Source organism: Heptranchias perlo, chromosome 29, assembly GCF_035084215.1.
Source record: "Heptranchias perlo isolate sHepPer1 chromosome 29, sHepPer1.hap1, whole genome shotgun sequence".
Taxonomy (NCBI): domain Eukaryota; kingdom Metazoa; phylum Chordata; class Chondrichthyes; order Hexanchiformes; family Hexanchidae; genus Heptranchias; species Heptranchias perlo.
In genome coordinates, this window is record NC_090353.1 from 4,407,542 (window position 1) to 4,551,720 (window position 144,179).

Consider the following 144,179-nt stretch of genomic DNA (forward strand, 5'->3'; position numbering starts at 1 on the left):
GGAGGGACTATTATTACCCCAGGTAATGCCATCGTGCCAGTAGATATAACCCAGAAAAGCCTTGCATTTCTATAGCGCCTTTCACAACCTCAGGGCGTCCCAAAGCACTTTACAGCCAATGAGGTACTTATGAAGTGTAGACACTGTTTTAATGTAAGAAATGTGGCAGCCAAAATTGCACACAGCAAGATCCCACAAACAGCAATGAGATAAATGATCAAATCATCTGTTTTAGTGATGTTGGTTGAGGGATAAATGTTGACCAGGACACTGGGGAGAACTCCCCAGCTCTTCTTTGAATAGTGCAGTGGGATCTTTTACATCCACCTGAGAGGGCAAATGGGGCCTCAGTTTAACGTCTCATCTGAAAGACGGCACCTCTGACAGTGCAGCACTCCCTCAGTACTGCCCTGAAGTGTCAGCCTAGGTTATGGGGCTCAAGTCTCTGGATTGGGACTCAAACTCACAATCTACCTGACTCAGAGGTGAGAGTGCTGCCCACTGAGCCAAGGTTCACAGATAAAAGGCGCTCAGACTGCTTAGGGGAGCGACTGACGCCACTGAACCCCAGAGGCGATCTACGGCAGACCCCATTTTGAAACAACTGGTGGCAGGTACGCTGGTGACAAAGGCGATTCAAAATATTTGAAATTGGAGAGTTAACCAGACAGAAACAATAATATCTAAAAAGGTGTTGAGCAGATCAGTAGAGGCAGGCACTGTAATGGTGGGGATTCTGTCTATTCTTACAAAATCAGAGAAATTCTCTGGCAAGGGGTTAAAGGGGATATACTTCAATGCAAGGAGTATTACAAACAAAGCTGATGAGTTAAGGGCACAGATAGACACATGGCAGCATGATATCATTACTATAACGGAAACCTGGCTTAAAGAGGGGGATAATTGTCAGCTCAATATCCCTGGATATAGAGTTTTCAGGCAGGATAGAGTGGGTAATAAAAAAGGAGGGGGGTAGCATTATTGGTTAAAGAATCAATTACAGTTGTGAGAAGGGATGATATGCTAAATGGATCATCAATCGAGGCCATATGGGTTGAGCTAAGAAATAAAAAAGGGGCAGTCACACTACTAGGAGTGTATTATAGACCCCCGAATAGCAACAGGGAGATTGAAGAACAAATATGTAGGCAAATTTCTGAGTGCAAAAATAAGAGGGCAATAATAGTAGGGGACTTCAACCAACCTAACATCAACTGGGATTCAAACAGTGTGAGGGGCACAGAGGGTACAAAATTCTTGATCGGTCTCCAGGAGAACTTTTTTAGCCAGTACGTGACAAGCCCAACAAGAGGGGATGCAATTCTAGATTTAGTCCTGGGAAATGAAGATGGGCAAGTGGGTGAAGTGACAGTGGGTGACCATATTGGGGATAGTGACCACAATTCAGTTAGTTTTAGCATTATTATGGAAAAGGACAGAGTTAAATCAGGAGTAAACATTTAAATTGGGGGAAGGCAAATTTTACAGAACTAAGAGGTGATTTGGCAGAAATGGACTGGACACATCTACTTGAGGAGAAATCAGTGGGAGGCACTGAAAAGTGAAATTCTACGGGTACAATGCAGACACGTCCCCTCAAAGAAAAAGGGTGGCACTGCCAAATTTAGAGCCCCCTGGTTGTCTAAAAGTATACGGGGCAAGATAAAGCAGAAAAAGAAAGCTTATGACTGTCACAGAAAACTAAATACTGCAGAAAGCCAAGAGGAGTATAGAAATTGTAAACAATTTTACAACACCAAGTTATAGTCCAACGATTTTTATTTGAAATCTACAAGCTTTCGGAGGCTTCCTCCTTCCTCAGGTAAATGAGGAAGGAGGAAGCCTCCGAAAGCTTGTAGATTTCAAATAAAAGTCGTTGGACTATAACTTGGTGTTGTAAAATTGTTTACAATTGTCAACCCCAGTCGATCACCGGCATCTCCACATCACGAGTATAGAAAGTACAGGGATGATGTAAAAAAGGAAATAAGGAAAGCAAAGAGAGGGCATGAAAAAATATTAGCTAGTAAGATTAAAGAAAACCCAAAGATGTTTTATCAGTACATTAAGAACAAGAGGATAGCTGAGGAAAAGGTGGGACCTATCAGGGATGATAAGGGTAACTTGTGTGTAGAAGCAGAGGATGTGGGTAGGGTTTTAAATGAATATTTTGTCTCCGTATTCACAAGGGAAAGGGATGATCCGGACATAGTAGTTAAAGAGGAGAGGTGTGAAATATTGGATAAGGTAAACATAACGAGAGAGGAAGTACTAGAGGGACTGGAATCCTTGAAAGTTGATAAGTCACCAGGGCCGGATGGATTGTTTCCTAGGCTGTTGATGGAATCCAGGGAGGAAATAGCGGATGCTCTGAGGATCATTTCCAATCCTCACTAGATACAGGGGAGGTACCGGAGGATTGGAAGACTGCAAACATAGTACCATTGTTTAAAAAGGGTACAAGGGAAAGGCTGAACAATTATAGGCCGGTCAGTCTTACCTCGGTGGTGGGCAAACTATTAGAATCAATACTGAGAGATAGGATAAACTATCACTTGGAAAGGCATGGTTTAATCAGGGATAGTCAGCGTGGATTTGTTCAGGGAAAGTCATGCCTTACAAATCTGATTGAATTCTTTGAGGAAGTGACGAGGAGGATTGATGAGGGTAGTGCAGTGGATGTTGTCTACATGGATTTTAGTAAGGCATTTGACAAGGTCCCACATAGCAGACTGGTCAGAAAGGTAAAAGCCCATGGGATACAGGGAAATGTGGCGAATTGGATCCAAAATTGGCTCAGTAACAGGAAACAAAGGTAAAAGTCGATGGATGTTTTTGCGAATGGAAATCCGTTTCCAGTGGTGTGCTACAGGGCTCAGTGTTGGGTCCCTTGCTGTTTGTGGTATATATTAATGATTTGGACTTGAATGTTGGGGGCATGATTGGAAAATTTGCAGACGACACAAAAATTGGCCGTGTAGTTGATAGTGAAGAGGATAGCTGTAGACTCCAAGAAGATATCAATGGGTTGGTGGAGTGGGCGGAAAAGTGGCAAATGGAGTTCAACCTGGAGAAGTGTGAGGTAATGCACTTAGGGAGGGCAAACAGTGAAAGGGAATACGCAGTAAACGGGAATATATTGAGAGGGGTAGAGGAAGTGAGAGACCTTGGAGTGCATTTGCACAGGTCCCTGAAGGTGGCAGTACAGGTAGATAAGGTTGTGAAGAAGGCATACGGAATGCTCTCCGTTATTAGCCGAGGTATAGAATACAAAAGCAGGGATGTAATGATGGAACTGTATAAAATGCTGGTAAGGCCACAGCTGGAGTATTGTGCGCAGTTCTGGTCACCACATTACAGGAAGGACGTAATTGCTCTGGAGAGAATGCAGAGAAAATTTACAAGAATGTTGCCAGGGCTTGAAAATTGCAGTTACGAGGAGAGATTGGATAGGCTGGGGTTGTTTTCCTTGGAGCAGAGGAGGCTGAGGGGAGACTTGATTGAGGTGTACAAAATTATGAGGGGCCCAGATAGAGTAGACAGGAAGTACCTGTTTCCCCTAGCGGAGAGTTCAAGAACTCGAGGACATAGATTTAAGCTGATTGGTGGAAGGATTAGAGGGGACATGAGGAAAAACTTTTTTACCCAGAGGGTGGTGGGTGTATGGAATTTGCTGCCTGAATTGGTGGTAGAGACAGGGACCCTCAACTCTTTTAAAAAGTACCTGGACCTGCACCTGAAGTGCTGTAAGCTGCAGGGCTACGGACTGGGTGCTGGAAGGTGGGATTAGAATGGGCACCTGGCTGTTCTTCGAGCGAGCACGGACACGATGGGCCGAATGGCCCCCTTCTGTGCTGTATCTTTTCTATGGTTCTATGGTTCAAGACATCGATTTGCACAAGCCGACAATCCCTCCTCGCCATTAGTGGCGTGAGTACTTACCTGCTTCCCTTCTCAGCTGCTGCATCCCTTTAAAGGCTGATGGACTGATCTTTCCCCTTCCCCTCCCCCGCAGTACTCCTGTTTTACACGCACTGCCTCAGGATTAATGAGTTGACCGCGCGCATTATGACTGGTCAGAGACGCAACGACCTGACAAATGGCCCCGTAGGTTTTCAGGCTTCAAGCGATTTTGTGCGTTGGTGATTTGTTGACGGCAATTCTCACTGCTCACCCCACACTCCTCACACACAAGACTGAACACAGACAGGCTCCGTCCAGTGAACGCTCCTGGTTCCAGATGCTGATTTATTTATTTTTAAATAATGGCACACAAGCATGAATCGGCTTCTCTGCAAAGGGTTAATTGATATTATGAGAACAATATGCAAAGATTTTTATTCATATTTCTCATCACTGAATCCAGGTTTTTTAACCTCGTGCTGTTCTTCAAGTAAATTTATCAATATAGATCTCTTAAAATCTGGGAATATATTCTTTCAAAGAAAAGGAAGACTGCCGTGAGGTCTGGCAGTGTAAAGGGAACTGGTGAGGAGAGACGGCCACCGCCAGATAGACACCTACAGTGTCATTCATACCAACAAGAGTCATCCTCCAAGTAAGGCACTGCTGTAAGCAAACGATGGCCATGGTACTGGACTCCAGCTTGGAGCTCAGAGCTCCGAGCTCGGAGTTTGGAGCTTGTAACTCAGAACTCGGAGTTTGAAGCTCGGAGCTTGGAGCTCGCAGGTCCCAGCCGAGTAAACGATGGAGCTGTATATACTCAGAGTCAAATCAGTCCAGAGTGCAAGAGAGAACTTCATTTCTATTCATCAGGCAGTGCTTTTCAGAATTTCACTATAGATATATCTACAATTATTTAACTTCCAGGCAGCAGTCTAGCTTCACTCGTCCTGATGGTTGGTGTACAGTCCAGCCTCCCAGCGGAGAGCCATGTTACTCTTACGCCGAGTCACTCTGGTGGATTCAAGCACCTAGAGACAAGGAGCAAAGAGTCAGGAGAGCACAATATAGAGTTGGTAATTTCCACCCCCCCGACCTCACCGACCACAATAAACAGACAGCCTGACTAGAACATGAATCGCCCGTCAATGAACAGACAACACTCCCAATGACTAGACAAACCCTCTGTGAACGAGTGGGGAGTTGGATGGGGTACAGTGTCTGTGTGAGAGGGTGGGGAGTGGGATGGGGTACAGTGTGTGTGTGAGAGGGTGGGGAGTTGGATGGGGTACAGTGTGTGTGTGTGTGTGAGGGTGGGGAGTTGGATGGGGTACAGTGTGTGTGTGTGAGAGGGTGGGGAGTTGGATGGGGTACAGTGTGTGTGTGTGAGAGGGTGGGGAGTGGGATGGGGTACAGTGTGTGTGAGAGGGTGGGGAGTTGGATGGGGTACAGTGTGTGTGTGTGAGGGTGGGGAGTTGGATGGGGTACAGTGTGTGTGTGTGAGGGTGGGGAGTTGGATGGGGTACAGTGTGTGTGTGAGAGGGTGGGGAGTTGGATGGGGTACAGTGTGTGTGAGAGGGTGGGGAGTTGGATGGGGTACAGTGTGTGTGTGTGAGAGGGTGGGGAGTTGGATGGGGTACAGTGTGTGTGTGTGAGAGGGTGGGGAGTGGGATGGGGTACAGTGTGTGTGTGTGAGAGGGTGGGGAGTTGGATGGGGTACAGTGTGTGTGTGTGTGAGAGGGTGGGGAGTGGGATGGGGTACAGTGTGTGTGTGTGAGAGGGTGGGGAGTGGGATGGGGTACAGTGTGTGTGTGTGTGAGAGGGTGGGGAGTTGGATGGGGTACAGTGTGTGTGTGTGAGAGGGTGGGGAGTTGGATGGGGTACAGTGTGTGTGTGTGTGAGAGGGTGGGGAGTTGGATGGGGTACAGTGTGTGTGAGAGGGTGGGGAGTTGGATGGGGTACAGTGTGTGTGAGAGGGTGGGGAGTTGGATGGGGTACAGTGTGTGTGAGAGGGTGGGGAGTGGGATGGGGTACAGTGTGTGTGTGTGAGAGGGTGGGGAGTGGGATGGGGTACAGTGTGTGTGAGAGGGTGGGGAGTGGGATGGGGTACAGTGTGTGTGTGTGTGAGAGGGTGGGGAGTGGGATGGGGTACAGTGTGTGTGTGTGAGGGTGGGGAGTGGGATGGGGTACAGTGTGTGTGAGAGGGTGGGGAGTGGGATGGGGTACAGTGTGTGTGTGTGTGAGAGGGTGGGGAGTGGGATGGGGTACAGTGTGTGTGTGTGAGAGGGTGGGGAGTGGGATGGGGTACAGTGTGTGTGTGTGTGAGAGGGTGGGGAGTGGGATGGGGTACAGTGTGTGTGTGTGAGAGGGTGGGGAGTGGGATGGGGTACAGTGTGTGTGTGTGAGAGGGTGGGGAGTGGGATGGGGTACAGTGTGTGTGTGTGAGGGTGGGGAGTTGGATGGGGTACAGTGTGTGTGTGTGAGAGGGTGGGGAGTGGGATGGGGTACAGTGTGTGTGTGTGAGAGGGTGGGGAGTGGGATGGGGTACAGTGTGTGTGTGTGAGAGGGTGGGGAGTTGGATGGGGTACAGTGTGTGTGTGTGTGAGAGGGTGGGGAGTTGGATGGGGTACAGTGTGTGTGTGTGAGAGGGTGGGGAGTTGGATGGGGTACAGTGTGTGTGAGAGGGTGGGGAGTTGGATGGGGTACAGTGTGTGTGAGAGGGTGGGGAGTTGGATGGGGTACAGTGTGTGTGTGTGAGGGTGGGGAGTTGGATGGGGTACAGTGTCTGTGTGAGAGGGTGGGGAGTTGGATGGGGTACAGTGTGTGTGTGTGAGGGTGGGGAGTTGGATGGGGTACAGTGTGTGTGAGAGGGTGGGGAGTTGGATGGGGTACAGTGTGTGTGTGAGAGGGTGGGGAGTTGGATGGGGGACAGTGTCTCTCTGTGAACGAGTGGGGAGTTGGATGGGGGACAGTGTCTCTGAATAGTGCCTGTGGAGTTGGAAATGGGAATGCAGCTGTTTCGGGGAAATATATCCATGACTGGTCAAAATATATAAAAAATCATACCTGAATTATAAAGTGCTTATAATTAACCTGCCTTCATGTCCTGATGTTTTGTGTGAAGGAGTGTCATAGTTTCAGTTACAAAGACTTGTTTTCACATGGATAATCTGGAGTTACTGCTTTTCCAAAACTGTTGTCCAGATTTTACTGCTTCCCTCAGTCGATATTATTAAAAATCGACCGTAACAGTCTTGCTGTTGGAGGCACTAAAGCTCTCTTGGGTGAGAGTTTCACTCCCAGCCTCTGATGGAAACCCACAGAAGCAAATCTAAACAGCATGGGCTGGTGGCAGGTAGGCTGGGCCTGCCATCGTGGGATCTAGTTACAGGACTGATCAAAATTCTCCCCACGCAGCAATGTGCTTTTGGGGAAGGTTGGCAGACTGGCAAAATTGCATCTGCGACTTAACCACATGTGTGAATAATCGCAGTGCACAATTGTTAGGCTCGGGATAGAGACCCTGGCCCAGACACAGCTCCCCCTTATATTACTGGTTAGATTGGCACACTAGAAACCAGAACAATGGGATGGAATACTCTCCTTGTCTGCATGTGAGCAGCTGCAACAACACTCGAAAAGCATTTCTTGGATCACCACCTTAAACATTCACTCCCTTCACCACCGGCGCACTGTGGCTGCAGTGTGTACCATCCACAGGATGCACTGCAGCAACTCGCCAAGGCTTCTTCGACAGCACCTCCCAAACCCGCGACCTCTACCACCTAGAAGGACAAGAGCAGCAGGTACATGGGAACAACACCACCTGCACGTTCCCCTCCAAGTCACACACCATCCTGACTTGGAAATATATCGCCGTTCCTTCATCGTCGCTGGGTCAAAATCCTGGAACTCCCTTCCTAACAGCACTGTGGGAGAACCTTCACCACACGGACTGCAGCGGTTCAAGAAGGCGGCTCACCACCACCTTCTCAAGGGGCAATTAGGGATGGGCAATAAATGCCGGCCTCGCCAGCGACGCCCACATCCCGAGAATAAGTGAACAAAACCCAGAACAATTGACATTGGAAGTGGTTTAGTAAAAGGAGTGATATTAGTGGCACAGACACTTACTGGTTAAAGACCAGCTCATCCCACTCCTCAAAGCCATCGCAAACCAGCAGCCAAGCAGTTAGTTACACTGAATCATATATTGAACGATGTTTACAGTATGCAGCAGACTGATAGACAGCAAGCATAAAGCGGACAAAAAGAGAAAGAGACTACCTCAGCGTTGACATCATCAGTTGCCTCGATACCAGCGTACTGAAGTTTAAAAAAAACTTGTATAAGGAATTTGAAGACATGTCATTACCATAAACTATTGTTAAACAAATTAATGTCAATTTGACGATCCTCACACTCGGTTACTATTTATTTATCCCAAAAGCACCGGTTACACCATAGTTGGCTCCTACACCTGTCAGACCTGCCGATACCCTGCTGCCAAGCTGCCTCAGAGAACTCACAGCACAGTCAGATCTCTCTGCCACACTGTGGGCCCACAGCATCTTTCAATCTGCCCCGTTCATCATTACTACAACAACAGCACAAAGTGGAACTGGGACCTGTAGCACAGCACCACACTGTACACTGGAAAACATTAGACTTCAGGCCCATCGTACTTTTGAGAGAGAGGGAGAAAGAAAGAAAGAAAAAGAAGGGAAGGAGGAAAGGAAGGAAAGGAAGGAAGGTTCTCCTACAATCCCCTCCCCCCATTCTTCCTTTTCCAAAGGCAGAGCTCACAGAGCGCTACAGTTCGACAGTTCGACAGTAGCCCTCTGATTCCTCATGGAGGGCCCATTCTTCACAAAGAGCATGAAGGTTGGCAGATTATTCATGTGAAACATCACAGATGAGCCCAATATCCAGACATACTTCCCCGATCAGGAGCAGGAACCCTGGCTGAAGAAAATCTTCTGTAACACATCAGGCACCAGTGGTTGGGTTCAGTTAGAGGGAGATGGGGCCTGAGACTTAACATGGACCTAGCACCATGTGACCCAAAATTTACTGCTCCTAGGAATATGCAAGTCCAGTTGTTAAATGTAGCTCCTAAAGGCCGCAGCAAGTTGGAATATTGGCACGAACTACCATCAGATATGAAGAAAAACACTCAAACGTTCAACTTACTGAAGATTCTTCCTTTTTCTCACAAGGTTTCACTTTCCGCCCTTCCTGGTTCTGTATCTTTTCAGGGAAGCCTTTTGCTTGATCACCATCTGAAGCCCCAGCCCCTGAAGGCTGCCCAGGAAGCACCAGGTTGTCTGCGGAATTTGGGGACTCTAATCTGGAAAGTTTGGGAGCTGAGGAGTTAAAATATCTCCTTAAGTGTTTAAGTATGAAAATACAGCCACATGAAAATAACTACACGCCAACACACACACGCGCACCAACACACACACGCGCACCACACACACACACGCGCACACGCACACACACACGCACACGCACACGCACACACACACGCACACACGCACACGCACCACCACACACACACGCACACGCACCACCACACACACGCACCACCACACACACACGCACCACCACACACACACACGCACGCACCACCACACACACACGCACACGCACCACCACACGCACACGCACCACACACACACGCACAACCACACACGCACCACCACACACGCACGCACCACCACACACGCACGCACCACCACACACGCACGCACCACCACACGCACCACCACACGCACGCACCACACGCACGCACCACACGCACGCACCACACGCACGCACCACACGCACACACGCACCACCACCACACACACGCACCACCACCACACACACGCACCACCACCACACACACGCACGCACGCACACACACGCACGCACGCACACACACGCACGCACCACCACACACACGCACGCACCACCACACACACGCACGCACCACCACACACACGCACGCACCACCACACACACGCACGCACGCACCACCACACACACACGCACCCACGCACCACCAGACACACACACACACGCACCACCACACACACACGCACCACCACACGCACCACCACACGCACCAACACACGCACCAACACACGCACCACCACACGCACCACCACACGCACCACCACACGCACCACCACACGCACCACCACACACACACACGCACCACCACACACACACGCACGCACCACCACACACACGCACGCACCACCACACGCACCACCACACGCACCACCACACACACGCACCACCACACACACACGCACGCACCACCACACACACGCACGCACCACCACACACACACGCACGCACCACCACACACACGCACCCACGCACCACCAGACACACACACACACGCACCACCACACACGCACCACCACACACACACACACGCACCACCACACACACACACACGCACCACCACACACACACACCACCACACACACACATGCACCACCACACACACACGCACCACCACACACACACGCACCACCACACACACACACACGCACCAACACACGCACCACCACACGCACCACCACACGCACCACCACACACACACACGCACCACCACACACACACACGCACCACCACACACACACACGCACCACCACACACACACACGCACCACCACACACACACACACGCACCACCACACACACACACACGCACCACCACACACACGCACCACCACACACACACGCACCACCACACACACACGCACCACCACACACACACGCACCACCACACGCACACACACGCACCACCACACGCACCACCACACACACACACACGCACCACCACACACACACACGCACCAACACACGCACCAACACACGCACCACCACACGCACCACCACACACACACACACGCACCACCACACACACACACACACGCACCACCACACACACACACACGCACCACCACACACACACACGCACCACCACACACACACACACGCACCACCACACACACACACACGCACCACCACACACACGCACCACCACACGCACCACCACACGCACCACACGCACCAACACACGCACCACCACACACACACACACGCACCACCACACACACACGCACGCACCACCACACACACGCACCACCACACACACACACGCACCACCACACACACACGCACGCACCACCACACACACACGCACGCACCACCACACACACGCACGCACCACCACACACACGCACCACCACACCACCACACACACGCACCCACGCACCACCAGACACACACACACACGCACCACCACACACGCACCACCACACACACACACGCACCACCACACACACACACGCACCACCACACACACACACGCACCACCACACACACACACGCACCACCACACACACACACGCACCACCACACACACACACACGCACCAACACACGCACCACCACACGCACCACCACACGCACCACCACACGCACCACCACACGCACCACCACACGCACCACCACACGCACCACCACACGCACCACCACACACACACACGCACCACCACACACACACGCACGCACCACCACACACACGCACGCACCACCACACACACACGCACGCACCACCACACACACACGCACCACCACACACACGCACCCACGCACCACCAGACACACACACACACGCACCACCACACACGCACCACCACACACACACACGCACCACCACACACACACACACGCACCACCACACACACCACCACACACACACACATGCACCACCACACACACACGCACCACCACACACACACGCACCACCACACACACACGCACCACCACACACACACACACGCACCAACACACGCACCACCACACGCACCACCACACACACACACGCACCACCACACACACACACGCACCACCACACACACACACGCACCACCACACACACACACACGCACCACCACACACACACACACGCACCACCACACACACACACACGCACCACCACACACACACACCACCACACACACACGCACCACCACACACACACGCACCACCACACACACACACGCACCAACACACGCACCAACACACGCACCAACACACGCACCACCACACGCACCAACACACGCACACACACGCACCACCACACGCACACACACGCACCACCACACGCACCACCACACACACACACACGCACCACCACACACACACACGCACCAACACACGCACCAACACACGCACCACCACACGCACCACCACACACACACACACGCACCACCACACACACACACACACGCACCACCACACACACACACGCACCACCACACACACACACACGCACCACCACACACACACACACGCACCACCACACACACGCACCACCACACACACGCACCACACGCACCACACGCACCAACACACGCACCAACACACGCACCACCACACACACACACACGCACCACCACACACACACGCACGCACCACCACACACACGCACCACCACACACACACACACGCACCACCACACACACACGCACGCACCACCACACACACACGCACGCACCACCACACACACGCACGCACCACCACACACACGCACCACCACACCACCACACACACGCACCCACGCACCACCAGACACACACACACACGCACCACCACACACGCACCACCACACACACACACGCACCACCACACACACACACGCACCACCACACACACACACGCACCACCACACACACACACACGCACCAACACACGCACCACCACACGCACCACCACACGCACCACCACACGCACCACCACACGCACCACCACACGCACCACCACACGCACCACCACACGCACCAACACACGCACCACCACACGCACCAACACACGCACCAACACACGCACCAACACACGCACCACCACACGCACCACCACACGCACCACCACACGCACCACCACACACACACACGCACCACCACACACACACACGCACCACCACACACACACACGCACCACCACACACACACGCACGCACCACCACACACACGCACGCACCACCACACACACGCACCACCACACCACCACACACACGCACCCACGCACCACCAGACACACACACACACGCACCACCACACACGCACCACCACACACACACACGCACCACCACACACACACACGCACCACCACACACACACACGCACCACCACACACACACACACGCACCAACACACGCACCACCACACGCACCACCACACGCACCACCACACGCACCACCACACGCACCACCACACGCACCACCACACGCACCACCACACGCACCACCACACGCACCAACACACGCACCACCACACGCACCAACACACGCACCAACACACGCACCAACACACGCACCAACACACGCACCACCACACGCACCACCACACACACACACGCACCACCACACACACACACGCACCACCACACACACACACACGCACCACCACACACACACACACGCACCACCACACACACACACACGCACCACCACACACACACACACATGCACCACCACACACACACACACGCACCACCACACACACGCACCACCACACACACACGCACCAACACACGCACCACCACACGCACACACACGCACCACCACACGCACCACCACACGCACCACCACACACACACGCACCACCACACACACACACACACCACCACACACACACACACGCACCACCACACGCACCACCACACGCACACACACGCACCACCACACACACAGGCACCACCACACACACACACACGCACCACCACACACACACACACGCACCACCACACACACACACACGCACCACCACACACACACACACGCACCACCACACACACACACGCACCACCACACACACACACACGCACCACCACACACACACACGCACCACCACACACACGCACGCACGCACCACCACACACACACACCACACACACGCACCACCACACACACGCACCACCACACACACGCACCACCACACACACGCACCACCACACACACGCACCACCACACACACGCACCACCACACACACGCACCACCACACACACGCACCACCACACACACACACCACCACACACACACCACCACACACACCACCACACACACGCACCACCACACACACGCACCACCACACACACGCACCACCACACACACACACGCACCAACACACGCACCACCACACGCACCACCACACGCACCACCACACGCACCAACACACGCACCAACACACGCACACACGCACCACCACACACACACACACACACGCCACCACACACACACACGCACGCACCACCACACGCACGCACCACCGCACGCACCACCACCACACACACGCACCACCACACACACACACACGCACCACCACACACACACACACGCACCACGACACACACACGCACCACCACACACACACGCACCACCACACACACACGCACCACCACACACACACGCACCACCACACACACGCACGCACCACCACACACACGCACCACCACACACACACGCACCACCACACACACACGCACGCACCACACACACACGCACGCACCACCACACACACGCACCACCACACCACCACACACACGCACCCACGCACCACCAGACACACACACACACGCACCACCACACACGCACCACCACACACACACACGCACCACCACACACACACACGCACCACCACACACACACACGCACCACCACACACACACACACGCACCACCACACACACACACGCACCACCACACACACACGCACCACCACACACACACACACGCACCAACACACGCACCACCACACGCACCACCACACGCACCACCACACGCACCAACACACGCACCACCACACGCACCAACACACGCACCACCACACGCACCACCACACGCACCAACACACGCACCAACACACACACACACGCACCACCACACACACACACGCACCACCACACACACACACGCACCACCACACACACACACACGCACCACCACACACACACACACGCACCACCACACACACGCACCACCACACACACACGCACCACCACACGCACCACCACACGCACCACCACACGCACACACACGCACCACCACACGCACCACCACACGCACCACCACACGCACACACACGCACCACCACACACACACGCACCACCACACACACACACCACCACACACACACACACACGCACACACACACACACACGCACCACCACACACACACACACGCACCACCACACACACACACACGCACCACCACACACACACACACGCACCACCACACACACACACACGCACCACCACACACACACACACGCACCACCACACACACACACACGCACCACCACACACACCACCACACACACGCACCACCACACACACGCACCACCACACACACGCACCACCACACACACGCACCACCACACACACGCACCACCACACACACGCACCACCACACACACGCACCACCACACACACACACGCACCAACACACGCACCACCACACGCACCACCACACGCACGCACGCACCACCACACACGCACGCACGCACCACCACACGCACGCACGCACCACCGCACGCACGCACCACCGCACGCACGCACGCACCACCGCACGCACGCACCACCGCACGCACGCACCACCACACACACGCACCCACGCACCACCAGACACACACACACACGCACCACCCACACACACACACACGCACCACCACACGCACCACCACACGCACCACCACACGCACCACCACACGCACCACCACACGCACCACCACACGCACCACCACACGCACCAACACACGCACCAACACACGCACCAACACACGCACCAACACACGCACCACCACACGCACCAACACACGCACCAACACACGCACCAACACACGCACCAACACACGCACCAACACACGCACCAACACACGCACCAACACACGCACCAACACACGCACCAACACACGCACCAACACACGCACCAACACACGCACCAACACACGCACCAACACACGCACCAACACACGCACCAACACACGCACCAACACACGCACCAACACACGCACCACCACACGCACCACCACACGCACCACCACACGCACCACCACACGCACCACCACACGCACCACCACACGCACCACCACACGCACCACCACACGCACCACCACACGCACCACCACACGCACCACCACACGCACCACCACACGCACCACCACACGCACCACCACACGCACCACCACACGCACCACCACACGCACCACCACACGCACACACACGCACCACCACACGCACCACCACACACACACACACACACGCACCACCACACACACACGCACCACCACACACACACACGCACCACCACACACACACACGCACCACCACACACACACACGCACCACCACACACACACACACGCACCACCACACACACACACGCACCACCACACACACACACGCACCACCACACACACACACGCACCACCACACACACACACGCACCACCACACACACACGCACCACCACACACACACACACGCACCACCACACCCACACACACGCACCACCACACACACGCACCACCACACACACGCACCACCACACACACGCACCACCACATGCACCACCACACACACGCACCAACACACGCACCACCACACACACACACGCACCAACACACGCACCACCACACGCACCACCACACGCACCACCACACGCACCACCACACGCACCAACACACACACACACGCACCACCACACACACGCACACGCACCACCACCACACACACGCACCACCACCACACACACGCACCACCACACACACGCACCACCACACACACGCACCACCACACACACGCACCACCACACACACGCACCACCACACACACGCACCACCACACACACGCACCACCACACACCCACACACACGCACCACCACACACACACACACACGCACCACCACACACACACACACACGCACCACCACACACACACACACACGCACCACCACACACACACACACACGCACGCACCACCACACGCACGCACCACCACACACACGCACCACCACACACACACACACGCACCACGACACACACGCACCACCACACACACACACGCACCACCACACACACACACACGCACCACCACACACACGCACGCACCACCACACGCACGCACCACCACACGCACGCACCACCACACACACACGCACCACCACACGCACCAACACACGCACCACCACACGCACACACACGCACCAACACACGCACCACCACACGCACCACCACACGCACACACACGCACACACGCCACCACCACACGCACGCACGCACGCACCACCACACGCACGCACCACCACACGCACGCACCACCACACACACACACACACACGCACCACCACACACACACACGCACCACCAGACACGCACCAACACACGCACCACCACGCACCAACACACGCACCACCACACGCACCACCACACGCACCACCACACGCACCACCACACGCACCACCACACGCACCACCACACGCACCACCACACGCACCACCACACGCACCAACACACGCACCACCACACGCACCAACACACGCACCAACACACGCACCAACACACGCACCAACACACGCACCAACACACGCACCAACACACGCACCAACACACGCACCAACACACGCACCAACACACGCACCAACACACGCACCAACACACGCACCAACACACGCACCAACACACGCACCAACACACGCACCAACACACGCACCAACACACGCACCAACACACGCACCAACACACGCACCAACACACGCACCAACACACGCACCAACACACGCACCAACACACGCACCAACACACGCACCAACACACGCACCAACACACGCACCAACACACGCACCAACACACGCACCAACACACGCACCAACACACGCACCAACACACGCACCAACACACGCACCAACACACGCACCAACACACGCACCAACACACGCACCAACACACGCACCAACACACGCACCAACACACGCACCAACACACGCACCAACACACGCACCAACACACGCACCAACACACGCACCAACACACGCACCACCACACGCACCACCACACGCACCACCACACGCACCACCACACGCACCACCACACGCACCACCACACGCACCACCACACGCACCACCACACGCACCACCACACGCACCACCACACACACACACACGCACGCACCACCACACACACACACACGCACCACCACACACACACACACACGCACCACCACACACACACACACGCACCACCACACACACACACACGCACCACCACACACACGCACGCACCACACACACGCACCCACGCACCACCAGACACACACGCACCACCACACACGCACCACCACACACACACACGCACCACCACACACACACAAGCACCACCACACACACGCACCCACGCACCACCAGACACACACACACACGCACCACCACACACGCACCACCACACACACACACGCACCACCACACACACACACGCACCACCACACACACACACACGCACCACCACACACACACACACGCACCACCACACACACACACGCACCACCACACACACACACACGCACCACCACACACACACACACGCACCACCACACACACACACACACCACCACACGCACCAACACATGCACCAACACACGCACCAACACACACACACACGCACCACCACACACACACACACACGCACCACCACACACACACACACACGCACCACCACACACACGCACCACCACACACACGCACCACCACACACACACACACACGCACCACCACACACACACACGCACCACCACACACACACACGCACCACCACACACACACACGCACCACACACACACACGCACGCACCACCACACACACACGCACGCACCACCACACACACGCACGCACCACCACACACACGCACCACCAGACACACACACACACGCACCACCACACACGCACCACCACACACACACACGCACCACCACACACACACACGCACCACCACACACACACACGCACCACCACACACACACACGCACCACCACACACACACACGCACCACCACACACACACACGCACCACCACACACACACACCCACGCACCACCAGACACACACACACACGCACCACCACACACGCACCACCACACACGCACCACCACACACGCACACGCACCACCACACACACACACGCACCACCACACACACACACACGCACCACCACACACACACACACGCACCACCACACACACACACGCACCACCACACACACACACGCACCACCACACGCACCAACACACGCACCAACACACGCACCACCACACACACACACACGCACCACCACACACACACACACACGCACCACCACACACACACACACACGCACCACCACACACACGCACCACCACACACACGCACCCACACACCACCAGACACACACACACACGCACCACCACACACGCACCACCACACACACACACGCACCACCACACACACACACACGCACCACCACACACACGCACCCACGCACCACCAGACACACACACACACGCACCACCACACACGCACCACCACACACACACACGCACCACCACACGCACACACGCACCACCACACGCACCAACACACGCACCAACACACGCACCACCACACGCACCACCACACGCACCACCACACGCACCACCACACGCACCACCACACGCACCACACGCACCACCACACACACACACGCACCACCACACACACACACGCACCACCACACACACACACACGCACCACCACACACACACACACGCACCACCACACACACACACACGCACCACCACACACACACACACGCACCACCACACACACACACACGCACCACCACACACACACACACGCACCACCACACACACACACGCACCACCACACACACACACGCACCACCACACACACACACGCACCACCACACACACACACGCACCACCACACACACACACGCACCACCACACACACACACGCACCACCACACACACACACGCACCACCACACACACACACACACGCACCACCACACACACACACACGCACCACCACACACACGCACCACCACACACACACACACACGCACCACCACACACACACCACCACACACACGCGCACCACCACACACACGCGCACCACCACACACACGCGCACCACCACACACACGCGCACCACCACACACACGCACCACCACACACACGCACGCACCACCACACACACACACACGCACCACCACACACACACACACCAACACACGCACCACCACACACCAACACACGCGCCACCACACACACACACGCGCCACCACACACACACACGCGCCACCACACACACACACACGCCACCACACACACACACGCACGCACCACCGCACACACGCACCACCAGACACACGCACCACCGCACGCACCACCACCAGACACACGCACCACCACACACACACGCACCACCACACACGCACCACCACACACACACACGCACCACCACACACACACGCACCACCACACACGCCACCACACACACACACACGCCACCACACACACACACGCACGCACCACCGCACGCACGCACCACCACCAGACACACGCACCACCGCACGCACCACCACCAGACACACGCACCACCGCACGCACCACCACCAGACACACGCACCACCACACACACACACACACGCACCACCACACACACACACACACGCACCACCACACACACACACACGCACCACCACACACACACACCACCACACACACGCACCACCACACACACGCACCACCACACACACGCACCACCACACACACGCACCACCACACACACGCACCACCACACACACACACGCACGCACCACCGCACGCACGCACCACCACCAGACACACGCACCACCGCACGCACCACCACCAGACACACGCACCACCACACACACACACGCACCACCACACACACACACACGCACCACCACACACACACACACGCACCACCACACACACACACACGCACCACCACACACACACACACACGCACCACCACACACACACACACGCACCACCACACACACACACCACCACACACACGCACCACCACACACACGCACCACCACACACACGCACCACCACACACACACACCACCACACACACGCACCACCACACACACGCACCACCACACACACACACCACCACACACACACACACCACCACACACACACACACGCACCACCACACACACACACACGCACCACCACACACACACACACACACGCACCACCACACACACGCACCACCACACACACGCACCACCACACACACGCACCACCACACACACACACCACCACACACACACACACCACCACACACACACACACGCACCACCACACACACACACACGCACCACCACACACACACACACACACGCACCACCACACACACACACACACGCACCACCACACACACACACACACACGCACCACCACACACACACACACGCACCACCACACACACACACACGCACCACCACACACACACACGCACCACCACACACACACACACACGCACCACCACACACACACACACGCACCACCACACACACACACACGCACCACCACACACACACACGCACCACCACACACACACACACACGCACCACCACACACACACGCACCACCACACACACACGCACCACCACACACACACGCACCACCACACACACACGCACCACCACACACACGCACCACCACACACACGCACCACCACACACACGCACCACCACACACACGCACCACCACACACACGCACCACCACACACACACACACGCACCACCACACACGCACCACCACCGCACACACACACGCACCACCGCACACACACGCGCACCAACGCACACACACGCGCACCAACGCACACACACGCGCACCAACGCACACACACGCGCACCAACGCACACACACGCGCACCAACGCACACACACGCGCACCAACGCACACACACGCGCACCAACGCACACACACGCGCACCAACGCACACACACGCGCACCAACGCACACACACGCGCACCAACGCACACACACGCGCACCAACGCACACACACGCGCACCAACGCACACACACGCGCACCAACGCACACACACGCGCACCAACGCACACACACGCGCACCAACGCACACACACGCGCACCAACACACACACGCGCACCAACACACACACGCGCACCAACACACACACGCGCACCAACACACACACGCGCACCAACACACACACGCGCACCAACACACACACGCGCACCAACACACACACGCGCACCAACACACACACGCGCACCAACACACACACGCGCACCAACACACACACGCGCACCAACACACACACGCGCACCAACACACACACGCGCACCAACACACACACGCGCACCAACACACACACGCGCACCAACACACACACGCGCACCAACACACACACGCGCACCAACACACACACGCGCACCAACACACACACGCGCACCAACACACACACGCGCACCAACACACACACGCGCACCAACACACACACGCGCACCAACACACACACGCGCACCAACACACACACGCGCACCAACACACACACGCGCACCAACACACACACGCGCACCAACACACACACGCGCACCAACACACACACGCACCAACACACACACGCACCAACACACACACGCACCAACACACACACGCACCAACACACACACACGCACCAACACACACACACACGCACCAACACACACACACACGCACCAACACACACACACGCACCAACACACACACACGCACCAACACACACACACGCACCAACACACACAAACAAACACACACGCACCACAACACACATTAACACACACCAACACAGACACACCAACACACTAACATACACCAATACACACATACCATCAAACACATCAACACACACAAACTAACACGCACATACACCAACATACACACACAGCACACATTCACACAGACACCACACACGCACACACACTGTATCCAAAAAACAAATAACTTAAAACCTGAGGGAAATAAAAAACAAACCAGTCAATATGAGCGTAGCTGCTCAGGACTGGGGCACAAATCCAAAAGTGGAAACCATTTTTGGATTTGTAGGAATTGTTTGCAGGACACAATAATCAGCAAACACACTGTCCCAGAGTAAAGTAAATCCAATTAATAACCCAGCATTGACCAGAGCCATGCTTGTACTTGATTGACTGTCACTTCGCTCCGCTTTCCAATCTTTTGTCTGACATGGGCATCACTAACATTAAAGACACAGGATGACACTGACAAATATAGACATTTCTGTGAGTTGTGTATAGCTTAAATAATTTAAAGGATTAAAGTAGAACTGCTCCTTCACTGAGTACAAAATGGTGGGCATGAAAAACTCCAAGTGTGAGAACAAGACTGAGTTGATGATCATAAATGAGGTTTGAAGTGTTCCCTTTCATAGTGGTGGCATGGTTTAATTGTTAATATATACAGCATTGGTCAGTCTGATGCATAATTTCTGCTTGTAACTGTAGGCTAATACACTTTGACATGTAGGGCAGGTAATCAAACAATTACAGTAACAAACTCAGTGTTCACTTAGACCAAACATTTTGTTTGCTTGACTTCTAGCTTCAACTTGAAAAGGGGAAAAACACCCTCGAGTCTGGGGAACCTACTAATGTTCAGTGCTGGTGAAGCTGTGCTGGGCTCGGTGAGCCATTGCTCAGGTAACATCTCATTCTGAAAGATACACCTCAGGACTGGATATAGTCCACCAAGGATTGGGATTGGGAGACACTCGACAGTTTCATTCCAAGGGGCTCATTTTCACCATCACCGCTTGGGAGGTACACGGGTGGTGTAGGTCACCCGTCTGTAATAGAACCCACTCGACTTTTAATGGGCTGTCAGCTGTGACTCAGTGGGTAGCACTCTCACCTCAGTCAGAAGGTTGTGGGTTCAAGTCCCACTCCAGAAACTCTAAGCACACAATCTAGGCCAACACTCCCAGTGCAGTACTGAGGGAGTGCTGCACTGTCAGAGGTCCCGCCGTTCAGTGCAGTACTGAGGGAGTGCTGCACTGTCAGAGGTCCCGCCGTTCAGTGCAGTACTGAGGGAGTGCTGCACTGTCAGAGGTCCCGCCGTTCAGTGCAGTACTGAGGGAGTGCTGCACTGTCAGAGGTCCCGCCGTTCAGTGCAGTACTGAGGGAGTGCTGCACTGTCAGAGGTCCCGCCGTTCAGGTGAAACATTAAACTGAGGCCCCGTCTTCTCTCTCAGGGGGATGTAAAAGATCCCATGGCACTATTCGAAGAAGAGCTGGGGAGTTCTCCCCGGTGTCTTGGCCAATATTTATCATCACTAAAACAGATTATCTGATCATTTATCACCTTGCTGTTTGTGGGATCTTGCTGTGTGCAAATTGGCTGCTGCGTTTCCCACATTACAACAGTGACTACACTTCAAAAAGTACTTCATTGGCTGTAAAGCACTTTGGGATGTCCTGAGGTCGTGAAAGGCACTATATAAATGTAAGTCTTTCTTTCTTTGAATGAAAACCAGGCAGTTTCTGTAATGGCCGACTGATCCGATCTGTTACTTCACCTCCCAAATGGTGACGGTGAAAATTACCTCCCGTCCCAAGAAATTAAAAAGCTAAAAGCAGCAGTCTGAAAGGGGTGTATTAACCCTTATAGACTGTTTCCAGTCCTCACCCATTGTGGTGTTCAGTATCTTGTCTCTATTCCCCTTTGTATGTGAACCATGTTTATAAAATATAAATGAATTTGAGGAGTCCAGCCTTGTATCTTCACATTAAGCTATTTTCCATCTACCACCTTGTTAAGTGACAGTGAGCATCTGATGTGTTCTCCAATGAGTAACTTATTGACAGTCAGTGGTTCGATGGGCTACATCCACACAGTGCAGAGGTAGATCGATGTTTGTGGAGGACTATTTACATAAGAAAAAGAAGTGAAATCCAGAGTCTGATAGCCTACTGGTTAATGGTACTGTGCTAGCAAAACAGAGGTCATGAGTTCAAATCCCACCAAATTAATAAAATAGCATTCAATAAAATTCAAATGAATTTGTGGGCTGCCACCAGATAAAAAGACCATGAAGCTGCTGGATTGTAAAAACCCAACTGATTCACTGATATCCTTCAGGGAAGGGAGCCTGCCGTCCTTACCCGGTCTCAACTACACCTGACTCTAGTCCCACACTATGTGGTTGACTTTTAATGCCCTCAGGGATGGTTTATAAACACTGCCTTGCCAGTGTTACAAGCCTAAGTGTAAGGCATATGGGGCAGGGTTTTGCACTCAGCAACCATGAATCTTTCCCCCCATTTATATGGATAGGAAAATTAAGGGGTGGCCCCCATTCCTAATCTTTAGAGAGGATGGATATTGCCTCAGAGCTTTGACTGTGTGACTAGGTTTTCCTTGGAGTTGAGTAACATTGCTATTTGAGAGAGCCTTGCAACACAGAATGATACAGCACAGATGGAGGCCATTCGGCCCATTGTGCCTGTGCCAGCTCTTTGACTGTCCAATTAGTCCCATTCCCCTGCTCTTTCCCTGTAGCTCTGCAATTTTTCCCCTTCAAGTATTTATCCAATTCCTTTTTGAAAGTTGTAAACAATTTTACAACACCAAGTTATAGTCCAGCAATTTTATTTTAAATTCACAAGCTTTCGGAGATTTTCTCCTTCCTCAGGCAAACATTTGCCTGAGGAAGGAGAAAATCTCCGAAAGCTTGTGAATTTAAAATAAAATTGCTGGACTATAACTTGGTGTTGTAAAATTGTTTACAATTGTCAACCCCAGTCCATCACCGGCATCTCCACATCATTTTTGAAAGTTATTATTGAATCTGCCTCCACCACCCTTTCAGGCAGTGAATTCCAGATCATCACAACTCACTGAGTAAAATAATTTATCCTCATGTCGCCTCTGGTTCTTTTGCCGATCACCTTAAATCCGTGTCCCCTGGTTACCGACCCTTCTGCCACTGGAAACAGTTTCTCCTTATTTACTCTCTCAAAACCCCTCATGATTTTGAACCCCTCGATCAAATCTCCCCTTAACCTTCTCTGTTCTAAGGAGAACAACCCCAGCTTCTCCAGTCTCTCCACATAACTGAAGTCCCTCATCCCTGGTACCATTCTAGTAAATCTCCTCAGCACCCTCTCTAAGGCCTTGACATCCTTCCTAAAGTGTGGTGCCCAGAATTGAACACAATACTCCAGCTGAGGCCAAACCAGTGTCTCCCCCGTGGACTTCCTGTCTCCAGTGGATTTCCTGTCCGTCACCTCTGTCACCTTTACATGGCCGTTGCTCGTAGCAACTGTTTGGTTGTTAAGTCACACCCATTACTGCCTCACTTCTACGTCCACAACAACCAGCCATAAGCCGGGAAAGGGGGAGGAGAAGAAAGGGCCGAATGAGGGGGCCGGGACTTGAAGTGAGACCTAAGGCATAACTGGAAGTTGAATTTAATCTTTTACATTACACTGATGCCATCTCTACCAGTCCTAGGTATACAACAACAACTTGTATTTATATAGCACCTTTAACATAGTGAAACATCTGAAGGCACTTCACAGGAACGTAATCAGACAAAAATTTACACTGAGCCAAAGAAGGACAGGTGACTAAATGCTTGGTCAGAGGCAGGTTTTAAGGTACGTCTTAAAGGAGGAGCGAGGGGTGGAGAGGTGGAGAGGTTTAGGGAGGGAATTTCGGAGCTTGGGGCCTCGATGGCTGAAGGCATGGCCGCCAATGAGGGTGGGGGTGCACAAGAGCCCATAGTTGGAAGAACACAGAATTCTGGTTGGGTTGTAGGGCTGGAGGAGATTACACAGGTAGGGAGGGGCGAGGTCATGGAGTGATTTCCATTAACCAAACTCATTTGTGGCAACTCATTAACCAAACGTTATCGTAGCATCTCATTAACCAAGCTCATTTGTGACACTCTTACCTGTATTTTGTCCAAGGCCTGCGTGCAGCCTCTGCCCAACTTTGGGTGATTGGTGTGTCAGCCATACAGCCAGCGTGGGCCCAGCGTGGAAGTGGGAAATGATTAACCGGAGATCCTGCCAGTAGCAATTTGGTTTTGTGTAGGAGGGAAATGATTAACCAAAAGTACTTTTGGACGATGAGAATTTTAAAATCGAGGCGCTACTGGACCGGGAGCCAATGTAGGTCAGTGAGCACAGGGGGTGATGGGTGAACGGGACTTGGTGCGAGTTAGGATACGGGCAGCAGAGTTTTGGATGAGCTCAAGTTTATGGAGGGTGGAAGATGGGAGGCCAACCAGGAGAGCATTGATCTCGAGTCTAGAAGTAACAAAGGCACGGATGGGGGTTTCAGTAGACAATGGGCTGAGGCGGCGGGGGGAGACGGGCGATGTTACGGAGGTGGAAGTGGGCGATCTTTGTGATTGAGCGGAAATGTGGTCAGAAGGTCACCTCAGGGTCAAATAGGACGTCAAGGTTGCGAACGGTCTGATTCAGCCTCAGACAGTGGCCAGGGAGAGGGATGGAGTTGGTGACTAGGGAACAGAGTTTGTGGTGAGGACCGAAGACAATGGCTTCCGTCCTCCCAATATTTAATTGGAAGAAATTTCTGCTCACCCAAAACTGGATGTCAGATGAGCATTGTGACAAATCAGAGACAGTGGAGGGGTCGAGGGAGGTGGTGGTGAGGTAGAGCTGGGTGTCGTCAGCGTACATGTGGAATCTGACGTTGTGTTTTCGGATGATGTCACCGAGGGGCAGCACGTAGATGAGGTATAGGAGGGGCCAAGGATAGATCCTTGGGGGATTCCAGAGGTAACGGTGTGGGAGTGAGAAGAGAAGCCATTGCAGGAGATTCTCTGGCTATGACGGGAGAGATAAGAATGGAACCAGGCGAGGGCAGTCCCACCCAGCTGGACAATGGGGGAGAGGCATTGGAGGAGGATGGTGGGGTCAACCCATGTCAAAGGCTGCAGACAGGTCGCGAAGGATGAGGAGGGATAGTTTACCACGGTCACAGTCACATGGGATGTCATTTGTGACTTTGATAAGGGCCATTTCAGTCTGGAAACCTGACTGGAGAGGCTGAAACAAGGAGTTACAGGAAAGATGGACACGGATTTGGAGGCGACAAAATGTTCAAGGACTTTAAGCGGAAAGTGGTTTTGGAGACGGGACGGTTGTTTGCAAGGACAGAGGGGTCAGGGGTAGGTTTTTTGAGGGGGGGATGATGACGGCAGATTTGAAAGGGAGGTGGACAGTACCTGAGGAGAGGGAACCGTTAACAATATCAGCTAACCTGGGGGTCAGGAAGGGAAGTTCGGGGGTCAGCAGTTTAGTGGCAATAGGACCGAGAGAGCAGGAGGTGGGTCTCATGAACAAGATGAGCTTGGAGAGGGCATGAGGGGAGATAGGAGAGAAATTAGAGAAAGATGCGAGTTCAGGGCTGAGGCAGTGGGGAACCGTAGGGGAAGTTTGGCTTAGTGGGCTCGGGGAAGGGAGGGAAATGGCAGAGGCAACTGAACGGACAGTCTCAATCTTAGCATACAGCACAGGAGGAGGCCATTTGGCCCATCGTGCCTGTGCCAGCTCTTTGAAAGAGCTCTCCAATTAGTCCCATTCTCCTGCTCTTTCCCCATAGTCCTGTGCATTTTTTCCCTTCAAGTATTTATCTAAATCCCTTTTGAAAGTTATTATTGAATCTGCTTCCAGGCAGTGCATTTCAGATCATAACAACTCGCTGCGTAAAAAAATGTTTCCTCATGTCGCCTCTGGCTCTTTTGCCGATCACCTTAATCTGTGTCCTCTGGTTACCGACCCTTCTGCCACTGGAAACAGTTTCTCCTTATTTACTCTATCAAAACCCTTCGTGATTCTGAACACCTTGATCAAATCTCCTCTTAACCTTCTCAGCTCTAAGGAGAACAACCCCAGCTTCTCCAGTCTCTCCACATAACTGAAGTCCCTCATCCCTGGTACCATTCTAGTAAATCTCCTCTGCACCCTCTCTAAGGCCTTGACATCCTTCCGAAAGTGTGGTGCCCAGAATTGGACACAATACTTCAGCTGAAGCCAAAACAGTGTTTTACAAATGTTCAGCATAACTTCCTTGCTTTTGTATTCTATGCCTCTATTTATTAAGCCCAGGATTCCATGTGCTTTTTTAACAGCCTTCTCAACTTGTCCTGCCACCTTCAAAGATTTGTGTATGTGCACCCCCAGGTCTCTCTGTTCCTGCACCCCCTTTAAAATTGTCCCATTTTGTTTATATTGCCTCTCCTCATTCTTCCCACCAAAATGCATCTCTTCACACTTCTCTGCGTTAAATTTCATCTGCCATGTGTCTGCCCATTTCACCAGTCTGTCTATGTCCTCCTGAAGTCTGTTACTATCCTCCACATTGTTTACTACATTTCTGAATTTTGTGTCATCTCCAAACTTTGAAATTATACCCTCTACACCCATGTCCAGGTCATTAATATGTATCAAAAAGAGCAGTAATCCTAATACTGACCCCTGGGGAACACCACTGTATACTTCCCTCCAGTCTGAAAAACAACTGTTCACCACTACTCTGCTTTCTGTCTCTTAGCCAATTTTGTATCCATGCTGTCACTGCCCCTTCAATCCCATGGACTTCAATTTCGCTAATAATGCCTTTTGAAAGTCCATATACACATCAACCACATTACCCTCATCAACCTTCTCCGTTATTTCATCAAAGAACTCAATTAAGTTAGTCAAACACAACTTTCCTTTAACAAATCCATGCTGATTTTCATTTATTAGCCCATATTTTTCCAAATGCCAAATAATTTTGTCCCGGATTATTGCCTCTAAAAGTTTCCCCACCACCGACGTTAGGCTAACTGGCCTGTAATTGCCCGGTTTATCCCTCTCCCCTTTTTTGTAACATTTACAATCCTCCAGTCCTCTGGCACCATCCCCATACCTAAGAAGGATTGGAAGATTGTGGCCAGAGCCTCCGCAATTTCCACCCTCACTCCCCTCAGTAACCTGGGATGCATCCCATCTGGACCTGGTATTTTTCTATTAGTACTGCCAATCTTTTAAGTACCTCCTCTTTATCTATTTTTATCCTATCCAATATCACTACTACCTCCTCCTCTACTGCTACATTGGCAGCATCCTCTTCTCTAATGAAGACTGATGCAAAGTATTCATTTAGTGTCTCAGCCTCCACAAGAAGATCTCCTTTTCTATCCCTAATTGGCCCCACTCTTCCTTTGACTACCCTTTTACTATTTGTATGTTTTATGTTAGCCGCTAATCTATTCTCATACTCCCTCTTTGCCCCTCTTATTCCATTTTTTAGATTTCTGTATTATGAACCTTACATTTGTCATAAACCTTTTTCTGTTTCATTTTAATCTCTATATCTTTAGTCATCCAGGAGCTCTAGCTTTGGATACCCATCCTTTTCCCCCTCGGGGAATGTCTCTACTCTGTACCTGAACCAACTCCTCCTTCAAGGCCTCCCATTGTTCAATTATTGTTTTGTCTCCTAATTTTTGATTCCAATCCACCTGGGCAAGATCCCTTTTTAACTCACTGTAATTAGCCCTCCTCCAGTTAAGTATTTTTATGTTTCATTGTTCCTTGTTCTTTTCCATGATGATTCTAAACCTGATAATATTATGATCACTGTTCCCCAAATGGTCCCCCACTTCATTCCCCAGAACTAGATCCAGCACTGCTTCCTTCCTCGTTGGGCTAGAAACACACTGATCAAGAAAATTCCCTTGTACACATTTCAGGAACTCCTCCCCCTCTTTGCCCTTTACACTGTTTACTATCCCAGTCTATATTGAGATAATTGAAGTTCCCCATTATGACTATAGTTCTTGCATCTCTCGATAATTTGCCTGCAAATTTGCTCCTCTATCTCCTTCCCACTATTTGGTGGCCTGTGGAATACACCCAGTAGTGTAATAGCTCCTCTATTATTCATTAATTCTAACCAAATAGATTCTGACTTTGACCCCTCAACCGCATCATCCCTTTCCAGTGCTTGACCAATACTGCCAACCCCACCTCCTCCCCACAACCCCCTTTCTTTCCTTTCCTATCTTTCTTAGTGACAAAGATCTCCTCGCAAATGAGCTCCTCGCACTTGTTGTTGGAGATGAGGGTGGAGAGGTCAGGGGAGAGGGGTTTAAGGGGACAGTAGTGAAGAGAAGCCGGGGGTTATTCAGAACAATTGTGTTCATTCAAAGTGGCTTTTCTAAAAAAAAGTTTAAAATATAGTAAATAAATCAAACATGTAATGTTATTGAGAGCTTTAAGAGTGGTGATGTTTCAGTAGGACTATAGTTGCCAAGAGCTGTGGGAGTGTGGGAGGTATAATGGGATTCTAGTTAAACACGGACCCTCACTCATCTGTACGAAGCTCCAACATGGGTCATTTTCTAATCCGTGAGCCTGTGGCAGTCCCGCAGCATCACGCACTAAATGTGTTCAAGCTGGACAAAAGCAACTGGAGGCAGAGTCCACCATGCTTCTTGTTTGCAAGTTTCCTTGTGATAATCGATATTAAACATGGTGGAGCGTTGGCTCCAGTGGATCAGTGACGTATGGCAAATGGTGTGGGCAGTGCACCCTCCAATTCATAGAGTCATAGAGTCATACAGCACGGATAGAGGCCCTTCGGCCCATCGTGTCCGCGCCGGCCATCAGCCCTGTCTACTCTAATCCCATATTCCAGCATTTGGTCCGTAGCCTTGTATGCTATGGCATTTCAAGTAATCATCCAAATGCTTCTTGAATGTTGTGAGGGTTCCTGCCTCCACAACCCTTTCAGGCAGTGAGTTCCAGACTCCAACCACCCTCTGGGTGAAAAAGTTCTTTCTCAAATCCCCTCTAAACCTCCCGCCTTTTACCTTGAATCTATGTCCCCTTGTTATAGAACCCTCAACGAAGGGAAAAAGCTCCTTAGTATCCATCCTATCTGTGCCCCTCATAATTTTGTACACCTCAATCATGTCCCCCCTCAGCCTCCTCTGCTCCAATTATATATTAAATATTTTTTTGGCAGTAGTGTCATCTGTACTAAAGATTATACCTGACGTAGTTGGAGCTAGCAGGGACAGAGTCAATATACCTACTTGAGGAAAGGCTCCCAGCAGGTTGCTGCCTCAGTCTCCGAGCCCGCAGCTCTTCTTCCCGACGTTGCTCTTCCTCAATTTCCCGTTCAATCTGGAAGGTGGTCTGGCGTTTCCATGGTCGCAGGATGTAGGGTTCTTCATCGGGAATGCCCTGGCTCTCCGAGATCCTCGTGCCTGTGCTCTCTGTAGCAGGGTCCGGCTTCGAGCTGCTGGTCTTGTAAGTGCTTGTACTTTGTAGCTGATACTCCGGACTTTCCTGCAAGATTACTTTACATTCTGTTGAGTCAACTTGGATTGTGTTGCTTTCTTCCGGAATGGTGTACACATCAACAGATTCATGCGAAGCAGAACTGGATAACTTTGGGCGCCAGCTCTTCTGTGGTACGACTGGCACATCATCTATTTGCTGTTCAAAAACCTTTTTGCGTTCTTCCACCTCTAGTGGCATTCCTTTATCGTACAATCCCTTCACTTTACCCTCTTGCTTCAATTTCTCTTCTCTCTTTGAGTCCATTTCAATTTCTCGATGAACAAAGAAGACCATTCGGTTTTTGTCTTTATTTTTTGAGAAAGGAGATGTTGGAGGTAGTTGAGACAACAGTGCTTTGGTCCTGATTTGCACCATTTCTTCAGAGCTTACCGACTTCCTAATTCCTCGCTCCTTACGAAGACTCTCTTCCCTTTCCATGGCTAATCGGATTTCCTTTTCAATGGGTGTTTCAGGCACAGGCTTCTGCTCAGAGAATTCAAAAACACAACTGTTATCAGTGGCAACATTCAGCATCTCATTTGATGCTCCACCATCACTTGTATACCCATAACCATAGTCATTCGACATCTCGCCCAATCCCGAATCAAGGTCATCTATTGATGAGTAGACAGGCAGATTTCGTCGGGTGTAACCGAGCTTTTCACCATCACCATTTTCCAGAGTTGCAATCTTTTCAGCAGTGAACGTACTATTACTCATGAGGCCTTTAGTGGAATGCTCATCTGGGTTCCCCTTTTTTTGCTCAGGGATACAATCCACTCTGACAGCCTTTACGGTGACCACTGGACTTGTGTCCAACTGACTACTGTCCTTGTGGTAAAGAGGCTGGGCCGGTTCAGAGAGTGTGGAAGAATGTCTTGAGGCCTTGTAGGGTTGAGCAGAGAGCCTTGGACTCATAGGGGCTTCTTGCCGTGACTTCTCCATCTCAAGGAACTGCTGACGAGCCGCAGCAAAGTTTATTTGTTCAGTGTTGACGCCTTCAGGGTGAATGATGGAGGATTCTTTAGGAAACGACGATGAATTGGCCTCTACGCTGGACATCCAGCTCCAAGTTTCATCTTGTTTCTGCGTGGAATCTCCAAGTGATGGCTTTTCCTCCAACTCTAATCGCTCTGTTGAACCCCATTTCTCTGCAATGGTAGAGTTCTTCTTCACAGCTTGGCTTTTAATAATCTCCCTTCTCTCCTTTTCAAGCATTTCATCATCAAGCGTTCCTTTAATGATTACAGCTTGGTATCTTCTTTCCTCATCATCTGAAAAAAGACTTGTTGGCTTTTTCTCTGCATGGTAGGCCCGAAGGTCAAAGTTGGCTTCTTTTTTTATGGTGGCTAACTTTGCATCTCTGACCGCGGAGGGTGTCCAAACTTCTTCGTGGTCCACCTTTGAGGTTAACGTATCGCTCGGTCCACCTGTGACTGGAGTTTCCTGATCCTCCATACCCTGATATTGAACGACAGCAACCTTCTTTGCATGAATGATGACATCATCACCACAATCAATCACAGAAGTTGGAGTGACTGAAACGGAAGGTCCAGAATTGATCAGTGTGATTGAATTTGAATTGAGAGAAAACAAGTGGGATCCGTTTTCAAGACTTGGATAATGACTGTCTGGATTGACCAGAGACCCATTCTCCTTGGTGAAGACATTTCCCTCAGTTCTCTCCATTAGGACAGGAGGCTCTTTTCCCTGAGAATCCTCAGTTTCTGTAGGTGTCTGTGGGTCTTTGGAGAAAACTGTTTCTTTCTCACCGCTCTCCTTCAACACAAGCTCATTATTTGTCTGCTCTTCCAGCTGATCCTTGAATGCTGCAGGGATCTGTCTCGTGTCTTTGGAAGGAGCACTATCTTGCTCAGAATTGTTGCTCCACTCAAGTCTACCTTCTGTAATTCCTATCGGCTCCTTTCCCAGCTGACTCCCAGAGTCCTGCAGACTCGTGTGTACCGAACCCTTGGAAGCAGTGGTTCCGTGCTCAGATTCCACTTCGTTCACCGCAGACCCCTTTATCGGAATCCCAGAAGCCCGTGGTTTCTGTTAAAGAGAAAAAGAAAAGTTTCACAGTGAGAATTCACACATTGCCCGCTGGAGCCCTGTTCACAGCACTGCGTCAGAAAGGAAAGTGTTCGGGATCACAATACACACTGAAAGTGAAACTGTACCATGCAATCTGCACCGATTACAATTAAAGATGTATAGGCAGCTGGTCTCAAATGCAGAACACAATGCCCATGGTGATACCATCTAATATTAGTAGTAAAACGACCAAGAGCACACATGACTGGAGAATTTAACCTCTCCAACATGGAGTACTAGCCCTGTACAGGGCCGATCGGGAGGATGCGCAGTAGGCAGGAGAATGTCCTAAAACAGATCTTTAATGGCAGACAAGCTCTAGATTTGTACAGGTCAGGTTTGACCACTTGTCTGTGCTGAGAGACAGATCACTGTCCAGCAATTTCTAGAGAGATTGTATGTGCGTTTGTACACACATACATGCACGTGTGCAGGTGTGGGTCCATGCATGTGCGCTTGTGTGTGCATCTGCATATGCATGCATGTGTGTTTATGTGTGCATCTGCATATGCATGCATGTGTGCGTTTGCGTGTGTGCACGTGTGTATTTGCATGCATACTAGTGTGTGTCCATGTGTATGTACGTATGTATGTGTGTGTGCAGGCATGTGTGCAATGGCAAGCCTCCTTTCCTGCTAACACTCACTGCTAAGGCTGACATAACAGCCACCCGTAAGTGCTCACTGCAGCACAACTCCAACCCTCAACCCTTTTACACAAAGTTCTTGGAGGCCACGTTATCCGTGACTGGCCTCACCAGCCCCTGAGACCAAAACCCATGCCCACCCGAGTTACTGACAGAGACCCCTGACCTCTGCAGCCTCGCCTGTTTGAAGCAGCAAGAAAGTGCGTCATCGCTCCGCCTTGGCCGAATCCAACACCTCCTCACAACAAACACACGTACAAAGAAGCTGTGGGACAGACGCCAATCCGGAAGGAGCTGAGCTGGCATCACAGCTGATGTGTACACACAGGCCCAGCAGGGCTCGCTGGAATGCGATCGGGCTGTCTCAATGCGTGCCAGGGATCTACCCGAGCTGTGTGGCTCAACGAGCTGAGTTATTCGGAGAGCTGCTCCCCATTCACTGGTACAAACTCTAGCTTATCTACCATTAAAGAACTGGGCTAGAATCATAGCATCATAGTAGGTACAGCACAGGAGGAGGCCATTTGGCCCATAGTGCCTGTGCCGACTCTTTAACAGATATCCAATTAGTCCCATTCCTCTGTTCTTTCCTCATTGCCCTGTAAATTTTTCCCCTTCAAGTATCAGTGTGGCTCAAAGAGTGTTGTGGGACTCAAGGGTTTCGATTCATGGGGCACCATTACTGGGGAAAGAGGGAGCTGGTGGGACGGGCTCCACTTAAACTGGGCTGGGACCAGTGTCCTGACGAATCGAATAACTAGGGCTGTAGAGAGGGCTTTAAACTACAAAGGAGGGGGAGGATGGGTCAGGTGAGGGGAAATGTAGAAATCTAATGAGGAAAGTCAAGGCAACAGAGCAATGTAGTGATTTGGGTAAAGATAAGCAGAGTGTGGCAGGGACTGAGAGTTTAACGGTAATAGTGCATCAGCGAATAAGGTCAAAGCAGGAAAAATGGTAAAAAGTCAAAATTAAAGGCTTTTTACCTGAATGTACGAAGCATTCGTAACAAGATAAATGAATTAGTTGCACGAATAGAGATAAATGGGTTTGATCTAATAGACATTACAGAGACGTGGTTGCAAGGTGACCAAGGTTGGGAACTAAATATTCCAGGGTACATGACGTTTCAAAAAGAGAGGCAGAGTGGAAAAGGAGGGGGTGTAGCCCCGATAATAAAGGATGAGATAAGGACAGTGGTGAGAAAGGATCTCGGCTCGGAGGATCAGGAAGTAGAATCAGTATTGGTGGAGATAAGAAATAACAAGGGGCAGAAAACACTGGTGGGAGTAGTTTATAGGCCCCCTAATAGTAATTAAACCATTGGACAGAGGACTCAAGAGATAAGAGGAGCTTGCAACAAAGGTAATGCAATAATCATGGGGGACTTTAATCTTCATATAGACTGGACAAATCAAATTGACAAAGGCAGTCTGGAGGATGAGTTTATGGAATGCATTCGAGACAGTTTCCTAGAGCAATACATCATGGAACCAACCAGGTAACTGTGTAATGAGACAGGGTTAATTAGTAATCTCACAGTAATGGGTCCTCTGGGGCAGAGTGATCATAACATGATAGAATTTCACATTGAGTTTGAGAGTGAAGCATTTAAGTCAGAAACTAGAGTCTTAAACTTAAATAAAGCCAATTACATAGGTATGGGGGGCTAGTTGGCTAAGGTAGATTGGGAAATTAGATTAAAGGGTATGACAGTTGAAAGGAATGGCAAACATTTAAAGAAATATTTCAATAGTCTCAACAAATATACATTCCATTGAAAAATAAAAACTCCACAGGAAAAGTGATCCATCCGTGGCTCACTAAAGAAGTTAAGGATCGTATTAGATTAAAAGAAGAGGCTTATAATGTTGCCAAGAAGAGTAGGAAGCCTGGGGATTGGGAGAGTTTTAGAAACCAGCAAAGGATGACCAAAAAATTGATAAAAAGGAGAAAATAGAATATGAGAGTAAACTAGCAAGAAATATAAAAACGGATTGTAAGAGCTTCTACAAATATGTAAAAAGGAAGAGAGTAGTGAAAGTAAACGTTGGTCCCTTAGAGGCTGAGACAGGAGAAATTATAATGGGGAATCAGGAAATGGCAGATGCGTTAAACAAATATTTTGTATCTGTCTTCACAGTAGAAGACACAAAAAACATACCAGAAATAGTGGGGAATCAAGGGGCTAATGAGAGTGAGGAACTTAAAGTAATTAATATCAGTAGAGAAAAAGTACTGGAGAAACTAATGGGATTAAAAGCCCATCAATCCCCTGGACCTGATGGCCTCCATCCCAGGGTTCTAAAAGAGGAGGCTGCAGAGATAGTGGATATTGGTTGTGATCTTCCAAAATTCCCTAGATTCTAGAACGGTCTCCATGGATTGGAAGATAGCAAATGTAACCCCGATATTCAAGAAAGGAGGGAGAGAGAGAAAACAGGGAACTAAAGGCCAGTTAGCCTGACATCAGTCGTTGGGAAAATGCTGGAATCCATTATTAAGGAAGTGGTAACAGGGCACTTAGAAAATCATAATATGATTAGACAAAGTCAACATGGTTTTATGAAAGGGAAATTGTGTTTGACAAATTTATTGGAGTTTTTTGAGGATGTAACTAGCAGGGTAGATAAAGGGGAACCAGTGGATGTAATATATTTGGATTTTCAAAAGGCATTCGATAAGGTGCCACATAAAAGGTTGTTACACAAGATAAGGGCTCATGGTGTTGGGGGTAATATATTAGCATGGATAGAGGATTGGTTAAGGGACAGGAAACAGAGAGTAGGAATAAACAGGTCATTCTCAGGTTGTCAGGCTGTAACTAGTGGGGTGCCGCAAGGATCAGTGCTTGGGCCTCAGCTATTTACAATCTATAATAATGACTTAGATGGAGGGACCGAGTGTAATGTATCCAAATTTGCTGCCGGTACAAAGCTAGGTGGGAAAGTAAGCTGTGAGGAGGGCACAAAGAGTCTGCAAAGGGATACAGACAGGTTAAGTGAGTGGGCAAGAAGGTGGCAGATGGAGTATAATGTGGGGAAATGTGAGGTTATTCACTTTGGTAGGAAGAATAGAAAAACAATATTTTTGAAATGGTGAGAGACTATCATAACTCTTGGTGTTGAGAGAGATTTGGGTGTCCTCATACAAGAAACACAAAAAGTTAGCATGCAGGTACAGCAGGCAATTAGGAAAGCAAATGGTATGTTGGCCATTATTTCAAGGGGGTTGGAGTACAAGAGTAAGGAAGTCTTACTACAATTGTACAGGGCTTTGGTGAGACCTCACCTGGAGTACTGTGTACAGTTTTGGTCTCCTTACCTGAGGAAGGATATACTTGCCGTAGCGGCGGTGCAATAAAGATTCACTAGATTAATTCCTGGGATGAGAGGGTTGTCCTATGAGGAGAGATTGAGTAGAATGGGCCTGTATTCTCTGGAGTTTAGAAGAATGAGAGTTGATTGCATTGAAACATATAAGATTCTGAGGGGGCTCGACAGGGTAGAGGCTGAGAGGTTGTTTCCCATGACTGGAGAGCCTAGAACTAGGGGGCATAGTCTCAGGATAAGGGGTCGGCCATTTAGGACTGAGATGAGGAGGAATTTCTTCACTCAGAGGGTTGTGAATCTTTGGAATTCTCTACCACAGAGGGTGGTGGATGCTCAGTCGTTGAGTATATTCAAGGCAGAGATAGACAGATTTCTGGACTCTAGTGGAATCAAGGGATATGGGGATCGGGCGGGAAAGTAGAGTTGAGGTCAAAGATCAGCCATGTTCTGATTGAATGGCGGAACAGGCTCCATGGGACATGTGGCCTACTCCTGCTCCTATTTCTTATGTTCTTATCCAATTCCCAAATCCAAATTGAATCTGCCTCCACCGCCCTTTCAGGCAGTGCATTCCAGATCATAATAACTCGCTGCGTAAAAAAATGTTTCCTCATGTACCCTCTGGTTCTTTTGCCAATCACCTTAAATCTGTGTCCTCTGGTTACTGACCCTTCTGCCACTGGAAACAGTTTCTCCTTATTTACTCTGTCATAACTGTTCGTGATTTTGAACACCTCCATCAAATCTCCCCTTAACCTTCTCTGTTCTAAGGAGAACAATCCCAGCTTCTCCAGTCTCTCCACATAAGTGAAGTCCCTCATCCCTGGAACCATTCTAGTAAATCTCTTCTGTGCCCTCTCTAAGGCCTTGACCTCCTTCCTAAAGTGTGGTGCCCAGAATGGAACACAATACTCCATCCTGAAGCTGGCACAGCTCCACACTGTCAGGCCTCTCCTCCTGTAAATCAGGCCCACCCCTTCACGATCCAGAAGCTCCTGATGAAGAGAGACCCTTACCCTGCCAATCAGGAACTCCGACCAAGAGAAGAATTACATCATTTTCATCGGCAATGTATTCTCTCAGGTTGTGGCAAGACACATAATAAAGTGTGTTAGGGATATGGGTGAGAACGGGTTAGGATGTAGAATGGCCACTCCAGTAAAATAAATGGATGGAGGATCAATTCTCTGTCCAATCATCGTTCTGCAAAGGCAAATTCCGGCTGCATCCTCTGAACATCCAGACACGGAAGTGCCTGTTACTGACCTGCTTAGAACCTCATTAAAGAATTGGTTAAGAGAAACTCTCTTACTTTTGCAAGTGGTGGTGGTGAGTAACAGGGTGATTGAAGGTTGAGTCACCTTCACCCATATCAAAGGACCATTGTATCACGGACACTAGCTCAGAAATGTAACGTTGCATGTGAATCAGGCGTGACCAGGTCATGCTGGACACGCCATAAAAGGACATTTTGAGAAGAAACTGGTCGGTAACGAAGGTATTTAAAGCAACGTATTGCAATTGGATTCAGCCCGAGAAGATTCAAGAACGGTAACTCAAGAAATACCATTTCCCTTGCCAAGTTTGCTTGGTTCTAAGTCCTTAGATTTACTTGAGGTATTAACGCATTGAATGAATTAACTTTGCTTGTGAGCGAATTGTCTTACAGTCAGTGATTGAACTCACATAATTAAATCAACTAGTTATCGTGCAAGATTTTGCACAACTCAGTTTGGCAAAAAAAAATATGGCCACTTGGGAAAGGTCCTCAGGATAAGGTCCTGGAAGGGGAGAGGGGGGTGAGGTCCTGGAAGGGGAGAGGGGGGTGAGGTCCTGGAAGGGGAGAGGGGGGTGAGGTCCTGGAAGGGGAGAGGGGGGTGAGGTCCTGGAAGGGGAGAGGGGGGTGAGGTCCTGGAAGGGGAGAGGGGGGTGAGGTCCTGGAAGGGGAGAGGGGGGTGAGGTCCTGGAAGGGGAGAGGGGGGTGAGGTCCTGGAAGGGGAGAGGGGGGTGAGGTCCTGGAAGGGGAGAGGGGGGTGAGGTCCTGGAAGGGGAGAGGGGGGTGAGGTCCTGGAAGGGGAGAGGGGGGTGAGGTCCTGGAAGGGGAGAGGGGGGTGAGGTCCTGGAAGGGGAGAGGGGGGTGAGGTCCTGGAAGGGGAGAGGGGGGTGAGGTCCTGGAAGGGGAGAGGGGGGTGAGGTCCTGGAAGGGGAGAGGGGGGTGAGGTCCTGGAAGGGGAGAGGGGGGTGAGGTCCTGGAAGGGGAGAGGGGGGTGAGGTCCTGGAAGGGGAGAGGGGGGTGAGGTCCTGGAAGGGGAGAGGGGGGTGAGGTCCTGGAAGGGGAGAGGGGGGTGAGGTCCTGGAAGGGGAGAGGGGGGTGAGGTCCTGGAAGGGGAGAGGGGGGTGAGGTCCTGGAAGGGGAGAGGGGGGTGAGGTCCTGGAAGGGGAGAGGGGGGTGAGGTCCTGGAAGGGGAGAGGGGGGTGAGGTCCTGGAAGGGGAGAGGGGGGTGAGGTCCTGGAAGGGGAGAGGGGGGTGAGGTCCTGGAAGGGGAGAGGGGGGTGAGGTCCTGGAAGGGGAGAGGGGGGTGAGGTCCTGGAAGGGGAGAGGGGGGTGAGGTCCTGGAAGGGGAGAGGGGGGTGAGGTCCTGGAAGGGGAGAGGGGGGTGAGGTCCTGGAAGGGGAGAGGGGGGTGAGGTCCTGGAAGGGGAGAGGGGGGTGAGGTCCTGGAAGGGGAGAGGGGGGTGAGGTCCTGGAAGGGGAGAGGGGGGTGAGGTCCTGGAAGGGGAGAGGGGGGTGAGGTCCTGGAAGGGGAGAGGGGGGTGAGGTCCTGGAAGGGGAGAGGGGGGTGAGGTCCTGGAAGGGGAGAGGGGGGTGAGGTCCTGGAAGGGGAGAGGGGGGTGAGGTCCTGGAAGGGGAGAGGGGGGTGAGGTCCTGGAAGGGGAGAGGGGGGTGAGGTCCTGGAAGGGGAGAGGGGGGTGAGGTCCTGGAAGGGGAGAGGGGGGTGAGGTCCTGGAAGGGGAGAGGGGGGTGAGGTCCTGGAAGGGGAGAGGGGGGTGAGGTCCTGGAAGGGGAGAGGGGGGTGAGGTCCTGGAAGGGGAGAGGGGGGTGAGGTCCTGGAAGGGGAGAGGGGGGTGAGGTCCTGGAAGGGGAGAGGGGGGTGAGGTACTGGAAGGGGAGAGGGGGTGAGGTACTGGAAGGGGAGAGGGGGGTGAGGTACTGGAAGGGGAGAGGGGGTGAGGTACTCGAAGGGGAGAGGGGGTGAAGTACTGGGGTGAGGGGAAGGGGGCAGGGGGTGGCCTGTATCCATGGAATTGTAACCAGTAATAAATTATAATCAAAATATTTGGAATGGGAGAAAATTGATAAAAAGTATTATTAAAATTGAAAACTGAGCCAAATGCCTGCTGATTCCTGTACTCACTGTAGTGACTGTTTCATAGTTGGGAGAGTGTTACCTACTTTGACATTTTAATGGTTAAGTATTTGGCTGTTACTGGATTCCAAAAACAATTTCTCAGCCAATGATAACCATTTACTGACAGGCCTATGTGTTCGAGAAACCCCAGTGGTCAAATTCACATGAATCAGTAATAACCCATTTTTGGAGGCTCCATCTGTCCAACATTGATTTCAGTCTCACTCAGATCTCATGTAAAATTCTCTCGATACAGGGATTGTCTCCTTGGATTGGCAAACTGCCAACGTCACTCCACTACTTAAGAAGGGCGGGAGGGAGATAAACTCGGAAATTATCGGCCTGTTAGTCTCACGTCAGTTGTGGGGAAGTTACCAGAATCTGTTATTAGGGACCGAGTGACTGAGTATCTGGACAAATATGAGCTGATCAGAGAGAGCCAGCAGTGATTTGTAAAGGGTGAGTCATGTCTAATTAACATAGTTGAATTTTTTGAGGAGGTGACTAACATGGTGGATAGGGGAGTGTCTGTGGATGTTATTTATATGGACTTCCAGAAGGCTTTCGATAAGGTTCCACATAAGAGACTGTTAAAAAGAATGAATTGAAGGCAACCTATTGGCTTGGATAGGGAATTGGTTGGGATGTAGCAGACAGAGAGTAGGGATAATGGGAATGACTCATATTGGCAGGATGTGACCCCCAGGGATCTGGACTGGGGCCATAGCTTTTCACTATATTTATAAATGACTTGATGAAAGGAATAGAGAGCTGTCTATCTAGGTTTACTGACGACACTACGTTCGGTGCCTCAGTAAATAGTGTAGATGGGAGCAGAAAGTTGCAAAGGGACATTGATAGATTCAGTGAGTGGGCAAAACTGGGGCAGATGGAGTTCATAGAAACATAGAAAATAGGAGCAAGAGTAGGCCATTCAGCCCTTCGGGCCTGCTCCACCATTCGCAATGATCATGGCTGATCATCTAACTCAGTACCCTGTTCCCGCTTTTTCCTCATATCCCTTGATCCCTTTAGCATTAAGAAATATATCTATCTCCTTCTTGAATACATCTAATGACTTGACCTCCACTGCCTTCTGTGGTAGAGAATTCCACAGGTTCACCATCTTCTGAGTGAAGAAATTTCTCCTTATCTCGGTTCTAAATGGCATACCCCGTCTCCTGAGACTGTGACCCCTGGTCCTGGACTCCCCAGCCATCGGGAACATCCTCCCTGCATCTAGTCTGTCTAGTCCTGTTAGAATTTTATGTGTTTCGATGAGATCATCTCTCATTCTTCTAAACTCTAGTGAATGTAGGCCTAGTCGACCCAATCTCTCCTCATACGTCAGGCCTGCCATTCCAGGAATCAGTCTGGTAAACCTTCGTTGCACTCCCTCCATGGCAAGGACATCCTTCCTCAGATAAGGAGACCAAAACTGCACACAATACTCCAGATGTGGTCTCACCAAGGCCCCGTACATTGCAGTAAGACATCCCTGTTCCTGTACTCAAATCCTCTTGCAATGAAGGCCAACATACCATTCACCTTCCTAACTGCTTGCTGCACCTGAATGCTCGCTTCCAGCGACTGGTGTACAAGGACACCCAGGTCTCGTTGCACCTCCCCTTTTCCCAATCTATCACCATTCAGATAATAATCTGCCTTTCTGTTTTTACAACCAAGTGGATAACCTCACATTTATCCACGTTATACTGCATCTGCCATGTTCTTGCCCACTCACCCAACTTGTCTAAATCACATTGGAGCCTCTTTGCATCCTCCTCACAGCTCACATTCCACCCCAGCTTTGTGTCGTCTGCAAACTTGGAAATGTTACATTTAGTTCCCTCATCCAAATCATTGATCTATATTGTGAATAGCTGGGGCCCAAGCACAGATCCCTGCGGTACCCCACTAGTCAATGCCTGCCACCCGGAAAAAGACCCGTTTATTCCTACTCTCTGTTTCCTGTCTGTCAACCAATTCTCAATCCATGCCAGTATATTCCCCCCAATCCCATGTGCTTTAATTTTGCACACTAACCTCTTGTGTGGGACCTTATCAAAAGCCTTCTGAAAATCCAAGTACATCACATCCACTGGTTCTCCCCCATCTATTCTACTAGTTACATCCTCAAAAAACTCCAGTAGATTTGTTAAGCATGATTTCCCTTTCATAAACCCATGCTGACTTTGTCCAATTCCGTTAATGCCTTCCAAGTGTTCTGTTATCACATCTTTTATAATAGACTCTAGCATTTTCCCCACTACTGATGTTAGGCTAACTGGTCTGTAATTCCCTGTTTCTTCTCTCCCTCCTTTTTTAAATAGTGGGGTTACATTTGCCACCCTCCAATCTGTAGGAACTGTTCCAGAGTCCACAGAATTTTGGAAGATGATCACCAATGCATCGACTATTTCCAGGGCCACTTCCTTTAGTACTCTGGGATGTAGATTATCAGGCCCTGGGGATTTGTCAGCCTTTAACCCCATTAATTTCCCTAGCAGTATTTTTTTTACTAATACTGGTTTCCTTCAGTTCCTCCCTCTCACTGGACTCTTAGTTCCCTAACTATGTGGGGAAGTGTGAGGTCATCCACTTTGGACCTAAGAACGACAGATCAGAGTGTTTTCTAAATGGTGAGAAGCTCGGAACTGTGGGGGAGCAGAGAGATTTAGGGGTCCAAGTACAGAAATCACTAAACTCTAATGGAGAGGTACAAAAAATAATGAAAAAGGCCAATGGAATGTTGGCCTTTATCTCGAGGGCTGGAATACAGAGGGGAGGAAGTTATGTTACGGCCATACAGACCTCTGGTTGGACCCCATCTGGAGACTGTGTTCAGTTCTGGGCACCGCACCTCAGGAAGGATATATTGGCCTTGGAGGGGGTGCAGCGCAGATTCACCAGAATGATACTGAGGCTAAAAGGGTTAAATTATGAGGACAGGTTGCACAGACGAGGCTTGTATTCCCTCGAGTATAGAAGATTAAGGGGTGATCTAATTGAGGAGTTTAAGATGATTAATGGATTTGATAGGGTAGATAGAGAGAGAAACTATTTGCTCTGGTGGAAGAGTCCAGAACAAGGGGGCGTAACCTTAAAATTAGAGCCAGGCCGTTTAGGGTGATGTCAGGAAGCACTTCTTCACACAAAGGGGAGTGGAAGTCTGGAATTCTCTCCCTCAAAAACCTGTTGAGGCTGGGGGTCAATTGAAAATTTCAAAACAGAGATTGATCGATTTTTGTTAAGTAAGGGTATTAAGGGACACAGAACCAAGACGGGTAGATGGAGTTAAGATACAGATCAGTCATGGTCAAATTGAATTGCAGAACAAGCTCGGGGTCTGAATGGCCTCCTCCTGTTTGCATGTTTCTATAATGACCATGGCCAAGCTGGTAAATCCTGCTTCACTCCAGGAGCCAAAAGAAACAACAGCTGGAGGGGGAGGGGGGAGTGACGGGGGAGGGGGGAGTGACGAGGGAGGGGGGAGTGACGGGTAGCTGTAGCAGCCTCTGGAGAGCGATTTGACTGTGCAGAGAGCATCAGGTGCCTGAGTTTAGAAACACTTGGATTTTGCAGCCATAATGTGAACCCCCAAACTGGGATCTTAAAACTGAGTGTTGATTCCTACATTCAGATAAGTGTGTTGTTGTGTTGTGGCCGATTTATAAATGATAGACTGCCCATTGTTGGTGGGACACGGGCACTACATGAGACACGAATAGAGTGAGGTCTTTAAAAAGTATTTAATTGGCTGTAAAGCTCTGTGGGACACACTGAGGATGTGAAAGGTGCTGTATAAAGGCAAGTTCTTCTTTCCAATTTAAATATTTTGATATAAAATGTTGACATGAGGAGTACGGGCTTTTTGCTGTAGACTCTTTTACTTCATATCCTGGTGTCTGGTGCAAAATGATAGGGAGTGGGGATAGAAAATCTCTTCTGTAACTCTCAGTTCCATTGTTTTTCTCCTCTTCCTCTTAAAGCAGATGTTCCTTTTTAATGTGTCTTTGCTGTGATCCAAGTTGCTATGGTAACTGGCTGTGACTGTTGTGAAGGTTTGAAGTACATGCCCATAGTCATAGATTTACTTTGCTTGATCTCATGCCTGGATATTTTGCTGTGCCGTTCCGTTGGAGGAGGGGGGTTGCCAACCCTCCAGGATTGCCCTGGGGACTCCAGGAATTAAAGACTAATCCCCCAGACACTGCTGTGAGCAAAACCCAGGAGAAAAATCATAGGGGCAGTAAACAAAATCGTGTTTTGTTTTAAATTTTCTTTGATCACTCTTGTCTATTAATTATAAAAATATTGGACATGGGAGAAAAGGGCTGTTTGACTGACAGTCAAGAATCATCCAATCGGGTAATGAAGAGTCTGTTCATTTTCCGATTGGTGTGGGGGCGGGGCTCAGCGAGGATGGGCGACCAATGGCGGGAGTGTGGGGGCAGGGCGGTTGGACGCAGGCGGGTCATGTGATGAAATCTCCAGGAATATGTCCAACCAGAGTTGGCAACCCGAGTTGGAGAGTCTAACAGGGTAATATTCTGAAGCAAAAAGCCCGTACTCACTCATGTCTACGAGCAGATAGACTCCAAACAGGTATGGTAGCATAGTGGTTATGTTACTGGACTAGTAAGCCAGAGGCCTAGACCAATAATCTGTGAGTCATGAGTTCAAATCCCACCATAGCAGCTGGGGAATTTCAAATCAATTAATTAAAAATAAAATCTGGAATTAAAGTATTAGTAATGGTAGCCATGAAACTACTGGATTGTCGTAAAAACCCATTTGGTTCACTAATGCCCTTTAGAGAAGGAAACCTGCTGTCCTCACCTGGTCTATATGTGACTCCAGACCCACAGCAATGTGGTATGATTCTTAATGGCCGAGCAAGCCACTCAGTTGTACAATCTCACTTAAAAAAAGTCATAATAAGAATAAAACCAGACGGACCACGAGGCACCGGACACGACAAAGGACCAACCAAGCCCAGTCGACCCTGCAAGGTCCTCCTCACGAACATCTGGGGACTTGTGCCAAAATTGGGAGAGCTGTCCCACAGACTAGTCAAGCAACAGCCTGACATAGTTGTACTCACAGAATCATACCTTTCAGCCAACATCCCAGACTCTTCCATCACCATCCCTGGGTATGTCCCACCGGCAGGACAGACCCACCAGAGGTGGCGGTACAGTGATACACAGTCAGGAGGGAGTGGCCCTGGGAGTCCTCAACATTGACTCTGGATCTCATGGCATCAGCCCAAACAGGGGCAAGGAAACCTCCTGCTGATTACCACCTACCGTCCTCCCTCAACTGATGAATCAGTCCTCCTCCATGTTGAGGGTAGCAAGGGCACAGAATGTACTCTGGGTGGGGGACTTCAATGTCCATCACCAAGAGTGGCTCGTTAGCACCACTGCTGGCCAAGTGCTGAAGGACATAGCTGTCAGACTGGGCCTGCGGCAGGTGGTGAGCGAACCAACACGAGGGAAAAACCTACTTGACCTCGTCCTCACCAATCTACCTGTCACAGATGCATCTGTCCATGACAGTATTGGTAGGAGTGACCACCACACAGTCCACGTGGAGACGAAGTCCCGTCTTTGCACCTGAGGACACCATCCAACGTGTTGTGCGGCACGACCACCGTGCTATAAAGGGATAGATTCACAACAGATCTCGCAGCTCAAAACTGGGCATCCATGAGGCACTGTGGGCCATCAGCAGCAGCAGAATTGTATTCCAGCACAATCTGTAACCTCATGGCCCGGCATATTCCTCACTCTACCATTACCAACAAGCCAGGAAATCAACTCTGGTTCATTTGAGGAGTGTAGATGAACATGCCAGGAGCAGCACCAGGCGTACCTAAAAATGAGGTGCCAACCTGGTGAAGCTACAACTCAGGACTACATGCATGCTAAACAGCGGAAGCAACATGCTATAGACCAAGCTAAGCAATTCCACAACCAGTGGATCAGATCAAAGCTCTACAGTCCTGCCACATCCAGTCGTGAATTGTGGTGGACAATTAAACAACTAACGGGAGGAGGAGACTCTGTAAACATCCCCATCCTCAATGATGGCAGAGTCCAGCACGTGAGTGCAAAAAGACAAGGCTTGAAGTGTTTACAACCATCTTCAGCCAGAAGTGCCGAGTGGATGATCCATCTCAGCCTCCTCTCGATATCCCCACCATCACGGAAGCCAGTCTTCGGCCAATTCGATTCACTCCACGTGATATCAAGAAACGGCTGAGTGCACAGGATACAGCAAAGGCTATGGGCCCCAACAGCATCCCGGCTGTAGTGCTGAAGACTTGTGCTCCAGAACTAGCTGCGCCTCTAGCCAAGCTGTTCCAGTACAGCTACAACACTGGCATCTACCTGACAATGTGGAAAATTGCCCAGGTATGTCCTGTCTACAAAAAGCAGGACCAATCCAATCCGGCCAATTACCGCCCGATCAGTCTACTCTCAATCATCAGCAAAGTGATGGAAGGTGTCGTCGACAGTGCTATCAAGCGGCACTTACTCACCAATAACCTGCTCACCGATGCTCAGTTTGGGTTCCATCCAAACATGGACAAAAGAGCTGAATTCCAGAGGTGAGGTGAGAGTGACTGCCCTTAACATCAAGGCAGCATTTGACCGAGTGTGGCACCAAGGAGCCCTAGTAAAATTGAAGTCAATGGGAATCAGGGGGAAAACTCTCCAGTGGCTGGAGTCATACCTGGCACAAAGGAAGATGGTAGTGGTTGTTGGAGACCAATCATCTCAGCCCCAGGACATTGCTGCAGGAATTCCTCGGGGCAGTGTCCTAGGCCCAACCATCTTCAGCTGCTTCATCAATGACCTTCCCTCCATCATAAGGTCAGAAATGGGGATGTTCGCTGATGATTGCACAGTGTTCAGTTCCATTCGCAACCCCTCAGATAATGAAGCAGTCCAAGTCCGCATGCAGCAAGACCTGGACAACATCCAGGCTCGGGCTGATAAGTGGCAAGTAACATTCGCGCCAGACAAATGCCAGGCAATGACCATCTCCAACAAGATAGAGTCTAACCACCTCCCCTTGACATTCAACGGCATTACCATCACCGAATCCCCCACAATCACCATCCTGGGGGTCACCATTGACCAGAAACTTAACTGGACCAGCCACATAAATACTGTGGCTACAAGAGCAGGTCAGAGGCTGGGTATTCTGCGGCGAGTGACTCACCTCCTAACTCCCCAAAGCCTTTCCACCATCTACAAGGCACAAGTCAGGAGTGTGATGGAATACTCTCCACTTGCCTGGATGAGTGCAGCTCCAACAACACTCAAGAAGCTCGACAACATCCAGGACAAAGCAGCCCGCTTGATTGGCACCCCATCCACCACCCTAAACATTCACTCCCTTCACCACCGGCGCACTGTGGCTGCAGTGTGTACCATCCACAGGATGCCCTGCAGCAACTCACCAAGGCTTCTTCAACAGCACCTCCCAAACCCGCGACCTCTCCCACCTAGAAGGACAAGAGCAGCAGGCACATGGGAACAACACCACCTGCACGTTCCCCTCCAAGTCACACACCATCCCGACTTGGAAATATATCGCCGTTCCTTCATCGTCGCTGGGTCAAAATCCTGGAACTCCCTTCCTAACAGCACTGTGGGAGAACCGTCACCACACGGACTGCAGCGGTTCAAGAAGGCAGCTCACCACCACCTTCTCAAGGGCAATTAGAGATGGGCAATAAATGCCGGCCTCGCCAGCGACGCCCACATCCCATGAACAAATAAAAAAAAAACAGCCAGCCTCTCCATTCCTGGTCACTGATCAGGGCTACAGCCTGCTTTCTGATTGTGCTTTTCATTTTATATTGAAATATTTAAATTAGAAAGAAGAACTTGCATTTATATAGCACCTTTCACAACCTCAGCGTGTCCCACAGAACTTTACAGCCATTTAAATACTTTTTGAAGTGCAGTCACTGTTGTAATGAGGAATCATGACAGCCAATTTGTGCACAGCAAGGTCCCACAAACAGCAATGTGATAATGACCAGATAATCTGTTTTAGTGATGCTGCTTGAGGGATAGATATTGGCCATGAGTATTGTATTCAATTCATCACACGGACTGCAGCGGTTCAAGAAGGCGGCTCACCCAGGGATGAGGGACTTCAGTTATGTGGAGAGACTGGAGAAGCTGGGGTTGTTCTCCTTAGTGCAGAGAAGGTTAAGGGGAGATTTGATCGAGGTGTCCAAAATCATGAAGAGTTTTGATAGAGTAAATAAGGAGAAACTGTTTCCAGTGCTGGGAGGGTCGGTAACCAGAGGACACAGATTTAAGGTGATCGGCAAAAGAACCAGAGGCGACATGAGGAAACATTTCTTTACTCAGCGAGTTGTTATGATCTGGAATTCCCTGCCTGAAAGGGCAGTGGAAGCAAATTCAATGGTAAGTTTCAAAAGGGAATTGGATAAATACTTGAAGGGAAAAAATTTACAGGGCTGTGGGGAAAAAGCAGGGGAGTGGGACTAATTGGATAGCTCTTTCAAAGAGCCAGCACAGGCAAGATGGGCCGAAAGGCCTCCTCCTGTGCTATACCTACTATGATACTGTGATAGCACACTGGGAAGAACGCCCCTGCTTGCCTTCAAATAGTGTCTTGGGGTCATTTACATCACTGAGAGGGCAGATGGGGCCTCGGTTTAACTACTCATCCAAAAGACAAAATAAATCAGTTCAAATGATGACGATCATTAATCAGAGCTCTCTCCTACTACCAAATTCCCTTTGAACTAGTCACTGTATCGAGAACACCATCCATCTGATGGGGGAGGTAACCTGAGAGTGAGGGGGAAAGTCTGACAAATTATATCCAATATCACAGCCTTGAGATATCGAGTCACTGTAATGGACATAATGACCTTACTAGACTGAGGGAAAGCAATGGTTTTGTTGGTTTTTCTATATACTTTTACACAAAAACAGGAATTGCAAACCACTCGTGGTGAGGCGTGAACCTGCTCCTTATTCACAGCTCGATCATTACTGATCTGGTGGCAAATTTGCGGCCTCCAAGCACCCAATGATATGTATAGTCTTGCATTGAGCACATCGGCCACATTTCAGAGTTAAATGTAAAACAACCATAAAAGAGCCAGTCACTGATCTGCAGCCTGCAATTTACAAAAGCTGTTACCATTGTCCTGTGAATGACCTCAGCAGTTCATCACCAGCTACAAAGGCCTGGTTTTGGTTATCTCAAGCAGTGGGCTCAGAGGGATAGGCTGGGTGAGTAGCTAAACATCACAGCCTGTTCCAGGCCCAGATCCCACATAACTTCCTTGCTTTTATACTCTGTGCCTCTATTAATAAAGCCCAGGATCCCTTATCCTTTAACAGCTGTCTCAACTTGTCCTGCCCCTTCAAAGATTTGTGTACATACACCCCCAGGTCTCTGTTCCTGCACCCACTTTAAAATAGCACCATTTAGTTTATATTGCCTCTCCTCATTCTTCCTATGAAAATGTATCACTTCACACTTCTCTGCATTAAATTTCATCTGCCATGTGTCTGCCCATTTCACCAGTCTGTCTATGTCCTCCTGAAGTTTGTTGCTATCCTCCACATTGTTTACCACATTTGAGTTTCGTGTCATCTGCAAACTTTGAAATTATACCCTCTATACCCAAGTCCAGGTCATTAATATATATCAAAAAGAGCAGTGGTCCTAATGCCGACCCCTGGGGAACACCGCTGAATACTTCCCTCCAGTCTGAGAAACAACCGTTCTCCACTACTCTCTGCTTTCTGTCCTTTGGCCAATTTTGTATCCACGCTGCCACTGTCCCTTTAATCCCATCGGCTTTAATTTTGCTAACAAGTCTATTATGTGCTAATTTATCAAATGCCTTTTGAAAATCCATATACACAACATCAACCACACTACCCTCATCAACCCTTTCCGTTACTTCATCAAAAAACTCAATCAAGTTAGTCAAACGCGATTTTCCTTTAACAAATCCGTACTGACTTTCATTTATTAGCCTTGACTTTTCCAAGTGCCAATTAATTTTGTCCCTGATTATTATTCCGTTATGCTCCACATAACGGAAAACATCAGCAACAAACGCATCCCTCTGACCTGCAAACGTTACCATCACAATGAGTTGATTTAGTTTGTGTAAGGTTGAAATGTAAAACCAGAATCCTGATTTTAGCTCGGGGTGGGGGTCGTGCGGGGGTCGTGCGGGGGCCGGCAAACCTTCTGGACCTCCGCATTGTGAGGCCTGAGAGATTTCAACTTTAAACTGCGTGGGTCCAGTCAGTCTCCCAGAGGCAGGGGGCGGTCCCTGGGGACACAAAGCAAAGGTCCGCAACACTCAGGTTAATGGTCAGGAGGGGGTTTGGGAGTCCGGCTCCTCCTGCTCCAACGAGGAAAGTAAAAAAGAAAATACACTTATCCTTTGGGCCTCTTCTGGCCCCGTCTCCTCATCTCGCTGGGTTAGACTGGTGGGGAAGCCATGATAAAACAAACCCCTGGTTAAAATCGCAGTCAGGCCTCAATGACATCATATCTAAAGAAGGACCCCGCTGGCTTCCGCGAGGCGTCCCTCTTGCCTGTTCAGACGAGCAGGTTAAGATCGGAACCCGTGGGCAGACAGTGGGATCAGTGCCAATGAACTCCCATGGGCCTTACTGCCCCAACCTGTGTGGGAAATGGAGAAGTTGCCACACTTTTGCGGTAGCGGGTGTTCTGCCGAGATTGGGGCTGGGGCACATTCGGAGCAGAGCAGAGGGAGCCAAACCTGTCCCGGGGATGCTCGAACCCTGATACTCAGTGCCTGAATTGGGGAGAGTTCTATCGCCCGGAACTCTCTCACCTTGAGCACAGATCAAAATCAAATGGATGCGAGGGTAATTGTCAGCCATACAATACGAGGACGGGGATAACACAGCACAAGCTAGTCAATGAAGTCCAAATCAGACCAGTCTAACAGTGCCGCACGGTGAGAGTGGAGTCACTTAGCCTCTATCAGGCCAGTCATCTCAACATGTGTTTACTGGAACCTGCAGCACAGCAGTGGAATTTAGACCTTTAATGGGAGTCAAACAGCTCCCTCGCTTAACACCTCAACCCTCGAGATCCCCAAGGTTCACGGATTTGCAGCATCTGAAATTATCTGAAATGACTACACAGATTTTATCTCAACAGCTCACAGGTCAGATTAGAGATTTTTTTGTACTTGTTCATAATTCTGAGTGTTGACTTTCCACAGTGACAGAGACAGCACTAAATCCAGGGCTCGGCCTACAAAGAAACCCAGTCAGGGCTGAACTAAAGCAAGAGGAAGGGGCCTGTGGAATCCAGGCTGGAGTCGATAAACCTGCTCCGAGCTCCAAAGTGAAGGACAAGGGTGACAGGGGAACAGAAACCGGTGCTCTAGGCCGTGCTGGAGGATGCTGGGAACCATATCCCCATTTGGGCAATCGCTCATCTCTCTATAGCAAGGGGATCGGGAGAACCTGAGCGAGCGAGCGAGCAACAGCAGAGGTCAGGGGTCAGGGGGTCAGGGGTCAGCACCCCTCCTCACTGTGCAGGGATACAAAATGCACAGTTAGTACAGCACGGAGGCTGTTGTACCCAACTAAGGCATTTCTTAATCCTTTTAAAGAAAGAAATCAAAAACATTGTTAAAAAATCTTGGAGCACACATTTCAAACAAGCAACATCTGGTTACCAACTCTGACCTGTGATGTTTGGCCATTTGCCGTCAACACTGGGATGGAATCAAAGGAGACCAACAGAAACCAGAAAGATGGTTGACGCGGGAATCAGGGCCTCGATATTAACCCCATCCACGACGGGCAGGAGAGGGTCGGTGGGATGGGGAGTAAAGACTTAAATACAGGAAACGCATCCCCAGCACGCCACGCACGTGCCCACCATCTTTTCTACAGCGGTGGATATCGGAGCATCCGAGTATCCCGCTGTGGAGAGGCGGGCAGCTTAATTAGCATATTTAAATCATGCTCCCACAGTGCAATTGCCAGCCCAGTCCATCACCACCACCATCTCTACCACCTAGAAGGACAAGGGCAGCAGGTACATGGGAACAACACCACCTGCACGTTCCCCTCCAAGTCACACACCATCCCGACTTGGAAATATATCGCCGTTCCTTCATCGTCGCTGGGTCAAAATCCTAACAGCACTGTGGGAGAACCTTCACCACACGGACTGCAGCGGTTCAAAAAGGCGGCTCACCACCACCTTCTCAAGGGCAATTAGAGATGGGCAATAAATGCCGGCCTCGCCAGCGACGCCCACATCCCATGAACGAATTTTAAAAAAACCACAGGAGGTTGAGAACAGCAATACATTCACACACTGTCCCGACTTGGACAGATATCGCTGTTCCTTCAGAGTCACTGGGTCAATATCCTGGAATTCTCTCGCACTGTGGGACCACCTTCACCACACGGACTGCAGTGGTTCAAGGAGAAGGTAGACCACCACCTTCTCAGGGTAACTAGGGATGGGCAATAAATGTGACCTCGCCAGCGACGCCCACATCCACAGAAAAAAGTTCTGGAGGTGAGCAATGTTTTCAAAAGTTGCTATTTGATTGGAGCTGGTGTTTAAGGAAAATGAAAGGACAGACTTGCATTTCTATAGAGCCTTCCACAACCCCAGGACATCCCAAAGGGCTTTATGAGGTATAGTCACTGTTGTGATGTGGGGAAATCATTAATTTCCTGTCTTTCAGCCAAATGAGCTACAAAAATCTCAGTGTTGAGTGATCTAACCAAGACCGTTTGTGATATTGTTCCTGTATCCAAACAGGAAGGGGATAATGGCCAAAGATTAGCTCCCAGAAGAGCATGCCCGGATGAATGAACACATCTTCAGTATATTAAGAGTTAAAGTTACAAGTTTTGGGTCAACTCTAGGTGATCACTTTGACTCACTGTCACTCTCTGACGCACACCCTGCACCCCCTAGAATTTGGAGAGAAACCTTTACTGTCCAATACCTGGCTAACCACTAGTGTGAGTCAGTGAGTGGAACAGAAGTTCCTCATTGAGTGTTCAGGGTTCTGTGATCTCGCATATGCAGCAACAGACTGATGTACACTCCAGTGAGACGAGACCAGGCCACTTGTATACCCAGAAACTGATTTATTTTACATGTAATATATGAATAAACAGGATACAATTTTCAATCAATTTCCCATTGCTCTTTGTATCATCAAAATAATGAGATACACCACTTGGCTCTTTGATATGGGCCTAACCTACTTTACCAGTCAGCAGTCTCTGAGCTGACTGGCACTAACTGTAGAAAGTGATACTTGACTGTTCCAGGCAGAGACAGACTAAGAATTCCTTGAGGGAGAGAGGGGAAGGGGGAGGAAGAAGGAGAGGGAGAGGGTGAGGGGGAGTGAGGGAGAGGGAGAAAGAGGGGGAGGGAGAGAGAGGGTGAGAGGGAGGGAGGGGAGGGGATGGAGAGGGTGAGGGAGAGAGAGGGAGGGTGAGGGGGATGGGGAGTTCTGAGAACATCTGTAGGATGTTTTAAACAACTGCCCGTTGTCTCGACCTGATGTGGTGTGCGGGAGTGGACTCTCTCCCATTTGTATTTCAACTAATGGTCCTGATCAAGATCGCAGATAGTCTGTCTCTCCGAGAGTTAACCCTCTGTGGAACTGAATCTAACTTCAGAACCACATCATAATATAAATTAGACCAAAATACCTTCCAAGCTAAATAGGTAAAAATCACAAACATTGCAGTTGCATTGGTGAGGCAGAGGGAGCTTTATTCTGTACCTAGTTGTATGTTCACTGTGTTTTTAATAAACAAATAGTTTATTCCAGTATTTCACAATCACAAGAGCCCTGATATTTAGGGGGAGGCAGGGAGGGAGCGCGGTCTGGTGAGGGAGCAGTGGAGCGGGGGAGGGAGCGGGGGAGGGTGTGGAGGGAGGGGGCGGAGAGGGTGTGGAGGGAGGGAGCGGGGGAGGGTGTGGAGGGAGGGGGCGGGAGAGGGTGTGGGGGGAGGGAGCGGTGGAGGGAGCGGTGGAGGGAGCGGTGGAGGGAGCGGTGGAGGGAGCGGTGGAGGGTGTGGGGGGAGGGAGCGGTGGAGGGTGTGGGGGGAGGGAGCGGTGGAGGGTGTGGGGGGAGGGAGCGGGGGAGGGAGCGGGGGAGGGAGCGGGGGAGGGAGCGGGGGAGGGAGCGGGGGAGGGAGCGGGGGAGGGAGCGGGGGAGGGAGCGGGGGAGGGAGCGGGGGAGGGTGTGGGGGGAGGGAGCGGGGGGAGGGTGTGGGGGGAGGGAGCGGGGGAGGGTGTGGGGGGAGGGAGCGGGGGAGGGTGTGGGGGGAGGGTGTGGGGGGAGGGAGCGGGGGAGGGTGTGGGGGGAGGGAGCGGGGGAGGGTGTGGGGGGAGGGAGCGGGGGAGGGAGCGGGGGAGGGAGCGGGGGAGGGAGCGGGGGAGGGAGCGGGGGAGGGAGCGGGGGAGGGAGCGGGGGAGGGAGCGGGGGAGGGAGCGGGGGAGGGAGCGGGGGAGGGAGCGGGGGAGGGAGCGGGGGAGGGAGCGGGGGAGGGAGCGGGGGAGGGAGCGGGGGAGGGAGCGGGGGAGGGAGCGGGGGAGGGAGCGGGGGAGGGAGCGGGGGAGGGAGCGGGGGGAGGGTGCGGGGGGAGGGTGCGGGGGGAGGGTGCGGGGGGAGGGTGCGGGGGGAGGGTGCGGGGGGAGGGAGCGGGGGGAGGGTGCGGGGGGAGGGAGCGGGGGGAGGGTGCGGGGGGAGGGAGCGGGGGGAGGGTGCGGGGGGAGGGTGCGGGGGGAGGGAGCGGGGGAGGGAGCGGGGGAGGGAGCGGGGGAGGGAGCGGGGGAGGGAGCGGGGGAGGGAGCGGGGGAGGGAGCGGGGGAGGGAGCGGGGGAGGGAGCGGGGGAGGGAGCGGGGGAGGGGGGAGGGAGCGGGGCTGAAGGCTCGGGATCGGGGGAATGGAGGGGGGATTGGCCGATCGAGGTGATGAGGAGAGGCCACGCTGCACCTCCTGGCCCACAAGCAGTGCTAGACAAAGCACATAAACCTGCTGAATCCGGCTGCTCCCGTCTCTATTTAGCTGCAGTGTTCCCCGAGCTCTGGGCAGCCTGGCCGGCAGCTATTAAATTTAAATCAGTCTCCTGAGTGCACTGTGGGAGCCTGATTTAAATGTTATAATGAGGTGCCCGCCTCTCGAGAGTGGGACACAGACTCACCTCGCAACCCACCGCCAGATAAATGGCAGCAGACGTGTACACGACAGGCTGGGGACACGATTCGCGATTTTTAGTTTTTAACCCCCCCCCCTTCCCGACCCTCTCCCGCCCATCGTGCGGGGGTTAATGTCGACCCTAGGGTTTCCCGTTTCCCAGGCATTTAACTGAGGCTGGATATTCTCGAGGGGAGAGGGAGTCAGGGCTCAGCTACAAGAGGGTTCTGGGATACGGGGGCCGATAATACCCAATCCTGGAGTAAAGGGCAGAAAAGACCCCAAAAAACCAGAAGCGTTAGTTTGCGAGAGCAGGACTGGGCGCTCGAGCGGGACGTCCACTCCTGGCCATCGGGTCTGATGTTACTTTAACAGCCGCTCATGCTCACAATTCACCCAGCCCAACAGGGACAGTCTCTAACCTCATCGACCTCTCGCTGCAATCTCCACAGGGGGAGGAAGGACTAGGAAAAGGCAGCGGCCATTTCCAGCTCTGTTGATATAAACAGTTAAAAATAGGAACACTGAGCTCTCAGATTCTAAAAGCAGTAAATGAGTGTCCTGTGTTTGAGCACGGCAATGGCTGACTGCTCAGAACACATTTATTAGATATCTTTACTGTCCATACGAGATAGTTTCCAGACTTGTGTTTCACTTGTGGGTGAAGTACAGGAAGATGTGAGGAAATGATCAAGGACTTGGAAATAAAGTTTCACTTTATAGGAAATGTCATTTGCCGGCAGGACTGGAGAACGCAGAATGCCTGGTAACACAGCCTCACACTGTGAGAGCAGTCTCAGCAGTCTGAGTCACACACACACTGTCCACACAATTAAACTGTTAGTTTTGAATCACCCGCTGCCCTTCCTGACCCCACTGTCCCCCCTCCCCCTTATCCCCAACAGCCCCGACCCCACTGCTCCCCCCCTCCAATCCCCAACTCCTCCCAACCCCACTGTCCCCCTCCCCCAATCCCCAACTCCTCCAGCTCCAGGTCCTGGCCATTCTTGGCCCCATTTTCTCCCATCCTTGTCCCCTCCCAATCTCGGCTGCTCCTGATCCATTCCCCTCTCCATTCCCGGCAGTCCCTGGTCCCTGGTCCCTGGTCCCTGGTCCCTGGTCCCTGGTCCCTGGTCCCTGGTCCCTGGTCCCTGGTCCCTGGTCCCTGGTCCCTGGTCCCTGGTCCCTGGTCCCTGCCCCTTCTATTCTGAGCTGGTTGATCCCATTTTCCAGACCTGACACTTTGCAAACCTGTTCTGAGTCCTGCTCATTCACTGGTGGATTTAGGTGATTTGTAATCCACCAATGGGGGAGCACCTTCAAATGGGAGAAACCCACATCAGGTCAGGAATTGAATTGTAAGAGGAATCACGGTGATCAGGAAGAACGCCCATGGGTGGTATACGGTTTGCGGTGCTGGCTGTCAGTGGAGCCCGCACAGAGAGACAATAACCTCGGAATAGAGGGGAATTCCTTAGACGTTGAAGAAATTAAAGTGAGAAGAGATAGAATCAGATGGTGTGTAACAAGTTATGAGTTGAATGTACTGAATGGTTAACAAAACATTAAAAAGGAACTCATTAAAAAAGGGATTGAAGATCAAGTATAATAATATCATGTAGAACACGGAGAAACCATTTGACATACGAGCTCCCCATTCACCATTTCCTTTTCTTTTCAAAGACCACTCATGGTCCAAGGGTTGAAAGTAGTGGCTGAGTGAACAGAATTGCATAGAAGGTGTCACCCATGGCTCAGTTGGCAGCTCTCTTGCCTCTGGGACAGAAGGTTAGGGGTTTAAATCCCATTCCAGAGACTTCAGCACATAATTCAGGCTGACTCTCCAGGGCAGTACTGAGGGAGTGCTGCACTGTCGGAGGTGCCGTCTTTCGGATGAGATGTTAAACTGAGATGAGGAGGAACTTCTTCACTCAGAGGGTTGTGAATCTTTGGAATTCTCTAGCCCAGAGGGTTGTGGATGCTGAGTCATTGAGTATATTCAAGGCAGAGATGGATAGATTTTTGGAATCTAGGGGTATCAAGGGATATGAGGATTGGGCAGGAAAGTGGAGTTGAGGTAGAAGATCAGCCATGATCTGATTGAATGGCGGAGCAGGCTCGAGGGGCCTTATGGCCTACTCCTGCTCCTATTTCTTATGTTCTTAAACCAAGGCCCCGTCTGCCCTCTCAGGCGGACGTAAAAGATCCCATGGCACGATTTCAAAACAGACCACGGGAGTTCTCCCCCGTCTCCTGGCCAATATTTATCGCTCAACCTACACCTACAACAGATTATCTGGTCATCATCTCATTGCTGGATCTTGCTGTGCGCAAATTGGCTGCCGTGTTTCCTACATTACAACAGTGACTACACTTCAAAAGTACTTCATTGGCTGTAAAACACTGAGATGTCCTGAAGTTGATTTATATAAATACAAGTTCTTTCTTTTTCACTATCACCAGAGCTTCAGTAATTAAAAGGAACGCCTGAAGTATCTCGATAAAGGAAGGTTTGGTAATTTTAATTTGGTAATTTCAGGGTTTCTTTGGGGAAGGTATTTGACCACCCTTCACTCTACACTACCAGTCGGGGGGGTGAATGAGCTGCCCTGGGGAGGTGCCAGGCCTTGCTTAAACATTAGAACCATGTAACCACCATTAGGAACTCTGCAGAGGGGGAATGAACCTGTGTCCAATGTGCCCAAATGGCCCGTTCCAAGATGGCAGGGCAGCAGAATCTCTTAGACTAGAATAAATCTGCAGGTCCAGCTGATGCCATCACCAAATGGTGCAGGAACAATCGGCAGAATGGCCTCTTTGGGTGGGGTAAAATTGTACGAGCAAAACTCCCTCAATGAATTGCCATTGAAACACTTAAAGCCAGTTAGAGACATTCAATTGTTCAGAGCAAATGTTGGGTCCTTGCTGATACACAGCTCATGGTTCCCAAACCGCACGGCCCAACATGCAGGGCAGGTGCCCCTCGCTTGGAGCGTTTCTGGCCCAGCAAACCAACAGGGCAAAGTAAGGTTGCCAACTCTGGTTGGACGTATTCCTGGAGGTTTCATCGCATGACCTCTGACCGCCCCGCCCAGTCAAACAGCCTTTTTTCCATCTCATTTATAACTAATAAACAAAAGTCTTCAAAGAAAATGTAAATCAAACCCCCACAATTCTTCTTAATGCCCCTGTGATGTTTCTCCCGGGTTTATCTGGGAGATTAATCTTTAATTCCTGGAGACTCCAGGGCAATCCTGGAGGGTTGGCAACCCTAGGTCCGAAGGTACAAAGCAAAGAGGGAAATGCAGTTGTGAATTGACACTCCAGCCTCCTGCTGTTAGAGAGTAACAGGATTACACAAAATACAGCCTCTTTACACAGTCACTCAATAAGTCCGCCTACACATTGAGACACGTTATTGGCACAGACTGAGGGGCTGACAGACAGAGAGCTAATCTTGTTGCATACAATATTCTGTCAGAACAGAAGTAAAACGATCATTTTTTGACATATTTGAAAGCTTCCCCTTGGCTTCCGATTAATCCCCCAACACAAAAAGTCAGCTTATGAATAAACTTTCGATTAAATTGGTCTCCAAATCGAATTGTTTGTTACAAACCTACTTACATCATGTGGAAGATCCAGAAATTTCTCAGAGGGAAAATAATTGCTCCCAAGATTAAGTCAGAGAGCCCTGACAGGCAGCTTGGAAGCTGCGTTGAACTCGCGTGTTTTATCTGTCTGAAGCTGGAATCCGCCTTTGGACTGTGCACACCTCTGATAAGCAGAGCAGCACAGAGAATTCCTGGAATTTAGTCAGCTGAGACGTGTAATTGGCCAGTGTTGTCCACTGCACCCCGCCAGCCTCTGGCCCCCTACACTCAGACACAACCAGGCAGCCACTGTTTAACAAGCCCAAGGTCACAGCAAGTCAGTTATGTTCTCCCCTTCCCCACGTTTGAAGTTATGTTGTGCAATCACTGATAACTAACTGTGCCCAGGTTTTTATTTTTAATGGAAACCCTGTACAAGACCGTCGATGCATTTTGAAAGGGGAGGGAGAATTGGGCTAATTTCCTGCTGCACATATCAAACTTCACAGCTGAAGAGTGAAGCAACATGAGCACAGACTTTTAGCTCATGATGTCAATCGGCAGCGACATCACCGCACTTCGAGGGACTGGGGCAAAGTAGGCGGAGTCACGAGATAGTTCCAGAACTTTCTGGAAAACATGGCTCCAAGTTACATACATTAAACTTCATTCTGAGTGCGAATTCAACATGTGTACTCACACCGCAAATAAATATTCGGCGTTCCCTTTTATTCTTGATAGCTGCTGCTGACAGATTCTTTGCTCCCCGCTCCACACATGGAAGCAGAGGGTGACACCCACTGTAGGCCGCAAACTCCACAGGCATGGACAGTTGAAAGGTCAATGACGTTTGGTCTCCTTACCTAAGAAAGGATATAGTTGCCATAGAGGGAGTGCAGCGAAGGTTCACCAGACTGATTCCTGGGATGGCAGGACTGTTGTATATGAGGAGAGATTGGGTCGACTCGGCCTGTATTCACTCGAGTTTAGAAGAATGAGAGGGGATCTCATTGAAACATATAAAATTCTGACAGGGCTAGACAGACTGGATGCAGGGAGGATGTTTACCCTGGCTGGGGGGGTCCAGAACGAGGGGTCACAGTCTCAGGATACGGGGTAGGACATTTAGGACTGAGATGAGGAGAAATTTCTTCACTCAGAGGGTGGTGAACCTGTGGAATTCTCTACCACAGAAGGCTGTGGAGGCCAAGTCACTGAATATATTTAAGAAGGAGCTGGATAGATTTCTAGACACAAAAGGCATCAAGGGGTATGGGGAGAGAGCGGGAATATGGTATTGAGTTAGAGGATCAGCCATGATCATATTGAATGGTGGAGCAGGCTCGAAGGGCCGAATGGCCTACTCCTGCTCCTATTTTCTATGTTTCTATGACCAACAGGAGGCGCCATCAGCGGGAACTGAGCTGAGCTGCGCCGATCTCTCCCCCCAGGACGTCAGATTGCAGAGCTGGGCCCTGTCTACTGGCACCTCTGGGAATTAGTAAACCAGTACCTGCCTTTATACAGCACGCACCTGTTTAACAGCAAGACTTGCTTTTGCTTTGAAGCAGCAGCACCAAGTTATACCGCTGGCTGCACACCGTTCTGTACTCGGGTGAAGCAGAACTCTGAAGATATGTCATTAAACACGAGCACGCTCATTGATGTGACTCTTTAAACTTCTGACACCCTATCACCAACTTTAATGGCAGCTTGTGGAATCCTTTAAAACTATAAACAGGTCAGGTTTGCACTGGTTACAGGTACACATGGCAGATAGTACAAGGCCCAGAGATGGTTTCACACCACTCTAAGTACAAATCTTAGACTGGAGTTATACTGCAGCTTCTGCCTCCATGGAGTCACATCAATGCAGAATCTGGCCTATAACTGAAGTTTGAAACTGGAGAGAAGGTGTAAGGTTGTACCACTGAAAGCTTCAGTGAGCAGAATCCACATCGGCCAGGTTTGAAAGTTCAGCCTCCCTTCTCCCACTCCACTGCTCCAATTTACTGCCCTCCAGAACTGTTGCCACAATCTGAGGCTGGCTGGCAGGGCCAGCAATTCGAAGAGATGCCCGAGCAGTTTTACTCCCACTCGTACACAGCTGGCTCAGTGTCCTGCTCGAGATCATTGCACAGAGACAAGGGAATTCAAACTTAGATACACAGCCTTCAAATTCTAACCCGTACGTCTCACTGAGCTGGGTTCTGTTACACACTCAGGATTTTACTTACTGTACTGTGAACAGAACACACTTGGTCAAATAGCAAACAGACACTGACAGAAGTGTTCCAAATGATAAAAGGTTTGGCCAAATTGGATCCAAGTAAGCTCGTCTGCTGTGAACAGGGTCGTATTTATAAGCTCAGGACAGCAAAAGAAAATAGCAAATACAGGAGGAACTTTCTTACCAAAAGGGTGGACAGTTTGTGGAACAGATTTTTGGCATGACTGGTGGAACAAGCAATCTTAATGTGTTTCAAGAAGGAACCAGACAGGTTCTTGTCGACAAATGGGACTCAGGGTTATTAGAATCACACCAAGGGAATGCTGTGGTTAGGTGGACTGGATGGGCCGAAGGGAATATTGTGGATAGGTGGGCTGGATGGGCCGAAGGGAATATTGTGGATAGGTGGACTGGATGGGCCGAAGGGAATATTGTGGATAGGTGGGCTGGATGGGCCGAAGGGAATATTGTGGATAGGTGGGCTGGATGGGCCGAAGGGAATATTGTGGATAGGTGGGCTGGATGGGCCGAAGGGAATATTGTGGATAGGTGGGCTGGATGGGCCGAAGGGAATATTGTGGATAGGTGGGCTAGATGGGCCGAAGGTCTTCTGCCTGATACTGGTACTATGCCTCCCGCATTGATGTGACTCTATGGAGGCAGAAGCTGCAGTATAACTCCAGTCTAAGATTTGTACTTAGAGTGGTGTGAAACCATCTCTGGGCCTTGTACTATCTGCCGTGAACTAACGCAACCAATCAGCAATGATTAAATCACCCAGATCCAGACTTCAGATGGAGAATGGAGACTATCAAAGAACGGGAACATCGTAAATGTTTATCTCGACTCGTGGCAGCACCCGGAGCTGGTGAAGTGAGGGGCAGACCTCAGTCTGGACTCCCACCTGCTACATTAGCCTCTTTCCTCTTTTCAGCTGCTATTTGTTTCTAGCAGTTTCGGTTTTTCTGTCGGATCACCAGTGCTCAGAGCTTTCCTTCCTATTTAAAGCTCCACTCACTCACCTTAACTTTAATCACATCATTGTGACAATTCCATTTCCTGCCCCAGATCAGCCAATTCCTTATATCTGTCCCAGCGGGATTGGCAATTATCAATTTGTGCCCTCAACAGGCCTTGTACACTCTAGCCCCGTATACACCCCGAGTTGTACACTCTAGCCCCGTATACACCCCGAATTGTACACTCTAGCCCCGTATACACCCCGAGTTGTACACTCTAGCCCCGTATACACCCCGAATTGTACACTCTAGCCCCGTATACACCCCGAGTTGTACACTCTAGCCCCGTATACACCCCGAGTTGTACACTCTAGCCCCGTATACACCCCGAAGTGTACACTCTAGCCCCGTATACACCCCGAAGTGTACACTCTAGCCCCGTATACACCCCGAAGTGTACACTCTAGCCCCGTATACACCCCGAGTTGTACACTCTAGCCCCATATACACCCCGAGCAGAGCCGAGCGGAGACTGTTCAAAGTCAATCCAGGAAAAGGCAACCACCATCTGGGTTCAAAACTAAAGCCTGAAGAGGAAAGGAGAATATGTCAAAAAATGCCTGACTGCTCGCTCTCTCAGGGCATGTTTGCTCAGGCTGTTTGTTCTAATCAGGTCTTAATGACTTTAGCATTTGGAAAGTAAACTATTGGTAATGTTGAAGAAATGTTAATTATGGGTAGGGTGGGCGTTTGGAACAGACACATCATGCGTGTCACAGTGACATGGGCTCTCCATAAACACTGGCTTGTTGGGTGAAGCATTTAGATGGCAATGAACTTCTTCAGCCTGTAAAAATGCTATTCAAGGCAGGGCAATTACCCAATCAAACTGAAGAGCTGGAAAATCTACAGGCAATACTGTTCCCTGCTAATGTAGGGAGCGACAATCCTAACTGGTGCTCGAAACACACTGCATAACAAAGGAGGACAGAGAGCAGTGGGTTTACAAGCTCAGGGATCTGGGTTTGGATCAAATGCCAGAAGAGGTGAGGAAGGTATGTTCAGTGCTGTGTGTTCACTGTTTGAGGCATGGATTCTCTAACTGATACAGACGTTCTTTGAGGGACAGCTGTTTACAGCACTGGACACTAACTCCGAGAGGGGAGCAATGTTGTCATGCAATTACCAGGGTGGTAGAAGGTGATCTAGATGGATCTTGGTCTTTTCTTGTCCAGCGATCCCTATGTTCCTATCAAAGGGAACAATATTGGACCCCTACCTAAATATAACCTCCACATTTGACAGAGGGACAGGACAATGGATCGAAAAACAAATACAACATTTCAAGTACGTCTTTCCTCCCTATAATTGTGACTGAGGGAGTGCTGCACCGAGGGAGTGCTGCACTGTCGGAAGTGCTGTCTTTTGGATGAGATGTTAAACCGAGGCCCCATCTGCCCTTTCAAGTGGATATAAGTGATCCCATGGCACTATTTCAAAGAAGAGCCATGGAGTTCGCCCCGGTGTCCTGGCCAATGTTTATCCCTCAACCAACATCACTAAAACAGTTTAATTAGTCATTTATTTAATTGCTGTTTATGGGATCTTGCTGAGCACCATTTTGGCTGCCGCATTACCCTACATTACAACAATGACCACACTTCAAAAATACGTCATTGGCTGTAAAGCTTGTTGGGATGTTCTGAGGTGGTGAAAGGCACGATAGAAATGCAAGTTCTTTCTTTCTAAATCTGAGAGGTTGTGGGGCATCTCATGCAGTGAAGGGAGTTCAGGATTCAATGGGCGAGACAATTATTCACAGGATTAAATATTGTTACATTTATACTTGGACACCTGAAAGTGTCTGGAAGACTGAAGGGAGGGAACGGCACATTTCCAGAATGATTCCGAGGAGGGAGCAGTTTTCCCCAGATTTCGGGTTGAGTGTTGGATGAATGGTTATGCTGTCTACAAGAAAACTGGCAGCATCAATGGTTCCTCCCAGTAGATTATCTGCAAGGTACTGATGCCATGCTAATCATCTACTAAAGAATGGGCCCACCATGAAGAACATTCAAGTGTGCTTCCACAATTGGATGCAAATATGTTTATTTATTAATGGGCAGGTGAAGTACTGTCCAAAATTTGGCACCATCAACCCCCAAGCATCAACTTCCTCGCCAACATCGAGAGACAAACACCACAATCTGAGCAAGCTGAGGAGGGAACTGGTAACACCAGGTCTGCAGCCCTTTTTGTATAGGTCAGAACGTCCACATCTTTCACAGGCAGGGGTGTTACAATGCTCGTGTAAAGGAGAGAATTATGTTAAATGGCGTGACCCTCGCAACACTGGCCAGAAGGACTGCTCGTCAATCCAAGGCGTCCAGAGATTGCAGAAACCTGATTGGAGAGGTTTGGACAATAGCTCACAGGGTGACTGACCGAAGCGTGAAACCAGCTCAGTTAAAAGAAAAAGGGATCACTTTTGTGTATTACATTTTTCGGGCTCACAGATGCTGTGGGGAGACACCGCAGTGAGATCCCTTCCCCCAACCTGAGACGGGTGATCTGGTTGCACCGCATCTGGTGGAGGGCCCCACCCCAGCCCAAGGATTTGTGACAGGGAACCGCGGTGAACACCTTGCCCCACATGTGCCCTCAGAAGGCCCACAGAATTTTGGTGCCCTAAAGTTCGGAAGTAAATATATTTAAGCACCAGTTCAGGCCTCAGGCACATCATCTAGCCTGACATTTCAGTGGCCCACTGAGGGAATGCTGCATTGTCTTCCGGGTGAGACTTATGCCCGTTAGGTGGACTAGGAGGATCTTTGAGCACAAGGAGGAGTGAGGAGGTCTTCCAGTGTCCCAGCAGGCTGTCCTGACTGAACCAACACCAAAGACAGACTGACTGGTTATTCACAACACTTGTGGGATCTTGCTGTGTGCAGTTTATGGCAGGACAGTGAGTGCACTTTGAAAGCAATTCATTGGCTGTGAAATGCTCGGAGGTTTCCTGAGAAAAAAGTGATCCAAGTGCTAGATAAATACAAAAGGTCTTTCTTTCTAATGCACATTGATGGATGAAGAGCAGACAAAAGCCTCAGTAAATATCACTGGTCTCAGGGTATTTATTGAGGCTTTGAGATTTGCAGTTCTGGAATGCTCTGTACTTTACACAACCAGCCCAAGGTAACAATGTCAGGCACAGGTGCCAGGTGAACATTGATCCTTGGTTTACAGTGGAATTTACGATCTCGTATTACAACTCAGAATAGTGTCTTTATTTGTCAGTTTGTGTAATTTATCTTTAGTAGGTGTGCCTACTCGAGCTAGGCTTAATTATCCTAGAGAAGTTTATCAAACTGTCCTGAATTCCTGACTCTTAACAGAGCCAACGTGACAAAGGCACAGTTACTGCAGCACATCCAGAGGGGAGCTCACTATGTCCGCTCTCAAGCTCTGATTGTTTGGAAGGTTTCGTTTGCTTACAAGTTGAACAAGCTGCAAGATTGGGACTGCTAATGAGGTGGGAGATTGGGGTAGACTCTATCCGCACCAGCCCACCTAGACCTGGTCACCTGGAGGGCAGAGAAACTCAAATCAGATTAGATGAGTCTCTACTGGGACCCATTAGGACCAGTGATACGGCCAATCTCTACTGGGACCCATTAGGACCAGTAATACGGCCTCTGTTTCAACCAGTAAAACATTCCAAGCAGCAAAAACCCTCTGTGTAAAGAAAACTCTCCCAACCTCTTCCTCACTCTCATTGATAATTTTAAATTGTTGACCCCTCCTCACTGTCTCCCCAACCAGAGGAAATAATCTTTCACCATTCACTCTATCAAAACCCTTCATTATTTCAAAACCTCTAGTAAATCTCCTTTTAGCCTTTGATCCAGTGGATATAGTCCCAGAATCTCAAATCTCTCCTCATATCTCGAGTTTCCCTTCCCTGGCATCGTCCTGGTGAATCTACATTGTGCGCTCCCTGTCCTTTCATGTGCTTTCTATAGTGAGGCACCCAAAACTGTCTAACTGTGGCCTAACTAATGTTCTTTATAAATGTTTCATTACTCCGTCACTCTTGTACTCTGTACACCTATTTATAAAATGGTGCATTCTATTGCTTTATTCACCTGCACTTTGAGGGAATTATGGTCTCACCTGACATCCCCACCCAGACAGGAGCACTTCTAGCAAGGGAGGGGTTGCATTGGCAGCAGACAGCTATCAGGAACAGGAACCCTGGTTAATTCTTCTCTCCCCAACCCAGGTCAAGCCTGCTCCTTCTGGCACCGGGGCAGAGAGCAGCTTACTCCACGGTGAGTGACCTCCGTCACTCAGTGTGACACTGACCTCACCACAGAGCGGTGAGTGACCTCCGTCACTCAGTGTGACACTGACCTCACCACAGAGCGGTGAGTGACCTCCGTCACTCAGTGTGACACTGACCTCACCACAGAGCGGTGAGTGACCTCCGTCACTCAGTGTGACACTGACCTCACCACAGAGCGGTGAGTGACCTCCGTCACTCAGTGTGACACTGACCTCACCACAGAGCGGTGAGTGACCTCCGTCACTCAGTGTGACACTGACCTCACCACAGAGCGGTGAGTGACCTCCGTCACTCAGTGTGACACTGACCTCACCACAGAGCGGTGAGTGACCTCCGTCACTCAGTGTGACACTGACCTCACCACAGAGCGGTGAGTGACCTCCGTCACTCAGTGTGACACTGACCTCACCACAGAGCGGTGAGTGACCTCCGTCACTCAGTGTGACACTGACCTCATTCTGCACAGAGGGGTGAGTGACCTCCGTCACTCAGTGTGACACTGACCTCACCACAGAGCGGTGAGTGACCTCCGTCACTCAGTGTGACACTGACCTCACCACAGAGCGGTGAGTGACCTCCGTCACTCAGTGTGACACTGACCTCACCACAGAGCGGTGAGTGACCTCCGTCACTCAGTGTGACACTGACCTCACCACAGAGCGGTGAGTGACCTCCGTCACTCAGTGTGACACTGACCTCATTCTGCACAGAGGGGTGAGTGACCTTCGTCACTCAGTGTGACACTGACCTAAGGATCAAACAGAGAATATCTGCAGAAACACCTCTCTACCCAACATATCTCTCCAGATGGTATTGTGCCAGTTCTGTGTTTTAGTTCCATTTAATGCCCCTTTTAGAAAGTGTTGTACTTTATGATGCTGTAGTCTGTGTAACCTCCTCCAGTCCTACAATTCTTCGAGAGCTCTGTGATCCTCCAACTCTGCCCTCTTGTGCATCCCCTTCTCCCCACCATTGGTGTCCCTGCTTACAGCCGTCTAGGTCCTAAACTCTGGAATTCCCTCCCTGCAACTCTCCATTCTCCTTTAGGACCCTCCTTAAATGCCACCTCTTTGACCAAGCTTTTAGTCACCCCGCTTAGTATCTCCTTCTTTAGGTCTGAGTTGATTTTTTTGTCTGATTACATTTCTGTGAAGCACCGTGGGAAGGTTTTCTATGTTAAAGGTGGTATATAAATGCAAGTCGTTGTCGCAAATGCCATGAGAGATTACAGGCAGCTATAAAGGATGAGTTGGCTGTGGATTTAGGACCCACAGTTAATGCAGATTGGCACAGCCTCTAATCTGCTCAGTAATCTATACCTGAGCAGACATCAGGAGAGACAGCGTATCACTGAGCAAGTAACAGCACACTAAACTGGAATGATGCACAGAGGCATCAAGATGTCTGCTCCATAGTCACATAGATGTTCACATCAGTGCCAGTCGCTGTGCTAGGGACAACAGGCAGTGTATTAGGACTGGGGGGGATCACGCTCCATAGGGACAGGAGTAGGTATATACACAACAATTTCAAAAACAAACAAAAGCAGACCACTCATAAACCTATATAAACCCATGACGTGCGAAGACAGGTATTTCCACTGCAAGTGCAGTGGGACGGTGTTGTACCTTGAGTTGTAATAATGCTCTACATTCCTTCACTTATATTGCAGGAAGTATAAAGGTCCGATTACCTGAAAGGTGAATACAAATATTAAAGGGACACGATTATTTTTCTGGGTGGAGGGGTTTCCTCTACACACCACCCCACAAAGGAAATTTGGATTGAGACACTTTAATTGTTGCATTTTCCAGCATTTTGGAATCTACAATGAGCAAATGTTCCTTGATTTTCTTTTTAAATCTAAAAATCATCATTATTGAGAATAAAGCTCTGATTTAAACCCAGGGAGGGAATCGAGGCGGAGGGAATCGAGGCGGAGGGAATCGAGGCGGAGGGAATCGAGGCGGAGGGAATCGAGGCGGAGGGAATCGAGGCGGAGGGAATCGAGGCGGAGGGAATCGAGGCGGAGGGAATCGAGGCGGAGGGAATCGAGGCGGAGGGAATCGAGGCGGAGGGAATCGAGGCGGAGGGAATCGAGGCGGAGGGAATCGAGGCGGAGGGAATCGAGGCGGAGGGAATCGAGGCGGAGGGAATCGAGGCGGAGGGAATCGAGGCGGAGGGAATCGAGGCGGAGGGAATCGAGGCGGAGGGAATCGAGGCGGAGGGAATCGAGGCGGAGGGAATCGAGGCGGAGGGAATCGAGGCGGAGGGAATCGAGGCGGAGGGAATCGAGGCGGTGGAAATCGAGGAGGTGGAAATCGAGGGGGAATCTACACTTGAAAACGTACTTCACTGTCTGTGAAGCCTATTGGGATGTGCTGAGGTCGTGTTAGGCACTGTGTTCCTTCTATCTTGGCCTTTCTGCTCTTGCTCACAGTTACTCTCAACTCTTCCTTATTATTTCCCATCACCCCACTAACACCAGTGCTCGGCTCCTGTCTCCCCACCCCCAATGCCACTCAATCTGTCCTCTTGTCCTTCCTCCCAATGCCTGTTTTGGGTCTGCTCTGATTATGAATACTGTGGTAGGGACACATCTCACTATAGTTCCTGCCGCAGTGCACAGCAATATTAAATAATGACACAGCAACACGAGGTAGGGGTCCCAGAGTAATGCTGAGTTGGGAGTCCAAGGCAGGAATTTTAATCCCCCAGGACGGGCGGAGTTGCGGGGGGGAAGATTAAAAATAAAAAACAGGAAACTGGACCCCAACCCACCCAATGGCAGGTCCGACATTTAAATATTTTTAAGGGGCTGCATGTCTCACATTTTATCTTTGTTCCACATTTAACTCCTGGGGGCCAGGCTTCCCAGGCCTCGAGAAACCCGACTGCTGAAGGGAGCCGAGAACGGCCGGATGGACCAGGCAGGTGCCTTTCCAGAACTGCATGTGGGGCAGGAGGAGCGGGGTACTTCCCCCCCGGCCCCCCGCCCTCTCCGCGAGCAAATCTGTAAACATTCCCGTGATCAGAACCCCTCCCCCTGGTGAGAGGACCCTCACCCCCCCGACGATTGGACCCCCCCACCCCCAGCAATTGGATCCCCCACCCCCCCGGCGATCAGACTGCCCATGTTCCACTCCACTCCACTCCACTCCACTCCACTCCACTCCACTCCACTCCACTCCACTCCACTCCACTCCACTCCACTCCACTCCACTCCACTCCACTCGTCAGGCAGTCTCTCAATGGCCAGGAAACCCATTCAAAAAATTTAAGCTCTTCACAGGAGCATTTGACACCGAACCATATAAGGAGATATTAGGCCAGGTGACCAAAAGCTTGGTCAAAAGGGTAGATTTTAAGGGACGTCTTAAAGGAGGAGAGAGAGGTAGATAGGCAGAGAGGTTTAGGGAGGGAATTCCAGAGCTTAGGGCCCAGGCAGCTGAAGGCACGGCCGCCAATGGAACGATTAAAATCAGGGATGTGTAAGAGGCCAGAATTGGAGGAGCGCAGAGATCTCGGACGGTTATACGGCTGGAGGAGGTTACAGAGAGAGGGAATGGCGAGGCCATGGAAGGATTTGAACACAAAGATGAGAATTTTAAAATCGAGGCGTTGCCAGACTGGGAGCCAATGTAGTTCAGTGAGCAGAAACACAGAAAAATCTCACTCTCGAGCAAGTCAAGGCGGCTGAGAGACTCCGGGCTGTACAGCATATAAAAGGAGCGGTTAGTGCCAGTAGTTCCGGGACAGCCAGCGTGTATGCAAGTCTGCACCCAGACTGGTTGTAAGGATGCGTATCGCTGAAAAACTATTCAATTCATTCATGTGTTCTATCTATAATAAACTGGTTACCTGGTTCACATTCAGCCTCTCCTCACCAGTGTTTCAAAAAGGCAGGAAAGTGCAGAATCCGGTACACACAAGGGGTATATGTTACAGTCTGCAGGTCATGCTATTGTTTGATTAGATATTGGGTGTTAAAGGTGCACTCCCGATCGTAGGGTATGTGAGGTCCACTTACGGGAGTGAGCAGTGACGTTGAACCTGACAGAATATCTCCTTTAGATGGGCGAACTTTTAATGGCCATCTTGCTCAGCACTCCCCTACTAGAGGGAAGAGTCTCCTTCACCCAGTCAGTCAGTCCCTTTCATTGTATCAAACATCCCACGTACACAAACGGCCAGTTACTGTCATTTTACAACACACCCCTGCAGTTCACACCCACCTCACGTCTAAAACAGGATTGAAGGATTATAAAATCCACTCTGTTGACTACAAGGTGAGCTTTAGTTTTAAACCATCCAAACTGCAAACAAAGGGCAAAGGTCAGACTTGTATTCCTGAGGGGCTGGCTGGAGGAATTGAGGAGTAGGAGAAAGAGAAAGAATTTCAAATCAAACGTTGCTATAAAAGTAACATCACAAGTTCCCAAACTTCATACAAACAGTTAAACAAATCAGTGACTTCACATTCAGACAGTGTATTTAATGTTTTACTGACTAAACATTAGCGATGCAGATCCCACATCACTGGGACAGATCGGAAGAAACAAGTAAGCAACAGAGGCAAGTCATTTTGGGACAGTGCAGACGTATTCCAAGGTCGATACAAGTTCAACTCCCTGACTGAGCACAAATCCCATTCTGTTGCTCCCTACACAGGTTTGCAGACACACTCTCAAACCTTACCTGGGCTCAGGTGTGCAGTTTGCTGCGGATTCTGACCAGACGGAGCTGTACCTGTGGGCGGTGTAGCCAGTCTCTGCTCAGAGTCTAAAATCATTACATTTTTACTGTGAAGTCCAGAGTACATCAGTATGAGTCAGAGCCACACCCAGCCCTGGAGAGAGGGAGGGCTTGGATTTACTGGCAGCAGCACTCCCAATAAGACAGGATATCATGTGAAGGGAAAGGATCCCAGTAAGTTTATATTTGGCTTTTTGAAGTTTTGAGAAGCAGCACACAACAAAAGGAAGAAACAATAGAAGCACAATAAAGACCCTGCTCTCCATACTCTACCCCTTCACTGCCAATCTCCTCTCAAATCATCGACCTGACAGTGTGAGGGTGAAGCTTTGAAAGAAAGAATTGCATTTATATAGCACCTTTCACGACCTCAGGACCTCCCAATGCGCTTCACAGCCAGTGAAGTACTTTTGAAGTGTAGTCACTGTTGTAATGTAGGAAACACAGCAGCCAATTTGCGCACAGCAAGATCCCACAAACAGCAATGAGATAATGATCAGATAACCTGTTTTTAGTGATATTGGTTGAGGGATAAATATTGGCCCAGGACACTGGGGAGAACTCCCCTGCTTTTCTTCGAAACAGTGCCGTGGGATCGGACTGTGCAGTTCTCCTTCAGCACTGCACTGAGATGTCAGCCTGGATTAAGGGCTCATCAAGTCTCTGGAGTGGGGTTTGAACCCATGACCTCCTAACTCAGAGGCGAGAGTGATGACAACTGGGCCATGGCCGACAGCTTAAGGTCAGAAAGAATGTCCCAAACATGTACATCACAGAGGCCCTTTAAAAATCCCATTCACAATTTGATCGCCAGTCTAGAAGGAAATACAAGGGCCTGGGTGGAAACAGTGAATCCATTAAAGAAGTCAATGCAGACAAAGATAGTGATGGAAGCATTGGGGTGGATTTCCCCACACCAGGCATTGCCATTTCCCCACTGGGGATTTCCCTACTCATTTCCCCACTTGGGCGATTTCCCCACTCGGGGGCCCGGTTGTTCCGCTGGGAGACCTGGTCTATTTTGAGGACCGGGCCTCATTAGCTGGAAACAGAGCGTCCCGGGGCAGTCGGCCGGCTCCAGGCCAGAGGATGGTAGGTTTCTGGAGAGGTCGGGTGATCCCCGATATTAGGAGGGGGAAGGGGTGGTCTCCGCCTGACCCAGGGACCCCTCCGCCTGACCCAGGGGCCCCTCCGCCTGACCCAGGGAATCGACCGCCTGACCCAGGGAATCGACCGCCTGACCCAGGGAATCGACCGCCTGACCCAGGAGGCCCCAAGAAACACTGTCGCAACCACAGTGACGGTTGCATTGGCAGCTGAAGCATCTGTGCCCGACCTATTTGAACAGGGAGGATTTTGGATGGGGGGGGGGGGTGCAAAGAGAGTAGGGCTGAGAGCTAGACAATTGACCCCCCCTCCCCAAATTAGACCAGGACTAGACTCTGCTTGACACAAAATTTTCACTGCCTATTATTACTCAAAACAGTCTCCAAAACAGTAGCATCTACAAATGGAGGTTAGTCTTTAGTAACTCAGGTTACATAGAATAGAATGTACAGCACAGAAACAGGCCATTCAATTGAGTCGTCTAGGGTTCGGTCGTCTAGGGTTCAAGGGCCAGCATTGGATGGCTTGGGAGTCCCAAGTGGCCCCATTTTGGACACTGTACACTTGGGAGTCAAGTAAAAGAGAGTAAAGGTGGTACCAGATCTCCCTGCAGGGCAGTCGAGCTAGGAGTCTCACACTCTCCCAAACACATCCTGTTCTTTTACAAACTTTGTTGGAGCTAGCATTCAAATCTTCCCAGGAAGGAAGCAGTGCTGGATTTAGATCTGGGGAATGAAGTGGGGCAGGTGGAGAATATTTCATTGGGGGAGCATTTGGGAAACAGTGATCATAATATCATTAGATTTAGAATAGTTTTGGAAAAGGATAAGGACAAATCAAATGTGAAAATACTTAACTGGAGGAGGGCTAACTTCAGTGAGTTAAAAAGGGATCTTGCCCAGGTGGACTGGAATCAAAAATTGGCAGGCAAAACAATAATTGAACAATGGGAGGCCTTCATGGAGGAGATGGTTCAGGTACAGAGTAGACACATTCCCTGAGGGGGAAAGGAATGACATCCAAAACTAGAGCTCCCTGGATGACTAAAGATATAGAGATTAAAATGAAATAGGAAAAGGAGGCTTATCACAAATGTAAGGTTCATGATACAGTAGAGAACCAGGCTGAATAGAAAGTACAGAGGAGATCTAAAAAAGGGAATAAGAAGGACAAAGAGAGAGTATGAGAATAGATTAGTGGCTAACATAAAAGGAAACATAAAAATCTTATATAAACATATAAATAGTAAAAGAATAGTCAAAGGAAGGGTGGGACCGATTAGGGACAAAAAAAATCTTCTTCTGGAGGCAGAGGGCATGGCTGAGGCACTAAATGAATACTTTGCATCGGTCTTCACTAGAGAAGAGGATGCTGCCAATGTAGCAGTAAAGGAGGAGGTAGTTGCGATATTAGATACAATAAAAATTGATAAAGAGGAGGTACTTAAAAGATTGGCAGAAAAGTCACCCGATCCAGATGGGATGTGTCCTAGCTTACTGAGGGAAGTAAGGACGGAATTTGCGGAGGCTCTGGCCACAATCTTCCAATCCTCCTTAGATATGGGACGGTGCCGGAGGACTGGAAGATTGTAAATGTGATACCCCCGTTCAAAAAAGGGGAGGGGGATAAACCGGGCAATTACAGGCCAGTCAGCCTAACGACCGTGGTGGGGAAACTTTTAAAGACAATAATCTGGGACAAAATTAATTGGCATTTGGAAAAGAATGGGCTAATAAATGAAAATCAGCATGGATTTGTTAAAGGAAAGTTGTATTTGACTAACTTGATTGAGTTCTTTGATGAAGTAACGGAGAGAGTTGATGAGGGTAGTGCAGTTGATGTTATGCATATGGACTTTCAAAAGGCATTTGATAAAGTACCACATAATAGACTTGTTAGCAAAATTAAAGTCCATGAGATTAAAGGACAGTGGCAGCATGGATACAAAATTGGATAAGGGATCGATAGCAGAGAGTAATGGTGAACGGTTGTTTTTCAGACTGGAGGGAAGTATAGAGTGGCATTCCCCAGAGGTCAGTATTAGGACCACTGCTCTTTTTGATATATATTAATGACCTGGACTTGGGTATAGAGGGTATAATTTCAAAGTTTGTGGATGACCCAAAACTCTGAAATGTAGTAAACAATGAGAAGAATAGTAACAGACTTCAGAAGAACATAGACAGACTGGTGAAATGGGCAGACAAGTGGCAGATGAAATTTAATGCAGAGATATTTAAAGTGATACATTTTGGTAGGAAGAATGAGGAGAGGCAATATAAACTAAATGGTACAATTTTAAAGGGGGTGCAGGAACAGAGAGATCTGGGGGTGCACATCTTTGAAGGTGGCAGGACAAGTTGAGAAAGCTGCTAAAAAGGCATATGGGATCCTGGGCTTTATTAATAGAGGCACAGAGTACAAAAGCAAGGAAATTATGCTAAACCTTTATAAAACAGATAGAGTAAATAAGGAGAAACTGTTTCCAGTGGCAGAAGGGTCGGTAACCAGAGGACACGGATTTAAGGCGATCGGCAAAAGAGCCAGAGGTGACATGAGGAAACATTTCTTTATTCAGTGAGTTGTTATGATCTGGAATTCACTGCCTGATGGGGAGGTGGAAGCAGATTCAATAGGAACTTTCAAAAGGGAATTGGATAAATACTTGAAGGGAAATCTTTTTTTAAGCAATTGGTAGAAGGATTAGAGGGAAGCTGAGGAGAAATTTTTTCACTGAGGGTGGTGGGGGTCTGGAACTCGGCCTGAAAGGGTGGGACAGGCAGAAACCCTCAACTCATTTAAAAGGTACTTGGATGAGCACTTGAAGTGCCGAAACCTACAAGTGCTGGAAAGTGGGATTAAGCTGGAAAGCTCTTTCGGCCGGCACAGACACAATGGGTCGAATGGCCTTCTGTGCTGTGACTTTCTATGATTCTATGAATTTACAGGGCTATGGGGAAAGAGAAGGGGAATGGGACTATTCGATAGCTCCTGTGCTGTACCTGCTATGATCCTATGATATTATGATCCAGGATAGTGGAGTTAGCTATCAGGAGGAGAGGGGTTTACAGGAACCCATTCTACAACAGACTGAAATTTTCCTGCACATACTGTATTACTCGGAATTACAGATAGAGTTTCTGGGAGTGAGCTACAGCCTATGATGTAATTGATATGGTTAGACAGTAAAGCTCAGGTGATTCTTTTAAGCTATCACCTGGGCCTTTCCGTTGTTTTATAAATCTTCGCATTCAATACAAGCAGACTGGCCAATTCCTTGCAACTTTGGTCATGAGTTAAGGTCAGTTGTGCCTGGGCTAGGCCTCGCCCCATGCTCTGTTTATACCATTATGTTAAGTTTACGTCAGGGGTTTCAAACTCAATTTACATGGTGGGCTTGATCCAATATCCTGGCACTTGACGTGGGCCACATTCACCAAAAGTTCTTTGGACACACTGGGATAGAAATTTGTATGTGTTTTGCCCATTTTTTGGGAGTAAACCAGGCACAATGTAAATCAATTTTTGGGCACGTGGTCCTTCACCTAATCTGCACCAGCAGCATGGCCACCATCATACTGGTCCTCAATGTTTTTAGGTGTCCCTGGCGACCACCTGAAATCATCACTGGATCAATTTAAATATATAAAGTAGGGATCTGCACCTGCTTCAGGAACCTTCTGCACAATGTGTGAAAAATGAGGTGGAGCATGTGCTGTGCAGGTTTCGACTAAGTTTTCCAGTTCTACTGCAGCCTAAACAACAGTCCTTAAAGGGTCGGCTGGAGGCCGATGAAGGAACGAAAGGGAAAGAATCTTCCTCCCAGCTCCACAGCACTCCTGAAAGGCACCGTCAGCCCAAGCTCGGTCCTCCTGCACTGTCCATTACCCATCTCCCAACACTTACAGCAGGCCCAAATCTGATCCCCGGCAATGGGTGAGCTGCCTCTATTATTAAAATAGGCCGAATTTCAGATGAGCCTTGGCCTGGCTTTTGGTCGATGCTTGAATTTCCACCCACTGTTTCTGCAGAAACAGGCCATTCGGCCCAACAGGTCTATGCCGGTGTTTATGCTCCACACGAGCCTCCTCCCACCTTATTTCATAGAACCTACCAGCATGTCAACAACATCAATTTGCATTTATATAACTCCTTTAGCATGGTAAAACTTCGTTTTCAAACAAAATTTGACACCGAGCCACTTAAGGAGATATTAGGACAGGTTGGACAAAGAGGTAGGTTTTAAGGATGTCTTAAAGGAAGTGAGAGAGGTAGAGAGGCGGAGAGGTTTAGGGAGGGAATTCCAGAACTTAAGACTTAGGCAGCTGAAGGCACGGCCACCAATGGTGGAGCGATTAAAATCGGGGATGGACAAGAGGCCAGAATTGGAGGAGCAACGAGATCTTGCAGTGTTGTAGCACTCCCTCATGTACTTATCTAGCTTCCATTTAAATGCATCTACACTATTCGCCTCAACTACTCCTTGTGGTAGCAAGTTCCACATTCTCACCACTCTCTGGGTAAGGAAGTTTCTCCTGAATTCCTTATTGGATTTATTAGTGTTTATCATCTATCCAATCAAATCCCTTCATAATTTTCAAGACCTCCATCAGGTCGCCCCTCAGTCTTCTCTTTTCTAGCGAAAGAGGCCCAGCCTGTTCAGTCTTTCCTGATAAGTATAACCTCTCAGTTCTGGGATCATCCTTGGAAATCTATTTTGCACCTTCTGCAGTGCTTTTATATCCTTTTTGTAATATAGAGACTAGAACTGTGCACAGTGCTCCAAGTGTAGTCTAACCGAGGTTCAAAATAATTTGAACATAACTTCCGTACTTCTCAATGCTATCCCTCTGGAAATGAACCCCAGTGTTTTGTTTGCACTTTTTATGGCCTTGTTGCTACTTTTAATGATTAGTGAATCTGTACCCCAAGACCCCTTTGTGCCTCTAACCCATTTAGACTCAGTCCGACAAAAATTCTGTCTCGGAAAATGGTTTTGATAACACGGCTATTTCAGGAGAAATCACATCACTGAACAGCATCATAAACATAGTGAGAATTAGCAAATAGTGATTGCCGCTTTTTAAACAACAGTGCCAATTCAGCAAATTTATCTTTACGTAACTTTCCTGTGTATTTAACTTATTTCTCACCATGGTTTGCTTCATAGTGTCCGCGAATGATCTTTCACTACAGCTCCCCGTTGCTCACAAATTAGCACATAGACTTTCCATTAATGTCCACAAAGAAATACAAAATCAATTTCAAAATTCATGTGAACATTCTGTTAATTGCTGCCAAATGTGTTATGTGAAACAAACTGTCCAGTGTAAGGGGGGATATACACCGCCCAGTGTAAGGGGGGATATACACCGCCCAGTGTAAGAAGGGGATATACACCGCCCAGTGTAAGAAGGGGATATACACCGCCCAGTGTAAGAAGGGGATATACACCGCCCAGTGTAAGGGGGGATATACACCGCCCAGTGTAAGGGGGGATATACACCGCCCAGTGTAAGGGGGGATATACACCGCCCAGTGTAAGGGGGGATATACACCGCCCAGTGTAAGGGGGGATATACACCGCCCAGTGTAAGGGGGGATATACACCGCCCAGTGTAAGGGGGGATATACACCGCCCAGTGTAAGGGGGGATATACACCGCCCAGTGTAAGGGGGGATATACACCGCCCAGTGTAAGGGGGGATATACACCGCCCAGTGTAAGGGGGGATATACACCGCCCAGTGTAAGGGGGGATATACACCGCCCAGTGTAAGGGGGGATATACACCGCCCAGTGTAAGGGGGGATATACACCGCCCAGTGTAAGGGGGGATATACACCGCCCAGTGTAAGGGGGGATATACACCGCCCAGTGTAAGGGGGGATATACACCGCCCAGTGTAAGGGGGGATATACACCGCCCAGTGTAAGGGGGGATATACACCGCCCAGTGTAAGGGGGGATATACACCGCCCAGTGTAAGGGGGGATATACACCGCCCAGTGTAAGGGGGGATATACACCGCCCAGTGTAAGGGGGGATATACACCGCCCAGTGTAAGGGGGGATATACACCGCCCAGTGTAAGGGGGGATATACACCGCCCAGTGTAAGGGGGGATATACACCGCCCAGTGTAAGGGGGGATATACACCGCCCAGTGTAAGGGGGGATATACACCGCCCAGTGTAAGGGGGGATATACACCGCCCAGTGTAAGGGGGGATATACACCGCCCAGTGTAAGGGGGGATATACACCGCCCAGTGTAAGGGGGGATATACACCGCCCAGTGTAAGGGGGGATATACACCGCCCAGTGTAAGGGGGGATATACACCGCCCAGTGTAAGGGGGGATATACACCGCCCAGTGTAAGGGGGGATATACACCGCCCAGTGTAAGGGGGGATATAAACCGCCCAGTGTAAGGGGGGATATAAACCGTCCAGTGTAAGGGGGGATATAAACCGTCCAGTGTAAGGGGGGATATAAACCGTCCAGTGTAAGGGGAGATATAAACCGTCCAGTGTAAGGGGAGATATAAACCGTCCAGTGTAAGGGGAGATATAAACCGTCCAGTGTAAGGGGAGATATAAACTGTCCAGTGTAAGGGGGGGGGGGATACAAACATTACAGCAAAGATTATTGATCGAGATTAAAGAAAAATAATTTTTGCTTTTGCTTTGTAACAAAGGCACTGACGCTGGTAATAATTATTTTTCTCAAGTGAATCGGGAGAATGGGTTTGGTTGAGGCAAAATAACGACTTTATTTTTAAATGAAATAATTGAATTGTTGGATTTATCATCACCATCGGTAAAGTAAATAGTGGAAATAAAAGCCTATCAATGGGTTTAGGTCTGGACACATCTGTCTGTCTGAGATTTACATCATTAAAATCCCAGCCACCGGGACAGCCTCCCACTCCAATCCGGCATCCCCCTTTATCAGACCCTCCACCACCGCCACACAGTCACTATAATTGTGGAGTTGTAACAAAATCACCAATAAATCAGCCTTTTACTTCACACTACAGAGGGTAACTCCAGCACCCTGTGCATTCATTATCTGTTGAAGTTCGGCTTACATCTCCCACCCTCTGAATTCTGTTTCAAACTGTGGGATTATTGAGCTGCTAGGCCTAAGTTACTTTAGCTCAGCCTGTTCTGGATGATCTCCCTTTATTACTTCACCATTTCCTTTTCTTACTCCTCCAAATCAAACAAAACAGGGAAGTGCCTGGTGTTGTAGTGTGTCGTTACTCAGACATACTGTACAATTACCTCGCTAATTTACAGTACTGTGGGATTCAGATTTAATCACCTACTCCAAAAATAATTTACACCTCAACCTAACAAGACAACAACCCAGAACCAAGGCTAATTTGTCTTTCTAAGCAGCTTATGCAGGATTGATGTACACGAGAGATAAAAACCAAATCCATTCACCACATTATATTTTTGAAAAAGATATTCAATGCATCTCGCTATCGTTCCAAACATTTAAAAACAAAAGGATACCTGGAGGAGTGAGATGCTCTTATCCCGCAAACAACATCACTTAAAAAAAGATTATTTGGTCATTATCTCTTTGCTGTTTCTGGGATCTTGCTGTGCTCAAACTGGCTGCTGTGTTTCCTACATTACAACAGTGACTACACTTCAAAAGTACATCATTGGCTGTGAAACGCTTTGGGACGTCCTGAGGTTGTGAAAGGCACTAAATAAATGTAAGTCTTTCTTTTCTTTTTATTATGATGGTGTAAAGCAGTGCGCCCATGGGGAAAGTTCTCCCTTGTGTGAAGTCGATCTGAGTGTGGGTTTGGGTGGAAGGGGGCAGGGGGTGACGTCGGGGGTCCCAAATATTTGTTTCTGGAATGAAGTGCGGTGTCGGTGATTAATAAATGTGAGGGAACACGTTTCAGAAAGGTTTTTGGAAGTCTGTAATCAGTAAGTGAAGTTGGTGTCCAGTCCAGTTCACCATCACCTAACACACACTGCTCTGAACTGTTAGACCATTTTATTCTATGAGTGTAAAGTTAAACCAATTACAGGAATGGTGTAAACCCAAGAATCTCCTGTGTACTTGTGACAGGACACCTCTGCAAATGAGCCATGAGGGGCCTTGACGGCCATAATGTTGGCTCTGTTAAAAGATAGAGGAAACCTGCGATTAGTGCAATAATGTAAATGTACCCAAATACGCTAAATCGCAAATTTCCTCAATCTTTTTCGCTCAGTAATAGTGTAATAATGATGGAAGTGCTGAAGATCATGAGGAAATTCAGGGCCATAATCTCCCCAGGATACTCTCACATCTACTGGTAACTAGTTCAACATTAGTGCTGACAGAGGCTCAGATTCATGTTCCTTACCCATCTTCTGGGGATTGAGACGTCAGCTGCGGTTCAGTGGGCAGCACTCTCACCTCTGAGTTAGAAGGACATGAATTCAGGCCCCACTCCAGAGACTTGAACACATAATCTACATCACCCTGACATTTCAGCCCAGTACTGAGGGAGCGCTGCATTATCGGAGGTGTTGTCTTTCAGACGAGATGTTAAACCAAGGCCACGTCTGCCCTCTCAGGTGGATGTAAAAGATTCCATGCTACTATTCGAAGGAGAGCGGGGGAGTTCTCTCCGGTGTCCAGGCCAATATTTATCCCTCAACCGACATCACTAAAACAGATTATCAGGTCATTATCACATTGCTGTTTGTGGGATCTTGCTGTGCGCAAATTGGCTGCTGCGTTTCCCACATTACAACAGTGACTACACTTCAAAAGTATTTCATTGACTGTAAAGCGCTTTGGGATGTCCTGAGGTGGTTACAGGTGCTGTAGAAATGCCAGTTCTTCGTTCTTCTTTCTATTGTAACAAAGAAACCACCAGCTTTAATTAACTTTGTGTAACTTGCGGACTGTCTAAGTATCTCCACCATTAGGGAGCTAACTGATCGTGTGAGGGGGGGCTTCATGAGCAGAGGGAGCAGTGAATCCAGAGGAAAGAGTGAAATCCAGTTTCAGCTGTAGAAATTAATGTATCCGCCTCTCACCATCCAGGCAACCAGGATGGGCTCAGCACTCAATTAAACTAGTGCATGACAAAACACTTCCATAGCCAGAGGAAAGAGCTCACTGAATGAGCTCAATGCCCTTTATCCCAATCTAAAGGGATTAGTTACAATAATAAGAGGAACTGAATTAATTCCTCTCTGTAAACAAAGCAGGGTCAAACAATTACCCACATTACACCAAACACACTCAGTTTATACCTCATCGATAGTCCATTTTCCTGTGTTCCTCCATTACATGCAGGTGAAAAGCCATCGACATAAACCAGCATCTCTCAACCGGCTTAAACAATTTATAATTCAGGTGAGACAATTGGTCATTTAACACACTTAGTATAAGTAGTCTGTCAGCACCAGCAAACACTCACTTAAAGGTGTACTGGGCCTGGATGTAGTAATAGTGTCCCAGCATGGTATTGCTGTTCAACATTGTCCATCACACTTGCCTGTGAATATTTGCTGTTTGAGAGTTCCGTCAGTACAAATCCATTCATAGCCCCTATTGGTGTGGAGTGAGGAGACAATGTGTTTGGTGTCAGAGTGTCTGTACATTTTTTTATTGGAGTGAGGCTCTTTTTGAGGCTGAAGGGGGCCCTCCAGTAAAAGCAGATGTACCAGACTCAGGGGGCATGATTTTAGCTGGGAGCCGGGAACCCAGGGTGTGGGTAAATATTCGCGTGGGGAACCTGGAAGCCCAGTGATTGCACCACAATCTGCTTCCGGGTTTCCCGTGTACCAGATCGAGGGGTTGGCTGCCCGTCGAGAGGGAATGGGACCGCAAATCAAGGAGGGAGAGAGAGATCACGGATTGTGGAAAAAATCGGAGTGGGAGAGGGGGTGACATGATTGACGAGAAAATCGGTGGGGGGGGGGGGGGGGTGGGAGTCCAGCTGGGATTGGGAGGGGTGGGGGGCGATCGCAGAGTCCTGTCATTGGCCAGGTGAGCTTGTTGGGCCTGGATGTAGCACTCCTGCTCCTCCGGGCCCACAAGCCGTGCAATAAAGGCCTTCACCCCATGGATCCGGCCCTCCCCGCCCGCTTTCACCTCACATGAATCGGATGCAATGGGAAACCCAAACAGGATAAGGTAAAAGTTATTTTACTTTTGTAATACACAAAATATTAAATACCTCAACTATTTCAATGATATTCCTCTTGATTTGCTCACAGCAGTGTCCGGGAGATTAATCTTTAGTTCTTGGAGATTCCAGGACAATCCTGGAGGGTTGGCGACCCCTATCACTGACTGAATCGATGCAGGTATCTGGTACCTGGCACCCCCCCAGCCCCCACCCCCAGGTACCCGGCCCCAGATGAGGTGTTTGTCGATATTCAGAGTGAGGTGAAGGTGAGGTTGTTCCTCGCTTCTGTGCACAGTTCTTGTGAAGCCCCTCTAACATGGCCCACATGGGTCCTTCCAGCTTGGCTCTGGGCCATGTTAGAGGGGCTTCACAAGAACCATTGATCAGCAGCTCCAAGGCGAGGGACCCCTCTGCTGTTAGGGGGTTTCTCAGTGAGGTCAGGAGCCATGGATGAAGAGGGGCCTCTCCCTGAATGGAAACCCTTCATTAGAACACAGTTGTGGTGAGGGACCTGCAGCTTTGGGTCAGTGAGGTTGCTGTGTTTGTCTCCAGTATTTGTTTTAATTCCATATTTCCTGCATGTGCAGTTTAGCTGGTTTTTGTTTTGTGTTTCTGTCCCGTGCACTCCACGCCTACTTTCACTCTGGATCTTTGAATGCCTTTTCATTGTCTCGCTGAGGCCATTCCTCCACCCATTTCCGTTTGCAGCTTATTCAGTTCACTAACTCCTCGTTGTGACAGGACTCAGGATTCCTGGTATTTTTACCCGTTCTTCCCCCTTCAACTTGATCAGTTGTGTTAGAGAAATGTCTCGCCTCCTAGTCTCCAGTTCCGACAGCAGCTTAAACCTGAAACATTAACCTTTTTAAAAAATGCCGCTGGACGTACTGTGTAATCCCAGCACTTTCTATTTCTATTTTGAAGCATTCTCTTGTATCTTACCTGCATTGTTTCTGATCTGGGAGTGGTTGCTGCTGCTGACAGTGGGGTCAAAAAGTTCAACTTCACTGACACGATTCACTTTGCTGAACAAAAGTTCTCGATAATGTCTGAGCCGTGTCTCAGTGGGTAGAACACTCCTGTCTCTGAGTCAGAAGGTCATGGCTTCAAGTCCTAGTCCAGAAACTTGAGCCCATAATCCAGGCTGACACTCCCGGTGGAGTGCTGCACTGTCGGAGGGGCCATCTTTTGGATGAGATGTTAAACCGAGGCCCCGTCTACCCTCTCAGGTGGACGTAAAAGATCCCACGGCACTATTTGAAGAAGAGCAGGGGAGTTCTCCCCGGTGCCCTGGCCAATATTTATCCCTCAACCAACATCACTAAAACAGATTATCTGGTCATTATCACCTTGCTGTTTTGGGATCTTGCTGTGCGCAAATTGGCTGCAGTGTTTCCTACATTGCAACAGCACTACACTTCAAAAGTATTTAATTGGCTGTAAAGGCCTTTGGGACGTCCTGAGGTTATGAAAGATGCTATAGAAATGGAAGTTCTTTCTTTATTTAAATGCAAAATATGAGCAGGGTGATGGATGATGCTGCTGGGTTGCTGACTGCGATCGATTACTGTTGGTTTAGTATCGGGTCTGCCTAATTCATGATATAAAGTAAGTTACAATTCCAGGTATCGACATTTGGCTGTGGCAGATGGCTCGTGGGTGTGGTTTCCCCATCAGCATGGGTGCTGCTACACCTGGGAAGTTTTCATGACTGTACCCATCTGTTCCAGAAATTACAATTACCCCCAAACTACCTCGACTGAAGCAACACTGCCGTACGGTGAGGCGGCCCCCCTTTAGTGAGGTGAGGCGGCTCCCCTTTAGTGAGGTGAGGTGGCCCCCCCTTTGGCGAGGTGAGGCAGCCCCCCCCTTTAGTGAGGTGAGGCTCCCCCCTTTAGTGAGGTGAGGCGGACCCCCTTTGGCGAGGTGAGGCGACCCCCCCTTTAGTGAGGTGAGGTGGCCCCCCCTTTAGTGAGGTGAGGCTCCCCCCTTTGGCGAGGGGAGGCGGCTCCCCCTTTGGCGAGGTGAGGCAGCCCCCCCTTTAGTGAGGTGAGGCTCCCCCCTTTGGCGAGGGGAGGCGGCTCCCCCTTTGGCGAGGTGAGGCAGCCCCCCCTTTAGTGAGGTGAGGCGAACCCCCTTTGGCGAGGGGAGGCGGCTCCCCCTTTGGCGAGTGGAGGCGACCCCCCCTTTGACGAGATGAGGCGGCCCCCCCTTTAACATGGTGCATTTACTCCTTTAAAGAATTCAGTTTAATTATTCTATTAAAAGTAAATGCCCCTTTAATGTGGCCTCTGAACTCTTGTAGTACACTTGACCCTGCTTACTTCCTGGTTCTCCTCCTGAATGGCTAATTACTGTAGGTATATGGTCCCATGAACACTACCTGCTGCTGTGGCCGTTTTTCCATGTGTGAGCCTATGTAATGAGTAGAGCAAGCTATTTGACTGTGGAGGGCACCGCAGCCGAACCAATTTCTGTTGACACTCATGCATACTCTTTCCCAGTTTCCAGCAGAGATCACTGGATAGGGATCAGGAGTTGGGGAACCCCAGCTGATTGTCCCCTCCTTAGCCCAAGGACAATGAGGCTGATTATAGAGCCCAAATGTCTGGCCCATTTAATTCAGGACAGACTGGAGTCCCTGCGTCCTTTTTCTAAAATTTACTTTTATTCATTCTCGGGGATGTGGGCGTCGCTGGCAAGGCTGGAATTTATTGCCTGTCCCTAGTTGCCCTGAGAAGGTGAGGGTGAGCCGCCTTCAAGGTGAAAGTGCTCCCACAATGCTGTTAGGCAGGGAGTAACAGTTTGGTACAATCTGAGGGGCTTGCGAGGCCACTTCAGAGGGCAGTTAAGAGCCAACCACGTTGGTGTGGGACTGGAGTCACATATAGGCCCAGACCGGGTAAGGACGGCAGGTTTCCTTCCCTAAAGGACATTAGTGAACCAGTTGGGTTTTTAGGACAATCCGACAGTTTCACGGTCACTTTTACTGAGACCAGATTTTTATTCACAGATTTCCTTTTAAATTAAATTCAAATTCTCAAACTGCTCTGATGGGATTTGAACTCCCGTTCTCTGGATTATTATAAGCACCGTACCCGTATGGCAGAGGACTGTACTCGGCCACGGGGGAGCTGACACAGCACCTTTAACTTCTCACTCTCACATCCCCTGCTTTTATTGGCGGTATTTTGCAGGAGATGCTGTTCTTTCCCTTCAGGAATTTCATTAATAAACTCTGTGCTCGGGAGTGATTTTTATAGTTTTAGGCAGGAATACTGAGCAGTAACCTTTGACTTGAGATTGGCGGTACAAAGAATAATGAAAGCAAGGTCAAAAGTGCATTTCCTTACTGCTGGTAACTCAGGTGCTCGCAGACTCCGAGATATCTGCCTGTAATTAGCCACCGAGCAGGAAGGAACAGGCTGCTTTTACTGGAATCTGACTGCCCCTTTAAGCCAATTTAAAGAGATATTGTGCTGGATTTTAAACACGTCCTTCAGATGAGAAGTTAAACTGAGGCCATGTCTGCTCTCAGGTAGACGTAAAAGACTCCACAGCACTATTTAAAGAAGAACAGGGGTATTCGCCCCTGTGCCCTGGGCCAATATTTATTCCTGAAACATCACTAAAATCGATTATCTGGTCATTAATCTTGTTGCTTTTTGTGGGATCTTGCCATGCCCAAACTGGCTGCTGCGTTTCCTACATTACAACAGTCACTATACTTCATTGGTTGTAAAGCGATTTGAGACGTCCTGAGGTCATGAAAGATGCTATATAAACACAACTTCGTTCTTTCTTAAGCCCTGAAGTGACAGACTGACGACCTAACCAGTGAGAGACAATTTAAATCTCCACTTGCTCGTCTTGTCTGGCATGAAATGCATCTCTTAACGAGGTGTCTGTCAGCCAATAGAGTGAGTGGTGTAGGTCACTAACTCCTGCACGCCCTTCCACCAGGGTGATCGGTCTTAACCCCCCACCCCCCTCTGTCTCCGATGTAGATTAGCCAGGAGGGTGGGGTGATCTATTCCAATGTTCTCCTGGCCGGCCTCCCATCTTCCATCTTCCATAAACTTGAGCTCATCCATAACTCTGCTGCTTGTATCTTAACTCGCACCAAGCCCCGTTCACCCATCACCCCTGTGCTCACTGACCCACATTGGCTCCTGTTCCCACAACGCCTCGTATTCAAACCTCTCTATGACCTCGCCCCCTCCCTATCTTGGTAACCTCCTCCAGCCCTACAACCCTCTGAGATCTCTGCACTCCTCCAATTCTGGCCTCTCGTCCAAACCCACTTCCTTTGCTGCATCATTGACGGCCGTGCCTTTAGCTGTCTAGGCCCCAAGCTCTGAAATTCCCTCTCTCTCTCCTCCTTTAAAATGCTCCTTAAAACCTACCTCTTTGACCAAGCTTTTAGTCACCTGTCCTCCTTATTTGGCTCAGTGTCAATTTTTGTCTGATTACACTCCTGTGAAGCGCCTTGGGACGTTTTACTCCATTAACGGTGATATATAACAACATCTTGCATTTATGTAGTGACTTTAATGTAGTAAAAGGTCCCAAGGTGCTTCACAGGAGTGTAATCAGACAAAAATTGACAATGAGCCACATCGAGATATTAGGACAGGTGAACAAAAGCTCGGTCAGAGGTAGGTTTTAAGGAGTGTCTTGTTGATCTGGGCTTCAGCACTGATATATTCCATGCAGTCTTCTGGATTGATGCAGAGCTTGTTTCCAATGAAACTCCCCTTACAGTGAGATTAGACTGAAACCCTCTTTTCAGTGAAATTGGATATCGTGATATTCCGATGGAGTGAAACTGATTTCAGTGAATTCACACGGTGCTATTCTGATAATAGGGGTGCAAATTCCACTATGTTCACACCCAGAGCAGGAACTTTGTGCTGAGGGGCCTCATTTTAGAGCACAAAATCTTGGCTAACACCCCAGTGCTGCACTGAGGGTGTCCTGGCCAATATTTATCCCTCAACCAACATCACAAACAGATTATCTGATCATTACCTCATTGCTGTTTGTGGGATCTTGCTGTGCACAAATTGACTGCCACGTTTCCTAGATTAAAACAGTAACTACAATTCAAAAGTACTTCATTGGCTGTGAAACGCTTTGGGATGTCATGAGGTTGCGAAAGGCGCTATATAAATGCAAGTCTTTCTGTCGTGCACACTGCCGTTCCTGCCTGAGCTCCCAGATTTGAGTCTTATGGTGTATTCATTGAGAGTTCTTGCCCAAGTCAGAAGGCCTCTGGAAGCTTCCACAGAGGGAGGCTGAATCTCCTTTGCTGCTGCAGCTATTTAAAGGGAAACAGCAGTTTTCAGGAAGTGTCCACTGGGATCCTTCAGATTGTCTCTGCCAGTTGATGGGGGGGCTGCCAGAATGGAACCCCCCCCAGAACTGGAGGAGTTACTGCCTGAGAAGGATGTGTGGGGGGCTCCAGGGCACCTCTCCCAGCTGGGAGCAGTGTAGCATGCCTGGGGAGGGGGGCTCCAGGGTCAATGCTATTTCCAGTATCTACAGCATCTGGCAACAGATGTGGAAGACAGGGGTAGACCTCAAGAACACTGCCAAAGAAAGACTACAGTGCAATATACCAGGCAGTTGGTCCAAGTATAGATGTGAACTGGTTACACATTTACTGCTGCCTTGTACAAAGCACTCGCACAATCTAACGGCTCTTTAAATGCTTCCCCTACTTACAGTAGGGCATACATTCGAGCTGCAACTTGAGGGGAGGCGTGATCAGACAAAAACTGACGTTGAGTCAAAAAGGAGGAGATGGTCAAAGTTTTATGTTGGGTCTTGAAGGAGGTAGAGAGTCAGAAAGATTTAGGGAGGGAATTTCAGAGTGTGGGGCCGAGACTGCTGAAGGCATGGCCGCCAATGGGGGGCGAAGGGAGTGGGAATGGCCCAGTACTTCCCCTTGGTGCTTGTATATTGTTTTTAAAACAGCGAATCCCTCTAAATGATTCCCCAGAGGAAGTAACGGCTGGCCGCTGACTGTCAAGAGTCTCAAAGGAGGAGAGCGAGGCGGAGAGGTGTAGGGAAGGAATTCCGGAAGTTAGAATCATAGAATCATAGTAAGGTTACAGCACGGAAGGAGGCCATTCGGCCCATCGAGTCCGCGCTGGCTCTCTGCAAGAGCAATCCAGCTAGTCCCACTCCCCCGCCCTTTCCCCATAGCCCTGCAAATTTTTTCCTTTCAAGTACTTATCCAGTTCCCTTTTGAAGGCCATGATTGAATCTGCCTCCACCACCCCCTCGGGCAGTGCATTCCAGATCCTAACCACTCGCTGTGTAAAAAAGTTTTTCCTCATGTCACCTTTGGTTCTTTTGCCAATCACCTTAAATCTATGTCCTCTGGTTCCTGACCTTTCCGCCAATGAGAACAGTTTCTCTCTATCTACTCTGTCTAGACCCTTCATGATTATAAATACCTCTATCAAATCTCCTCTCAACTATCTCTGATCCAAGGAGAACAACCCCAGCTTCTCCAGTCTATCCATGTAACTAAAGCCCCTCATCCTTGGTATCATTCTAGTAAATCTCCTCTGCTCCCTCTCTAAGGCCTTCACATCTTTCCTGAAGTGCGGTGCCCAGAACTGGACACAATAATCCAGTTGTGGCTGAACCAGTGTTTTATAAAGGTTCATCATGACTTCCATACTTTCGTACTCTATGCATCTATTTATAAAGCCCAGGATCCCGTATGCTTTTTTAACCGCTTTCTCAACCTGCCCTGCCACCTTCAACGATTTGTGTACATATACCCCCAGATCTCTCTGTTTCTGTACCCCTTTTAGAATTGTGCCCTCTAGTTTATATTGCCTCGCCTCATTCTTCCTACCGAAATGTATCACTTTGCATTTTTCTGCGTTAAATTTAATCTGCCACGTGTCCGCCCATGCCACCAGCCTGTCTATACCCTCTTGAAGCCTATCACTATCCTCCTCACTGTTTACTACCCTTCCAAGTTTTGTGTCATCTCCAAATTTTGAAATTGTGCCCTGTACACCCAAGTCCAAGTCATTGATATATATCAAGAAAAGCAGTGGTCCCAGCACCGACCCCTGGGGAACACCACTGTACACCTCCCTCCAGTCCGAAAAACAACCGTTGACCATTACTCTCTGTTTCCTGTCACTTCGCCGATTCCATCTCCATTTTCCTACTGCCCCCTTTATTCCGTGGGCCTAGGTGGCTGAAGGCACGGCCGCCAATGGTGGGGAGAAGGGACGAAGCTCATGCACATTGTGTGTGAGAGCTGGGAACGGTGGCAGGAGACAATTGGAAACCCCGGGAATACAGCGGAGACTCAATTATGCCGGATCTCTGCTGTTTTTAAGAGTTTTGTGGCTGCCTTCTAAAGGGCAAAACCACCGTTGATTCCTTACAAGGCAAATAACAGCCAGGGGCAGCGACACCCTAAGCCAGGAGTTCCCCTTCCAGAGACCCCACCATGCAGCCCAACCACTAAAACAATGATTTTGTTGTTAACAAAGCTTTACCCATTGGCCCCCTTGCTCTGGGGCTCAGAGAACATGGCTGGGGTCATAGGAACAAGGGACCATAGGAACAGGAGTAGGCCATTCAGCCCCTCGAGCCTATTCTACCATTCAATCAAACCGTGCCTGATCTGTACCTTAACTCCATTTATCCGCCTTTGCTCCATATCCCTTGGTACCATTGCCAAACAAAAATCTGTCGATCGCAGTCTTTAAAATTTCAAGAAAAGGCATCCACAGCTTTTTGGCCATGATGTGGAGATGCCGGTGATGGACTGGGGTTGACAAATGTAAGGAATCTTACAACACCAGGTTATAGTCCAACAGTTGGACTATAACCTGGTGTTGTAAGATTCCTTACAGCTTTTTGGGGGAGAGAGTTCTGGATTTTCACTACCCTTTGTGTGAAGAAGTGCTTCCTGAATTCACTCCTGAACGGCCTAGCTCTAATTTTAAAGTTATGCCCCCTTGTTCTGGACTCCCCCACCAGAGGAAATAGTTTCTCTCTATCTACCCTATAAAATCCATTAATCATCTTGAACAACTAAATTAGATCATCCCTTAATCTTCTATACTCAAGGGAATACAAGCCCAGTTTATGCAACCTGTCCTCTAAGATCCAATATTATTCTAGTGAATCTTTGCTGCACCTTAGAATCATAGAATCATAGAAGTTACAACATGGAAACAGGCCCTTCGGCCCAACATGTCCATGTCGCCCAGTTTATACCACTAAGCTAGTCCCAATTGCTTGCACTTGGCCCATATCCCTCTATACCCATCTTACCCATGTAACTGTCCAAATGCTTTTTAAAAGACAAAATTGTACCCGCCTCTACTACTGCCTCTGGCAGCTCGTTCCAGACACTCACCACCCTTTGAGTGAAAAAATTGCCCCTCTGGACCCTTTTGTATCTCTCCCCTCTCACCTTAAATCTATGCCCCCTCGTTATAGACTCCCCTACCTTTGGGAAAAGATTTTGACTATCGACCTTATCTATGCCCCTCATTATTTTATAGACTTCTATAAGATCACCCCTTAACCTCCTACTCTCCAGGGAAAAAAGTCCCAGTCTGTCTAACCTCTCCCTGTAAGTCAAACCATCAAGTCCCGGTAGCATCCTAGTAAATCTTTTCTGCACTCTTTCTAGTTTAATAATATCCTTTCTATAATAGGGTGACCAGAACTGTACACAGTATTCCAAGTATGGCCTCACCAATGCCCTGTACAACTTCAATAAGACATCCCAACTCCTGCATTCAATGTTCTGACCAATGAAACCAAGCATGCCGAATGCCTTCTTCACCACCCTATCCACCTGTGACTCCACTTTCAAGGAGCTATGAATCTGTACTCCTAGATCTCTTTGTTCTATAACTCTCCCCAACGCCCTACCATTAACGGAGTAGGTCCTGGCCCGATTCGATCTACCAAAATGCATCACCTCACATTTATCTAAATTAAACTCCATCTGCCATTCATCGGCCCACTGGCCCAATTGATCAAGATCCCGTTGCAATCCCAGATAACCTTCTTCACTGTCCACAATGCCACCAATCTTGGTGTCATCTGCAAACTTACTAACCATGCCTCCTAAATTCTCATCCAAATCATTAATATAAATAACAAATAACAGCGGACCCAGCACCAATCCATGAGGCACACCGCTGGACACAGGCATCCAGTTTGAAAAACAACCCTCTACAACCACCCTCTGTCTTCTGTCGTCAAGCCAATTTTGTATCCAATTGGCTACCTCACCTTGGATCCCATGAGATTTAACCTTATGTAACAACCTACCATGCGGTACCTTGTCAAAGGCTTTGCTGAAGTCCATGTAGACCACGTCTACTGCACAGCCCTCATCTATCTTCTTGGTTACCCCTTCAAAAAACTCAATCAAATTCGTGAGACATGATTTTCCTCTCACAAAACCATGCTGACTGTTCCTAATTAGTCCCTGCCTCTCCAAATGCCTGTAGATCCTGTCTCTCAGAATACCCTCTAACAACTTACCCACTACAGATGTCAGGCTCACTGGTCTGTAGTTCCCAGGCTTTTCCCTGCCGCCCTTCTTAAACAAAGGCACAACATTTGCTACCCTCCAATCTTCAGGCACCTCACCTGTAGCGGTGGATGATTCAAATATCTCTGCTAGGGGACCCGCAATTTCCTCCCTAACCTCCCATAACGTCCTGGGATACATTTCATCAGGTCCCGGAGATTTATCTACCTTGATGCGCGTTAAGACTTCCAGCACCTCCCTCTCTGTAATATGTACACTCCTCAAGACATCACTATTTATTTCCCCAAGTTCCCTAACATCCATGCCTTTCTCAACCGTAAATACCGATGTGAAATATTCATTCAGGATCTCACCCATCTCTTGTGGTTCCGCACATAGATGACCTTGTTGATCCTTAAGAGGCCCTACTCTCTCCCTAGTTACCCTTTTGCCCTTTATGTATTTGTAGAAGCTCTTTGGATTCACCTTTGCCTGATCTGCCAAAGCAATCTCATATCCCCTTTTTGCCCTCCTGATTTCTCTCTTAACTCTACTCCGGCAATCTCTATACTCTTCAAGGGATCCACTTGATCCCAGCTGCCTATGCATGTCATATGCCTCCTTCTTCTTTTTGACTAGTGCCTCAATCTCCCGAGTCATCCAAGGTTCCCTACTTCTACCAGCCTTGCCCTTCACTTTATAAGGAATGTGCTTACCCTGAACCCTGGTTAACACACTTTTGAAAGCCTCCCACTTACCAGACGTCCCTTTGCCTGCCAACAGACTCTCCCAATCAACTTCTGAAAGTTCCTGTCTAATACCATCAAAATTGGCCTTTCCCCAATTTAGAATTTTAACTTTTGGGCCAGACCTATCCTTCTCCATAGCTATCTTAAAACTAATGGAATTATGATCACTTGTCCCAAAGTGATCCCTCACCAACACTTCTGTCACCTGCCCTTCCTTATTTCCCAAGAGGAGGTCAAGTTTTGCCCCCTCTCTAGTCGGGCCATCCACATACTGAATGAGAAATTCCTCCTGAATACACTCAACAAATTTCTCTCCATCCAAGCCCCTAATGCTATGGCTGTCCCAGTCAATGTTGGGAAAGTTAAAGTCCCCTACTATTACCACCCTATTTTTCTTGCAGCTGTCTGTAATCTCCTTACATATTTGCTCCTCAATTTCCCGTTGACTATTTGGGGGTCTGTAGTACAATCCTATCAAAGTGATCTCTCCCTTCTTATTTTTCAGTTCTACCCATATAGACTCAGTGGGCGAACCCTCGGATATATCCCCTCTCACTACTGCCGTGATGTTCTCCCTAATCAAGAACCCAACTCCCCCTCCTCTCTTACCTCCTGCTCTATCTTTCCTATAGCATCTGTACCCTGGAACATTGAGCTGCCAGTCCTGCCCCTCCCTTATCCATGTTTCAGTAATAGCTATAACATCCCAGTCCCATGTACCCATCCATGCCCTGAGTTCATCTGCCTTGCCCATCAGACTTCTTGCATTGAAATAAATGCAGTTTAATCTAGACTTCCCTTGGTCTTTGCCCTGCTTTCTCAGACCATCTGTCCGGTCATGTTCTGTACACTCTCCCTTACTGCCTTTTGTTTCTGTCACCATTTTATTTCCCACTGACTTCCTGCATCGGTTCCCATCCCCCTGCCACATTAGTTTGACCTTCTCCAAGGCCAATATATCCTTCCTGAGGTGCAGTGTCCAGAACTGAACACAGTCTCCAGATGGGGTCTAACCAGAGCTCTGTACAGCTGTAACATCACTTCCTCCCCTCTGTATTCCAGCCCCCTTGTGAAAAAGGCCAACATTCCATTAGCCTATTTCTTTACTTCTTGTACCTGTGTACTAGCTTTTAGTGATTTGTGTACATGGATTCCCAAATCCCTTTGCTCCTCCACACTTCCTGGTTTCTTGCCATTAAGAAAATATTCCAATTTGTCTTTCTTGGATCTTAAGTGGATGACCTCACACTTCCTCATTGAACTCCATTTGTCACTCACCTAGTCTGTCTATGTCGTTTTGCAGCTTCCTGCTTCCATCTACACACCTTAATGTGCCTCCTAACTTCGTGTCATCTACAAACTTGGATATATAACTCTCTATTCCTTGATCTATGTCGTTGTTAAGCTGAGGCCCCAGTACAGATCCCTTGGGAACACCACTTGTCACATCCTGCCAATCAGAGTACCTACCCTTTATGCCTACTCTCTGTCTCCTTCATTCCAACCAATTACCGATCCACGTCACAAGGTTATCTCCAATTCCAAGCACACTCATTTTTGCTAATAATTTCCTTATCAAATGCTTTCTGGAAGTCCATATAAATAACATCCATAGACACTCCCCTATGCACCATGTTAGTTATCTCCTCAAAAAATTCAACTAGACCCGTCCTTCATAAATCCATGCTGACTTTGATCAGCTGAGTCTTGCCCAAGTGCTCAGACACTCTGTCTCTTATCACAGATTCCAGTAACGTCCCCATATGTTAAACTGATGGGCCTGTTGTTATCTGGTTTCTCTCTCCCTCCCTTCATTTGCAATTTTCCAATCTAAAGGCAAAGTTCTCAAATCTAGAGAACTTTGGAAAATTATAACTAACAGGTCAGCAATTTCCTCACCTATTTCTTTTAATACTCTGGAGTGGTAATCATCGGGTCCTGGAGATTTGTTTATCATAAGTCCCATTATTTTCTCCTGTACCATTTTTGCACTTATGTTAAATCCACTAAGTTCCTCCCCTTGACTTAGTTTTAGGTTCTCTTGTACCGCTGGTATTTTATCCTCTTCCTCCACTGTGAAAACGGATATAAAGTATTCATTTAATAAGTCTGCCATGACCTTATTATCCGTTAAGATTCACCAGGATGTTACCAGGGCTGGAGCGCTTCAGCTATGAAGAGAGACTGGGAAGATTGGGTTTGTTTTCCTTGGAGCAGAGGAGGCTGAGGGGGGACATGATTGAGGTGTACAAAATTATGAGGGGCATAGATAGGATGGATACTCAGGAGCTTTTTCCCTTCGTTGAGGGTTCTATAACAAGGGGACATAGATTCAAGGTAAAAGGCAGGAGGTTTAGAGGGGATTTGAGAAAGAACTTTTTCACCCAGAGGGTGGTTGGAGTCTGGAACTCACTGCCTGAAAGGGTTGTGGAGGCAGGAACCCTCACAACATTCAAGAAGCATTTGGATGAGCACTTGAAATGCCATAGCATACAAGGCTACGGACCAAATGCTGGAATATGGGATTAGAGTAGACAGGGCTTGATGGCCGGCGCGGACACGATGGGCCGAAGGGCCTCTATCCGTGCTGTATAACTCTATGACTCTATGTTATAGTCTCACCTGTATCTGTCTTTAATGGGCCCACATTCTCCTTTACCATTCTCTCTCAATATTTATAAAAACTTTTACTGTTAGCTTTGATATCCCTTGCAAGTCTTTTCCATATTCCTTTTTTGCACCTCATTACTTTCTTTGTATCCCTTGCTTTTTATAACTTTCCCAGTCTGCTGGATTTCCACTTTTCCTTGCATTTGTGTCAGCCTTTTCCTTTAACATGATGCTGTCCCTTACCTCACTCGTTGACCGTGATTGCTTAACTGCACAAGTGGAGCCTTTCCCTTTTAGGGGTATGTACTGGATTTGTATCGTACCAAATACTTCCTTAAATACTTCCCACTGTTTGTCTGTGGTTTACCCTTTAACACCTCAGACCAGTTTACTGTGCTCAATTTTATTTCTCATCCCTTCAAAGTTTGCCTTATTTAAATTTAAAACCTTGGTTTGTGACTCTCCCTTCTCCCTCTCAACCCTGATATCAAATTCAATCATGGTCACAGTTTGCAAGAAGTTCCCATACTGTCAGATTGTTAACTCATTCTGCTTTGTTACTCATCGTTAGTTGAGCTGTTCTGCTTCTCCCAGTCTATGTGAAAATCAAAATCTCCCATTATAATTACACTGCTTCTGCGACATGTTTCCCTGGTCTCTGTATTTATACATCCCTCCAACATCACTACTATCAGAAGGTCTGTAGATAACTCCCACCAGAGTCTTACATCCTTTACTGTTCCTTAGTTCTACCCATACTGTTCCCACTGCCAGCTCACCCTCACTGAAATCATTTCTTTCAACTGCTGTGATTGTGTCTTTTATCATATTACTACTCCCCCTCCTTTCCCAATTTCTCCGTCCTTTCTAAAGATCCGATAGCCTGGAATATTTAGCTCCCAGTCTGGCCCATCTTGTAGCCAGGTCTCTGTAATTGCTATTACATCACACCCTTTGAGCTGAGTTTGTGCCTCTAACTCACTTATTGTATTCCTCATGCTACGTTCATCGTGTACACAACTCTGATTTGGGTAACTATCCCCAGCCTGCCCGTACACCCCGATGGTGTCGTTCCTGCTCTTTTTGTTGCTGATGCTCTGTGCAATCTAATATCCTTTCTATTTATTCTCTCTCCTGTTTATTTTTAACAGGTATTTTATTATTACTTCCTTTTAATCTGTTTTGTTCCTGGAGAATTTATATTATCTTTATCTCCTTTTGAACTCTGATCTTTGCCCTTATCGCCTTTTTTTATATCTTTAGGTTATCATTACATCCACCCTTTTTTAATTTAAAGTTCTATTTACAGTCCTATTATCCTTTCCACTAGGACTCTGGTCCCAGCCTGGTTCAGGTGGAGCCTGTCCCAGTGGTTCAGCTCCTTCCTGACCCAGTACTGGTGCCAGTGACCCATGAAATGGAACCCCTCCTCCCCACACCAGTCTTTCAGCCACGTATTCACCTTCCTGATCTGTTTACCCTTATGCCAATTAGCACATGGCTCGGGTAATAATCCTGAGATTACCACCCACGAGGCCCTGCTTTTTAATTTGGTCCCTAGCTCCTGATATTCTCAGCAGGACCTTCTCCCTGTTCTTGCCCATGTTGTTGGTCCCGACATGGACCACAACAACTGGGTCCCCTTCCCTTCCAGGTTCCTTTCCAGCCGAATAGAAGTGTACCCTCCTGGACTTTCAATTGCGATCACAGAGGATAATGTCTATTTCCCCTAATTATCGAATCCCTTATATCTACAACCTTTCTATCCTGCTCCTCTTTCCCTCCCCCTACCCTGTCCCCGAACTGTCTCATGCTCCACAGTGCCATGGTTAACATTCTGACCATCCTCCCTGTGACCTTCCTCCTTATCCCTACAGATAGCGAGTACACCGTACCTGTTGGGCAGCACCAGGTTCTGTAATCCCTCCTTCCCTGCCTCCACTAGATTCCCCTTACCCTGCTCCCGGCACATTGGCTCCCGTCCCGGTACGGGAACACCTCGATTTTTAAATTCTCATCCTTGTTTTCAAATCCCTCCATGGCCTTGTCCCTCCATATCTCTGTAACCTCCTCCAGCCCTACAACCCTCTGAGATCTCTGTGTTCCTCCAATTCTGGCCTCTTGCACATTCCCAATTTTCATTGCTCCACCATTGGCGGCCGTGCCTTCAGCTGCCTAGGCCTTCAGCTCTGGAATTCCCTCCCTAAACCTCTCTGCCTCTCCACCCCTCTCTCTTTCTTTAAGATGCTCCTCAAAACCTACCTCTTTGACCAAGCTTTTGGTCACCTGCCCTAATATCTCCTTATGTAGCTCGTGTCAAATATTGTTGATAATCGCTCCTGTGAAACACCTTGGGACGTTTTACTACGTTACAGGCGCTATATAAATGCAAGTTGTTGTTGTTGACTCTCAGTCACTCTTCCTAAACTTGTAACTCTCTACGTGGTGTGACTGTGCACTGGAGTAAACTATCCAGATATTCCTCCCTTGTGTTTGAATTTCTCTAACTTGCATTGAATGACTCTGAGCTGCCTGGGCACCCCTCCTCCCCCCTTCCCCCACTCCCCGCCCCCCCCGGCACAGGAGGGCCCTGGAGATATACTTGACACAACTGCCCAATACTTCTGGCTGCCCTCCTGCTGACCCCACAAGGTCCAGTGGGATCAGCGGTGGAGGGCATCGCTGAGCACAATCTCAAGGAATACAATGACCACATGGCCTGTGAGGGTCAGTGGTGTGACCCACAAAGACCAAGCTTGGACACTCCTGGACTAGACGCCATAAAACTCCTGTCTAATGTCAAGATTGTGGCTACCTTACTTTGACCTGATAACTGAAAGTGAGTTTGACTTCATTATTTCTCCATTCCAATAGAGTGAGTCAGAGACACTCAGCTGCCTCACCTGACATAAAAGGCCTGATACTGCAACTTCTGACATAGTGAAACTCTCGCTGTTTATTATATACCTGGGACCCTCCCGGTGGCCGTATCAGTCAGGTGCCTTGAGCTTTGCTGCCTCACCCATGGCTTCAGCTTTATATTTGATGTAATTGTGCAAATGTCACAGCAATCTTGAGTTTGAAAGGAAACTGGAAGACCCAGTGGATGTGGTTGGGTTAATATGGCCTTACACAGCTAGAAACCTACCCATATCTGTGACTCAATTGGGACAGGAGTGTCAGGCTGTCCGTCAACCAATAGACTGGCTTAAGATCACATCATGACTTAACACTGCCACTGTATTCATGAGTTTTGGGGGCACTGCCAGAGGTGCCACCTTTTGGATGAGACATTAAACCGAGGCCTTGTCTGCCCTCTCAGGTGGACGTAAAAGATCCCATGGCACTATTCGAAGAAGAGCAGGAGAGGCACCCCCCGCCACCCCCCACCTCTGGTGTCCTGGCCAAAATTTTTCCCTTAAACCAACAGCACTAAAACAGATGATCTGGTCATTATCGCATTGCAGTTTGTGGGATCTTGCTGTGTGCCAATTAGCTGCCCTGTTTCCTACACTACAACAGTAACTAGCACTGTGTTGTACGTTGGGTTTGGGGGCACCATGTTATCTATTGGGTTTGGGGGGCACCATGTTGTATGTTGAGTTTGGGGGGCACCGTGTTCTATATTGGTTTTGGGGGCACCGTGCTGTATGTTAGTTTTGGGGGCACTGTGCTGTGTATTGGGATTTGGGGGGTACTGTGTTGTATGTTGGGTTTGAGTGCACCGTGTTGTAAATTTGATTTGGCGGGCACCATGTTGTATGTTGGGTTTGGCGTGCACCATTTGGAAAATATTGGGTTTGGGGGCACTGTGTTGTATATTGGGTTTGGGGGACACTCTCCTGTATATTGGGTTTGGGGGGCACTGTGTTGTATATTGGGTTTGGGGGGGCACTGTGTTGCATATTGGGTTTGGGGGGCACTCTCCTGTATATTGGGTTTGGGGGGGCACTGTGTTGCATATTGGGTTTGGGGGGGCACTGTGTTGCATATTGGGTTTGGGGGGCACTCTCCTGTATATTGGGTTTGGGGGGGCACTGTGTTGTATATTGGGTTTGGGGAGCACCGGGTTCTATATTGGTTTTGGGGGCACCGTGCTGTATGTTGATTTTGGGGGCACTGTGCTGTGTATTGGGGTTGGGGGCACCATGCTGCATGTTGGGTTTGGGGGGCACTGTGTTGTACATTGGCTTTGGGGGCACCGTGTTGTATGTTTGGTTTGGGGGGGTACCGTGCTGTATGTTGGGTTTGGGGGGTACCGTGCTGTATGTTGGGTTTGGGGGGCACCGTGCTGTATGTTGGGTTTGGGGGGTACCGTGCTGTATGTTCGATTTGGGGGGTAACGTGCTGTATGTTTGGTTTGGGGAGAACCCTGTTGTATGTTAGGTTTGGGGGCATCGTGTTATATGTTATGTTTGGGGAGCAGGGTTGTATGTTGGGTTTGGGGGGGCACAATGTTGTATGCTGGGTTTTGGGGGGCACCATGTTGTCTGTTGGGATTGAGGGGCATGGTGTTGTATGTTGGGTTTGGGGGGCACCGTGTTGTATGTTGGGTTTGGGGAGCACCGTGTTGTATGTTGGGTTTGGGGGGCACCGTGTTGTATGTTGGGTTTGGGGAGCACCGTGTTGTATGTTGGGTGGGGGGGCACCGTGTTGTATGTTGGGATTGGAGTGCACCGTGTTGTATGTTGGGTTTGGGGGGCACTGTGTTGTATGTTGGGTGGGGGAGCACCGTGTTGTATGTCGGGTTTGGGGGGCACTGTGTTGTATGTTGGGTTTGGGGGGCACTGTGTTGTATGTTGGGTTTGGGGGGCACCGTGTTGTATGTTGGGTTTGGGGGGCTCTGTTGTATGTTGGGTTTGGGGGGTACTGTGCTGTATGTTGGGTTTGGGGGGCACCATGTTGTATGTTGGGTTTGGGGGACACTGTGTTGTATGTCGGGTTTGGGGGGCACCATGTTGTATGTTGGGTTTGGGGGGCACCGTGTTGTATGTTGGGTTTGGGGGGCACCGTGTTGTATGTTGGGTTTGGGGAGCACCGTGTTGTATGTTGGGATTGGAGTGCACCGTGTTGTATGTTGGGTTTGGGGGGCACTGTGTTGTATGTTGGGTGGGGGGGCACCGTGTTGTATGTTGGGATTGGAGTGCACCGTGTTGTATGTTGGGTTTGGGGGGCACTGTGTTGTATGTTGGGTGGGGGGGCACCGTGTTGTATGTCGGGTTTGGGGGGCACCATGTTGTATGTTGGGTTTGGGGGACACTGTGTTGTATGTCGGGTTTGGGGGGCACCATGTTGTATGTTGGGTTTGGGGGGCACGGTGTTGTATGTTGTGTTTGGGGGGCATGATGTTGTGTATTGGGTTTGGGGGGGCACTGTGTTTTACGTTGGGTTTGGGGGGCACTGTGTTGTATGTTGGGTTTGGGGGGCACTGTGCTGTATGTTGGGTTTGGGGGGTACTGTGCTGTATGTTGGGTTTGGGGGGCACTGTTGTATGTTGGGTTTGGGGGGTACTGTGCTGTATGTTGGGTTTGGGGGGCACTGTGTTGTATGTCGGGTTTGGGGGGCACCATGTTGTATGTTGGGTTTGGGGGGCACCATGCTGTATGTTGTGTTTGGGGGGCATGATGTTGTATGTTGTGTTTGGGGGGCATGATGTTGTGTATTGGGTTTGGGGGGCACCGTGCTGTATGTTGATTTTGGGGGCACCGTGCTGTATGTTGATTTTGGGGGCACTGTGCTGTGTATTGGGGTTGGGGGGCACCATGCTGCATGTTATGTTTGGGGAGCACCATGTTGTATGTTGGGATTGGGGGGCACAGTGCTGTATGTTGGGTTTGGGGGGGCACTGTGCTGTATGTTGGGTTTGGGGGGCATGGTGTTATATGTTGGGTTTCAGGGGTACCATGTTGTATGTTGGGTTTTGGGGGGCACCGTGTTGGATGTTGGGATTGGGGGGTACCGTGTTGTATGTTGGGATTGGGGAGCACTGTATTGTATGTTGGGTTTGGGGGGCACGGTGTTGTATGTTGATTTTGGGGGCACCGTGCTGTATGTTGATTTTGGGGGCACCGTGCTGTATGTTGATTTTGGGGGCACTGTGCTGTGTATTGGGGTTGGGGGGCACCATGTTGTATGTTGGGTTTTGGGGGTACTGTGTTGTATGTTGGGATTGGGGGCATCGTGTTGTATGTTGGATTTTGGGGGGCATGGTGTTGTATGTTGGGTTTGGGGGTCACGGTGTTGTATGTTGGGTTTGGGGGTCACGGTGTTGTATGTTGGGTTTGGGGGGCACCGTGTTGTATGTTGGATTTTGGGGGGCATGGTGTTGTATGTTGGGTTTGGGGGGCACTGTGCTGTATGTTGGGTTTGGGGGGTACTGTGCTGTATGTTGGGTTTGGGGGGCACTGTTGTATGTTGGGTTTGGGGGGTACTGTGCTGTATGTTGGGTTTGGGGGGCACTGTGTTGTATGTCGGGTTTGGGGGGCACCATGTTGTATGTTGGGTTTGGGGGGCACCATGCTGTATGTTGTGTTTGGGGGGCATGATGTTGTATGTTGTGTTTGGGGGGCATGATGTTGTGTATTGGGTTTGGGGGGCACCGTGCTGTATGTTGATTTTGGGGGCACCGTGCTGTATGTTGATTTTGGGGGCACTGTGCTGTGTATTGGGGTTGGGGGGCACCATGCTGCATGTTATGTTTGGGGAGCACCATGTTGTATGTTGGGATTGGGGGGCACAGTGCTGTATGTTGGGTTTGGGGGGGCACTGTGCTGTATGTTGGGTTTGGGGGGCATGGTGTTATATGTTGGGTTTCAGGGGTACCATGTTGTATGTTGGGTTTTGGGGGGCACCGTGTTGGATGTTGGGATTGGGGGGTACCGTGTTGTATGTTGGGATTGGGGAGCACTGTATTGTATGTTGGGTTTGGGGGGCACGGTGTTGTATGTTGATTTTGGGGGCACCGTGCTGTATGTTGATTTTGGGGGCACCGTGCTGTATGTTGATTTTGGGGGCACTGTGCTGTGTATTGGGGTTGGGGGGCACCATGTTGTATGTTGGGTTTTGGGGGTACTGTGTTGTATGTTGGGATTGGGGGCATCGTGTTGTATGTTGGATTTTGGGGGGCATGGTGTTGTATGTTGGGTTTGGGGGTCACGGTGTTGTATGTTGGGTTTGGGGGTCACGGTGTTGTATGTTGGGTTTGGGGGGCACCGTGTTGTATGTTGGATTTTGGGGGGCATGGTGTTGTATGTTGGGTTTGGGGGTCACGGTGTTGTATGTTGGGTTTGGGGGGGCACAGTGCTGTATGTTGGGTTTGGGGGGCACAGTGTTGTATGTTGGGTTTGGGGGGGCACAGTGCTGTATGTTGGATTTGGGGGGCACCGTGTTGTATGCTGGGTTTGGGGGGGCACAGTGCTGTATGTTGGATTTGGGGGGCACCGTGTTGTATGCTGGGTTTGGGGGGCACCGTGTTGTATGTTGGGTTTGGGGGGGCACAGTGCTGTATGTTGGATTTGGGGGGCACCGTGTTGTATGCTGGGTTTGGGGGGCACCGTGTTGTATGTTGGGTTTGGGGGGAATGGTGTTATATGTTGGGTTTGGGGGGCACGGTGTTGTATGTTGGATTTGGGGGGCACGGTGTTGTATGTTGGGTTTGGGGGGCATGGTGTTATATGTTGGGTTTGGGGGGCACCGTGTTGTATGTTGGGTTTGGGGGGCATGGTGTTATATGTTGGGTTTGGGGGGCACGGTTTTGTATGTTGGATTTGGGGGGCACGATGTTGTATGTTGGGTTTGGGGGGCACGGTGTTGTATGTTGGGTTTGGGGGGCATGGTGTTATATGTTGGGTTTGGGGGGCACGGTGTTGTATGTTGGATTTGGGGGGCACGGTGTTATATGTTGGGTTTGGGGGGCACGGTGTTGTATGTTGGGTTTGGGGGGCACGGTGTTATATGTTGGGTTTGGCCTTGCTTTGTTTGCTTTAGCTGGATCCTCACTACACTGGTAGATGTATTAAGGTGGCTCTCACTGGAGCTGGATTAAGTGTGTTGATTTTGGATTCTGTGCTTTTATTGAACATTGATTTCAACCCATGGACTGCCAGTAGTTCTCGGAAATGATATGTTACTGTGGCTACCCATTGTTTTAAAGTTCTTAGTCCAGGTACAGACGCTGAAGCAAAGCCTTTAATACCGTAATGTGGATCCCACTCAGAATATAAACACTTTCTGCTCATTGTACCTTTGATTTTACCTCTTATTCTCTTCTATTTTATTGATTCAAGTTTATTTTTTTACAACTGACCTACACTATTCGAACTGCTCCATTTCTCCCCTACCTTGTGGGGCACTGGCCCCAGTACTGGGGAAAGAGAGAGCTGTTCCATTGGGACGGACTATACCTGAACCATGCTGGGACCAGAGTTCTAGTGAATCGAATAACTAGGGAGGTAGATAGGGCTTTAAACTAAGATTTCTCTCCACTAGGGATGGTTCCGGTGGAGAGAAATCTAGAATGCTAAAGAGAAAAGACAAAGTAACAATGCAGGAAAGTGATTGGGGTCAGGATAACCAGATTGTGTCAGGAAGAGACAGAGCGTACCATCAAAAGACAACAAATAGGGTCCAGGTAAGAAAAAATGGTGGTAAGATAAATAGGGCCATAGTACAAAAAAATGTTAAGATGTCTCAAAATGTTAAAAAGACAAATCTAAAGGCACTGTATCTGAATGCATGAAGAATTCGTAATAAGAAAGACGAATTAACAGTGAAAATAGATGTAAATGGATATGATATAATTGCGATTACGGAGACATGGCTGCGGTGTGACCAAGGCTGAGAGCTGAATATCCAAGGATATTTGATATTTAGAAAGGACAGGCAAAAAGGAAAAGGAGGTGGGGTGGCATTGTTAGTAAAGGATGAAATCAGAGCAATAGTGAGAGGATATTGGCTCAGAAAATCAAGATGTAGAATCAGTCTGGGTGGAGTTAAGAAGCACCAAGGGGCAGAAAACACTGGTGGGAGTTGTCTATAGGTCTCCAAACAGTAGTGGTAATGTTGGGGACGGCATCAAACAGGAAATTAGAGATGCATGTAACAAGGGTACTACAGTAATCATGGGTGACTTTAATCTACATATAGACTGGTCAAACCAAATTAGCAATAATACTGCGGAGGATGAATTCCTGGAGTGTGTACGAGATGGTTTTTTAGACCAGTGCGTTGAGCAGCCAACCAGGGAACAGGCTATCCTAGATTAGGCATTATGCAATGAGAAGGGGTTAATTAATAATCTTGTTGTGCAGGGTACTTTAGGGAAGAGTGGCCATAACATGATAGAATTCTTCATTAAGATGGAAAGTGAAGCAGTCCAATCCGAAACTAGGGTCCTAAATCTAAACAAAGGAAACTCCGAAGGTTTGAGGAGTGAGTTGGCTATGATAGATTGGGAAGCTTCATTAAAAGGCATGACGGTGGATAGGCAATGGCTAACATTTAAGGAACGAATGCATGAATTGCAACAATTTATACATTCCTTTCTGGCGCAAAAATACAAAAGGAAAAGCGGCCCAACCGTGGCTAACAAAAGAAATTAAGGATAGTATTAGATCCAAAGAGGAGTCATATAAAGTTGCCAGAAAAAATAGCAAGCCTGAGGATTGGGAGCAGTTTAGAATTCAGCAAAAAAGGTCCAAGAGACTGATTAAGAGGGGAAAAATAGAGCAAGGGAGTAAATGTGCAAGGAACATAAAAGTGGACTGTAAAAGCTTCTACAAGTATGTAAAAAGAAAAAGATTAGTGAAGACAAATGTAGGGCCCTTACAGTCAAACAGGAGAATTTATAATGGGGAACAGGGAAATGGCAGAGCAACTAAACAAATACTTTGGTTCTGTCTTCACGGAAGAGGACACAAATAACTTCCCAGAAATGCTAGGGAACCAGGGGACTAGTGAGAAGGAGGAATTAAAGGAAATTAGTATTAGTAAAAAAATAGTGCTGGAGAAATTAATGGGACTGAAAGCCAATAAATCCCCAGGGCCTGATAATCTGCATCCCAGAGTACTAAAAGAGATAGCCATGGAAATAGTGGATGCATTAATTGTCATCTTCCAAAATTCTGTAGATTATGGAACAGTTCCTACAGATTGGAGGGTGGCAAATGTAACCCCACTATTTTAAAAAGGAGGGAGAGAAAACAGGGAACTACAGACCAGTTAGCCTAACATCAGTAGTAGGGAAAATGCTAGAGTCCATTATAAAGGATGTGATAACAGGACACTTAGAAAATATCAACAGGATTAGACAAAGTCAACATGGATTTATGAAAGGGAAATCATGTTTGACAAACCTACGGGAGATTTTTGAGGATGTAACTGGTAGAATAGATAAGGGAGAACCAATGGATGTGGTTTATTTGGATTTTCAGAAGGCCTTTGATAAAGTCCCACATAAGAGGTTAGTGTGCAAAATTAAAGCACATGGGATTGGTGGTAATATACTGGCATGGATTGAAAATTGGTTAACAGACAGGAAACAGAGAGTAGGAATAAATGGGTCTTTTTCGGGATGGCAGGCAGTGACTAGTGGGGTACCGCAGGGATCAGTGCTTGGGCCCCAGCTATTCACAATATATATCAATGATTTGGATGAGGGAACCAAATGTAATATTTCCAAGTTTGCTGATGACACAAAACTAGGTGAGATTGTGAGTTGTGAGGAGGATGCAAAGAGGCTTCAAGGTGATTTAGACAATTTGAGTGAGTGGGCAAATACATGGCAGATGCAGTATAATGTGGATAAATGTGAAGTTATCCACTTCGGAAGGAAAAACAGAAAGGCAGAGTATTATTTAAATGGTGATAGATTGGGAAGTGTTGATGTACAAAGGGACCTGGGTGTCCTTGTACACCAGTCACTGAAAGCAAACATGCAGGTGCAGCAAGCTGTTAGGAAGGCAAATGGTATGTTGGCCTTCATTGCAAGAGGATTTGAGTACAGGAGCAAGGATGTCTTACTACCGTTATACAGGGCCTTGGTGAGACCACACCTGGAGTGTTGTGTGCAGTTTTGGTCTCATTACCTAAGAAAGGATATACTTGCCATAGAGGGAGTGCAGCGAAGGTTCACCAGACTGATTCGTGGGATGGCAGGACTGTCGTATGAGGAGAGATTGGGTCGACTAGGCCTGTATTCACTCGAGTTTAGAAGAATGAGAGGGGATCTCATTGAAACATATAAAATTCTGACAGGGCTCGACATACTGGATGCAGGGAGGATGTTTCCTCTGGCTGGGGAGTTCAGAACGAGGGGGTCACAGTCTCAGGATACGGGGTAGGACATTTAGGACTGAGATGAGGAGAAATTTCTTCACTCAGAGGGTGGTGAACCTGTGGAATTCTCTACCACAGAAGGCTGTGGAGGCCAAGTCACTGAATATATTTAAGAAGGAGCCAGATAGATTTCTAGACACAAAAGGCTTCAAGGGGTATGGGGAGAGAGCAGGAATATGGTATTGAGATAGAGGATCAGTCATGATCATATTGAATGGCGGAGCAGGCTCGAAGGGCCGAATGGCCTACTCCTGCTCCTATTTTCCATGTTTATCTCACTCGTCCCATTGGTCATTTTGGGATCCACGTGGAAAAGTCATAGAGTCATCGAGTTATACAGCACGGATAGAGGCCCTTCGGCCCATCGTGTCCGCGCCGGCCATCAAGCCCTGTCTACTCTAATCCCATATTCCAGCATTTGATCCGTAGCCTTGTATGCTATGGCATTTCAAGTGCTCATCCAAATGCTTCTTGAATGTTGTGAGGGTTCCTGCCTCCACAACCCTCTCAGGCAGTGAGTTCCAGACTCCAACCACCCTCTGGGTGAAAAAGTTCTTTCTCAAATCCCCTCTAAACCTCCCGCCTTTTACCTTGAATCTATGTCCCCTTGTTATAGTACCCTCAACGAAGGGATAAAGCTCCTTCGTATCCATCCTATCTATGCCCCTCATAATTTTGTACACCTCAATCATGTCCCCCCTCAGCCTCCTCTGCTCCAAGGAAAACAAACCCAATCTTCCCAGTCTCTCTTCATAGCTGAAGTGCTCCAGCCCTGGTAACATCCTGGTGAATCTCCTCTGCACCCTCTCCAAAGCGATCACATCCTTCCTGTAGTGCGGCGACCAGAACTGCACACAGTACTCCAGCTGTGGCCTAACCAGTGTTTTATACAGCTCCATCATAACCTCCTTGCTCTTATATTCTATGCCTCGGCTAATAAAGGCAAGTATCCCGTATGCCTTCTTTACCACCTTATCTACCTGTTCCGCCGCCTTCAGGGATCTGTGAACTTGCACACCAAGATCCCTCTGACCCTCTGTCTTGCCTAGGGTCCTCCCATTCATTGTGTATTCCCTTGCCTTGTTAGTCCCTCCAAAGTGCATCACCTCGCACTTTTCCGGGTTAAATTCCATTTGCCACTGTTCCGCCCATCTGACCAACCCATCTATATCGTCCTGCAGACTGAGGCTATCCTCCTCACTATTTACCACCCTACCAATTTTTGTATCATCAGCGAACTTACTGATCATACCTTTTACATTCATATCCAAGTCGTTAATGTAGACCACAAACAGCAAGGGACCCAGCACCGATCCCTGTGGTACCCCACTGGCCACAGGCTTCCAGTCACAAAAACAACCTTCGACCATCACCCTCTGCCTTCTGCCACTAAGCCAGTTTTGTATCCAAAGTGCCAAGGCACCCTGGACTCCATGGGCTCGTACCTTCTTGACCAGTCTCCTGTGCGGGACTTTATCGAAGGCCTTACTGAAATCCATGTATACCACATCCACTGCGTTACCCTCATCCACACGCCTAGTCACCCCCTCAAAAAATTCAATCAAATTAGTCAGACATGATCTTCCCTTGACAAAGCCATGTTGACTATCCCTGATTAATCCTTGCTTCTCCAAGTGGAGACTAATTTTGTCCTTCAGAATTTTTTCCAATAATTTTCCTACCACTGATGTTAGGCTCACTGGCCTGTAGTTCCCCGGTTTTTCCCTACTCCCCTTCTTGAATAATGGTATTACATTAGCGGTTCTCCAGTCCTCTGGCACATCCCCTGTGGCCAGAGAGGTTCTGAATATATGTGTTAGAGCCCCCGCAATCTCCTCCTTTGCCTCACACAGTAGCCTGGGATACATTTCGTCCGGGCCTGGGGATTTATCCATTTTTAGGCCTGCTAAAACCGCCAATACCTCCTCCCGCTCGATGTTAATATGTTCGAGTATATCACAGTCCCCCTGTCGTATTTCTATGTCTACGTCGTCCTTCTCCATAGTGAAAACAGATGCAAAAAATTCATTTAGAACCCCTCCTACATCTTCCGGCTCCACACACAGATTGCCATTTTTGTCTGATTGGCTGAAAAGCAGCTCTGAAGTCATTTTGTTAGCTAATTAAAACCTCGATTGTGCAGGTTGACAATTTGGCATCATCAATCTGAAAAGGCCAACTTTCGATATGAATTTCACGCAATGTGTTCAATACACCACCTCAGGGCCACTTATCTTATCTGCCATGCTGGCAGCCTGATTATGCTCAAACTAATGACTTGGTCACAGTGCTCTAAAGGTCAAAGTGATACCAGTAAGAATTTGGTGTCAAAACCATTGTGTAAAGATAGCATTCAAGATAGAATCTTCTAAATATTCTAAACTGCTGTTATAGTCAGACTCCCGGGGGCTGATTTTCGGGTGGCGGAGCAGGTGCTTTAGGGGCGGGCGGGCTCTTAAAATCATAGAAATCCGAAGCAGGTTCGGTACCAGGCTCCAACCCGCTGACTTCTGGGTTCTCCAGTGACGCCAGGTGCGCGTCTCCCGGATGCGGGACTCCCACCGGCAATTAAAGCCGGCGGGATGATCATTTCCATAGATTGACAGATAAAGTACTAGAACTACCTGATAGAGTAGACATTTTGACAGGGGTGCAATTTTGGAGGATCGTCAGCACTCGCAACAGACGTGTTTCAGCCAGCAGCCAGTGGGAGATACAAAGGATTATTTTACAGGTGGGGAAACCTCATTTATTGCAGCAGGGCACTCTGTCACTTCAGACAAAGTTTTGGCTGCAACACCTTTATGTTTCCACTCAAAATTCTTACTTTCCACCCAAATCTCTGCTGTGTAAACATATTTACCTACTTTACGGACCCCCTCAAACTCACACCGTCAGGATGGGGGGGCACCATGGCTGCATTCACCACTTCATCCGAGGACGAGCAACATCACCAGCCTCGCCAGGCACAGCGTCCACCTCCGCCACGTGGAGCTCCACAACACAGTGCTGCACCACAGGCACCTGCACAAGAGCACGGAGGGCAACAACAGAGAGAGCGACGTCACAGGAGGCACTACCCTCGCCACAGGGTCTACAGACCGAGGCTCAGCTTCCTGGACCTCTCTGAGGAGCAGTGCATGCGGAGGCTCAGAGTCAGTCGCCAGGTAGTCACAGACATCTGCAGCCTCCTTCATGCCGAGCTGCTCCCAGCTGGGCCGAGCAGCATCTCATTACCCGTCGCTGTCAAAGTCACCACTGCCCTCAACTTCTACACCTCCGGATCATTCCAGGGTGCCACTGGGGACATTGCCGGGGTCTCTCAGTCGTCTGCACACAAGTGCATAAGGCAGGTCACCGATGGCTTGTTTCGCAGGGCCTCGCACTACGTCAACTTCCCCATGGACAACCTCAGCCAGACGGAGAGGGCAGTGGGATTCCACGCTGTGGCTGGCTTCCCATGGGTGCAGGGTGTAATCGATTGCACCCATATAGCAATCCGAGCACCGCCACACGAGCCAGGACTGTTCATCAACAGGAAGGGCTATCACTCCATCAACACTCAGCTCATCTGTGACCACCGCAAGAGATTCCTTCACGTGTGCGCCAGATTCCCTGGCAGCTGCCACAATTCCTTCATCCTCTGGGAGTCCAACATCCCGCCCCTCTTCCACGCACCGAACACCCACAAGGGCTGGCTCCTCGGGGACAAGGGATACCCCCTGCACACGTGGCTCATGACACCTCTGAGGAATCCCATCACTGAGCAACAGCGTCAATATAACGACAGCCACATCGCCACCAGGTCTACAATTGAGCATGTTGTAGGGCTGCTCAAGATGTGCTTCAGGTGCTTTAATCATTCTGGGGGAGCGCTTCAATACGCACCAGACAGAGTGGGACACATTATAGTCGTGTGTTGTGTCCTGAACAACATGGCACAACAGAGAGGGGGGCCACTGGAGGAGGCCCCATCCACATCTGCCACCCACATTGAGGAGGAGGAGGAGGAGGAGGAGGAAGAGGAGGAGGAGCAACCCATGGGCAGAACAGCGGCTCACCTGGCTGCTCATGAGGCCAGGGAGTCAGTGATATGTGGACGGTTCTCCTAACATCAGACAGTGTGAAGAGTCCAGTCCTCACCACCTTGACAGAGGAGTGGCCACACCAGCCCCCTCTCCCACCCCCTCCCCCTGCACAAAACAGTCCTGTAACTACACATCCACCCACTGTAGAATGACCCAATGGGTGGCATCAAATGTGGGCGTTCATGGTGAACCTCATGAAAGGATCTTATTACAGAAGCCAGTCAAGAATGGCCAAGACGTGGCAGTAGTGGTGACAATAATAATATTTCATGTGAATTTAACAAAAAGCAAATATAAATAAAAAACCTGCCCAACCATCAAACACCCTTGTGCATCCCCTTCGTGCTCACAAAACCTTCACCTTTCGCTTCCGACTACTCCTACGTGGTGCATCCCCTGTGGCTGCAGCAGAGGTAGTGGCAGGTTGCTCATGTTCATGCCCTGACTGATTAGATGCTTTGGGCCTACGCCCTCTGGGTTTTGGAGCCCATGAGGGCCCCTCCAGAGACTGCTCCACCTGCACCTGTTCTGGGGCAGACTCGGCCACCTGGAGAGGAGGCAGCATTGCGGGTACTGGTTGAGAGGGGGGCAACGGGTGAGACGTGGGGGCACCTTGAGTGGCGTCCCCACTTCCATGTCCCCTTTCGCCATCATCCCTCTCCTGGGCCAGGCCCACATCACTCCTACCACTCTGCTGGACGACAGTTTGGAGGACATGTGTGAAGCCTTGTAAGGCCAGTGCCAGAGTATCTGTCTGCCTGTTTAAGGCGGCAGAAAGTTGCTCACCCTGAGTCCGAACGGCCATTGTCAGGGCCTGAATGGACCCATTTGCGAGCCGTGCTTGAAGCTCGATGGAGGCTAGCCTTCCCTCCATCACAGACATTCCCGCACTTACCTGTGACACTATCTCAGAGATGCCCTCACTTCCCTGTGACAGTATCTCAGAGATTCCCTCCTGTACCTGTGCCCCCATTCCACTCAGGCAGGAGTTGGACTCCTCCATCCTCTGCACGATTGTGGAGAGTGCGCGTGGCACCTGTTCCAGCAACTCGCAAATGTGCTGCTGCCCCTCGATCATTCTCCTTTTAAAGGATGGCCCCCAGGGTTCAGCATCTGTGCCCAGCTGAGCAGAGCCTGGAGAGGAGTGCGCCCACCGACACGGACTCTCCACAGCTGCCCCTGTCACCAGTGTCTGCTCGTGCTCACATGTGTGTGGTGACTCACCACGTGCAACCCCAACTAACTGAGGGCGGGAACCCACCGAGGTGTGTGTAACTGCACTGGTGGATGGCTCACTCAGATGTGATGTGCCCCCCCAGAGGCCGGCAGGTCCTCTGAGTCATCGCCCTCTGCCGTCACAGTGGTCGCTGAAGGCCCTGTAAGAGAACAGGAGGCAATATTAAGCATGATCACAGATGTTGAGGTGCTGAAGGTGGCAAGGCATGTTAACATCAATTCATATTGTGTGTGCTGAATGTTAAACTTCTGTCACCAGACGTTTGTGGGGTGCCAGTCTCGGCGTCCCCGACGGACAGGCACTCGAGGGTTCGGCTCAGCTCCAGCGCCTCCTGCTCGGTGACTGTGAGGACGATGATTTGTTGTGGCCCCACTCCGGTCCTCGTCCTCTCCCGAGCATTCTGGGCTCTCTTCTCCTATAGGGGGAGAAAGTACAGACGTGTGAGTGAGTGATGGTGACGTGGCCAACCGATGAATGCATTGGTTTGGGTGAGGCTGACCGTGAAAGAGATGCATCAGAGAGTGAGTATGAGACGGAGCCATGACATTGGATGAGGATTGGGTTGAGTGGCAGTGGTGGGGTGAGTAATGGGGAGGTGAGGAAGTGCTGGTAAGTTGAGGATGAGCTTTGAGTGGGTGTGAGGAGTGATGTGATAGAGTAGTGTGGGCAGTGCAGAATGAGTTGGGGGGTGGGGCCGGTGATGTGGAAGACGGAATGTAGGAGAATGAGTAAGTGTACTCACTTTGACTGACCTAGTTAGGTCATTGAAGCGCTTCCTGCACTGGATCCAGGTGCGGGAGATGTTGCTGCTGCTGGCGACCTCCTCTGCCACCTCGAGCCAGGCCTCCTTGGTGGCAGAGGCAGGCCACTTCCTCCCGTCCGCCAGGTGGAAGACATCCCTCCTCCTCCTCCTCACCCCATCCAGTAGCACCTGGAGTGAGGCATCCCTGAATCTAGGAGCAGCCTTTCCCCTGGGCTGCTCCAATGTGCTGTGTGGGTTTTTACTCCAGGAGCAGCCATTGGAGGACTGCCCCTTTAAATAGAGCTCCTCCAGCTGACAGCCTGTGATGCGGGTGTGCAGTCCGCCCACTGCGCAGCTTTCCGACGGCAAACCCAGAATCCGCGTTAAGTGGCTCCAATTTACCTGCAATCGGGTGGGGAACGGACAGATTTTATTGGGCGGGTTACCCGAGCGCCCAATCCCCCCCCTGCTGCCATCCTGCCTCCCCGCTAATATCGGGGCCCTGTTTCACAATGTGACCAACACAACTTCATAATAAAATATTCCCATCTAAACGTTTAAATCAGGATAGGTTTGAGTGAATATACTGCCTTCGAGGGGCTGCAGCGCAGATTCACCAGAATTATGTCAGGGCTTAAAGGGTTAAATTATGAGGACAGGTTGCATAGACTAGAGTTTAGAAGGCTGAGAGATGAACTAATCAAGGTGTTTAAAATGATTAAGGGATTTGATAGAGGAGATAAAAGCAGCTATTTCCTCCGGTGGGGGAATCCAGAACAAAGGGGCATAATTTTAAAGTTAGAGCCAGGCCGTTCAGGAGGGTAATCAGGAAGCACTTCTTCACACAAAGGGGAGTGGAATTGGAATTCTCTCCCCCAAAAGGTTGTGGATGCTGGAGGTCAGTTGAAACTTTCAAGACTGATGGACAGATTTTTGATCCATATTTCTCAATGTCCTTGTTGAACAAAGGCAGTAAATGGAATTGAGATACAGATCAGTCACAATCTAATTGAATGGAGGAACAGGCTCGGGGGGCTGAATGGCCTCCTCCTGTTCCTATGAATTAGACGGCAATCTGGAATGTGCTTCACATTTTGAAAAGGTGATCATCGACCAGTAATGAGGTTATATGGTACTGGACTGGCAACCCAGAGGTAATGGGGGTAACGTTAGCCCAACCCACCAGGTGGGAAAATGACTGGATCAGATCAGTCGCCCGAGCAGGGTGTAAAATGGTCGTCTGATCTGATGCCATCAGTTTCTTGGCGGGCGGGTTAGGTTAAAATGATCCCCCATGAGTTTAACTCTCACCATGGTACGTTGTGAAATTGAATCCAATAAATCAATCTGGTAATTTGTGGGATGGCACCAGACAATATCTATGAAAAGCTGTCCAATTATCACTAAAACCCAACTGGTTCACTAATCTCCTTCTGGGGAGGGAACCTGCCGCCCCTACATGGTCTGACCTACATGTGATTCCAGTCCCACACTACATGGTTGACTCTTAGTGGCCTCAGGGCAACTACAGATGAGCAGTAAATGCTGACTTACCACTCTTGCCCACATCCTATGATCAAGTAATGCTCCCCCGACTGTACTAATTTCACTCTTCCGACTGCTCAGTGTACATTTCCAATGTCTCTGCGCTCACTTGGAGTAGCTGCACGTGCTAAGTGGTGATTTATTTGGGCTGATTTTAGGAGCTTGTGCTTCCAATGGGGGCCCTCACTTGGCAGGAGCTCATATTGGAAATGTGGCCATGCACTGCCCATTCCTCTATGTCCATTATGAGCAGGCAATCATGGACACATGAGCTCGAATTTCAAAGACAGGCTCACTCTTGTTGAGGCTCATTAAACTACCCAGACAGTAATTAGAGTGGAAGCACTCTCTCCTCTGAGTCAGGAGGTCGTGGGTTCAGGTCCCACTCCAGAGACTTGAGCAGTGCAGCAGGGAGGGAGTGCTGCACTGTCGGAGGTGCCAACCTTCGCATGACATGTTAAACCGAGACTCCGGGTGGAAATAAAAGATCCCATGACACTAGTCAAAGAACAGCAGGGAGATCTCCTGGTCTCCATTTCTTCCTTAATATCACCCCAAAAAACAGATTGAAGAGTCATTTATCTTATTTACTTTTTAAAATTTGTTACTGGGACGTGGGTGACAGTGATGAGGCCAAATTTATTACCCATCTCTAGTTGCCTCCGAGGTAGTAAGAGTTTATGTTGTGCACAAATTAGCTGTCACATTTATCAACATGACATCAGTAACTACATTTCAAAAGTAGTCCATCAGCTGTGAAGTGCTTTGGCAGTTCAGAAGGCTCCTCTCATTAATATAAATTCTTCCTCCTGTATATTTTTAGTGAGACATACGTGGTCTCTCCATCCTGTTTCAGAAGCTGTTTGGACCATATGTCTTGCCAAAGCCAAGGGCAGAATGCTGCTCGTTGCCTCACCACTGGGTGAGTGTGCCAGCCTTCGATACAAACCCACCACTGGGTGAGTGTGCCAGCCTTCGATACAAACCCACCACTGGGTGAGTGTGCCAGCCTTCGATACAAACCCACCACTGGGTGAGTGTGCCAGCCTTCGATACAAACCCACCACTGGGTGAGTGTGCCAGCCTTCAATACAAACCCACCACTGGGTGAGTGTGCCAGCCTTCGATACAAACCCACCACTGGGTGAGTGTGCCAGCCTTCGATACAAACCCACCACTGGGTGAGTGTGCCAGCCTTTGATAGAAACCCACCCTTCTGTCTCCCTCCTTAAGGCAAGAGCACATGTTGGCATTTTCACCCCCTCCCCTGAGATTGAAAATAAGCTGCAGGGACCTGTATTCTACCAAATCACCATGACGGCCTTGTGAACATGGCTGAGTTGATATTTTATTAAATTCACAATCACATCAGAGAATGACAGCCCAAACAAAAGAGAATCAGCACAACACTGGGAGGATTTATGCTCTTACCTTACTCTTCTGGTCTATTGTTTGACACAGTGCCTGCCAAGGATGAGTATATTTAAACATCTTTGCCTTTGGGTTCTCTTTTGTCACTTGCTTCTTAAAGGATTCCAGTACCTTTCTTATCAGAGTCTCCAAGTCCCTCTCGGTGCAGGTGAATAGCTCCTGACAGCTCCAAGTGTAACAGCTCTTAATGTTTCCATTGACCTGGCCTGCAGAGTTCAGAAAGGATGGTACACTTTTACGTAGGTTGGAGTTACACCCAGTGTCTCAGGAACTTACAACCTATCAGGTTTTGTTTACTCTCCTTTTCACAGTTTTGCTTTTTTCCTGCGGTCTCCTCCCTCCCCCACTCTTCACTGTGTGGACACCAAACTTGTTCAGTCACTTATTACCCTGAAGGAGATTGTGTCAGGTGCAACCTACCGGAAATATTTCAGTTGATTTATCAACTCATTCCAATACTAGGTGGGGAATGGTATAACAGAGGCTCTCTCAAAGCACGTCAGGGTATTCCCAACAGAAAGAGCCGGGGTCAAAGATAGGAACAGGAGGAGGCCATTCAGTCCCTCAAGCCTGTTCCGTAATTCAATTAGATCGTGGCTGATCTGTATCTTAACTCTATTACCTGCTTTGGTTCTGTAACCCTTAATACCCTTACCTAACGAAAATCAATCAATCTGTTTTGAAATTTTCAATTGACCCCCAGCCTCAACAGCTTTCTGGGGGAGAGAGTTCCAGATTTCCACTCCCCTTTTGTGTGAAGAAGTGCTTCCTGACATCACCCCTGAATGACCTAGCTCTAATTTTAAGGTTACGCCCCCTTGTACTGGACTCCCCCACCAGAGGAAATAGTTTCTCTCTCTCTCTACCCTATCAAATCCATTAATCATCTTAAACACCTCAATTAGATCATCCCTTAATCTTTTAAACTCAAGGGAGTACAAGTCTAGTCCATACAACCTGTCCTCATAATTTAACCCTTTTAGACCCGGTACCATTCTGGTGAATCTGCACTGCACCCCCTCCAAGGCCAATATATCCTTCCTGAGGTGCGGTGCCCAGAACTGAATTCAGTCTCCAGATGAGGTCTAACCAGAGCTCTGTACGGCTGTAACATCACTTCCTCCCCTCTGTATTCCAGCCCTCGAGATAAAGGCCAACATTCCATTAGCCTTTTTAATTATTTTTTGTGCCTGTCCACTAGTGTTTAGTGATTTCTGTACTCGGACCCCTAAATCTCTCTGCTCCTCCACAGTTCCGAGCTTCTCACCATTTAGAAAATTCTCTGATCTGTCGTTCTTAGGTCCAAAGTGGATGACCTCACACTTCCCCACATTGAACTCCATCTGCCCCAGTTTTGCCCACTCACTGAATCTATCAATGTCCCTTTGCAACTTTCTGCTCCCATCTACATTATTTACTGAGGCACTGAACTTAGTGTCATCAGTAAACTTAGATAGACAGCTCTCTATTCCTTCATCTATGTCATTTATAAATATAGCGAAAAGCTGTGGCCCCAGTCCAGATCCCTGGGGGACACCACTAGTCACATCCTGTCAATATGAGTACATTCCCATTATCCCTACTCTCTGTCTCCTACCTCCCAACCAATTCCCTATCCGAGCTAATAGATTGCCTTCAATTCCATGTGCTCTCATTTTATTAACAGTCTCTTATGTGGAACCTTATCGAAAGCCTTCTGGAAGTCCATATAAATAACATCCACACACACTCCCCTATCCACCATGTTAGTCACCTCCTCAAAAAATTCAACTCAGTTCGTTAGACATGACTGACCCTTTACAAATCACTGCTGGCTCTCTCTGATCAGCTCATATTTGTCCAGATACTCAGTCACTCTGTCCCTAATAACAGATTCTGGTAACTTCCCCACAACTGAAGTTAGACTAATAGAGATAGAGAGGAGCACACCTAACAGAGGGGACACGTCAGAGGGCGAGGGGGAGCACTCTCAATAGAGAGACGATTGGTCAGAGAGGGAGGGAGAGAAGGGAACTCTCCCAACAAGAGAGAGGAGCTCTCCCAATAAGAGAAAGGGCAGGTCAGAGAGAGAGAGGATCTCTCCCAATAAGAGAAAGGGCAGGTCAGAGAGAGAGAGGATCTCTCCCAATAAGAGAAAGGGCAGGTCAAAGAGAGAGAGGAGCTCACCCAATAAGAGAAAGGGCAGGTCAGAGAGAGAGAGAAGCTCACCCAATAAGAGAAAGGGCAGGTCAGATAGAGAGAGGAGCTCTCCCAATAAGAGAAAGGGCAGGTCAGATAGAGAGAGGAGCTCTCCCAATAAGAGAAAGGGCAGGTCAGATAGAGAGAGGAGCTTTCCCAATAAGAGAAAGGGCAGGTCAGATAGAGAGAGGAGCTCTCCCAATAAGAGAAAGGGCAGGTCAGAGAGAGAGAGGAGCTCTCCCAATAAGAGTTGCCAACTCTGGTTGCACGGATTCTTGGCAGTTTGATCACATGACATTTGCCCAATGTTTGTAAATGTTACTGCATTAGTTGAGTGTCTCCGTTCTCTTGCATTCCTAATCATAGTACACAAGAATTTGTTTAAACTAGATGCAGAAATGTTTCGGAATCACGCTATGTGGACATTTATTACCTGTGCCTTTTCGCTGGGCCCCCCATAGAAAACAGAGGAACGTGCTTTTGAATGCCAGCTGGAAGACAAACTTCCAGGAAATGGAAGAGTCTATCACCTCCCAGCACCCAGCGTCGCTCACTCCACCTGTCACAAGCACCCAGACTACGCCATCCATCCCAGTACTTACATCACTATCCATCAGCTGTTATATTGTGGTGCAATGTATGCCTGAGTTGGAGACAGTGAATGTCCGAGGGGAGAAAGGATAACAGGAAAAAGATGGTATGGTTGCTGGGGGTAGGGGTGGGGGAGGACCAGGGGAGGACCAGGGGAGGAGAGCTCCATCCCGCCCCACTCCTTCTGTGCTCTCCACCCTTATAATGCTGAGAGTGAACTTTTCAAAAGAAGTCAAAGGGGTGGAATTACTCTTCCCTGTTACGTGCCACACCCTCCTGTATGGTCAGAAATGGGGATGTTCGCTGATGACTGCACAGTGTTCAGTTCCATTCGCAACCCCTCAGATAATGAAGCAGTCCGAGCCCGCATGCAGCAAGACCTGCACAACATCCAGGCTTGGGCTGATAAGTGGCAAGTAACATTCGCTCCAGATAAGTGCCAGGCAATGACCATCTCCAACAGGAGAGAGTCTAACCACCTCCCCTTGACATTCAACGGCATTACCATCGCCGAATCCCCCACCATCAACATCCTGGGGGTCACCATTGACCAGAAACTTAACTGGACCAGCCATATAAATACTGTGGCTACGAGAGCAGGTCAGAGGCTGGGTATTCTGCGGCGAGTGACTCACCTCCTCTCTCCCCAAAGCCTTTCCACCATCTACAAGGCACAAATCAGGAGTGTGATGGAATACTCTCCACTTGCCTGGATGAGTGCAGCTCCAACAACACTCAAGAAGCTCCACACCATCCAAGATAAAGCAGCCCGCTTGATTGGCACCCCATCCACCACCCTAAACATTCACTCCCTTCACCACTGGCGCACTGTGGTTGCAGTGTGTACCATCCGCAGGATGCACTGCAGCAACTCGCCAAGGCTCCTTCGACAGCACCTCCCAAACCCACGACCTCTACCACCAAGAAGGACAAGGGTAGCAGACACATGGGAACAACACCACCTGCACGTTCCCTCCAAGTCACACACCATCCCGACTTGGAAATATATCGCCGTTCCTTCATTGTCGCTGGGTCAAAATCCTGGAACTCCCTCCCTAACAGCACTGTGGGAGAACCGTCACCACACGGACTTTTTTTTTATTCGTTCACAGGATGTGGGCGTCGCTGGCGAGGCCGGCATTTATTGCCCATCCCTAATTGCCCTTCAGAAGGTGGTGGTGAGCCGCCTTCTTGAACCGCTGCAGTCCGTGTGGTGACGGTTCTCCCACAGTGCTGTTAGGAAGGGAGTTCCAGGATTTTGACCCAGCGACAATGAAGGAACGGCGATATATTTCCAAGTCGGGATGGTGTGTGACTTGGAGGGGAACGTGCAGGTGGTGTTGTTCCCAAGCGCCTGCTGCCCTTGTCCTTCTAGGTGGTAGAGGTCGCGGGTTTGGGAGGTGCTGTCGAAGAAGCCTTGGCGAGTTGCTGCAGTGCATCCTGTGGATGGTGCACACTGCAGCCACAGTGCGCCGGTGGTGAAGGGAGTGAATGTTTAGGGTGGTGGATGGGGTGCCAATCAAGCGGGCTGCTTTATCTTAGATGGTGTCGAGCTTCTTGAGTGTTGTTGGAGCTGCACTCATCCAGGCAAGTGGAGAGTATTCCATCACACTCCTGACTTGTGCCTTGTAGATGGTGGAAAGGCTTTGGGGAGTCAGGAGGTGAGTCACTCGCCGCAGAATACCCAGCCTCTGACCTGCTCTCGTAGCCACAGTATTTATATGGCTGGTCCAGTTAAGTTTCTGGTCAATGGTGACCCCCAGGATGTTGATGGTGGGGGATTCGGCGATGGTAATGCCGTTGAATGTCAAGGGGAGGTGGTTAGACTCTCTCTTGTTGGAGATGGTCATTGCCTGGCACTTATCTGGCGCGAATGTTACTTGCCACTTATCAGCCCAAGCCTGGATGTTGTCCAGGTCTTGCTGCATGCGGACTTGGACTGCTTCATTATCTGAGGGGTTGCGAATGGAACTGAACACTGTGCAGTCATCAGCGAACATCCCCATTTCTGACCTTATGATGGAGGGAAGGTCATTGATGAAGCAGCTGAAGATGGTTGGGCCGAGGACACTGCCCTGAGGAACTCCTGCAGCAATGCCCTGGGGCTGAGATGATTGGCCTCCAACAACCACTACCATCTTCCTTTGTGCTAGGTATGACTCCAGCCACTGGAGAATTTTCCCCCTGATTCCCATTGACTTCAATTTTACTAGGGCTCCTTGGTGCCACACTCGGTCAAATGCTGCCTTGATGTCAAGGGCAGTCACTCTCACCTCACCTCTGGAATTCAGCTCTTTTGTCCATGTTTGGACCAAGGCTGTAATGAGGTCTGGAGCCGAGTGGTCCTGGCGGAACCCAAACTGAGCATCGGTGAGCAGGTTATTGGTGAGTAAGTGCCGCTTGATAGCACTGTCGACGACACCTTCCATCACTTTGCTGATGATTGAGAGTAGACTGATGGGGCGGTAATTGGCCGGATTGGATTTGTCCTGCTTTTTGTGGACAGGACATACCTGGGCAATTTTCCACATTGTCGGGTGGATGCCAGTGTTGTAGCTGTACTGGAACAGCTTGGCTAGAGGCGCAGCTAGTTCTGGAGCACAAGTCTTCAGCACTACAGCTGGGATGTTGTCGGGGCCCATAGCCTTTGCTGTATCCAGTGCACTCAGCCGTTTCTTGATATCACGTGGAGTGAATCGAATTGGCCGAAGACTGGCTTCCGTGATGGTGGGGATATCGGGAGGAGGCTGAGATGGATTATCCACTCGGCACTTCTGGCTGAAGATGGTTGCAAACGCTTCAGCCTTGTCTTTTGCACTCACGTGCTGGACTCCGCCATCATTGAGAATGGGGATGTTTGCAGAGCCTCCTCCTCCCGTTAGTTGTTTAATTGTCCACCACCATTCACGACTGGATGTGGCAGGACTGCAGAGCTTTGATCTGATCCGTTGGTTGTGGAATCGCTTAGCTCTGTCTATAGCATGTTGCTTCCGCTGTTTAGCATGCATGTAGTCCTGAGTTGTAGCTTCACCAGGTTGGCACCTCATTTTTAGGTACGCCTGGTGCTGCTCCTGGCATGCTCTTCTACACTCCTCATTGAACCAGGGTTGATCCCCTGGCTTGTTGGTGATGGTGGAGTGAGGAATATGCCGGGCCATGAGGTTACAGATTGTGCTGGAATACAATTCTGCTGCTGCTGATGGCCCACAGCGCCTCATGGATGCCCAGTTTTGAGCTGCTAGATCTGTTCTGAATCTATCCCATTTAGCACGGTGGTAGTGCCACACAACACGTTGGATGGTGTCCTCAGTGCGAAGACGGGACTTCATCTCCACGAGGACTGTGCGGTGGTCACTCCTACCAATACTGTCATGGACAGATGCATTTGCGACAGGTAGATTGGTGAGGACGAGGTCAAGTAAGTTTTTCCCTCGTGTTGGTTCGCTCACCACCTGCCGCAGGCCCAGTCTAGCAGCTATGTCCTTCAGGACTCGGCCAGCTCGGTCAGTAGTGGGGCTACCGAGCCACTCTTGGTGATGGACATTGAAGTCCCCCACCCAGAGTACATTCTGTGCCCTTGCTACCCTCAGTGCTTCCTCCAAGTGGTGCTCAACATGGAGGAGGACTGATTCATCAGCTGAGGGAGGACGGTAGGTGGTAATCAGCAAGGAGGTTTCCTTGCCCATGTTTGACCTGATGCCATGAGATTTCATGGGGTCCAGAGTCAATGTTGAGGACTCCCAGGGCCACTCCCTCCTGATTGTATATCACTGTACCGCCACCTCTGGTGGGTCTGTCCTGCCGGTGGGACAGGACATACCCAGGGATGGTGATGGAAGAGTCTGGGACGTTGGCTGAAAGATATGATTCTGTGAGTATGGCTATGTCAGGCTGTTGCTTGACTAGTCTGTGGGACAGCTCTCCCAATTTTGGCACAAGTCCCCAGATGTTAGTAAGGAGGACCTTGCAGGGTCGACTGGGCTTGGTGTTTTGCCGTTGTCGTGTCCGGTGCCTAGTGGTCCGATGCCGGGTGGTCCGTCCGGTTTTATTCTTATTATGACTTTTCGTAGCGAGATTTTACAACTGAGTGGCTTCCTAGGCCATTTCAGAGGGCAATTAAGAATCCTTCCTTCAGGCTTCCTTCCCTGAAGGACATTAGTGAACCAGATGGGTTTTTACGACAATCCGGTAGTTTCATAGCCATCATTACTGATACTCGTATTTTAATTCCAGATTTTTATTTAATTAATTGAATTTAAATTCGCCAGCTGCCGTGGCGGGATTTGAACTCATGACTCTGGATTTTAGTCCAGGCCTCTGGATTACTAGCCCAGTAACATAACCACTATGCTACCGTACCCATAGCGGTTCATGAAGGCGGCTCACCACCATCTTCTCAAGGGCAATTAGGGATGGGCAATAAGTGCCGGCCTCGCCAGCGACACCCACATCCCATGAACGAATAAAAAAAAAAGCAGATAATTAGTGTTGAGGTGTTGGGAGTTTGAAGAGCAGATATAGCAACACCCAAGTGCCCACCCTGTATATGTGTGAGTAAATGAACATGCCCCATGCAGATAGGTTTTCTTGGAAGATTCTGGGCTCACCTGTAAAGGTGTACATTCAGCAGTAGGACCGGTTTTAAGTTGCAGTTAGAAAATGTGATCTGCTGAAATTTGGGCATGTACACACAGCTAGGATAGAGCTACGATAGAAATACCTGCTTTGCTTGCAGCAATAGTAAAGGTGTAACAAGAAACACTTTATGACAGGCATATTGTGCCCATCTACTTGATATGGATGCTCACTTAATCTTGAAGATTTTCACAAGCTGGCAAACTTCTTTCTCGCCTGCATCCTGGTCTCTTCATTCACCTTTCCTCCATCTCCTTCTATACTATCTCCACCTGCTCTCCTGTGGGGAGGGCTCCCTGGACTGAGTGTCAGGGAGACCCGCTCTCACCTGAAGCAGCAGCTCCATAACTGCACCCAGAGGAGCGGGGCTCTTGCCTGACACTGCTCCATCGTTTGATCATATTTTCAGGCGTTTGTAAAATTTTTGGCTGCCAAGAATAAACCTCCATTTTTAAATGGCTGCTGCAGCCCCCTCAAGAGCTGCAGCAGCACTGGAAACTCCACTGGCGCTGAGTCAGCTCCCGGCGGGAGGTCCAACCCAGCGCGCAAACTGAGCATGAACATAAACTGAGGGCCAACTGACGAAGATCCTGTGGGATGGGCCATGCGTGGGGCGGGAGGAGGGGGTGGTGGGTGGGGAGGGGTTGCACAGTCCATTGCTCAGCAACCCTGCTCAAAGAGCCAGTGATGGAAAATCTGCCCGTCTGTGCTCCCAACAGTCACCAGGATCAGGCTCATGAGACCCGTGTCCTTAAGTTTCCTCCAGCTGCAGCTTGGTGTTGTGCTATTTAATGTAAAAAAAAGCTGAACGGCAAACACAGGTTGTGTACTGTAAACACTGAGCTCAGGAAGTACTCGACAGTCAGTTGGTGCGCTTTAGAGATTAGGGGCTAATTGGCTGTGTATGTTAGAGCTGGTGCAGACTCTAATTTTTTTAATTCATTCTCAGGATGTGGGTGTTGCTGGCGAGGCCGGCGTTTATTGCCTGTCCCTAGATGCCCTTGAGAAGGTGGTGGTGAGCCGCCTCCTTGAACCGCTGCAGTCCGTGTGGTGAAGGTTCTCCCACAGTGCTGTTAGGGAGGGAGTTCCAGGATTTTGACCCAGCGACGATGAAGGAACGGCGATATATTTCCAAGTCGGGATGGTGTGTGACTTGGAGGGGAATGTGCAGGTGGTGTTGTTCCCATGCGCCTGCTGCCCTTGTCCTTCTAGGTGGTAGAGGTCGTGGGTTTGTGAGGTGCTGTCGGATAAATAATTATGCATTAAAACTCAGTTGCAGCACACTGGCCCACTAGTGTATTGGTCTGGGATCTCTCAGGGCTTTCTGTATACTGAACTCATGCTAGGAGTGCAGAGGCTGGAGTGGGGAGGGAGGGCCGAATCACCTGGACAGGTGCAGCTCTTTAACATTGTGTCCACATTTCCTTGTCTGCACCAGGTCTGGTTTTGCCTCTTCAGGATTCAGTTGAGCCAGGATCTTGTTGATTCCCAGGGTGAGAGGACAGCTGTCCCTTTACTGAGAGCTCACGCTAAGGGAGGTGACGGATGCTGCTGAGCTTTGTTTGAATTTTGCAGCCACCCCCCTAAGGAAGGTGCTGTGGGAGCTGCCAGGGGAAAGGTAGTCCAGCAGGTGAATGCTGGTTCTGCAGGAACAAGGTCATCGTTCCAGATAAGGAGATCAGTCAACACTGGTGAAATTTGCCCAGATCAGCGACTCCTGGCATTTATCCTTTTAACAGTGTTCTTCAATGGTCTCCCACAACACACCTGTACACAGACCAGCTGTGGACTCGTGAGGGAAGCCCCCTTATCTGTACACACCCCTTTCCTCTTTCTGTCTGACACGAGCACACGGTAACCCAGTTCTTGTGTGATACACATTGCACCTTCCCAAGAAAGCTCTCACTGCGGGCGGGTTGAGCTTTAAAGGCTCTCCCGATGGCCGCTTGCACGCTGCCTGTTCTTGTACTGTTTAGGGAAACACAGTTACACTAGGCCTCGGGAAGCAGCAAGTATTTCATCAATCTCTTTATAACTGCAGGCAAAGGACGGCAGTGTTTGAAAACCAGAGGGGAGACAGCAGGGCCCGGATTTCCCTCCCGCTCTTAGGTTAGCGATGGAGCATTAATACCATCTGCACAAGTGACTCCATCACTAACCCACTGCCATTTCCTCCCGGGGCCCTCATTCACTATGCAGGGCAGGTTTGGACAGGTATGGAGAGGTAATACCACCCCTGATAGGGTTATGGGTGGCAGGGAAATACAGTCCATGGCCCCAGCGCAAAGCAGGACTTTGAGCAGTGTTGAGTGAAACTAACAGCAAAGGTCCTGTCTCAACCTCCAAAATATTAAGGAGATCGATACACTGACTTCAGTAGCAGCGCACAGAATGGTCTCCTCAATGTGGTAGCTGCCTCAGGGATACCTTCCCTGCAGCTCCCACACCCGATCATATAGTAGGGGTAATAATTTGGGGTGAAAGTTGGAGGAGGGGTTAGTCATATCCTCTTAACCCCATTTAGATGAAGTCGATCGGGTTTCAGGGGACTGGCGATTTATTGGGAGGATGATTCGGGTAGAGTTTTGAGGATTTGAGGCAGAGGCTTTTAAACTCATTTTATGGCCCAAATCCACCCCAAGACAGGTGACCATTCAGGGGAAATCCAAGCTAATATGTAAGTGAGCAGAACAATGAACAATACCCACACTCCATGAATAGCCTTAGAGAGGGTACAGAAAAGATTTACTAGAGTGGTTCCAGGGATGAGGGACTTCAGTTACATGGATAGACTGGAGAAACTGGGGTTGTTCTCCTTAGAGCAGAGAAGGTTAAGAGGAGATTTGATAGAGATGTTCAAAATCATGAGGGGTTTAGATAAAGTAAATAACGAGAAACTGTTCCCAGGGTCGAGAATCAGAGGACACAGATTTAACGTGATTGGCAAAAGAACCAAAGGCAACGTGAGGAAAATTTTTTTTACGCAGCAAGAGGTTATGATCTGGAATGCGCTGCCTGAAAGGATGGCTTTCAAATGGGAATTGGGTAAATATTTGAAGAGAAAAAATTTGCTGGGCTACGGGGAAAGAGCGGGCGAATGGGACTAACTGGATTGCTCGTACAAAGGGCCAGAACAGGCTCGATGGGCCGAATGGCCTCCTTCTGTGCTGAAACGATTCTATGACTCTATGAGGATAAAAGACCCAGAAGTCTGAGTAGGCTCGATGCTCAACATGTCTGCCCAATGCAAAGCAGCAACCAACTCCCTATTGCCAACACAGTAGAGTACAAGTCGGAGGAGGTAATGATCACAGTGTTCGATGCTCTGGTCAGAACTCACCTTGAGCACTGTGTCCTGTTCCTATCACCAAGAAACAAGGGAGATATTCCTTGGAGCTGAGAGGAGCCACGTGGCTGATCCCTAATATCAGGGGTCTGAGATATGGGGAAAGAATGACGAGACCTGGGCTTTTCAGGCTGGGACGGAGGTATCTGAGAGATGATCTTATAGAGATATATAAGATAGGTGAGGGAAAGGGAAAAGTAAATCTGGGATATTACTTTAAATTGCAAAAGTAGGACAAGGGGACACAGTAAACCAATAAAAGTTAAATTTAGGAGTGATGTAATAAAATTTATCTTCACACAAAGAGTGATCAATACAATAGAACAGATTCTCTGGTAGAGCAGTGAAGGCAAATCCATGAAATCATTAAAGAAAACAATTAGCTGCTACAAGTGGGGGAACCTTCAGATTTTTATGGATGGTTGGGCCAAATGACTTCACTCATCAGTAATGATCTTGTGAGCACAAAAAGAGAGAAAAGGGAGGTGAGAAAGAGATGGAAAAGGAAGAGCAGGGGTAGGAGAGAGAGAAACTGACGGAGAGAAGAAACTGACGGAGAGAAGAAACTGACGGAGAGAGAGAAACTGACGGAGAGAAACTGACGGAGAGAAGAAACTGACGGAGAGAAAGAAACTGACGGAGAGAGAGAAACTGACGGAGAGAAGAAACTGACGGAGAGAGAGAAACTGATGGAGAGAGAGAAACTGACGGAGAGAAGAAACTGATGGAGAGAGAGAAACTGACGGAGAGAAGAAACTGATGGAGAGAGAGAAACTGACGGAGAGAGAGAAACTGACGGAGAGAAGAAACTGATGGAGAGAAGAAACTGACGGAGAGAGAGAAACTGACGGAGAGAAGAAACTGACGGAGAGAGAGAAACTGACGGAGAGAGAGAAACTGACGGAGAGAAGAAACTGACGGAGAGAGAGAAACTGACGGAGAGAGAGAAACTGACGGAGAGAAAGAAACTGACGGAGAGAGAGAAACTGACGGAGAGAAGAAACTGACGGAGAGAGAGAAACTGACGGAGAGAAGAAACTGACGGAGAGAGAGAAACTGACGGAGAGAAGAAACTGACGGAGAGAGAGAAACTGATGGAGAGAGAAACTGACGGAGAGAAGAAACTGACGGAGAGAAGAAACTGACGGAGAGAGAGAAACTGACGGAGAGAAACTGACGGAGAGAAACTGACGGAGAGAGAGAAACTGACGGAAAGAAAGAAACTGACGGAGAGAGAGAAACTGATGGAGAGAGAGAAACTGACGGAGAGAAGAAACTGACGGAGAGAGAGAAACTGACGGAGAGAGAGAAACTGACGGAGAGAAGAAACTGACGGAGAGAGAGAAACTGACGGAGAGAGAGAAACTGACGGAGAGAGAGAAACTGACGGAGAGAAGAAACTGTCGGAGAGAGAGAAACTGACGGAGAGAGAGAAACTGACGGAGAGAAGAAACTGACAGAGAGAAGAAACTGACGGAGAGAGAGAAACTGACGGAGAGAGAGAAACTGACGGAGAGAAGAAACTGTCGGAGAGAGAGAAACTGACGGAGAGAGAGAAACTGACGGAGAGAAGAAACTGACGGAGAGAAGAAACTGACGGAGAGAGAGAAACTGACGGAGAGAGAGAAACTGACGGAGAGAGAGAAACTGATGGGAGAGAGAGAAACTGATGGGAGAGAGAGAAACTGATGGAGAGAGAGAAAATTATTTTCCAACTTCCCAGTGTCAGTTTCCTTGGTTAGAGGGTGTGAGAGACTGAGGACTCAATTTTAAAACGGAGCAGGGAAGGGGGCGGGGGGTCAATTTGAGGGGGGAAACCCATTAGTACGGGTTTCCTGGACGTCCTTACGGTTTTGATGTAAGGACATCTTTTATTTCTTTTGTTGGTTTCCCATCCGACTGACTGGCTGATTAACAGGGAGAGCATGTCTGCAGGTAAGTCTCTCTTTGCATGGATGTGGGGGGGGGGAAACGGGTGGGCATAGGTGGGCACGGGGTCACGAGTGATGGGGGGGCGGGATCGGGGGTCATCGTCCCCCATGTCTAGCGACTGTTGAGGGGAAGGAAGGTTGGAGGATCGGGGTCGGGGTCGGGGTCGGAGTCAGAGGGTCGAGGGTCAGAGGATCAGGGGTTGGGGTCAGAGGATCGGGGTCGGGGGTGGAGGATCGGGGGTCGGTGGGTCGGGGTCGAAGGGTCAGGGTCGAAGGATCGGGGGTCAGAGGGGGACGATCGGTATCGGGGGTTCGGGGTCTGGGGTCCGCGATCGGTGGTGGGGGGGGCCGTGATCGGGATGGGGGGTGGAGTTGGTGCAGGTAGGCTTGTTGGGCCTGGGGGAAGCACTCCTGCTCCTCCGGGCCCACAAGCTATGCCTTTCTAGGCACTTACCTGCAGTCTCAGGCCTTCTCGCCTCCTTTCACGAGGCGTAAAACAGAAGGCTCAGGAATCCCGGTCCCCCCGGGGTTGAAATGGGGAATGAGTTAAAAATGGAGGCCTGAAGCCTCCTTGAAAGGTTTTAAGGCCCGACCCGCCTCCTGGGAATGGGTTGGCTGCCTGCCCCTTGTCCCGCCCCCATGAAAACCGGAAATGGGCGGGTTGGAGGCGGGTCTGAAATCGTGGCAATTTTCAATGCCCCCTCACCCCCAAACCACTTATTTTTTACTTTGAAAATCGAGCCCCGAGAGTTGCTGGTGCATTCAACCAGTTGTAGAAGGTTTTGAGAACTTCTAATAGTTTTTGCTGCAATCTACCATCAAGGATGACATGATGAGGAATCAGATGCAAGCAAACGTGTGCTTAAAAATCTAAAAGTAAAATATAATTCTGTTCCAGTGTTTCAGGATTTTCCTCCAACAAAATTATGTGCTCCCACCTCGGTTATGTAGGCAACCAACATCCGAAGCTTTTCCAGGTGTGCCCTGCGATGGCTTGGAAGGATTCGGTAGCAGGACAGCTTCATGCCGTGGTAACCTTCATGGAACAGCTGTCCCTGGTCCAGATAGCGTCAGCAGGTTATTCTGCAGCAGTTGTACAACTGCACCAAACGGAGGCAGTGAAGAGGTCTGTTTTGAGTCTCCCGATACTTGTGGAGGACTCGACAAGTCCTGGGCTAGTGACCAATGTAAAGACAAATGCCTCAGGTGTAGTTCCACCTGCGTTTATTGGCTCCTCATGAGCTCCTCTTCCTCATCTCAAGCATGTATGGTAGGAGGACCCTCAAAGGATTCCCCATCCTCAACACTTTGTGGGGTGATCTATAGTGCAATGGCAACCAACGGCAATCAACTGTCAAGCAAACCCTCCCAGAAACGGTGGACAACTCAGGAAAGCCAGCGAATGTATGGAGTGAAAGGCAATTTGCGCAAACTAACAATTTTACCAGCAACGGGAAGTGCCATCTCCTTCAAGATGCCCATGTGAGCAGGCCAGGTTACAGGGCACACTGTGAGCCAAGTTTGTGTGGGTGAGGTCTGCACTGGGGGGTGGAGCCTCGTCCACAGTCACAAGAGTTCAGCCTGGAACCCCGTTGAAATATCTATTCTATCTTTTAATGCACAGCCTCATTTTCCACACTGAAATCGCAGTGAACCAGGCCCCTGCCTGTCTCCAGTGAGCAGGGACTTACAGAAACAGCCCTACAAATAGGGAGTAGTGTAAAATCAGGCAGATTCACGCTAATTAAACGTTGAAATGTTCATATAGGCAAGTAATGAAAGTGTAGACATTAGAAATCACAAGTTAATGTAATAATTAAAAATTAAAGCCCATGGGATTAAAGGGACAGTGGCAGCGTGGATACAAAATTGGCCAAGGGATAGATAGCAGAGAGTAGTGGTGAACGGTTGTTTTTCAGACTGGAGGGAAGTATACAGTGGTGTTCCCCAGGGGTCAGTATTAGGACCACTGCTCTTTTTGATATATATTAATATATTATTTTGATATATATTAATATTGGGTATACAGGGTATAATTTCAAAGTTTGCAGATGACATGAAACTTGGAAATGTAGTAAACAATGTGGAGGATAGTATAGATTTCAAGAGGACATAAACAGACTGGTGAAATGGGCAGATGAAATTTAATACAGAGAAGTGTGAAGTGATGTATTTTGGTAGGAAGAATGAGGAGAGGCAATATAAACTAAATGGGACAATTTTAAAGGAGATGCAGGAACAGAGAGACCTGGGGGTGTATGTACACAAATCTTTGAAGGTGGCAGGACAAGTTGAGAAGGCTGTTAAAAAAAGCATTTGGGATCCTGGGCTTTATTAATAGAGGCAAGGAAGTTATGCTAAACCTTTATAAAACACTGGTTAGACCTCAGCTGGAATATTGTGTCCAATTCTGGGCACCACACTTTAGGAAGGATGTGAAGGCTTTAGAGAGGGTGCAGAGGAGATTTACTAGAATGGTACCAGGGATGAGGGACTTCAGTTATGTGGAGAGACTGGAGAAGCTGGGGTTGTTCTCCTTAGAACAGAGAAGGTTAAGTGAAGATTTGATCGAGGTGTTCAAAATCATGAAGGGTTTTGATAGAGTAAATAAGGAGAAACTGTTTCCTGTGGCAGAAGGGTCGGTAACCAGGGGACACAGATTTAAGGTGATCGGTAAAAGAGCCAGAGGCAACATGAGGAAACACTTTTTTATGCAGCGAGATGTTATGATCTGGAACGCACTGCCTGAAAGGGCGGTGGAAACAGATTCAATAATAACTTTCTAAAGGGAATTAGATAAATACTTGAAGGGAAAAAATTTACAGGGCTATGGGGAAAGAGCACTAATTGGATAGCTCTTACAAAAAGCCAGCACAGGTACAATGGGCTGAATGGCCTCCTCCTGTGCTGTACCTACTATGATACTATATCACTTTTGGTTTTTAAGGATCACAAACAAAGCCATGTATTACATAGAATGTACAGCACAGAAACAGGCCATTCGGCCCAACTGGTCTATGCCAGTGTTCATGCTCCACACAAGCCTCCTCCCACCCTACTTCATCTAATCCTAGCTTCCCCTTAAATGCATCTAGGCCATTTGCCTCAACTACTCCTTGTGGTAGTGAGTTCCACAGTCTAACCCCTCTCTGATTAAAGAAGTTTCTCCTGAATTTGCTATAGAATTTATTAGTGACTATCGTCTATTTTATGGCCCCTAGTTTTGGACTCCCCCACAAGTGGAAACATCTTCTCTAGGGGTTATGGGGAGCGGGCAGGAAATTGGACATGAAGCTGAGTTTGGATCGGTCAATGCCCTGTGGGTGGCGGAGAGGGCCCAGGGGCTATGTGGCCGGGTCCTGCTCCGACTTCTTGTGTTCTTTAGATTTGTGGTTGGGATCAGATCAGCCATGATCTTATTGAATGGCGGAGCAGGCTCGAGGGGCCGATTGGCCTACTCCTGCTCCAATTTCTTATGTTCTTATGTTCTACCCTATCGAACCCCTTCATAATTTTGAAGAACTCTATCAGGTCACCCCTCAGTCTTCTCTTTTCTAGAAAAAAAAGCCCCAGCCTATTCAATCTTTCCTGGTAAGTATAATCTCTCAGTTCTAGCACTGATTTCAGCTGATATCTAAATGTGCCCTTAACAGCCCCAGACCCGGCCCTCCGAAGAGCAGCCACGTTAATTAAAGGAGAGAGGTACTTGTTAATACGTAGACGACAGAAACAGGCCATTCGGCCCAGTCGGTCCGTGTTAGCATTTACCCTCCAAGCGAGCAATTCGTACATTTATAACGGGCATTGTGATCCGCTCCGCCCGATTACCAATCACGTGGTGAGGGTGAAAATTATCCCCGGGGTGTCTAATCCCCTGAAACTGCTGTCCCTGTTTGTAGCAGCCTGGCTCCACAGTGGGTCTCAAATGAAATCCGGGAGACTATTCAACGAAGGCATTCATTGTAAAGGAAGGGGAATAATATCTTTTTACTGTAAGGGATAGATTTAGTATTTAAATACTGGGTTTAGTGAGGGGGTTAGGCACAGTTTGAAAGCAGATAGTTTGGGAATCTGTGGTGTAATGAGTTGGGGGACTGTCCACTCCGTGTTAGGCAGGACCCCTGGGTCACAGGACAGTGTGATGACCCACTGCATCATCCGGTCATTCTGACCAGCGCAGGTGTCAAACACGGCTTAGTGCTGGTCACACTCAGCTGAGTGAAGGGTGTGTCGTATGCTGTGAATTGAGAAGGATATTTTAGGGAGAGTGCTTCTCACTGTGTGTCATTATTCAGGACTTCAAAACATTTCAGGCAGTCCCAAAAATACTCTAAATTCCTTTACCATGTTTTTAAAAACCCATAGTTTCTATCACATAGCTGTGAGATGAGACAGTAGAAGCACTCCCACAGCAACACATTTGTTTGACTATATTTTAGAACACAGAAAACACTTGGATAGATTCAACTGTCTAGCCTTTGGCCCTCCATTCTCCACGACACTTCTGCAGCTACCGATCTGCTAAATCAGCCCCCTCACCTCCACTTTTCATGCCCTTGCCCCCAGTAAAACCCTTATTCTCTCCCCCTTGGTATGGCCCCCATCCTCACTCCCTTTTAAGTCTGAGGGACGCAGACTTGAACGTTTATGGCACACAGCTGGATTATCCATTCACCTCCAGATCTGGCTGGAAGGAATGGAGCAGACGTTGGGAATACAATCAGCCCTTACACTGGACTGGAACTGGTGAAACAGAACTGGGAAATGGGAAATCTCCCGCTGGAGGTCAGGGTCAGACCGGGCTCACTGCACCTCGACTCTCCCAGAGATGGTGTCAGAGAAACTTGGAATCACCACAATTCCAATGTGCCAGATTCCACGGTCTACCTACATTACTTTTACTTCTGTTTTGCACAGGAGGCGGCCATTCGGCCCATCGTGCCTGTGATGGCTCTTTGAAAGAGCTACCCAATTAGTCCCACGCCCCTGATCTTTCCCCACAGCCCTGTAAATTTCTCCTTTTTAGGTATTTATCCAATTCCCTTTTGAAAGTTATTATTGAATCTGCTTCCACCGCCCTTTCAGGCAGCGCGTTCCAGATCAGAACAACTCGCTGCATAAAAAAAATTCTCCTCATCTCCCCCCTGGATTTTTTGCCAATTACCTTAAATCTGTGTCCTCTGGTTACCGACCCTCCTGTCACTGGAAACAGTTTCTCCCTGTCTACTCTATCAAAACCATCATAATTTTGAACACCTCTACAAACTTTAAACACAGAATCAGAACAAATTTAATTAAATTAAGAATGTAATCAGAATACAGTAAGAAACACTGACCTGAGAACTACCTGCTACACGCACATCACTGGAGTAACCAGAAAGACATCTCCAAGTGGGACAGATTGTCCTGTTGTTGATGATGGTGACCGATGGGAGCAGTGGATTTAGTTGGCATTAACTGGAACAAAGTAACAGGCTCACTGATAAATAGAATGACCAGGAACTGTGTTAGTTTACAATGGTGGGGGGGCTCAGTCTGCTTTACAAGGGCAAGCCCATGCTGACAGTGTTGGATTCCAGGCCATTGTTGCTGACCTACGGTGGATTATTCAATCAGGAGAATGTCAGGGGATGTGAGGCCGGTGCTGTCGGAGTCCTGTTTGTAGAGATGTCACTGAACATTGTGCATCCATCGCAATCCTGGAGAGCAGCCATGGTTCATAATAATTCAGCATTTTTACTTGTTGCTACACTTTGAATGTAATGGAAGCTTCTAATACTCCAAGATGCCGTATTTGTGAAAGGAGATGTGGGGTCTGTGTAACATGTCTGATGGACCATTTGCCTCCTCAACAATACAAAGCAAAGAGGTAGTTTTTTTGTCTTCGCCGGCAGTGCGATAATCTGATGGGATAAAAATCAGGCTCAGTGGGTAGCACGGTTGCATCTGAGTCAGGAGATCGTGAGTTCGAGTCCCACTCCAGAAACTTGAGCACATAATCCAGGCTGACACTTCAGTGTAGTACTGAGGTAGTGCTGCACTGTCACGGCACTATTTGAAGAAGAGCAGGGGAGTTTATCCCTCAACCAACATCACTAAAAACAGACGATCTGGTCATTATCTCATTGCTGTTTGTGGGATCTTGCTGTGCACAAATTGGCTGCCGCGTTTCCTACATTACAACAGTGACCATACTTCAAAAATACTTCACTGGCTGTGAAGCACTTTGGGACATCCTGAGGTTGTGAAAGGTGCTACATAAATGTAAGTCCTTCTCTCATTCTTTCTTACAACGGTTGTGTGATCCTCCTCTGCCAGACTATTGCCCAGCCAGTGAAGATGAAAATCCACCTCAAAATCTCATCAGACTTCATGTATTTTGAAGTTTAAAATAAAATAGAAAAATTATTTCTGCTTTCTCACTGAGGGTTTGCATAGGATTCTGGGACAGCATCCCACTGAGTGCCAAACTCTCTCTGATATTGTGGGCTAATTCTTCTCTCTGCGGTACATTGACAGGTCTCAAAATGAAAGAAAGTTACCAAATGGTTAAAGAAAATGACCAAATAAAGTGGAATGAAACAACACAAATTAAAATTCACCTAAAGATCATTTTGGACCAGGATCAGTCACCTGCACCTCATTCACACCAAAACCAGATCACAAAATAGAAAGAAGCCAGGAAGGCCATTCAACCTATCTTATTTTATCTTTCCCTTATAGTCCCTATAATCCCCATCCCAAACCTTCTAATCATACACGATTCAAGGGTGTCCAGTCCCACTGCTCTATCTGGGAGACCATTTCAAGTGTTGGTCCCTATTTGTGTGGATAAGAATTTCTTGATATCAGTCCTAAACTTACTAAACTGTGTCCCTTGTCCTATTCTCGCAATTTAGTTTAAAGCAGTGCTGTGGATCGATCTTTTATATACGTTTACTATCTTATTCCTCGATAAAATCACCTCTCAGTTGCTTTCTTTCAAGACTGAAAAGCCCCGAGTTTCTTCAGTCTTTCCTCATTATTAAGGCTGCGATCAGTCTCGTGGTTCTTCCCTAAACTAGTTCCAGGGTTTGAGCGTCTCCCTCGTATCTTGGTGACCAGCACTGTACAGATTGAGCATGACTTTCTCTGACGTGGAAGGGCCGATTATCCTCTGCCCCTGAATTGAGACTGAAAAACGGGTGCAAAGAAAAACAGGCACAAATCCTTTCTCCCGTCCTGATCCTGAACAGCACTGCACTTGAAGTTGCTCCGCGGATGTTGTAGTATCTGCCCTGACTGAGGTCCAGGAGGGTGCCTCAGTGTAAATTACAACAAATGAATGCCAGAGGCCTCTGTCCACAGATTTCTTGGAATAGCACAGGGTGAAGATCAGAGGCTAACTGTCCTATAAGAACGTTCCTTATAATGAGCCCTGACAGGAAGAGGTCTGAGTAGCACAGAAGACTACTGATGATTTCTGGATTTATTGGTTCCAGATAGCACTGGGAGAGGCAGATTGGCCCTGTACTCTGCTGTACTGTTAAACATTCTATTGCTTATATGGATCACTGTTCTGAATTGGTTGGACACGTTAAGTGCCAAGGCCACTAAAATCCCTCTTAGCTTTACCCTGAACGATTTTAACTCCGTTCATGGAAAGCACGTGCCCATCTATCCTTTGTACGTGCAGTACTTTACACTGGGTTTTCTATTACATTTCCTCTGCCATTGTTCTGCACTCTCACATATTGTCTAGGCTCACAGAATCATAGAATGTTCCAGAATGGAATCAAGCCATTCGGCCCATCAAGTTGGTGTTTTTTCTCCAAATCAGCCACCTAGTCTAATCCCACTCTCCTACTGCTCTTTAATACTCCTCTTTTTCATGCAACTATTTAATTCCCTTCTAGAAGGATTTATGGACACTGCTTCAGTAACAATTTGTCACAGCGAATTCCACTTTCTGACCACCCTCCGTGTAAAGATTTTTTTTCTATCCTCCCCTTTAATTCGTTTTGTAATTACTTTAGATTTGTGCCCTCTTGTTACCAACTCACTGATCAGGGAAACAATCTCCCGCTATTTACCTTATCATAACCTTTCATAATGATGAAGTCCTCTATCAGCACATACTCCATTCAGTTTATGCTGAAATAGGCACCGAGCCCCTGATTAGCATATTAAAGGGGCCTGTTTTAGGTGGGCACCCCAGACACTTGGGAGTCACCAGCTGCCAAATTTGCGCACTTCTGGGGGAGATCGGACATGCATGAGAAATTGTTCTCCCAACTAATTTTTTTGCCCAAAAATGGGCACAACAGGGAACAATTTCTCCCCCATTTGCTCAGGTCTCTGGAATCATAGAATCATAGAAAATTACGGCACAGAAGGAGGCCATTCAGCCCATCGTGTCCATGCTGGCCGAAAAAGAGCTATCCAGCTTAATCCCATTTTCCAGCACTTGGTCCGTAGCCCTGTAGGTCACGGCTCTTCAGGTGCACATCCAGGTACTTTCTAAATGAGTTGAGGGTTTCTGCCTCTACCACCCTCTCAGGCAGTGAGTTTCAGACCCCCACCACTCTCTGGGTGAAAAAAATTCTCCTCTGCTCCCCTCTAATCCTTCTACCAATTACTTTAAATCTATGCACCCCCCCACCCGCCGGTCACTGACCCCTCCACTAAGGGAAATAGGTCCTCCCTGCCCACTCTATCTAGTCCCATCATAATTTTATACACCTCAATTAAATCACCCCTCAGCCTCCTCTGTTCTAAAGAAAACAACCCCAGCCTATCCAATCTTTTCTCATAGCTAAAATTCTCCAGTCCTGGCAACATCCTTGTAAATCTCCTCTGTACCCTCTCTAGTGCAATCACATCTTTCCTGTAATGCGGTGACCAGAACTGTACGCAGTACTCAAGCTGTGGCCTAACCAATGTTTTATACAGTTCTAGCATAACCTCCCTGCTGTTATATTCTATGCCTTGGCTAATAAAGGAAAGTATCCTGTATGCCTTTTTAACCACCTTATCTACCTGTCCTACCTTCAGGGATCTGTGAACATGCACTCCAAGGTCCCTCTGTTCCTCTACACCTCTCAGTATCCTCCCATTTATTGTGTATTCCCTTGCCTTGTTTGCCCTCCCCAAACGCATTACCTCACACTTCTCGGGATTGAATTCCAGTTGCCACTTTTCTGCCCACCTGACCAGTCCATTGATATCTTCCTGCAGTCTACAGCTTTCCTCCTCACTATCAACCACTATCAACTGGAGTGGGACTTGAACCCATAACCTTCTGCCTCAGAGGCAAGAGTGCTATTGCTGAGGCAAAGCTGACACCAAGCCCTAACGGTTCACTAACTGTAGCCCCTCATTCTTGGTAGGATCCCAGTAAACCTACGCTGCACCTTTTCCTTTGGTTTTAGATCCTTCCTATAATGGGTATCCCACAGCTGTACACAATATTCCAACTCCAACCTAACTACGGTATGTACAAGTTCAACGTTATCTCATTGCTTTTGTATTCTAGCACCTAGAGAATGCAGTTAGTGAGTTGCAGGGACGGGCTGCAGGTAAAGCACAATCTGACCACACTAAGGGCCCCATGCCCTTTAACAACCCTCCCAGGTCGTTGCAGGACATCCTTTGAGCCTGCCCTGAGCAACCTGCAGCAACTGGCACCGAATCTGAAGCAGTGCACCTCCGACATCACTGAGTCACGTGGGAGGGATTTAGTAGCATGGAGCAAGTGGCATCTTCAAGGCCTTCTGCAGGGGACCCGTTCAAAGTGGGACAAGCGTAGTATACCGTCTGAGGCAGTTTCCCCTCGAGAGGAGTGACTTTAACCTCTGGCAATAGTGTAAGCAGAGCAATATTGGATTTGCTGCCCGTTATACATCTCTCCCGAATTTTGTTTCCTTGAAGATTTTGTATATATTTTCTTCCAAAGAAAAGGAAGGGAGAGCAACCAAAACACCATGGTCCATGTTGGAGCCAATGGCTCAGATAGAAGTATATTTGAGGTCTTGCAGAGAGAGTTAAGGAACGCTCACAACTCGCCTGGATGGGGGCAGCTACAACACTATCAGGACAGAACAGTCCGTTTGATCAGAGCCCCTGCCACTGGACTCAGTATCCACTCCCACATTAATGGCGCACTCTGGCTGCAGTGTTTATGATCTACAGGATACACTGTCACTACTCGCCAAAGTTACTTCCACAGCACCTCTCAGCCCCACAACCTCTACCAATAGCAGCAACATTATGGGAACATCATCACCTTCATGTTCTCCTCCATGTCACACAACATCCTAGCTTGGACACACATCGCATTTCTTCATCATCATTGTGTCAATATACTGGAATTCCCTAAATAACACCATCATGGGAGCACCATCAGCAGAAGGACTGCGACAGTTGAGAAGAAAGCCTTCACCATCTTCTCAGAGAAACTATGGCTGGCAATAAATGCCGGCCTTGCCAGTGTCACTCACATCCAGAGAACAAATCCAAACAAACTCTTCGAATACATAACTTGAGAAAAGATTAGGAAGCATTTAGAAATGTAGAGGTTAATCAAGGACAGCCAGCAGGGATTTATTAAAGGCAAGTCACATTTAACAAATTAAATTTTTGAAGAAGTATTGATTGGATGGATAAAGGGAATGCAGTAATAGTGTTTATGGATTTTCAAAAGGTATTTGATAATTCAAGCATATGGTATAAGAGGAAATGTAGGAGCATGGATGGAAAGTTGGTTCATGAACAGGAAACAGCGTTAGGCTAAATGAGCGTTGCTCAGATTGGAGAAGGGTTGGAATTGGTGTCCCCCAGGGGTCAGTGCTGGGACCACTTTTGTTCTCTATAAATCGATGATTTGGGCTAGGTCACAGCGGAAATAAAAACCAGGTGTTCGTGGTTTGTACCTCTGCATTTCAGTGCCCAGCTGATTTAAAGAATAGCTGAAAGATTAATTTATTGGCATCTTCCTGAAAATTTGCAGGGAGATCTGGTGGAATTTGAAGGGATTCCCAGGGTATTCGCTGCTGCAACCCCCCTCCCCCACATCCCCTTCTATAGTATGGGTGGACCATTGGACCTCCTCTATACTTGGGGAAGAGGAGCAGCATGAGGAGGAGGCCAATTTGGGTGCCCGAGAGGTGAGGCATCATAAGAGGAGGAGGAGGGTACCTACCTGGCCTTACCCACAATGATGACTTTATCGGCCCCACAGGGATATTCTGCACCTGACAGAGGAGCAGTGTTTGTGAAGGCTTCAATTCCACAGGGAGGTTGCCTGGGAGATGCTGCAGGAAGCCTTGTCGCCATGTTCCATGAGCAATGCAGGGGCCAACTGGGGATATTAGCAAAATCGGACAGATGTTGTACATTGCTGCATAAAGTGGGTGACTAATGCATTGTCTAAAACAGCGAAGGTACCCACTTATGCCTTGGCCCCTGACCCCTCTATGCTATTGCCACATATTTGGGAGACACCAATATAATGAGGCACAGGCCTCCATTAGGTCAATCACTGAGAACACAATTACCATCCACAAGTAGTACTTCCAGTGTCTCAATTGTCCAGAGGGAACGTGGGCAGTGGGGGGTTCTGCAATAATCACCAGAATGTACTACATTCTTCACAATGTGGCTGTGTCTCTGGTACATGGTGCTGGGAACGAGTTGGCCCTCAATGTCCGCCAGCACGGACCTCAGTTGGTCTCCCTACGGGCCGTGAACTCTCTGCTGCTGTGGGATAGCCTGGCCAAGGCTTCCTTCTGGCTCGAGCGGACAAGGGAGTGGTGTGGAAATGTTGCTATCCTGAAAGTGAGTAGCGTCTGCCCTGACCACTTCTTTCTGCTCCCTTCTTGGTGCCTCCATGTCACCGTGCCCTCCAAAGGCATCAATGACATCTCTCTGGTGAGTAAGGGTTGACAGGTAGGAAAGAGATACGTTCAGTGATGCCTGAGTCTAAGATACGTTCAGTGATGCCTGAGCCTCTTCCATGTCTTCATCCTCCTCTTCGTAACATCAAAATAACAGGATTCCCATTGAGGAATCCATGTCTAGAGTGAAAAGCAGGACTTTGCGCCGAGCTGAGTAAAAGTAGCAGCAAAAGTCCTTCAGTAACAGCGTACAAAATGGCCTCCTCAGTGTGGGATCTGCCTCAGAGATACCTTATCACAGCTCTTACCCCTACTGATATCCACCTCAATTGTTGCATTGGCATCCATCTTGATGAGTGTCCTCAGCTTTAGAAGTGGTGGAGATAAAAATTAAATGCACATGTAAAGGAATACATAAAAAATAAGGGGCACGCATTTACAGTCACAGAAGAACAGGCAGAGTTGTGGAATTCAATCCCCAAAGCACCAGTAAAATAGCCAGCACCCAAATACTACTTACTACAAGTGAGGTTTGGTATTCAGTCAATGTAAATAAGTGGCCCCGATGTTATCTCCTACATGGTGTGAACAGTGAATCCTCCAACACAGGGCACAACTGATTAACAGGCATAAAATCAGGGGTGTGTGTGAACTGGAGATGGAGGGAGGAGTGTGGGTCAGTGATTAGGTGGGTGGGTGGATTGGGAGGGGAGGTATATTAATGTGTTGATAACTGGAGACTCAATCAGGAGATAGGATGGAACCAAAGATGAGCTAACAGATTATAGTGGATAGTTTGGAGAGTACAGACTTGCTTGAAGGTTTATTGGTGTAACTTTGTATCCACAGTCAAGTAAAGGATGCTTCGACCATTCCCTCTGAACTGGAATGTTTGTACGATTGACGGTTTCTAGTTGTCACTGACTCAACTTCATAACAATTGCTCCTGGTGATGAAGGTGACTGGCGATAGATGTGGTCAGAGAATGTGAGGCAGAGTTACTGTTGGGTGGTTCAGACTTGTTTATGTGGCATCCTCTAGTGTCCAGAAGTGAATAGTGCAGGTGAGAAAAGCACTGGAAGAGCTGGGACTGTCTGGAGGGTGAAAAGGTGATGGAAAATGGTCGGGTGGGTGATAGGCAGAAGGAAGAGTTCGAGGGAGGCTTGGAGCTGGAAGAATTAACATGAGGAAAGATGAAAAAAAGAAAGAACTTGCATTTATATAGCACCTTTCACAACCTCAGGACATCCCAAAGAGCTTCACAGCCAATGAAATGCTTTTGAAGTGTAGTCACTGTTGTAATGTAGGTAATGCGGCAGCAAATTTGCACACAGCAAGATCCCACAAATAGCAATGGGATAAATGACCAGATAATCTGTTTTAGTGATGTTGGTTAAGGGATAAATGATGGCCAGGACACGGGGGAGAACTCCCTGCTCTTCTCTGATCACCTGTTAGGCCGCATGTAAACCTGGTTATCCTGATTGCAGCCGGGGCCAGCTGCCTCAGGGAAACCAATCACAGTGGGGGCCTCACATAGTCATTAGGCCCCTTATTTGAATATAGAAAGGAGCTAACGCCTGTTTCAGGCGTGGGCCCTGCATGACAAGTATTTTTGACCTTTACCAATATGTCGGGCAGTGCACTCCTGGCTCGTAATGAGCGTGCATTTCTGGCCCGCCATATTGGAGAATTAGGAGGCTGTTTAGCGCCCAAAAAATGGGCATTGCACAGCCGAATTTCTAGGCCCCCACCTCAATGTTATCCTCCCTCATGCAATGTATTTTAAAGTCTTGATTTTCCCCTCCCCCCAATTCTTCTCCAATCCCAGGCGTCCTGGTGGGGTTTCAGCTCTGACAGATTGAAGGACCTGTAAAAATGTTCAAAGGTCGAGCGATCCTCTTGCTGGTCTTTCTCCCTGGAGCAGGTTCCCAGCTGCGGGAGTCTTGTCCTGTATTGCTGGGTGCTTGGATCTTATTTTTCCATGCACGGATTTCAGTTCCAGTATATGAAGCCCTGCAGCACAAAGCATTCATATCTCTGAGTTTCTCAAAGGTCATTGTTATACCCCTGAATAATGCCCAATATCTGGACTCAGCTCTTTACCA

The 144,179-nt window shown here is 49.0% G+C and overlaps 1 protein-coding gene across 3 annotated transcripts; it reads right to left on the reverse strand.

The window, feature by feature from the left end:
- Positions 1-4,216: 4,216 nt before the first annotated feature.
- LOC137299336 (A-kinase anchor protein 2-like) lies at positions 4,217-117,837 on the reverse strand. 3 transcript variants are annotated; one of them, XM_067967997.1, is made up of 5 exons: positions 117,518-117,831; positions 32,117-34,418; positions 9,097-9,269; positions 8,191-8,229; positions 4,217-4,934 (listed from the first exon to the last, which is right to left on the reverse strand). In XM_067967997.1, exons 1-5 carry the CDS (start codon positions 117,575-117,577, stop codon positions 4,845-4,847), a joined length of 2,664 nt encoding a protein of 887 aa, XP_067824098.1. In that variant the 5' UTR covers positions 117,578-117,831; the 3' UTR covers positions 4,217-4,844. The 3 variants fall into 3 exon arrangements, with proteins under 3 accessions (XP_067824098.1, XP_067824099.1, XP_067824100.1); XM_067967998.1 differs by lacking the exon at positions 8,191-8,229 and having other exon boundaries at positions 117,518-117,833; XM_067967999.1 differs by lacking the exons at positions 8,191-8,229; positions 9,097-9,269 and having other exon boundaries at positions 4,841-4,934; positions 117,518-117,837.
- Between the last annotated feature and the right edge of the window lie 26,342 nt (positions 117,838-144,179).

Coding starts and splice junctions, on each gene's coding strand:
- LOC137299336 (XM_067967997.1), bottom strand. CDS start 117,577: ATGTTTAAATATACTCATCCTTGGCAGGCACTGTGTCAAACAATAGAC. Junction 9,270..32,116: donor TGCTGGGAGCCTTTCCTCAA/GTAGGTATATTG, acceptor TTAACTCCTCAG/CTCCCAAACTTTCCAGATTA. Junction 8,230..9,096: donor AGAAAAAGGAAGAATCTTCA/GTAAGTTGAACG, acceptor TTTAAACTTCAG/TACGCTGGTATCGAGGCAAC.